At 41.0% G+C, this 144,179-nt stretch overlaps 1 protein-coding gene across 1 annotated transcript; it reads left to right on the top strand.

The window, feature by feature from the left end:
* The first annotated feature begins 73,500 nt into the window (after positions 1–73,500).
* Positions 73,501–143,555, top strand: TNFRSF19 (TNF receptor superfamily member 19). Its single transcript, XM_063429736.1, has 10 exons — positions 73,501–73,698; positions 90,442–90,546; positions 96,225–96,335; positions 106,591–106,769; positions 114,944–115,029; positions 134,247–134,399; positions 136,682–136,807; positions 138,542–138,635; positions 139,919–140,286; positions 143,168–143,555. The coding sequence occupies exons 2-9, from the start codon at positions 90,478–90,480 to the stop codon at positions 140,265–140,267; spliced, it is 1,167 nt and encodes a 388-aa protein (XP_063285806.1). The 5' UTR covers positions 73,501–73,698; positions 90,442–90,477; the 3' UTR covers positions 140,268–140,286; positions 143,168–143,555.
* Positions 143,556–144,179: the final 624 nt, after the last annotated feature.

Below are 144,179 nucleotides of genomic sequence, written 5' to 3'. Positions count from 1 at the left end.
GCGCCATGATAAGAGAGAAGTGGTGATGAATCTGGATCGTCGAGAGGCCCCTGACGCGCGCATTTCGCCCGCAGCTCATCAGAGGGGACCCCCGTCATTCGTGTTGCTCGTTACCTATTTATGCTTATAATATATGGTTTAGTGAATAATCTGACATCTCACACCCAGGAGGTCTCAGTATTTCATGTTAAACGTGCAAAACTACAGCTTTTTTGCACCTAGCTATTGATGAGAGGACACTGAAAACTTTTGAACAGGACCTCTGTATAGATTCAGGCTTGGTTGAATCAGTATATCATTCTATTAACCTTTTACGTTCTTAGGGGTCTATATATAGAGGCTTCCCCCGAAACGTTGGTATGCCAACAGACATGGGGGAGCTCACCCATGTCTGATGATTGTGACAAACCATCTCCCTCTCAGTACTTAGGTGTACATTTGTGAGGACACTGGTTACCTCTGCACAGGTTCTCTCTTTTTTATCTTATCAAGAAAGCCTCTTGTATTTCTGACGTGGCGGGGGTCTACAGGATTGGGTTTAACCCCCCTCACGCCGGAATCTGTTATAGACACTTCTGTTGAGATCACGATATTTATGGACACATTATCGTATTAGACATTTGTTACCTACCGGAATCATAACAGTTCTTTTATTTATCTGTGTTGGTGGTATTACCACTGTGCAGGATATTTCTCAAAGTCGCAGTACAGGACACAAACACGAGAATTGTCGAGGGTAAGCCAAAGTCAGAGGGTGCCAGAAGTCAGGATAAATGAGGGTAAGCCAAAGTCAGAGGATGCCAGAAGTCAGGATACACAATACAAAAGCCAAGGTCAGGAGCCAACTGGAGAACACTGGATCACGAATACAAACACAGGAACCAGAGTCAATGAACTGACACTGCCCTCAGAGAGAGGAAGCATTTTATACCTGGTTGATAAGACATACTATACAGGTGGACCATGAGTGACAGGAGCAGTCACAGGTAAATGCCAGCCCCCGTGCTGGAGACATGGCAGGGCTGAGTTTCAGGCCAAACCAAGAACTAAAGTGGCTCAGAGTTAGGAACACAGACTTAGAACCATATAGCACCCAGACTCAAATCCCCTGTTCTGGGGCGACCTCGTCTGGCCGTCTGGATGTCACGGTGAGAACTGTGACAACAATAAGATACAATATGACTTTACATTGGGAAACAGACATGGTTAAAATAGAAAACAGATACAAATACAGAATAGGTATGGCTGGAAACAATGGCGCTATTTAATATAAAGTGAAATTATTTGTTTTAGCTGCTATGTCCACTTGGATACTCCAAAAACCACTATATTGTAAAAAAAAAAAAAAAGAAAAGTCAAAATCTGTTTGAGGGAAGTGTCACCTCTCAATTGACACATATGCCAACAATACTTGGAGCCAGTTACCAAAAGGCTCCTTGAAAGGTGAGCACTGACCTTTTATGTACACTGAGCACTATTTTGCCTTAAGATAATCTGCACCAGGAGGTCTCTCTTTGCTCTTTGTGTTTTCTTGGAGATACTTTTATCTATAGAAGGAAAGCAGGAACCAGCCCTAATCCATAGGTGTTGCTGCCTACCTTAACCCCTTAAGGACACATGACATGTGTGACATGTCATGATTCCCTTTTATTCCAGACGTTTGGTCCTTAAGGGGTTAAAGGCACAGAGGTGATAGAGCCTATAACCTTATAAAAGGCTCTAAAAATGTGAGTTTTTCCTTTTACTCACTAATTTTAAAGTAAGATTTATTACTGTACAATACTACTCTATATATTTCTCTTTTTTTGTGTGTTTATCTTATATGTATACCCTGTGTGTATTATAAGGGGTAAGTGTATATATTTTTGTATTGTATTATACCACCATTACACTAAGCACTGCACTTTTACCAAGTAGTGAGGAGTTCTTTATACTAACGTGCTGCATGGTATTTTGTTTTTATTTTGGTTAAAATAGAAAACCCCTGCCTACATGGACACTCTTTATTTTTAAATGTAATTCCAAGTTTATTGGTTTATATCATAAACATTGGGGTACAGAAGAGAAAAGGTGGGGACTGTCAAGAGGGTAGGGTTCACAATGTGCATGAGGCAATAGATGTACACTTTGATTTGTTACAATACAGAGGTAATACATGTTTAGGAAACCTGAACATTTCTATACCTTTTGGTCCCTCCGGGTTCTCCTGTGCAGGAGCTAAATTTTCTTGGTCCTCTTATTATCCTTCTAGGGGTATCGCCCTGTGGAGTCCTGGATATGTGTATAAATGCGGTGTCACTTGTTGTCTCCTTTAGTTCTCCTCTGGGTTTTGAGGAGTAATCCGGAGGGATAATTAAACCGGGCTGTAAGTCCCCCCTCCCCCCACCCACCACCCCATGTTCTGACAGTGAATCTAAGGTGAGGGAGTTATACCTGGGAGTCAAGAGTGGGGTTGGAATTGGGTTCAGAATCCTTTGGATCCCCCAGGGGGGGGGGGGGGCGAGAGGGGTGGTGGAGGGGGTGTTCCATTGGGTACTTTATAGGTTAATTCTTTGCTGAATGCGCTTGCTTTCCTTCCTTTGCCCAGTACTTTAGCCGGGGTTCCCATGTGTTTATGTATTTGTCGTGGTGGCCTAGTGTAGACCAATGTAGGTTCTCCATTTCTCTCATTACTTCTACCCTATCTATCCACTGTGTTACTGTGGGGGTCTTGGTTTTTTCCAGTATACCAGTATAAGGTTGTTCGCTTCTCCCAGGAGCAGCCATAACAGCTGTTGTTTTTTCAGGTTTTGGAAGGTTTGGGGCCAACCCAATAGGACCTGGGATGGGGTCAGGGAGTGCAGGAGCACTAGTATGGTTTTGAGTTTTGCAATTACGTTGGTCCAGTACTGTCGTATGTATGGGCACGTCCACCATAGGTGTTCCATTGTACCGACATCCCACTCGCATCTCCAGCACCTATCGCTTAGTGTTGGCCAGAACTGGTGCAATAAATCTGGAGTCCTATATCACCTTGTGATGCATTTGTAGAAGGACTCTTGTCTTGATAGACTTATGTAAGCTAGCATAGGTTTTGTGGGGATGTATTCCCAGTCTTGGGTTGAGATGTGTACGTGTAGCCCTTTCATCCACTTCCGCTGGAAGGGAAGGGTCTCCTGCTCTCCTTGGACGGATAGAAGCAGTCGATATATTTGAGATAGCGTGCGTTTGTGCGTGGACTTGGTATTGCATAGTCTTTCAAACTGGGTTAGTGCCCTAGGAGTCCAGTAGGGTAGTACAGTGCGTTGCAAAGAGTGTCGTAAGTGTGAGCATATTAGTCTTTCAGCGAGTGAACGGTGTCCCCCAGGTCCCTGCAGGTTTATGACTTTGGGAGGGGTATCAGTCATCAGTATGTCGCTTATGTGTGGGTCTTTTTTCCCTAGTAGCTTCGTCAGGGTTGGGCCCCCACTAGCTCCCAGTATGTCTGGGTTGTTCGCCAGTGGATAAAATGGGGAGACTGCCAGGGACAAGCTCCATGAGGTTTTTTGTTGCCTCCATTTCTTTAGAATATGGTGTAGTTTTTTCGATATTTTTTGCAAGTGGCATGTCTGCCAAGGGAGGGTGGCCAGTGGAACCGTGGAGAAATTTTGCTCTAGATCATACCATGCCTTTTTATGGTTTACATCCGTCCATTCTCTCACTCTGGTGAGTAGGACCGCTATATAATATTTATAAATGTGAGGTAGGCGTAGGCCCCCTCCTTTCCTATTGCATGTGAGGACCTCATATGCTAGCCTCGATTTTTTTTATGTCCTCACACATAGGATAGAAAGGACTTCTTCATCGTGGGGAAGATCAAGTGGAAGGGCTTGAAACAAATAGAGGATTTTCGGCAATATCATCATCTACCAAAGAGGGAGAAGTGGGGTTTATCCCATTGCTTTAGTTTGATGTCAATGTCATTTAATAGAGGTAGCTAATTAATTCTAAAAAAATACCTTTAATTGTGGGTGTTAAAGGACCACTCTAGGCACCCAGACCACTTCAGCTTACTGAAGTGGTCTGGGTGCCAGGTCCAGCTAGGGTTAACCAATTTTTTTATAAACATAGCAGTTTCAGAGAAACAACTATGTTTATAAATGGGTTAATCCAGCCCTCAAAGCCTCTAGTGGCTGTCTCATTGACAGCCGCTAGAGGAGCTTGCGTGATTCTCACTGTGAAAATCACAGTGAGAGCACGCAAGCGTCCATAGGAAAGCATTGATAATGCTTTCCTATGAGACCGGCTGAATGCGCGCGCAGCTCTTGCCGCGCTACGCATTCAGCCGAATGGGAGGAGAGGAGGAGGATCGGAGGAAAAGAGCTCCCCGCCCGGCGCTGGAGAAAGGTAATTTTTAACCCCTTTCCTCTCCCCAGAGCCCGGCGGCAGGGGGTCCCTGAGGGTTGGGGCACCCTCAGGGCACTATAGTGCCAGGAAAACGAGTATGTTTTCCTGGCACTGTAGTGGTCCTTTAACTTAATGCCCAGGTAGGAAAGGCCCGATTCTGTCCATTTATAGCTATATGTGTTGCAGAGCTTGGTAGTTCGCATTGTACCCATCCCTAGGCTCATTATTTCGCATTTGTCTGCATTGATTTTAAAGTTGGAACATGCACTAAACTGATCGATCTCCTTCTTGACATGTAGGAGGGATTGTTCCCGGGTTAGTAAGGGTGAGGAGTACATCGTCCGCAAAGGCAGACACTTTGATCTCCCTCCCCCCGCTCTGAAGCCTTTGATGTTCTCATTAGTTCTAATAGCTTTGAGAAACAGCTCCATGGCCAGGACAAAGAGCAAGGGCGAGAGGGGGCATCCCTACCTGGTTTCATTGCTGATGTGAAACAGGGGCGAGTCTTGCCCATTGACCCTGATTGTAGCAGAGGGACCTCTATATAATGTTCTCACCCAGTGTCTGTAATTTGGTCCCATTCCCAGGGTTTTGAGAGTGGTGAATAGGAATTCCCAGTCCACTCGGTCGAACGCCTTTTCGGTGTCGACCGAGAGCAGCAGTGTGGTGGTTATGGAAGATATTGCACAGTGCATGACATTAAGGATTTGGGTAGTTTTATCTCTGGCCTCTCGACCTGGTATGAACCCCGCTTGATCGGCATGGATCAATTCAGGGAGGAGGGATCATGGACACTATCTGGTGCGCGGCTACACAGCCCAAAATGCAGCAAACTGCATTGCATTGCATGTTCTGACATCTTTCCAGAGGCAATGTAGTTGGATGTAGTAAGGAACCCGAAGAACAATTAACATTGAAAGGGAAATTGAAATACCACAGTACCTTTAAAGAAGGAGGACAACCTTTGGAAAAATCTGTGAGATGAGCATGGCCTGTATTTTGGACTGAGGCATTAGCTAAAGTCTGATTAGGAACAAAACTAGGGATACAAATTTAGTTGTTTCTGAGCTGCTCATAAATTTTTAAGAGAGCATGTTTTCTAAAGAGAGTGGTCATGCTGTTAGACAAATTACTATCATTATCGCTATAGAAACAAGTCAGATCATTTATATTACTGATGGTAGGGCCCTGACATTCCATAAATCTCTTCCAGAGTTTACTTTTCTCTGATGTTCAGACTTTGTAAACTGATGGATATCATTCAAACATTTTTAAATAACTGTAACGTAGCTTCTGCCATAGGACTTATGAAGATTGATGTTTCACAAGCTTCACTTGGTGTAGCTGTGACTTTACTTTCTACACATGTTCATTTCTGTTTATTGATATATTTTTCCTTATTTTCTTACACAACCAAATTTTTTTTAACACGGTGATCAAATGGTGATACGGTGCGAAGCTATTGAGACTGGCAAGCACATCTGATCTCCAAAGATTTATGTTTTGGAATTAAGGACTAATAAATATAGAACACATGGAAGTGCTCCCAAACTTAATTTTGTTATAGATACAACCTGTAATTTCCACTTCATTGTTTCTCATTAAACTGACATTAAATGTGTTTATTTAAAAATTTTTGAGTGATTTTAAAGTTTTTTTTCCCCTCTTTTTCAGTGACTCTCGCCAGTTATTGCACAGTTGGTTGTACTCTAATTATTCATCAGTGCTACACGTCTTTGAATGAATTGTCAACTAAGCTTAATTACCTTGTCATTATTCAATATAGCACTTGAGAATTAATGGTAAACTTTAGAAGGTAGAATTAATTGGACAATTGGAGTGGTAATGTTACTCTTTATAAAGAGAAGTTTCTTAGTGCCAGCATGTTCTGCGGTATTATTCTGTGAGTATCAGGTAATAGAATTCATCACCATGTTGCACATTTGACAGTGACTAACAGGGGATTGTAATTCATGTGGATCTACTGTGCCCTAAGGTGAGTTCAAGGAGGTCAGAAATGTTTTGCTGGAGCAGAAGACCAATATGTGTTAAAGGAAAACATTTTGTATTATTACAGAAAATAAAAGATTTTGCCTAATATATTACATGTAAATTAAATATTCTTTTTTTAGTGCATCTCCCAGCTTAATATTGCTCCATAAGGGAATCGTTAGTCATCTTTGGTGAGAAACGCGATTTATCCGCCAAAACTATGCACAATTTAAAGGTATGAAACCATTCCAGAGTGTATGCACCAGGAACAGACACACAAGATAGAACCAGGGCAAGTGCTTCCCCTGAGATGTAAGGCCAGACAGGTACCCAGGGGTATACAGATACCGTCATGGGGGGAATGACCTACTAAGGAACATATGATTGTTATTATGCCCTGATATGTAAAACCATAGAATTCAAAGAGGGTGTACTTTCTTTCCCCATGATAGTATATATACATTTGTTTCCACACTCTAGTAATGTATTTTTATTTTGAGTGGGAAGGGGTAGTTGGGAGTGGGAAGTGGGAAGTGGTGGTCAGGAGTGGGAACATGTGTGTGAAGAGATGAATGTCATGGACAATGTGTATACAAGTAGATTATGTTACATGATAAGTCAACCATATCATTCCAGGAAACTTCTGGAAAAAAACACTTGCAAGGTTATATACTGTGAGAATAGTCAGGAACTCAACATGAATTCAAAGTGAATTTCAAATTTAAAGGAAAACTCTAAATGAAACAAATAAAGCATAACACTTACTTTATTTACCTCCAGCACACTGGTGTCACTGCGGTCTTCCTACCTCCACTGGCTGCGACGATAATGATGATCTCTGCTGATCCAATGCTTTCTCATAGGGACACCCATGCAGAGGGTGGAGACACCAAACATCGGTCCTGCATTGCTTGCAGGACTTTGTCCAGGAAGTACTCATCCAGGAAGTGGCTGTCTAAGTAACAGCCATTAGAAGTATTTATTGGCGGCAAAGTAAACACTGCATTTTCATGTAAACACTGCTAGAACTACGGGGACAGGAAGTGTCTCTTTAAGTACGAAATAGCTAAACTGGAAAAACTCTCCAAGTCAGTTATGCTTAGCCATAGTTAGCATAGCCATACCAAACATGTGCCAGAGTTATAACATACATAGTAAATGTAAAATTATTTCACATGTGGCAATATGTAGACACTTATAAAGAAAAAACATGTGCCAGAGTAATCACAAACAGATTAAATGTAAAATTCTTTAACATGTGGCAATATATAGACACATTAAAAAAATGCATTTTCTTTCAGAACTACGTGAACAATCATAATGGTGTCTTAGAGCGTATGGATTTTGCAAAGTATTTTCATTGTAGTACACAGTTAGTCAATCACCCCAGCCCTGCCTCACCTGCATTGAATTCAAACACATTAAACACTCCCTTTATCAGTCAAGATGTTTACACAGTTATTGAGTTAACAGAAGGACCGGTGAAGATGGAATTAGCACAAGAGAGGGAGAGTGGCTGTAATGTGGTTTAAAGGGCACAGCGGCAAAGAAGAAGAATGTTCACAATAAAATGGAATTTTAAGATCATGAGAGGGCAGATGGGATGTATGGAAAACCCAAGAACGCAGAAGTTTTAGAAATAGGAAAGGAAATGTGGGGCAAAAGGGAGAAAGGGCAAGAGGCACATTTATCTATAGCCATCTATTTATCTATCTATGTATATGTTTAATACGTTGATATGCATCGCCTGCATATCTAAAGTTGGACTTTGAGGGGTCTTTCTTGGGCACAGGAACTTGAGATATCATCTTTCCACAACTATCTCAGAGTTTCCACCTTGACTTGGAAATGAGTACAGCTGTTTGCAAAGAAAAAATAAAAGATGCACACACTAAAAAAGGGGGAATACCTCCTGCAGGGTGCTCCAGAAAGGAAGGGCCAATTCCTGGAGACATCGCATGGAAGAAAAGAAATATCCAGGCACACCTGAGGTTTCTTCTAAAAGGCAGTCTTTTTTTATTTGAAACAAGGATGTGGAGACAACGTATCCGCTCCTCTCTGAGCCGAAAGACTTGATAAAGGCTCAGAGAGGAGTCTCCAGTTCCTTGATTCAAATAAAAAAAGACAGCCTTTTAGAAGGTGTGCCTGTATATTTATTTTCTTTCATTGGAAATGATTACAGACAGTAATCGTGTTTCGGACTTGATACTGCATTTCTACAGAGCATCTGTGATTATTTGCACGTCAAGCCGGGAACTCTGGGGTAGTTGTGGAAATATGGTTTCTTGAGTTTCTATGCCTAAGGGGGACCCCTCAAAGTCCAACTTGATACATGGAGATGATGCATAACAATATGTCTTTTTAATTTATCATGAAATTATTATGAATGAAGGAATAACGATTTCAAATAAAAAACAGAAATCGAAGAACAAGCAGGCATGCTCTGGAACAGGAAAGGGAATGATAAAGTTCCACCTTTAAAGTGAGTCACTTAGAACACGCAACAGCTTTCCCGTAGAAATACCAAATATTAACACGGTAAACAATTCACAAAAAGCTTGGGGTGTGCTCGAGGCGGAGCTGGTGAACAGCTAGAATAAGCCTGAAATGTGATTATGGGCTCACTGGATGGGACAATTGGTTCTTATCTGCAATGACAATCTTTATATAGTGACTGTCACACCCACGGGTAATAACGCAGAGATATGAATGTTCCCCTTTAACCCCTTAAGGACACATGACATGTGTGACATGTCATGATTCCCTTTTATTCCAGAAGTTTGGTCCTTAAGGGGTTAAACCGGCTAGAAGTTTATTTCAACTTACTTTTCTTAAATGACACTCCAACAATGTGAAAAATCCAAAGCGTATTCTAAAAAGCTTAATGTAAATTAATTATATTTGTTAAAATATGAATAAAGGAATTCTGCTGGGTAAACAATCAGGTTGTAGCTTAGTTTTCATTTACTCAAAACGTTGAACAATTAAAGTCTGGCATGACTCTTTAATTTCTAATTTTTCTTTACAGTAACTCATTGTTGTTACTGGTAAAATGTCTCCATACAAGTGGGGGGAAAAAACAAATCATAAGAACCTGTCATGACAGGTTCAGCTTAAGTGCTAAAATCTCCGTGAGCAATGAATATAAATGATAAATGATATATATGACTGCTATAGAAGTTACTAATTAAATACTTTTCTCTACTCCATGCCTGTATTCCTCTGGCAAACCATGAGACACATTAATTTTAGGAATAATCACAGCAACTACATTTTATGCATTGAAGTTGCTGTTAATGAGCTACTTCTACGTACCTATCAACTGTTAACAAGCTTGTTCTACCATGAGCAGATTGAGGGAATTTAGAAAAAAAATCTATACATTTTCTAGCATTTCTGCTAGCACTATATTTATAAAAAATAAAATATCTAAAAGTTTAATTTGCGAATATGTTGCTGTGTTCTAGGAGAGGTGCACTTTAAAATGTGTAAAATGAAAATGCACAACAGTGCATTCCTAAAATAGCCACTAGATGTCTTCACTCTCCACATCAACAACAGACCAAAACTCACACTGTTGTGTATACTACACCAACTGGCGCATTCACCAGTTGGGATATTAGTGTGCGTAATATCCCATTGAAATTTCGAAAATGTCAAAATACAAAAAAAATGCAGAAAAACAAGCACTATTTTTTGGTTTGAAAGTTGAGATTTCACACATTTTCTAAATGAAAACTGTATGATAAAAATTCACTGCTAAACATTGCTTTACTGAATACCCAATGTAATAAACATTCATTTTTTAATAAGTTCATAAAAAAAAACTCAGGGCAGTTTGGCCTTTACTAAACCAACCATAGAGTTGCAAGAAAAACAAAGAATATGAAAACTTTGAGAATGGACAAAAGCTTAGAAAAACTCAGTAGATTGTCCTTCGGTAAATCCCTGCTCATGTCTCAAAATAGTTTTTGCTCACTTGAGCCAGTACAGAGAGAACCAGTTCCAAGGCACAACCCCCAAACAATCGTTTCGGCCTTCTTTGGGCCTTAGAGTTGTCCCTTCTACGAAGTGACCATAGAGTTGTCCATTCTGAGAAGCTGTGTAGTTCAGACATGACAATGTGTTACATCTCACAGAACTTTGCCATGTGTGTAATGATCAGCAGATAAAGATGTGGGGATGAGTTAATGAACTATATTTTGCAAGTTTACCTATGAAAACAGTGAGTGGGTAAAGAACCAGGATGTGTATTCTGACTAATGGAAAACACATTTTTTTCATGCATACAGTAGGACAGTTTGTGTAGTGTAATGTTCCGTGAACGTACAAAGTATAGCATAAAATGCGAACTATGCTCTGAACAACTATGTTGTTCGATGTCCTAAAAACAACATCATTGTAAACTCCTTTGAACAGGGCCCTCGTCACCACTTGTTTCTGTCAACAATTATTTTGTTTGACAGTTCCTTGCAATTATGCATCCTGTTCATAAAATTCTCAAGTTCTGTGGAATTTGTTTTGGCGCTATAAAAGTTAAACTAATTATAAAAATAGCTTAAATTCTGCACAGACGATTCACAAATGCACATTAAAGGGGAGCTATCATGAAAACCTAAAGTGTGATTTATTTTTTTTGCAAATGCTGTAATGATTGTAGACAGTAATTTTAAAAGATACCCTGGTTTTTATTGGGGGTTAATCGTTTACATTCCAGTGAGAGATGCTTTATATCCAGAGTATTCTACAGACAGTAGCTGGCCTGTCTAAGTGTTTGAAAACTGGCAAGGGTGTACTGGCAAGACAGGTACAGGGTAATTGCCCTTCAAGCCACTAGCACACAGAAGATTGTGGGTTGCAGCCTCCCACTAGTCAACTGTCGATTGGTATGTGTGTGAGGTGTGTTGAGATGTCAGTCTGCACACCATAGGAGTGAGGCAGTATGCAGGAATTATGCAGGGTGTGTTTGCTAGCCCTGGACTGCGTAGGTGTGTGCTTGGGCTAATAGCCTACAATCTTAATACTCTTTAGATTGTAAGCTCATTTGGGAAAGGCCCTTCTCAGCTACTGTTCATGCATGTCAAACATGTTTCCTTAGAATTAAGTGTTTGTCTTGTTTACGTATTGTTATAAATAATTGCAATTGCTCTCCAGTGGGCTATAGTATCTTTGCCTGACAACCTATAAGGTTGTCAGGCTTTGATGAGCTTGTATGATGTCACTGGAGAGGTTTGCAAGTTACCGCAGTTGAGATGACACCGTGCTCACAACATTCAGGAACATTGTCCAAGTCATACGGAGATAGGGAAAAATGTTTAAACAAAAAAAAAGCACGTGAAATATCATCCTGAGATTCTGGAGTCTTGAGCTATGGTTTATGATATCTCCAGAACCCCCTTTGTTCTAGAACCTCCCTGGAAAGATAAGGAAGGGTGGACATGACTGATGACAGGGTTATGGGGATGGAACTAAGGGGATACTTTGTTGCAACGAAGGGACATAATAAGAAGGGATAAAGGGGAGGGTACTCACCAGTCTCTTGACACGAGCGTAGTGAAGCTAGCTTTTCCTCCCGCCCGCCCTAGAAATGCAAGAATGTATGTTTGTTTGTAGGTTGTGGGTGCTGTTGTCTCTTTTTGTTTTGTCACAGCTTGCGGTAGTTCTGGCCAGCGCAGTTAGAAATGGAAGAAGGTGCCCAAACGGCTTTGCTGTCGCAGCCTGCTGAGATCTCATGGCGGGGGCAGGCTGTTCCGGACTCTTGGTTCATACTGGATAGAGCTGTCTTTTGGTGAAACACCCCAGCAGCTGATAGAGTTAAGACGCTGGCAATAAGTTATTAATAAAGCTGTGGCCGTTGCCCTTACCAATATCATGTGTTCTCGTGTGTTTGTTGGGCAACGGGTGGTTGGGTTTTTTTCTGGTCAGCAGTCATGTGTTTTTCTCCAATTATAAGCAGTTCACTGTTGCAACTATATATCACACCTGATAATGTTCCGCAAGTTGACCAACACCTTCCAACACTGTATGCACTAAAAATTAATTATTGTTTTTTGGTAAGTCTTAAGTGCATGCTTATTTTTTTGAATGCATATTATCTATAGCTTTGCCATTGCACCGGCACAATTGACAAATCATTTCCATTTTATATATCAATGTATACATATATATTTAAACATTTATGCTTCTGTAAGTGGTTAAAGGGTTAAGCCATTGGCTTAGACAAATGTCCTACGTTGCACAGGTACAGCAGAAGTTATGTGAAATTAAGCCATGGGCTTCAGTCCGGCAGCAGTAAGTGATGTCATGAGATCTGTCTCTGTGAGACATGAAAGGGATTAAGTATAACCCGCTGGCACTAGGCAGGCTTCCAAGACATAATCCGCAATGCTGTTTCAGAAACAGAGAAAGCACCGATCACCCAGTCAGTGGACCATTGTCACTCAGATTCTGTTCTCATGCAAAATAAATAAATAATGAATTTACCATCTCAGCCCGTGTCGATAAATAAGCAGAAAGAAAGAAAGAGAGAGAGAGAGACTGAAATTGGAGTTTCAGTCATTGAATACTGTATTCGCTAGAAGGAACAGTTTTGTATTCAAATTACAGCCTTTGATGTTTAGCAACTGATCATTACTCCGATTACAGGCATTTGGTGTCAGTGTGCTCTTGCTTTGATCTGGCTGGTTAATTTTATTTTCTGGATTTAAAGCTTCGTCTAGGCTTGTGCTTTAAGATATGTCAACATTTGTCCTGTGCTGTTGAAACTGTAAAGTGCTTGATACAGGTGCCCTGCTCCCAGGAGACCTCGGGGACTCATTTGTCTACCATAAGAACTTGGTCCTTGAGACATTGCAGCCTAAATAGCCTAAATACACTGTTAATTGTTTTGGTACTAAGTCTGTTGTTGTTGTTGTTGTTGTTATTATTAACTATTGAAGGTCCCAAGGTCCAGAATTCCATTAGAGTTTTATACAAAAATAAAACTATACATGCCAAAACCACTGACATTTGGACTTCACCCTCTTTCTGAATTGTCAGGGGTCAAGATAACAGAAAATATATGTTTATCTTTGGAGGGAGAATGTACAAAACCCAAGAGCAAATCTATTGTGCATGTTTTTTTTTATGTTTTCCATAAACCCCAGCTTTTGTACAATTCTACCACAGGAAGCTAAAGAAGGACCTTGTTCAACTGATTGTTCTTAATTTCTGGTCACTGCCAAAGCAGCAGGTCCTGATATTCCTAGGTGAGTATTTTCCCTTGATATTTGACTCTCTGTCTTATCAAATCTTGATCTCACATTTGGTGAACTTTTTCCTGAGCTTCTCCCAGAGCAGGAATAATCATAAAGGGATCCTAGGTGGCCATCTAGGGTCAGGGGTTAAACAGGGACCCCAGAACCATGGATTTGCTTAACCCCACTAACCATCCCTATGTGAACAATGAAGGGGGGACTTGTAACCTGCCAAGGGCCCTGTGGGAACTTAATCCTTCTCTTTCTTCCTCATATCTCCAGACTTCATTTCCATGTGATGTCCATGCCTCTCACTCTCCCTGTACCATTAAATACTCCCCAATTCTCATATCTTTAAACAGACTTTCAAATCATTTTACTGATCTCAACACCCAACATCTAGTCAGGAAGCCAGGGCTATTACTGTAAGGCGTCTTAAACATCAAACCAAAGCAGGCCGTTTGGCGTTCCATGTGCTGTTGGGAACACTAAAAGATCTTTATGACCAATCAATTGTTTTCTTAATAATGCCTGTATACATGAGTATTTGTGTGCATGTGATTCTATGTTTGCGTCTACGTGTGTCTCTGTGTGTGTCTGCGTGGTGCATTCCAGAATGCCAGAGGACATATTTTGTAAATATTAAATAAAATAAACATTATAATATAAAATGTAGTATTTCTGGGGTATTTCCACTTTGTAAACATTGTCCCACTGTTTATGAATAACCCCTGGTGGTATGTTTAATATATAGATTTTTACTTTATTAGTTGTATGTATGTTATCCCGTTTATTTATTTTAATCATTTAAATAAAAACAACACACAAAACAAACATGCATGGATTTTGTAATATACTATAGTTTATAAATTAAATGTTTAATATTGAGAAATCAATTGTGAAATTATTAATTTTCTAGTCATTATTTTAAATGTTTTGCTAATAAATCAATTGTAATCCAGGCAATCACTACATAATTAAAACCTTTAATTAAACAGTGAACTATTTAGTAATTTTCAGCTCAAAAAAACTTTCTTTGAAATGCCAATGAAATCATAGCTATTTTAATATTCTTTATTTGTAGTCTATAACCTGGTTAACTGTAAAATGGGGCTATATGATACAACACTCTATTAAAATCTATGTTGTTTCATTTCCTTTCTTATTTTTTTAAAATTATTATTTATTTATTTTTTTAAATATTAACATTGCATGCAATGATCATGACATGTACAATTATTTATTCTCATTCATTCATGAATGTTGGGCATGACCTTCCCGAATGAAACTTTGACCTTTCCCTACTGGTGTATCATAAAGGTAAAATAATTCTACTAGTGACCTTCAGATCCTCTACAACTTAATATGTAATGTCTCACTGGACAAAAATGTAAGTGTTTGATCAGTCTTCACAGTTGCACAGATACGTTACAGCTTCTAACTGCCCCAGGTTAGGCGTCAAGTTAAATTGGCTTACCTACGAATGACTAAGAGGCTGTAATTCATGCAAAGGAGTAGGTGGATACAAGTCTGCTGAATATTTAAGTGGTTTTCTTCTTCTTTTTCCTCTTGGCTCTTAGCTCATTTGTCACACTTTTTCATACTTCCTAATTTGTTTCAAAGAATATCACCCCCGATGTCTAATTTTGCATACAGTAAGGAGTTGGAAGCCAAACATTCATGTTGAGTCATATTTCTCTCATCAGGAATAATCCTTAAAGTCCCTCAGGTAGCACCTACAATATAGTTAATTAAATGTATTTATCAAGTTTTTTTCTATAAAAAATGTCTAGAAAGGTTGACAAAAACAGCTGATTAAAACATTTTCATGGATTAAATTACTATCGAGCCAATAGCAAAAGTTTTAACTCAACAAAAATGAATGACATCATTTATTTTTTAGAAATGTTTACAATTAATGATGTGATTTGGATTGATGGAGGAACTAAGCTTCAATAGCTTGCCATAAAATTACTGTTTGCCACAAAGGTAATGAGAATGACCATGGTTTACAGCAGGGGTTTGGAACCTTCGGCACTTCAGGTGCTGTGAAGGGTATTTCTCCTCAAGCTTTGCCAAGATTATGGCTCTATGATCATTATAGGAGATGTAGTCCACACTATTTGGAGTACTGAAGATTGCCTAGGTCAATAAAACGAATACTATTGACTTAGGCAATAATCACCTTGAGGGCATTCTTCAAATCTAAATGAATAATTCCTGGTATTAGTGTATGAATTCACATAACAATATCTATCAAATGCAACATATGGATTTTCACAGCTCTAGTTGTGTTACCAACTGTGGCTGCATATGTTCTGTGTTTATATATATATGTATATTTCATCATGAAGCTTAATAAACTACACACAAAGACTAGAGGATTTAAGGAAGGTAGAGGCACAAATAGTAAATGATTTATTTATTTCGCTTTATTTGATTTGCCTAAATGACAGGATGGTGCAAAGAAATGCTTGCACACAGGGCCGGCCTTAGGGGTGTGCGAGCTGTGCGGCCGCAAAGGACGCCATGGCAGCAGGGGGTGCCATGTGGCCGACACAGCTCGCTCACTCCCTGCCCTCCCTATCCTCTACTAGGGCTTAGCAGAGAGAGAGAGAGACTGTAGGAGGTGGAGCCAAGTGGCCGTGGGGGCGGAGCTAACGGAGGCCCGAATCTGCTGCCTGGTAAGTGAGAAGTTGCACACTATGCAAATTCCTAATAATTTGTAAAGGCTATCTCATAGAGCTATGAAAACATATTTAAAGGGTCACTTTAGGCACCCAGACCACTTCAGATTTCAGAGAAATTGCTATAATTACATTGCAGTACTTTAAACAGTCAAACGGCCACTAGAGGCACTTTCTGTTATGCCATGGGTAAGTTAATAGATATGCCCAGTGCCTTTTAAAACAAGAGGTGAGAATTGGTAGATACAAACTCGCCGACCTCCCCCCCCCCCCACACCTCCTTAGTACACTCTGTCACTTTCTCCCAGAGATATAGGGCGAATAACACAGTCAAGAAGGCAAAACCATGGACATCCCCCATGCAAAACGCAACCACAAAAACGCTCCCCATTGACCACGGGATTAGCACAATCGGTAGACACAACACAGAATGGACCCGGGCTTAACGTACCCTGGGGAGTATACATAGAACACTACACCACTACAACCACAAGCACACCCCCAGACCCCGTAAGCGAAAAGGAAGAACTGCAGGTACACCTGGTACCATGTCCCTCTCCTATGCTCCACTGTCACCTTTCCTGAGCACAGAAAGGGACTAACCACACCGAGTCACATGGCACAGAACCGCAAAGTCCATGCTTGAACAAGCTTAAATATGGTAATGTACCAAAAAGTTTGACCGTACAACGCCTGTCACTAAGAACGAAATGTGAAACTATGTATATGCTCCCCCTCCCCCTCCCCCTCCCTTTTTCTTCTGTACCCCTTACCCAGTTTATTACTATCTACATTCACGAAAATGAAAAATAAAGAATTAAAAAAAAAAAATGGCAACTAGATACACGCTCACTATCGCCAGGACCCATTTCGCATCACACATATAGGGCTTCATCAGCTGGGCAATTCGTAATCATTGCCATTTTATATTATTATTGTTTCTTTGTTTTTTTATATTCTTTAAATAAATATCCCTTTTATATATATTTGGCAACCTTTTTTCCTGTTCCTACTAAAAGGAGCGAGTGGGGTCCCTAACCACACATTGCGTTCTTACAAAGCCTATGTTTGGCTCCACCTTTGTGAGTATTCACTTTTGAAGTTTTTAGACTGTGTGTTACTTTACTATCCTATGTTTGTGTCTCTTCTGAGCCATTATCTAGGACCAATTAAGAGAGATTACACTATAAAGAAGGGGAGTGTCAATCCCACAAGCAGTCCCCACTAGTGTTAAGCTCATAAAAGTGTAAGTGTTCAATTGTCTTAACAAGCATTATATAACTATATTTTATGGTTGTACACTTTTGTATATAAATTTATGTCTTACAGGTATATGGTCCATTTGAGTTTAAAGATTTATCTTACTGATGTAAAGGCATATTTTTCAGGTACATTTGTGTCACATTTTAAACACCTTTTTCTACTGGTAATAAGCGCTACACTGTATTTTGGTTAATGTTTATTTATTTTTTGAATTAATATATAAAAAATATATTTGACCCCATCTGCCCCCCCTACACAATACAGTCCTGTACCAGTCCCAACACAGTCGCATACATTAAACCCCTCACACACACACCTCACCCACATTTCACCCCTCACACATAGAGCACCCCTCATGCACATTGCAACACTCACACACACCCACACACTGCCCCAATTACACACACATTCCTCCCCAACACACACACACACACACTGCACCCCTTACGCACATTGTACCCCTAACACACACACACACTGCACCCCCCCCAACAAACCCCCCCCCACACACACACTGCCCCTGTCACACACTGCACCCCTCTCACACATAGTAGCCCTTACACACACACACTGCACCCCTCACACATGCTGCGTCCCTCACGCACACTGCACCCCTAACACACACACACTGCACCCCTAACAAACCCCCCCCACACACACACTGTACCCGTCACACACTGCATCCCCCCCACATACACGCTGCACCCCTCACACACTGCATCGCTCTCACACACACATGGCATCCCTCTGACGCACATACTGCACCCTTCTTACACACACACAGACTGCACCCCTCTCACACACACACATACAGACACACACTACTGCCCCTATCCCTTAATATGGGCACTATCCCTTACTACACCACTACATCCTCTATCCCTATTTCGGCAGACCACAGGTAAGTTGTCAAACTGTTCTTAAACTGTTTTACTACTTACTCCTGTCACCATCACCACTATAGAGGGCTGTAGTGGTTATTGTGCCTGGAATGTTTCTTTAAATAATCTACAAGTGCCCCTCCCGAGATTAGGATCTTGATCCGCCTGCTCTGACGTAGCTGCAAGTCTGCAGCAAAGAGAGATATGTCAAAAATCTGTGTCTCTGTAGTGTTTCAAAATATTATTTTTACTTTCGTCTTTCAATGATTGACCAACAGCAATTTATTATTATTATTTTTTTTTTTTGCAGTGCATATTAATATAACAGACGCGCGTGAGGTACCCCAATGGCAATCCTCAAGCATTGATAAAACACGTGTAACAATGGGGTAGACTAAAATACATGCACAATTTTGTAAGTATGTATATACTAATCAAGGTCAGACGTTAAATGAAGAATTCCAATAATGCATGCAGTGGCGTACACACGACCCATGGGGCCCTGGTGCAAAAATTGATCCGTGGGTCCCCCCTCCACGTGGGCCAGGGCCGCAACACATGGCGGCGGGCACCTGGTCACAGGGCTGCGACCCCTGCGACCGCCGTATGTACGCCAGTGCATGCAGATACACATACACTTAAAGGACCACTACAGACACCCAGATCACATCAGCTCAATGAAGTGGTCTGGGTGCCAGATCCCTCTAGTTTTAACCCTGCAGCTGAAATTGACAGCCGCTAGAGGAGCTTCCGCGATTCTCACTGTGAAAATCACAGTGAGAAAACGCTGAACGTCTATAGGAAAGCATTGAGTAATGCTTTCCTATGGGCGGTTTGAATGCGCGCACGGCTCCTGCCGCCCATGCGCATTCGGAGCTGAGAGGCGGGTCGGGGCGGAGGGATCCCCAGTGCCAAGGGAGTCCGGCGCTGGAGAAATGTAAGTGCTGAAGGGGTTTTAAACACACACTCTCTCACAAACATACGCATACACACTAGCTAACAGACACATACATTTACTGACAGAGACACACTCAGTGACAGACATACATACACACTCACTTACAGACAGACACACATACACACTCACTTATAAAACATACATTCTCACTGACAAACACCAAACAGACTCACTAACAGACACACACAGTAACACACTCACTGACACACACACACACTCACTGACACACACACACTCACTGACACACAAACTAACACACACACTGACACTCACTAGCAGACACACACTCAATAACAGACTAAACACAAACTAACACACAACTAACACACACAGTAACACACACACACAAAAACCAACACACTCACTGACACTAGCAGACACACACACAGACACAGACACAAAAACTAACACTAACACACACACACACTGTAATATTAACACACACACACTCTAACACTAACACACACGTTTGTTTTTTAAATGTGATCCCCCAGCCTCCCTACCTTTGGGAGTGCTGAGGGGATTCCTGCTCTCCCTGGGGTCCAGTGGGGCTGCCTGTGACAGTGGGCACTATGCCTGACATTAAGTCCTAGTCCCTTTAGGATTAGCCAATGCCTTGTTGGGGCTGGGTGTGTGCCCCCTGTGTTAGTCAGTGCAGCTGGTGCGAGCTCCTCGGTGCGAGGAAACTTAGAACCCTCGGGCCATGCAGAGGTGCGTTGGATGGTGAGTGTAACGCCTTCCAAGTTGTGTGCCGGGCTGGGTTTGCCTGTCTTGGGCTGGGACAGCTCCATGTGTGCCTTCCTGATGCGGTCACCTCCCTGAGTCTTGCGCCCCTCCGCTTCACTTGCTTTGTCAGGCTGGTCTTGCTCCTCTGAGGCTTGAGTCTCATTACATGTCGTCGATGAGGGTGTCTTGGGGGTCTTCTCCTGGATATCCCAAGGGCCCCATGGCCCGGTTTGCTGCTGCCCACCCTGGTGCTCAGGTGTGGTCCCGATATGGCCCCTTGCTGGAGCTTGACTTTTGCGGGTGCAGGATTAGGGGGAGCTTCTGTTTCCGTCTGTTGGGCACCTTGTGGTGAAGTGTATGGCCAGTCTGCGGTCAGCGGCTTGTGTATCGGAGGCCGCATGCGAGCTTCCAACTGCTTCCAGAAGGAGGTAAAGATGAGGTTTAGCCGGAGCTCTGTTTCCAGCCATACATTTTGTGGGTAGGCTGTGTGGACGCTATCTGCCATTTTGGAGACCTTTGTGACGGTAGGTTCGGGTCTCTGTATCGTGGTTGCTTTCCCACCGCTTGGCAGGGGCATCTTGTGGGGGTAAACCGGGATGACCCCCACCAGTCCAGAGGAAATTTATGAAAATAACAGTAAAAAATAACTTTCAAAGCTCCAAAAATACAGCCTTCCTAGGTCAAAAGGTTCCACCATCAGAAGCCTTATATTCTGGTTTGTAGATAAAAAAAAAAAACAAAAAAAAAAAAACAACCTTATTCCATAAAAGACTGTGTAGCAGGGGGGCGGGGCCGGACCGCCATGCTGCAAGGTCGCATAACAGAGAAGCTCCTGAAACTTCTAATATTTTCAGCCCACAAAAACTGAAAAGATACTTACCTGAAACCTGGAAGCTGTGGCCAAGTGTAAGAAGGCATCCTGGCTCCGAGGAGAGGCTTGCTGACCGGTTTTAGTCCCTTGGAGGGGTGCTCTCCGTCGTCCGCGATGGGGATCACTCGGGCGGGTGGTGGGGTGGACGGCCGTTGCCCCACTACCCCGCCTAACAGTGCTATGCTAGAAGTACAAAGCGGTGTAGGGCCGGCCTGTTCCCCCCCCTATGGACCGGTGGGGGTGATCCCGGTCCGCACCCTGGGGCCCCAGGAGGTGCAAAGACACCGGCGTACAGAGCTGTGGCAGTGTCTACACGAGGCTCGGAGGCCGCACACAAAATGGCGGAGTCCGCATGGCGAACCGCCACTACTAAAAGAGAGACCAACGATCTTATCACACCGGCACATAGCCAGTGCTGGCCACATAAACACCTGCCTGCAAAGAAGCAACTCAGAACCCAGGCTCCGAGTCCGGAACGAGCCAAGACGTGGAGGAAGAACCAGAGACACACTAAGCCACCACATGCAGCACTGCAGAGTTCAACAGAGGCTGAATCCCACACACGTTCCACCAAGCCCACCCAAGAGCACGGCTTACAGCATGAGATACTGCTCCGGTGTTACAGCAAGGCTCGCTATAATTACCCATCTGCCGAGAGAGGACCGCAACGTTCGGGCCGACTACTTACAGCTGAGGGGATGGAAATACAGAGCAACGAGGCCGGGAGGATCCACACCCTGCCCACGGAGGGCATTGGTTAAACCGCAGGCTAAACATAAGAGGACTGCCACTTCGGCGCCTGCCGCAACCACAAACACTGTACTGCATCTCATGATACCGCTTTTAGGCTCTAGCCTGAATACACATGGTCATCTTAATAGCGAGGGGGCTACCAGGGGGCTGATCTCGACTGACATACCCACACCTGTCTGGGAACTTACCTACTGTTACTTTCACGTTGGGAAGCCTAGCAACACAAGCATATTGAACATAGGCGTGCGCAGCCTATTGCATTAGGGTGTGCACCCTGAAGCACAAGCACACGCGGCGTGTATATATATATATATATATATATATATATGTATATGTATGTATGTATATATATATACACATATATACACACACACACACACAAAGCTGTGTGTGTGCTGTGTGAGGGTGCTGTTAATGTGATGTGTGTGTGAGGGTGCTGGTAGTGTACTATGTGGGTGAGGGTGTTTGTGTGTGCGTGCTTGTGAGGGTGCTGTGAATGTACTGTGTGTCAGGGTGCTGTTTGTGTGTGTGTGTGCACTTGTGAGGGTGCTGTAAATGTACTGTGTGTGAGGGTGCTGTTTGTGTGTGTGTGTTTTTTAGGGTCCTGTTTGTGTTTGTGAGGGTACTGTTAGTGTGCTGTGTGAGTGTGAGGGTGCTGTTTGTGTAATGTGTGTGAGGGTGCTGTGTGTGTGGGTGCTGTATGTGTGTTGGTGCTGTGTATGTGTGTGGGTGATGTGTATATGTGTGGGTGCTGTGTATGTGTGTGGGTGCTGTGTATGTTTGTGGGTGCTGTATGTGTGTATGTGCTGTATGTCTGTGGGTGCTGTATGTGTGTGGGTGCTGTATGTGTCTAGGTGCTGTATGTGTGTAGGTGCTGTATGTGTGTAGGTGCTGTATGTGTGTAGGTGCTGTGTATGTCTGTGGGTGCTGAATGTGTGTTGGTGCTGTGTATGTGTGTGGGTGCTGTATGTGTGTAGGTGCTGTATGTGTGTAGGTGCTGTATGTGTGTAGGTGCTGTGTATGTGTGTGGGTGCTGTATGTGTGTAGGTGCTTTGTATGTCTGTGGGTGCTGAATGTGTGTTGGTGCTGTGTATGTGTGTGGGTGCTGTATGTGTGTAGGTGCTGTATGTGTGTAGGTGCTGTATGTGTGTGTGTGCTGTGTATGTGTGTAGGTGCTGTATGTGTGTAGGTGCTGTGTATGTCTGTGGGTGCTGAATGTGTGTTGGTGCTGTGTATGTGTGTGGGTGCTGTATGTGTGTGGGTGCTGTATGTGTGTAGGTGCTGTATGTGTGTGTGTGCTGTGTATGTGTGTAGGTGCTGTATGTGTGTTGGTGCTGTGTATGTCTGTGGGTGCTGTGTATGTTTGTGGGTGCTGTATGTGTGTGGGTGATTGTGGGGGTGACATTACTTGATATCCCCCCTCCCTTCTTACTTTATGTAGGGAGGGGGGATCCTTCCCTGCTGCTTTCCCTGGTGGTCCAGTGGAGGTGGGGGCAGATCAGTTATCCCCCCTCCCTTCTTACCTTATGCCTGGGAGGGGGGATCCTGCTGCTGCAGCCATCCATCCCTGGTGGTCCAGTGGAGAGTGAACTCTAGCCCCGCAGGGGTAGAGTTCACTCACGCGAGATCTGAGCGTTGCCGCGGCAACGCTCAGATCTCGCGAGAGGAACCCGGCGGAGCTGCTGGCAATAGCTCCGCCGGTCCTCTCCTGCCTCCCTCACTGCCTGTGAGCCGGTGAGGGGAGGCTGAGAGCAGAGCCGGCGCTCGGATAGCGCCGGCTCTGCATGAGCCGACAGGGGGGATCCTGAGATCTCCCCTGCCGGTCTCAATACATAGGCGTGCCGCGGGGATTAGGGTGTGCCCAGGCACACCCGGCACACCCCGTGCGCACGCCTATGATATTGAAGCATCTGCCTACTCAGAGATATACACTCACTCACCCATTCATTCACTAAGCGTCTGCCACGCTTATATTAACATGGTCACTAGATAGGCCTAACCACTCTCTCATACTCACACGCTGACCTACACAACTCTGTTTATTCGTATTAAATTTTTAAAAATGTGCATAGTTTCTCCATGCCATTTGTATCTATATGTATACGAAATTCCTGGCATTAGCTATTGTGGCATTGCTGGCGTACCTGTAACCTGTATAATCCATGCACAACAAAATAAAGAATTTTAAAATAAAAAAGACTGTGTAGCAGGAATTTATAGGATAAGTTGTTCAGCTGCAACTACAGCTCCACCCATCATATAGGATGATAGGTACTGCTTAAAAAGTTGTGGCTGCTATCATTAACCTTTTCAGTTTAATTAACCAGCTGTGAGCAGTGATCTCTGAGGAGTGAGATATCCATCAAAGTTGTGAATGCATACCACATGCACACGTTGGACAAAAGTTGGACAGCAAAGGAGGAAGTAAAATTACTCTTTTTATGTCATTGACCCAGGGGGCAGTGTGTTTATCTGCAGAGGTTTGGCAAATTGCTACAGTTATAAGCTACTCTGCATGTAAAGAGAAAATAAGCAACATTACTTTGCAATGACGTAATGCATTATGGTACGTAGAGGGTCCCTTTATCTCGTGACTGGGTTGTCACTGTAAGATAGTTAGACACATTGTATCTTTTTCACATTTTCAGCCTGAGTGGAAATAACTATTTTACTGCATCTGTAAGTGACTTGGTATTCTGTAATAATCTGAAGTTTTATAAATCAATTTAAGTCAATTCCTTTTAATAGTTACAAACAGAATGTGCTGTCTACCATCTTAGCATAATTACCCTTTCCCTGCCTGGACAAGTTCCTTAATTAAAACAGACTCTCATCAACACATAATCTCTTTATTGCTCTGAGGTATAATAATTCATTTGACAGCTCATATCCTCTCCCTTATTGTTAGGATCCTCTAATAGCTGGTATTTTCTGCCATGTTGCTTTGGGGACAGGTCCTTCACAAATATAATTTTAGTGTTGCGTATTGCTTCTGCATTTGCACTCAGTGTTAAAGGTAGAATTTGTGTAGAAAATGTTAAATTAGTGTTAGGGTAAATATTGTGGGGTGCAGAAACTCCAGCCCCTTATGAATGTCATTAACCCCTTAAGGACACATGACATGTGTGACATGTCATGATTCCCTTTTATTCCAGAAGTTTGGTCCTTAAGGGGTTAATATTGTATACCTAATATATACCTAATTATATCCAGTTTGGAAAATTCTGCCAAAGTTTTTACACTGAGCCCCTTAGAGGGACATTTTGAAAGTATATAGAGAAGGGGCGGCAGAGGGTTGATACTATCTCTCCAATTTCAATTTATGGTCAAAAAAGATCAAGATGACAGCCAAATTATGTTCTCTCTCCAGTTTCAATCTATGATAATAATCACGACGACAGTCAACTATGTTCTAAAAGGTAAATACATACAATAGGTGGAACACTATTGACGAATCTGTGGAAAAAATATCACATAGGATAATACCGTAGGAGTATAGTGGATAATACGAGGTAAATTACAATACTCACAAACATGGAGCCAAATAAAATCATGAGGCTCTCATGAGTTGTGCTGAGGGACTCATAAACGATATCCCCAATCCTGTTTCCCAATGTTGTTGGTGGAAATAACGAATGGAAGTGCCTTCTCAAAGGTAAACTTTTCTTTATTAATCAAATAAGCACATATACCAATGTGCACAAGGTGATTTAAAAGGATGAAATGGGTATCTATATATGGGTGCTGTCAGAAGCAAATCCCAAAGATAAAGATATTCTAAAAGGAGTAGAATATGTTGGTGGCCATAAAAACAGCCTCACAAGCAAGCCCTGAATCCGGCCACAATTGCGTCATTCGTAGCCCACGTGCAGTGCCCATCCTCTGCTTGCAATTCTGCCATGGAAGTTATTATGCAACAAGTGTTGCCAATTCCAACATAAAACATAATAAAATAAATTTTGCAAAACACCTTTCTTGGTCTCTTCTCAATGTCTGATGTATCACTATTGCACCAAGAAGATATTCCGCTATGGTAAACAATTTAGTGTGGGCGTTTGCTTGAAGCATGATGAGTATAGTGCGCTTGCTCCAACCAGCAGGGATTAATAGAACCCAACTGGGAGGTCAGTTTGAGATCTTGACTCAGAGTTCAAGAACCACTGTCCTAAATATTTTTTTTATTGGAGGTTATTAATGTGATGTGTTCATTCAGAAATTCATTCATTCATTTATCCATTCACTTTTTATTTGTTTGTTTTTAACGGATCAGTAAACACAATCAAGACTTGCATTATTGTTCGAGATATTTGAGCTCTCTGTAATATTTTTCACTGAATCACTGACAAAGTAATTATGTCTCAATTTACTCTACATCGTGGTGTCTACATCAACCTCAACCGAAGAGAAGTTTCAGGCTTTATTGTATCAGTGAACATAACTGCCACACGATCGGTCTCTTCAGTATGGAGGCCAACATCATCCTGTGCGATATAAAGTTTTTCCCATTAAAACAAATAGAAACAGCCATGAGTAGAAATACCATTTTTTTCTATGAACGCAGTATAGACAATGTCAGCCTTGTTGTTTTCTTTGAATTGAAATAAGAGGTAAAGAAAATAGCATATCCCAAATTATCATCATAACATTTCCCCTCGAAGATATTGTTCTCTAAATCACGCATAATCCCCTATATCTTGCATAAAATCACCATGAGAATTTGAAAAGGGTAATTGTGTATTATTTACAAATGTGTGTGAACGTTGAAATAATGCCTACGTTTGACTACGCCAGTCAGTATAGAGTGTATATTGTGGGAACTGAGTACTCCAGATACAATGCTGTCGTGTTTGGGGCAAGACGCGTATTTCTGCTTGTTTGGGGCAAGACGCGTATTTGATTGACAGTGATGCTAATGGAGTTAACCCAACATAACAATCTTGGTGTCAATCACAGCAAAATTACATCAATTTTCCTGCCATGAGTAAGAACTGTTTAAAAATGTGTTTGCTAATTTTTGCAAGGGATAGTAAAACATCAAATCGCAAATGTGACACACCTTTCCATTACAACTATCAAACAAAGAAAGTCTTGTGGGGCGAGACATGTCATATGCTAATTGTGTTGTATCCATATGACAAGGGTGTGTTGATTTTGTGATTATATTTTCTTTGGAATAGTGATGTGGCCAAATCAAGATATTTGCAACTTCTATATGACCTATAAAATATAGGCAACAAAGAGTGTCTTAATGCTGTGTTCAGATTGTAGAAACTTGTCTATAAATATACTGTGGATTTGAAAGTATTGGGGGATGTAAATAGATAGATCTCCAATTCTAGACAAACGGCCAATTCTATGTATAGAGCACAAAGTGATGAGGGCAAAGAATAGCACAAAATACTGGAGTCATGAAACTTGAAAAGGACGAAAAGAAAAAGTAAAATGAATAAGGGGAGCCATAAGACTGATCATGAATCAGGAAGGAAACAAAAAAAAGAAAAAGTGAAACAAAAGAACACAGAATAGCACTTGAGAGCCATCAAACGGCACAGTGAAAGACGTTACAAAATCAGAAAAGAACATGATTGAAATGTCAGGTTCAATGGTGCAACAAAACGTTGACTGGACAGGTCAAAGAAAGGCAATTAAAATGAATTGTTAGATGAATAGTGCAAGTGCTGGTGGGCATATTAGCCCCAGATTCCTGAGATATTTATTAGCGCCCTTAGATGAAACTGCTACATGTCCTGGAACTTTTAGGATAGTATGAAGCTATGCAATGACTGCTAAGCGTGTATCCTCAGTTCTGACTTGGCATCTTGTGTAGGTTACAGAAGACATTCCTGTCCTATAGTCATTTGGTAGGGACCCTTGGGTTGAAGAACATAGGTGGTGGCAAAGCAGGTCCTCTTGTGTGAAGCAAACCACTACTTGCATATTTATTATCAATGTCCTTCTTACTGCCTTTGGCTAGGATTTGGAACAGTTACCCAACCAGCTGTTATTTGACTTCAGCTTCCACGATGACTGTCCATCCTACAGGATGTACTAAGTGTATAATTTCCATCTGACTCGTTCTTTCACTTTTACCTTGCACTCCATATCGAAGAATAGTTTTCACCGTTTTATGTATTAAATTTAAAAGTGAATGTTTTTATTTCCTGTCCTATAACTAACTCCATACTGAAATTGACAATTTAAAAAGATTCTCCCCAGCACTGGTATGAATGCTCAGCATAATATTGTGCTGCATACAGAGTGCACAAGTCTCAATAATGATACAGAGGACATGTGTGTCATCAATTTATATTTTTGGTCACCCTCTTGGATCATACAATTTCTCAGAGAGCAAACAGATTTCTCTCCTTGTGATTAGTCGTAAAAAAAAAACATGGCATTGACATGGTAATTGCCGTAGAAATAAAAAGCTTGAACTTAATGTGTATTCCTAACGCTATAGAGTCCTAGTCACCCCCTCCGCAATGGTCAAAAGATACTTACCTTTTATCCCATGAAGCACTGCATTGCTGGCCTTCTCATCCTTGGATGAGTCCATTAATCTTGATCTCAAATCAAAATGTTCATCTGGGCCAATGAGTATAAAGTTAAGTTTGAGCAATTTCTGCAGAAGTGCCTCTAATAGCTCTCATTATGATTAAAATGAGAGGGACATGGCACCCAGACCATTTTGTTGCGTGCCTATAGTGTCTCTTTAAACAGCACAGAGATTTCTCGCTTTAGACTCCAGGAAGGCAAACTATGAGGCCAAAGGAAAATCTGTGTCTTTTTAGGTCATAAATAAATCACCTGTGTGTTTCAGTAGTGTAGATTGCTTATCAAGTTGTGCATTTACTCACCAGTTTAAACACAACGTTTAAGTTCGGGGCTGGATAGAATCAATCTACAAATGAGAGAGACACATGGAGAGTCAGGTGTAGAGTTAAATATAAAATATGTCTACTTGCCCTTTCTGATTGAGTAAATACAACAATTAATTATTCCAGCCAATTCTAAAAGACAAACTCAAGCTTTTGTTTTGATATGCCCACTGAATGAAGGCAAACATGTATTTTCTCTTTACTAGCAAAGAAGGTTCCTATAATTAAATGATAAGGCTATTCACAAACAACCCATAGAATGATGATTAGATCATGTAACTCCTTTCAGTCTGTCCTGAGAAAGTTAAACCTGACACTTATAATTTCACTGCAAGTTAATAGTTACCCTGGGACACACACATCTACATAAAGAGTACATTTAATTTATTTAAAAAAGCTATCGTGCTATATTTCCATTTTAAACTTCCTGCAAAATATAATTTGAGTGTTTTAGGATCTACAAATAGCATTTGTTACATGAGAAACTCATCGTACAAAAAAAGTGTGTCCATTCACTAAATTATATATTTTTTGACATGTTCCCTGATGCAATTACCAAGTTAGATATTCACCAAAATGATACATTAGCTTATATCTGCAGATATGCCTCTGAGTTATCTGAATGGTTCCTGTTTTAAATGATATTGTGTGATTATGCAGTTTTCAAAGCAGGTTACTCGTGAACTTTATAGATTCCTGCAGTCGAGGCTTGATGAAGGCGTATTTATTGCAATATTCCCCAGAGGGAGTCATCAACATTAATAATGGATGCCTTCCCTGACATCACTTTATCTGGAGAGGATAATTCAATTAACTGGGGAATGGTCTTATTCACTTCCAGACAACATGCTAATTTTAGTCGCTTTCCACTGGCTCCGTTAAAAACTCTATATTTATCACACTCCCATCAGCAGGTCCAAGAATGTGTTGTTGGTACAGGTACTCCTCACTTACCGACCGGGTTCCTACGACCTGGTCGTAGAACGACTTGGTCGCTAAGTGAGGAGTTAAGTGATTTCCTGCTCTGGTGCGCTTGTCTATGTTCGGGGAAATTTCCCCGAACATAGACTAACGCACCAGAGCAGGGAATCCTTCTAATCTATGTTCGGGCAAATTTCCCCAACCATAGATTTAAGGGATTCCCTGCTCTGGTTAGCATGTCTGTGTTCAGGGACATTTCCCCAAACATAGATGAATACAGCAGATCAGGGAATCCCTCTAATTCCCACTAAGGCTCGCACTTACAACCCCGCGAGAGAGCTGGTCGTACATGCAAGCCGTCGTAAAACAGGTGGGTCACAAAACGAGGACCACCTGTAGTAGAAAAAAAGACAAGAAACAGGTAGCAGGGAACAGACTGAGTAACTGTACCCAACCGGGGCAGTCACAGTCTGACCACGCTAACCTGTGTACCGCAAGGAGACTCCAGGGGTCTCCAGGGGTTTAACCCCTAAAATTAGTCGATGCAAACCAAAGAAGAAAGATGCTAAAGGGTCTCAAGCTAGAGCAAGTTGTGAGACCCCGTGCATCCCCTGGATATCAATATAGCCAACTGGAAAATAAGGATGTGCCTGATGATTGGCTCAATAACCCAATAAAAGGTGAGGCTAAAGTAAATACTACAACTAAACAAAGTATATACAAAAAAACAAATCCCTCACAAAGTGATAGTATCAAAACGCCCGACGCGCGTTTCGGTGCTTAGGTAGTGCACCTTCGTCAGGGTCCCTGACGAAGGTGCACTACCTAAGCACCGAAACGCGCGTCGGGCGTTTTGATACTATCAATTTGTTGTTCTCACATGGGCACTTACTAGACACCTTGGGTGTGGAGCACCTTGATGATGCTCTAAACCACTACGTTTGATTTGTTTTTCCCCTTTTTTCCTTCTATGTCTGTCTAGTTAGTTTTACAGGGAGAGAGGCTTTATAAAGTAACTGTCAGTGCATTTGCTACTGACCTTTGATTTTGTTCTATATTTCTCTCTCCCTCTATCTATCTTTATCTCTACTTGCACTATTAGGACCCCTAGTATATATTTTTACATTTTGAGTCTTTCTATAGGACTCCTGTACACTTGAAGGAAGGGGGGCTAGGGACCTATATTATACCATCGATTTTTAGGTTGGTGGATATGTTTAGGTCCCATTCCTTTATATGCAGTAGAGGACTGTATGGCTTTAGGGTTACTAGGTGTATGGATACTTTCATTTAGTATTTTTCATTCAAGGAATTTTTTATTTTTTGGATTTCTTGTATCCTATATATACCTCTGCACTTTTGCTATAGTGCATGTGTTCCCTTTTCCTGTTTTATCACATAGTAGGGATTTGTTTTTTGTATATACTTTGTTTAGTTGTAGTATTTACTTTAGCCTCACCTTTTATTGGGTTATTGAGCCAATCATCAGGCACATCCTTATTTTCCAGTTGGCTATATTGATATCCAGGGGATGCACGGGGTCTCACAACTTGCTCTAGCTTGAGACCCTTTAGCATCTTTCTTCTTTGGTTTGCACCACCTGTAGTAGCACTGCCTTCTTCAATGTAATGAAGACCCCTTTGACCCTAGCAGGAGTCTAACGGAGGGGTACATGTATTTAATAAATGTTATATTACATATGAAGACTTGCCATACTAGAGCCATAGACATAATTTGTGTCCCCATCAGATACCGAGACGGTCATTCACTAAAGTGAGAATTCTAAGTGAATTCAAAGTGAATTTCAAATTTAAGGTCAAAAACTGTCAAAAGGTCAAAAACTATTTTCAACATTATTTATGTTTTCAGGTTAGCTACTCTGATCTTGAACTTGAATTTCACTTTCAATTTTCACTTTAGTGAATAGGTCTGTTGGAGTCACTTGCCTATATGACAGTTGCAATGAACATTGCATTACCAGCACGATAAGTATCTGTGAGAAGCCATAATATGTCATCCTCCAGTTGCCCATTTTGTCCTACTTGCCTATATTCTATCTATTATAGTGTGCCAAGCATTTGTAGTTACAAAGCCTACACTATCCCACCCAGTGATTTATATCACACAATGCCTTGTTAAAAAAAAAAAAAAAACACAATTTGGATGACAAATGCCAATAATAAATCTTGGCTTGGGATTTGTCTATTATGTAAATAGGTCAAATTAAGGGCATCATACCAATGGAATCATGTACATGGAATCCAATCTATTTTGTGTTGAAATCGTCTTGCATTCTCTGGTTTAGAAAGTGTGGTTGCCAGACGTTTGGACCTAATGCATGCAAGCTGGAGATACATGACATCTCGCTAAATGTTTTTTTATTCCTTGGTGGATGAGATTCAGCATGAAACAGTTGCTTATCTCACTATCTGAACTGTGCAGACTACTTTTCAACAATCAGCTTTCCAAGAATCAGTCAGCATTGTTTGCAAAAGCAAAGCTGGGAATTTTCTAAACAAATAATAACGCTTTACATTCAATTGATTGTTGGCTGTTTTCTGTTACGCCATCTGTTATTTGTATGAACATGCTGTACCGAAAAAGCCGTGCTAATTGGAAAACGAAGTGTAAGAGTGCCAATATTGCTAAAATAAGGCGTCCTGGAATAGCTGATTATTTACACTTGGTGCACTCTGATATAAGTTATATTATAGGTGTCTTGAATTAAATGTGGAACAAAAAAAGGTTTTAGATAGGCAAATTCCCATGAGACATGTACCGTGGATGCACAAACATAGTCATTACTGATGGATGGGGCTCCTCTACTCCAACTGAGTACTCAATCGCTGGGGTAGAATCTCAAAAGTAATTATAACGGTCCCCCAAACATCAGTCGAGGCTTAATTAAGGGGTAACTCGGACACAATATATTGGGGGTTTAATTAACTGGAGATTGGTTTTATTCACTTCCAGACAACATAGTGCCGTACAATAGTCAGGGGCAGGCAGCGCAGGTTCAGAAATAGTATAACAGACAGGTAGGTCAAGGACCAGATATCAACAGGATTCACAGAAACGTACACACCGAGGAACACAGTATGACTGATGACTGTGATTACATAGGGGAGAGGTATCCACCTCTCGCATACTATTGGTTCAAGTGATTAGTCCCTTTAAGAGACAACAGGTGTTCTTCCCCTTTAAGAGGCCTTTAAGAGGCCATTTTGAGGCATGCGTGCGCATAGGACCTTGTCATGTTGTGGAGTCTCCACAGGTGGGCACGGCTGGGGAGAGGAGCTTCCTGCAAGCCCCAGCGTGATGGAGAGAGCCATGGCACCATGCCCATGTGCCACATGGACATTGGCTGCTCGTCCTTGGGGCTGAGCACACCTGAGTCTCTGGCGTGCGCTGAGGGGGCCCGCATCAGCCACGGACATAGATACGGCGAGAGACCCCCACGTAAGGGTAATCGGGACATATGCACAGCAATGTAGTTCTAATACTGTTAATTAAAAAAAAATTTACATGTAAAAAATAACCGTATTATATTCTGATATTAACAATAACATATATTCAAATAATTTCTCTGTCTCACCGCCAAAACAATTCCCCTGATCAGGGGGCTAAAATGCATTGCTGACTAGAGGACCCCGCTGACTTTATCGGCAAGTGTTATGTGGAACATTAGACTTAACATTTTAAAGTACATTTAAGACACTATTACCCAGTTATTCAGTGTAATGGGAAACGTAATCTTTCCAATAACAAAGTAAAATAGATATACATTTAAAATCTATACAGTATGGTATAAGTAATGCATTTGCCAAAAAAATTAACATTCTACGACTAAAAATACATTGAAATCAAATACGACTAAGTTTACTAAAGTAACTGTTAATGAAAGTTTTTATATGGCAATGATGACGATTAAGGGATACATTCATTAAGGAATTTCAATATGACCATAAATTGTGTGTCAGGTGCTGCAGTGAGCTGTCTATGCAAGGACGTTCTCAAACATCTCTAAATGCAACCAGTCTTGTAAACGGGAAGGTGCGATAACTATCAAAGCACGAGAGACCGGGCAAAAATTACAGAAAAAACACTCAAGGTCATTGCAGCCCATGATTAAAGGAACTAGGTACTGAATCAATAGGTTCACATGCTTTAACATGATGTATAGCGTTATTTGTTTAATAATCTATCCGGTATTAGGGCTTGGAATGCAATCTAATACCATTATAGTTGCAAAATAAATGAAAAATTTGACAACTAGAAGTGGTTCCGTCACAAACATTTGTTTTTTTCTTTATCCAGTTCATTCTTTGAATGTATATATATACATATATAGAGTTTTAGTCAGAGTAGCCAACCTGAAAACATAAATAAAATGTTGAACAAATTTTTCCAGTTTGACAGTTTTTTACCTTATATACATACAGTATCTCACAAAAGTAAGTACACCCCTCACATTTTTGTAAATCTTTTGTTGCCAACAGTTTAGACATTAATGGCTGTGTTGAGTTATATTGAGGGGACAGTAAATTTACACTGTTATACAGGCTGTACACTTACTACTTTACATTGTAGCAGAGTGTCATTTCTTCAGTGTTGTCACATGAAAATATATAATAAAATAATAAAATATTTACAAAAAAATGTGATGGGTGTACTCACTTTTGTGAGATACTGTATATATATATATATATAAACAATAAGTATAGCTGCACTCACGGTTGGAGATAAAATCTTCAATGCTTTATTTAATTCATTAAAATAGGATCGACGTTTCAGTCCAGCTTGTGGACTTTCCTCAGGATCAAGACACAAAAGATCCTGAGGAAAGTCCACAAGTTGGACTGAAACGTCGATCCTATTTTAATGAATTAAATAAAGCATTGAAGATTTCATCTCCAACCGTGAGTGCAGCTATACTTATTGTTTTTTTGGATAATTGAACCCTGGCTGGCACCCGGCAAATAAATGTTGTATTTATATAGTTTGTATACGAGGACTCTTACTGTTTTATATATATATATATATATATATATATATATATTTCTTTATAATAATAATTATTATTATTATTTATATAAAAGAGTATTAGCAATATCTCATGAGAATATTAAAAAGAAAGTCTCAGAAATTGCCTTAATGATTCTGACATTTTTTTAATATCTTATTGCTATGTAATGAGCAAGTTGTGTAGTACATCATTAGTCATTTAACATTTGCAAAGTCAACATTAAATCTACCATAGGGTAATAACTACAAGTGATTTATGGCATATAATAGCATCTGGAAGTTCCTTTACGTTAGTTGTTATCTTACTGTATTTTTCTACACTAGTTTTGTTTGGTATTGGTAGGAATTGCTTTTTTTATACAGCTTACATTTTTATAGATCATAGATCAAGCACTTTTACTAAACCAGAAGAGAAATCAAAACACCAGAAACTTTATAGATAAAATCAAGTTACTTCTACTTACGTTTCATACTTTTACATTTTGCCTTTTAAATCCCTGTAATCACTGTTTTAAAAAAAAAAAAAAAACTTACAACAAACAGATGACTCAATGACACAGGACAAAGTGCTACAGCAATTAAATCAAATTTGTGTACGCAAAGCCCTAGGGCAAGATGCCATTCACCTACAAATACCTAGGGAGTACTGCTTAGTGTTTTAATGTCCAAAGTACTGGTTATAATCTTTCAAGATTCTTTCCTTTCAGTAAAACTTACCAAAGGAGAAAAGTAGATGTAATGGCCATATTTAAAGTGACACCACAGCATTAGGAATACAAATCGGTATTCCAAACAATGTAGTGTCCATGCTCCAACGCTCTTTCAGTTCCCCTCCCCACACCCCCCATCCATTATAAAATTAAAAATAAAGTTTTACCTAAATTTTTCTTTATTTTACTTACCCCTCTACCTCCCAAAACAATCATGGAGGGGTCATGGCCTCCTCTACTGATGCCCAATCCAATGCTCCTCATAGAAGAGCACTGGGAACCTAAAGTGCATGCGTTGTGAGGGCCGCATGCATGTTCATACTTCCCCAAAAGAAAGCATTTAATCAATGTTTTCCCGTGGAACGAGTCACTGCCGCAGAAATGCCAGAGTTGGCCTTAACCCTGCAATGTAAACATTCTCAGAAAACAGCAATATTTTACAATACAGGGGTAAAAGGACTGGGACACTGGACCCAGGTGACATCATTAAGATGAAGAGGTCTACATCGCAGCACCCAGAGATGTTATTGTGCTGACCCGGGACATCTCCGCGAGATCTGCCATAATGACTAAATCCAGAGAACTGGGAACAGTATCAATCGAGGGCCACAGGGTAGCTATATACCCAGACACACCATTCTCTGTACTCGTGGAGAAAAGAAAACTGGCACCTATAGCCAGGAAACTAAGAGACGCCAATATCAGGTACCGCTGGGGCACAAAGGGGTCCCTCCTCACAGAAATTGAGGGATAGAGACACATGCTTACTGCAGAGGATGATCTGGAGACCTTCCTACAAAAGACTGGCTTGACACACGTCACAGCAAGGGACACCACCTCCTACCAAGAATCAGGGGCAACCGGAGAGCACCAACAAAAACCGGCAAAGTACGCCATCCAGCAACACAATAAAGAGGCTGACTCCACTTCCCAAGGCTGCTAGATCTAGAACCGAGGCCACACAGAGGCAGAAGGAGTAAAAAGACCCCTTTATGACACACTATGACACAATGGTCCACGGGACTATGCCACCTAGTATCAACATAAAGTCAACAAAGACTGACCAACATCTGGCCACAGATCCCTATTGTTTTACCCATTACCGTTAACATACCCATTATGACATCAATATGTACACACTTTATACTTAATCAACTACAATGGAAAAGATGTATATGTTATTCTAAATTGAATAAAATACAAATTAAAAAAAAAAAAAAGATGAAGAGGTCTAGCTGACTATTGTGTTCCTTTAAAAAGGCATAAAAATCTCTGACCACAAATTACAGGCTTTTAAGCCTAACATTTATAATTGTGAAATTATTTAAAAGATTCTTAAAGGATCACATTCAGGAATTTATTGAGGCCAATATTGTCATTATTAGTAATCTGCGTGGTTTTCTGAAAGACTAATCATGTCAAACTACCTTAATTGCATTCTGTGAAGATGTCAGGAGAAATACGGATTAGGGTGTTGCAGTGAATGTGATATATTTGGATTTTGCATATATATACAAGTGAAAAAAATATATGTACCAAAATGAAAAAAAACATAAAAGAAATATATGTACAGCGCTCAATAAATACCCTTTAAAAATAACCATTTACCAACACTTTGTGGAATTAATAAAAATATATACTTCTTTGTACAAAAAAGGCAGCTTTTTCAAGGATGTTTATTTAACCAAATCCTTATATGTTACTAAACAATATACCGAAAAACTTAAAGGACCACTATAGTGCCAGGAAAACATACTCGTTTTCCTGGCTCTATAGGGTCCTTGGGTCCCCCTCACCCTCAGGGCCCCCCTCCCGCCGGTCTCTAGGGTGAGGAAGGGGTTAATCACTTACCTTTTCTCCAGCACCGGGCTCCCTCGGCGCTGGGGACTCTCCTCCTCCTTTCCCCGTCATCGGCTGAATGCGCATGCGCGGCATGAGCCGCGCGCACATTCAGTTAGTCTCATAGGAAAGCATTCTCAATGCTTTCCTATGGACGCTGGCGTCTTCAGTGAGAAGCGCAGAAGCGCCTCTAGCGACTGTCAATAAGACAGCCACTAGAGGCTGGATTAACCCTAATGTAAACATAGCAGTTTCTCTGAAACTGCTATGTTTACAGCAAAAAGCTGTAAAGCATTAAGCTGAAGTGGTCTGGGTGCCTATAGTGGTCCTTTAACACACAGTAAACCTATGAGGAACATAAAAATAGTAGCAAAGTGTAATATTGTAACCACTAGTGCCTTTTAAGGTAATTAGTTGCATTTATGAGCACATGTAGCACTCAATAAAATTATAGCAGATTTTAGTCTGAGAATTCTTCACACAGACAAGGATCAATGGTCCTGCATTTCAACTGTACTAGAAACATAAACACAATAGTTTAGAACGCCAAAATAAAATGTAAATTTATTATACATAAATCACATAAAATGGAAAAAGAAAAAGAATACCGAGACAAAGTAGTCCCTACTCGGTCTTAGTATATCTTTTGAATGGGTTGGAATTTCAGTGAAATTTTAACGGTGACAGTCCTGATTTGGATTCATTGTACCCAGCAAGTACAATTATTATGCAACCTTGTAAGTATGAATAGATAATATAATAGTTAATTTAAAGTAGATTACAATCTGCATTAGTTCACAATAAGACCAACATGATCCTATATTCTGCAATCCATGTTGGTTCTCAGTTTCAGCCTGAGAGGGACACTTCTTAATTAAAGCTATGTGATTTAGCACAGTTGATGAAGAAAGGAAGCAGGTTAGTTAAATAGATACAATCTATTCTATAACTTGCTTTTAGAGACAATTGCAGCCTCTTGATTTTAACAAACCAGGAAATAACAGGGGGAGCAACGAGGTTAATTTATAAAAGTACAAATTTCTAAGGAAATGTTTTGCGTTTTGTAAAATGAAAAATAGAGGACACAATTTTCACACATAAATCTATTTAACCAGCTGAAGTGCTTTAGGGGTCTGGTGTGTCCCTTTTTGAATTTTTGAATGTGGTGTATAGATAAAAAAAAAAAATGTTTTTTTCTTAAAGCGGCACTGTCATCGCCTGGGGACATTGCATAATTTGCAAAGACCCCTGAAGGTGACATCACTGTTGGGGGTCCAGTAGCCAGGAAAGCCAAATGCGACTGGGGGATCCTCCATAGTCAGAGCCAATTCCCTGCAGGCCTCACTGATGATGGCTGGGGGGGTTGACACTTCTAGATGGTGGTAGCTCCACCCAGTGTCTATAAGTGTCAGGCGAAGGGAATATATAAAGACTAAGTAGTCCCTAATTTATCTTAGTGTATATTTTTGACTGGGTTGGAATTACTAATTTTGCAGGAGGCGGGGGGGAGGGAGGGTGACGGTGCCAATTTAGATCTATTCATCGTTAGCATGTACAATTGTTATGCAACTTTGTAAGTATGAATAGATAATGTAATAGTTACATTTGGAGTAGATTAAAATCTGCATTAGCTCACTACGAAACCAACACGATCCTATATTCTGCAATCCATGTCAGTTCTCCGTTTCAGCCTGAGAGGGATACCTCATTAATTCAAGCTGTGTGATTTAGCACAGTTGGAGAAGAAAGGAAGCACGCTAGTTATACAGATACAATCTGTAGCATGTGCTTTCATTTAGTCAAATGCTTTAAACATAGTATGCGTGGTCTTTTAAGCACTTCTCTCTTCCTGTATGATATATCAAGTTGAGACACCGTGTATATGTAAGATATATGGGATAAATCTCTAAACATCATTTTTGTTTTAAAGGTCACATTTGGACATCTTCAGCAAACTGTAACATTTGACCTTATCGCATCATTCAAGAAATATATACAATTACTGAAACTAAAGATTTCATGTTGAACAATTTCATTTTTATGTCTCCTCCTCAACATTTGAATACAAGAGGGTTATTGTGTTATGCCAGGTACTGCTGCTCCAAATGTTAAAACATTGAATTTTATCTGGCTGGTCCTCTTTGGAGTTTGTAAATGTAACATTACTGTAATGGTATATCTCCTATGAAAATAGCTCTTTAGGTGTCAATACAGGTTGGCTATGGAGTGTATTTCACATATGGAATACATCATTGCTTCCACACATCTATTGTAGAAATCTACTTAAATGCATGCCTGTGAAAAACACACACAAAAAATGCATTTATAAAGAAGGGGGCACAAGACTGCTACACAAAGTGTATAGATATTCATTTGTAGCATATGAAGGACAACTTCGTTCTGATACTGTTGCTTCTCTCAAAAATTTCCTTTGTACTTTCATTATCTTATTACATGTGGGTTTTGGAGGTCACTTTTAATGACCACATATGTGGCTAACACGTAGGTTTCTAAAAGCATTCCTCTTAATGGCAATCGGATGAACGCCACTGGTTGGCTGAGAATGCTAGCTGATCCTGTCAGCCTATCACCTGCGCTCACAATATTTACAACTCGTGCTCGGCCAGAGAGGATACAAATGGATAGAGCAGGTGGGTCTCTGGAGGACAACTGGTGGGTTTGCACCACTGGAAAAGGATTTAAACAAAGCAGGTAAGATGGTACTCAGAACCTTTAGCATAAATATTGACTTCATTGAGATGACGTTATTATAAGGGCCAAAGTGTTACTTTAAAGCAAAACCAGACCTAAATGTCAACCAAAATCAGCAAAGCTCCATATTTGTCTTTAATACAAATTACTAATCGTGATAAAAAGGGACTTTAATGTGTCACATGGCAGAAGATGCAGAGCCTTCCCTCATGCTGAGTTATCTGCCTGGCAGTTGCTGTTTGATAATGAAAATAAAAGGTTATTGCTGTTTGTACCAAGAAAGAAGCTGGTTGTCTCTTTCCATGCTGTAACTATCCAAGATCTGCTTTAATGTAAATGCTGGTGGATAAAGAGACTCCGATCCCAGGTCATAACACTTGGTATAGTGATCAGCTGTGCAAGTTAGTGGAAGTACCCCCGGACCATATTAGTCCGTACTGTCACACTCATTTGAAAGCTCCACACTTATATCTATGTATTTTCTCATATATTAGTCCTGCCCCATTCACATGACACTTAGTTCTATCTATTTACTGATAGCACATATCCTGTTTGACCCTGATCCTTCTTTGGCCAATCATGTAATTTCCTTCATATTTGGGCTGCGGTCACAGGTATGGTAGCAGAAATAAGTAGAGCTTTATAAAGAGGGAAATAGCAATGCACTCTGTGTCAGTGAATAATATGTTATTTATTCCACTAAGACCTCTAAGGTCACCTTCAAGACTGCGTAACGACCTTATACTTGTCTTCACCCATTTGACTTCCTTCCTCAATTCCACCTCTCTCCTCAACCCTCTTCTGTCTGGCTTCTATCCCCTTCATTTACTGAGACTGCTCTAACTGAAGTTACAAATTACCTAGTCACAGCTAAATCCAAAGGACACTACTCCATACTACTTCTTCTTGACCTCTCTGCCACCTTTGACACTGTTGGTTATGTCCTGCTTCTCCAAACTCTTTAATGCCTTGTTCTCTGTAACACTGTCCCCATGTGCTTCTCCGCCTAGCTCTCCCAACATTGATTCAGTGTCTCCTTTTCCAATGTTCTGCCTTGGTTGGAGTCCCTCAAAGGCTCTGTTCTTAGTCCCCTTCTGCTCTCTCTTTATACTGCCTTTTTTGGAAAACTCATTAATTCCTTTGTATTGTGCTACCACCTGTATGCTGATGAGACCCAGATGTAGGTCTCCTTCCCTGAACTCTTTCCAGCTGTCCTACAATGTGTCACGCTCACCTTTCTTCTATTTCTAACTGGATATCCTGCCGCCTTCTGAAACTCCATATCTCTAAACCAGAGCTTCCTATTGTTCCTCCTCATAATACAGATCCTCCTCTTTCACTGTCTCGCAGGTTGATGGTACGCACATCAGCCCGTCCTTGCAAGCTCACTGTCTTCGTGTTATCTTTGATCCTGGTCTCACCTTTGCGTCTCATATCCAGTCTGTTGCTAAAACCTGTAGATTCCACCTTAAAAACAATGCCCACATCAGCCCCTTTCTTACACAAGATCCTGCCAAGGAGTTTGTTCATCCTCTGATAATTTCTGACATTGATTACTGTAATTCTCTCTTAAGTGGTCTCCCCAGAAGCCGTACTGCCTCGCTACAGTCTGTAATGAATGTTGCTGCCAGGCTGAAATTTCTCTCCTCTCGCTCCTCTAACACCTCGCACCTCTGTCAAGTCTTACACTGGCTTCCTGTATCCTATAGGTGTCAATTCTAAATACTAACCCTTACCTATAAAGCTCTAACCAACTCTAGCCCCCTTTACATTTCTTCATTGATTCATAGATATGCCCCTTATCAGTCACTGAGCTCTGCCGGTGATCTTCTCTTGTCCACTGCTTGAACCCTTACTGCAAATTCACACTTGCAGGACTTCTCCCTGGCAACTCTTTCCCTTTAGAACAGTCTGCCTACTCCCACCAGACTCTCCCATAGTCTTCAATAATTAAAGAAGTCCCTCAAAACCAATCTCTTCAGGAAAGCGAATGGCCTCCAAGAGTAACTTCTATTTTACAAATTTGTCTCTTGCTCTCTTCTAATGGGCCACACGCCACTCTCTCCTCCAGTTCTGCTAGTTTCCCACCTAGTTGTTTGCCATTCCTATTGTGTTTTTATACTCCACTCCTTTATATTGTAAGCTCATTGGAGCAGGGTCCTCATCTGCCTATTGTTCTTGTAACACTTTGTAATTGTCTCATTTATTGTTAAATTCCCCCCTTTCATAAAATTGTAAAGCGCAGCGGAATAAGTTGGCGCTATATAACTTAATGTGAGTACTTTGGGTCCAAACCCTCTGGGTTCTGTTAAACTTCTTTTTGAGCACTTTTACAAGATCAGAGAATGTCTTGTCACTTAAAGCTTCTTTATGTGTTAAATGTGTAACTTTGAAACAAGATTGTACCGTTTGGGGTCCCAGGTCATAACTGAAAAGGAGAGAGCTTAATGTTTTCTTTCTGGTAAAACAGTAACGGAAAAAAATATATAAATAATAATAATAATAATATTAACAAAATAACAGTAATAATAATAGTAGGTAAACCTATATAAGACATAAAGTACCTGAGCAGCAATTACAAAAGCATAGAGCAGTTTTGGTGGAATTGCAATGATTACAGCTGATGGAATCATTAAATAATTTGTTAATGGTAGCTAATATGGTGGCTTACAGCACCTTTAATAAATAAATAAAAATGTGTATTTTTACATAGTTAAGTTCCTTTTTACTCCCCTCTTTCTCAAGAAAACAGCTGGGAAGTGTGTTTTATGCATTTTAAGGCCCATTGTAAACAAAACATGGTTTCAGTTACCACCAGATTAAATAAACCCTTGAAATCTGATTGAAGACCCCATTTGTTTCTCATTAGCTGTTAAGCCCATTGGAGCTCAGTTTATCCACCCTCAGTTTATTATCAGCTTTTAAATGTAACTTCGTATTTCCCACCGCACTGCTACTGCTAATTAGGTCTTTTTTAGTACACTGTACAATACAAATTTTATCTCAGCTTTACATAAAATATATTACTTTGGCCCATAGCCTGGATTGGTGAGCTAAGTTGCTGCCCAGAGTGTTATTACTGTTTAGCGCAGTAGGTGTGGTCAGAGTAGCTACAGGGGTTCCGTGTTTTGCTGACATAAGCTACCATCTGTTGTTCGTTTAAAACTTGGAATTCGGTACTTGGAAGTCAGGTTGTGTACATGTCATGAAGCAAATAATTTTGTTCTGCATGATGTGTGTTTTGTATGGAAAGGCTCTGTGTGTTGTTTTTATGGAAAGGCTATGTGTGTTGTGTGTTTCGTGAGGCTGCGTATGTTGTGTGTGGATTTATCATAATAATATATAAAACAAAAGGCATGATGGGGACAGCTTACAAAATATGCATGACTGCATCTAGTTGGAACGATTCATATGATGAATTTTCTGCAACTTTGTCCTGTCTGTTGTTTGTTCAAGACAAAACTGCTGACAGGTTACCATATCTGTGTGTGTGTGTGTGTATGTGTCACAGTGTCGTACAAGAGTCTCAGCAATGCCACTGTAGAGCAGAAGATTCAAGCACAGGCCAGAGCCAGGCCACAACTAGGATTCTGAGGGTTCTGCACAGTATCTTAGCTGTTCCTAGAACTGCATTCTTCTGGAAAGCGATCTCAGATGTCCCACCTGGAATCTGTTGAAGCCACTCCCCCAACTTGGGAGTCACAGCCCTGAGTGCTCCTATCAAAACTGAGACTACTACTGCCTTCACTTTCCACATCCTTTCTAGCTCCTCTTTAAACTCTTGGTATTTGTCTATCTTCTCATGTTCCTTCTTCCAGAAGTCATAGTCATTGGGTATTGCCACATCCACCACCACTGCAGTCTTCCATTACTAGTCTACCACCACGATGTCGGGTTGGTTGGCCAGTGCTTACTTGTCTGTCTGGATCTAGAAGTCCCACAGGATGTTAGCCTTGTCATTCTAAACTACCCTTTTTGGCACCTCCACTCTTCACGTCATATTCTGTGCAGATGTTTCAATACACTCTATCTGCACTAGCACTTGGCTGCCATGTGCTGGATTGTCCTTGAGGCAGTGCACTCCTTGGCTCCTGGCTTGGTGTGTTTGCACAGTGGCAATGTCACTACTTAGAGCTCGGAAACCCGCATGCGGGTTGCAGTCAAACCACCTCACCAAGTGTTCCTGGTCAAGGCACCAAACCACACGTATCTACCTACCTCAATAATATGAGAGTAACATGAACCAAGAGAGTCATGCTGGCTGAGAAGTTTCCTGGATTAAGATCTGTGTCAAAATATATTATTTTACATTATCCTGATAATACAAACAGTGAAATTACTGCGTACATTTAAAACCAAAGGTTCCACAAGAAAATGTGTGAAACCCCTGTATATTTACACAGCAATATATAATCCTGTCGGCCTGTTATCCGATTGCTTACACTGTATATCCAATGTAGATACAATTTGCAAAGTGAAGTGCAAGTGCTGGCATTATACCTAAATATTTATTCTATTTCTGTAAAGCAACCTACACAGTAAAGGCCACACATTTAAAACATCTTACAAAACTGCCAGAATGAGCCATGACTTCACACCTAATTTAGTAAATAACTAGGCACAGGTCACTGGTAATTCAAACTACCACTTTCCTTGAGTAAACAGACTGAATACTGGATGCATGGCTTCTTTGAAGTTTCTTTTTAACACTTTTTTTGTTTCCCTCGAGCAAATCCCTTTGGCTGAATAAAAAAAATGTATATTTCGTATACTGAAATATTGTGCTGAAATATTTTATATGTAAAGCTCTTCTCTTTATTCTTTTTTTTTTAATTCTTTATTTTATTCGTGCTTAGGATAACAACAGACGTGCAAGGCCACAACAGCCGTTGCAGGCATAGTATTAGCATTTTAAATTGTGGCAGAGTAGACAGCACATTTTTATATATGAGGTTAGAGAATGACAAGCTATAAAACATACGCAGTGAGTAATAGACACACAGAGAAATTAGTCTAACAAGCTATGAGACTTCAGTAGGTTACAATAAGTATGCTATTACGTGTAGTATATTAAGGTTAGAGAGTGACAAGCTATAAAACATATGCAGTGGGGGGCGTGGCCTAGCAGCGGAGCGGAATGGCTGCCTAATCTCTGAGCTCCTCCGTACTCGCCCTGCAAATCGCTAGAAAGCTGCCCCAAACGCAATTATGTGGAAACACACTAAGGCTGGGGGTACCCCCAAACCAGCGGCCACCCGCCCACCTGCAATCCAGGCATCGGTCAGGCAATACATGACCACACAGCCGGACCTATCATCCCAGGCCTCCGCTGAGGCCTTCCTGTACTCGGAGGCCTCATCCATGAGTCCGAACTCCCAGGTCGGCGAAGCAAGTGGAGAAACCACAGATCACCCACCGGCAGACTGGATGGCCCTGCTGAGAGCACTGCCCACCAGAGCTGACCTCACCCAAGCCACATCAGCCCTCCATGCCTCGATCCGGGCCGACCTCCAACTGATGAGAGCGGACATGCAAGGTATGGCAGACCGCATGGCGCGGCTGGAGGAGGAACAAGACAACCTCACTGTGGCCCACACAACCACAGAGTCCACGCTTCACGGCCACACTGCCCACATGCAAGCCATGGCGCGCCATGTCGAAGATCTCGACAACAGGGGCCGCAGAAACAACCTGCGGATCCGAGGCCTACCTGAAGGCGAAGAATCCTCAACCCGGCTCACTGACACACTTACCATCTTATTTAACGACCTTCTAGGCCGTCCTACGGACACGCCGATCGACTTCGTCCGCGCACACAGGGCACTAAGACCCAGAGGCCCTGAAGGAGCGCCGCCAAGAGATGTAATATGCTGCTTAACTATCTTCTCCCTAAAAGAAGACATACTACAGGCGGCTCGCAATGCGGGATCCATCACCTATGAGGATCACCCTATCCAGATATTTCCTGATCTTTGCCCGGCCACATTGGGCTACCGCAGGGCTCTGAAACCCCTCACTCGAGCCCTGACGGCTCAGAAGGTGAGATACCGATGGACTTTCCCGACCGGCCTAATTGCTCACACTCCCAACGGTCCCATGCCGGTACGCAATCAACAGGACCTGCAAGACCTCACTGTCGAGCTCCAGCTACCACCCTTAAACATGACTTGGCCGGACCCGCTAGACTTCTACGTTGGCCCACCAAGGCCGGCACGAGACGACCCGCTGCCACAAAGAAGAACCAGATCCAGAATGGAGCCGGCACGACCAGCCGGCAACCCCCGTTGAGTCCCGCGGCTCCTGAGAGACTCTGAGACCCACCGATTGAGGTATCTGTCTACGAACTATGACCCGCTGGGGAGCTTCCCATAAGGTACCTCACTAACCACACTGAACTGCCGGACTCCCTTTCTTGTTTCACTTTTGGGTGGGGGGCATAAACGGGGGATTTGACGACCCTGCGGCATACGCTATGCTCCGACTACCACCCCGATAGGGACCATTCTCTTGACCAGCTGAGCTGCCGTAAAGGGATTGACTCTGTCACATCACCAAACACAAGCCACAGAGACGGGGAGACTCGGTGCCACCGACACATTTTGTGAATACTGGTAGCGGAGATATAGGGTCTTTGTCGGAGGGCCCAACATCTCCCTTTATCGAAGTGGACGGGTATATAACATGAGGAAGGGTAGGCAGGAGGGGGACACAGCCACCACACGCACACTTGCCGCTAGAGCTCATGGCCACACCACGACACGCCACCTAATTAGACACGCCATGAAGCTCACACACACACACACGACTCATAAGGCTTGAAGCCTGGTCCACACAACACACATAATTTTTTCAGATACCCCACTCACAAGATCTCAGATAACCTAGGGGCTAGAGTACTCTTTGGGCGGGGCGGGTAGGGGGAAACCAGAGGGGCCTTCCACGTGGGAGTTTTTCTTTTTTCGTTGTCACCGCTATAGGTGACCCCGCGGGGAAACACCCCGTTCTTTTCCCTTTCTTTTTTTTTTTCTTTCTCTTCTCTCCTCTCCCCTCTCTGAACCGGGACCCTGGTGAGGGACCGGGTATATCCGAGAGGCATTTGGTAACCAGTAGGCCACGTTCCCACCTGGCCGGGGTGTCAGGAAGAAAGGCAAGGGGACTCGACCGAACCGCTAGTACGGACGGGACGACTCCACCTCGGCCTACACCCGAGCCATTACTTTGTACATATTTTTGTTTATTGTTCACATAGTGTTTATTTTATTTTGTCTCTGTACCTACTCCTAGGCACTCAAAGTCCGGCTGCGGTGTCCGCGAGGGGACTCGGGAAGGGGCCTCATCAAGGACCATCCGTCCAGGTAACACCCTCTCCCTACACCTCTGACTAGCACCTCCCCTGCACCCACCCAACACCTGGGTAGTAACACAGCCCGTAGGCCCACCACTTATCTGCCCACATTACCCCTGACAGAGAGGTCAACCGGAGTTCCCGTCATGCAGACCCCGAAACCGCTAGCCAGGGCAGACATCAACATAATCTCTATTAACGCCAAGGGCCTTAACCAACCTGAGAAACGATCACAGGCGCTCCGCCACTTTCACAGCCAAAGAGCCCACATAGTATTTATACAAGAGACCCATTTCAAGGAAGGTCTGACACCTAGAATGACTGACAAAAGGTTCGCCCAATGCTATCTCAGCAACAACCCAATAGGGAAATCCAAAGGCACGGCCATCCTCCTTCATAAATCCCTTCATTTCACACCCACAGCAACCCTGAAAGATGACTGGGGAAGGTTTATATGCGTTAAGGGAACGATAGCCGACCGTACGTACACGCTAGCCAACCTGTATGCTCCTAACACTGCTTAACACCGTTTTATGACTAAATCGCTGAAAGCCATCATGGCTTTTACGGAGGGTTGTCTGATCATGGGGGGAGACCTTAATGTGGCCCTACAACCAAGCCTAGACACATCTGCGGGCACCTCGACGATACCCAGACATGTGTTGACTACCATCAACAAAACCCTTAGAGACCAACGCCTGACCGACTGTTGGAGGGCGACACACCCTGACGACAGAGACTTCACCTTCTATTCTAATCCAAATAAGACGTACTCCAGACTGGACTACTTTTTCCTACAACACTACTACCTGACAGATGTTAAGTCTGTGACGATTGGAACCGCGACATGGTCAGACCACGCACCACTCACCATGACGCTGACATCTCCCCTCTACAAACCGACGTGCAGCAACTGGCGACTGAACGAAGCCCTACTTAATGACCTAACAGTGACCACGGAATCCCGAACCAAACTTACTCAATACTTCACTGACAATGTTACTCCAGATGTGACACCCCTCTGCGTGTGGGAGGCCCATAAATGCGTTATACGAGGCTACTTCATAGCTAAAAGCGCAGCCATGAAAAAAGCAAAGGCTGCTAGACTGGCGACTATAATCGCGGAGATACAGGTGGTAGAGGCCAGGCACAAACTTACACGGCTCCAGAGCGATGGTGCCAAGCTACTGACACTACGCAGGGAACTGGCGTCCATCATGAACGCCAACTACCAAAGGGCGCACCTACGTACCAAAGCCTTCTTTCATACACACGCCAACAAATGCGGGACCTTGTTGGCCCGTATGATCGCCAAAAAGAGAGCAGAATCCTACATACCTAAAATTCGCGACAAAGACGGACGACTGAAACAACTCCCGGGAGACATGGCGGAGGCTATACGGGAATACTACGCGGAGCTCTATGCCATACACCCCGACAGGGAGCCACCGCGCCAGGGCGACGTCCTACCAGAGACTAGACAATACCTACACTCACGCATACAAAACCGACTTCCCCGGGAAGCCACGACTGCCCTTGACGAACCGATCACACCTCATGAGCTAGCCTGGGCCATAAAAGAGTCGAAATTGGGCAAATGCCCGGGCCCTGACGGTCTTCCCACTAGATACTATAAAAAGTTTGCTGACGTATTATCCCCACACCTACTGACCGCCCTTAACACCCTACGTGACGGAGCCAGCCTACCCACACAGACTCTAGCGGCCAACATCTCCCTGATCCCAAAGGAAGGTAAAAACCCGGAACTCTGTGCAAGCTACAGACCTATCTCCCTACTAAATTGTGACCTTAAACTCTTCACAAAAATACTAGCCCGCAGACTACAAACCTACCTCCCTGATCTCATACATAGGGACCAGGCAGGGTTCACGCCCCAGAGAGAAGCGAGAGACAACACCATCAGGACACTCGATCTCATTCACAGGGCACAAGACGGTCAGGAAGGCCTCCTCTTGCTCTCCACAGATGCGGAGAAGGCCTTCGACCGCATAGATTGGGGCTACATGCTGGCAGTATTAGAAGCGATAGGTCTGGGCCCGCATATGATGAGCTGGATACGAGCACTGTACTCTAAACCCACAGCTAGGGTATGCGTGAACAGGTTGTTCACGGACCCGTTCCCCATCCGGAACGGCACAAGACAGGGATGCCCCTTGTCCCCATTGCTGTTTGTACTGGCACTGGAACCCTTTCTTAACTCTGTCCGGGACAACCAAGCCATAAAAGGGATACAGATAGGACGGACGAGACACGTAGTGGCTGCCTTTGCAGATGATCTGCTGTTTTATGTCACTCAGCCTGAAACATCAATGCCAGCAATCATGGCAGAGTTCCAGCTCTACGGCCAATTATCGAACTTCAAAGTTAACCTCGCCAAATCCTCGGTTCTGAATGTCTCGATCCCACCCAATAGAGTAGAAGCCCTGAAACACACACTCCCATTCCAATGGTCTGACACCACTATAAGATACTTAGGCACCTCCATACCAAGAGACCTGTCACAAATATACACTGCTAATTTTCAACCCCTCCTGACCACAATACGCAGAGACTTGGAGGAATGGACTAAGGTCCGTCTTTCCTGGTTTGGACGCATTGGAGTATTAAAAATGAACATTCTACCCAGGCTGCTCTACTTGTTCCAGACACTACCAATTCACATCCCTGAGACATACTTCTCAACGCTGCGCTCCATGGCACTACGATTCACATGGCACAACCTACAGGCACGAGTCAAACACGACACTCTCACACTACCAAAACGGAAGGGTGGCCTGGCCCTCCCAGACTTCCAGGTCTATTACAAAGCAACCCATCTCCAGAGGGTGATGGAATGGTCTAAATCGGAGGTCCACAAGTTGTGGAAAGAAATAGAGTCAGACCAAATATCCAGACCGATAGGGCTCTTACCGTGGCTAGACCACCACCAGGGCAGACAGCTGGCTAACCCACACCCGCTAATTAGAGCGACCTTAATGGTTTGGCATAAAGTGGGGACACCCTCCTCCCTCACCACACCCATTTCCCCACTCTTACCCCTGACTCATAACGACGCCTTCCCACCTGGACTAGACGCAGGCCCGTTTCAACAAATGTTAGGAAACTCGCTACCTAGACTCTGCCACGCTACCACCAATGGCACGATACGGACTCTTGAGTCCCTGTTGCCCGTGGAGAGACCGACGTTCATGATGCAGTTCAGATACAAACAACTATCTGCCTACCTACTAATAATCACCAAAGACGTCCACACACACAGGCCGCTCACAGACTTTGAAAGGCTCTGCTATGACCCAAGCCCACTGGCCAGGGGACTGTCCATACTCTATAGCCTCCTCATGGACGCAAAGAGACTTCCCCCACCGAGCTTCATGAGTAAATGGGAAACTGACCTGGGTACTACACTCTCGCCAACCCAATGGGAAAAGATCTGTACCCTGTCCCTTCACTGTTCAACGTCCAGTAGCATACAAGAAACGGCCTATAAGGTACTATCTCGCTGGTACCGCACGCCACTGGTCACCCATTCCTACGACCCAACCGCCACCAACAACTGTTGGAGATGTGAGAAAGCCCTAGGCACTCTCCTCCATATCTGGTGGACATGCCCCTTGATACAACCCTACTGGGCAGCGATCCACACGATCATCACCAAATTTTCTGATACTCCCCCCCACTTAGACCCAGCAGCCTTCCTCCTACACCACACCTCCACCCGTAGCTCATCCTATAAAAAATCCCTAACGATCAGGATATTAAACACAGCCAAGAGCCTAATTCCCTTATACTGGAAACAAAAGACCCCACCACCTGTGTCGGCCTGGTTTAAACGCATGGAAGAGCTCAGGGCGCTAGAGGAACTCACCTCACACGCAGAGGGGCGAGAACAGTCGTATATGACGACCTGGACACACTGGATACTGGCTACGACGAAACCCGACTCCCAGACACTTATCACAGACTGAGTAGACAGCAGTGGGAACATGAACCGAGACGATGGGTAGGGGTGACGTGGAATGACCGAAAAGACAGCGCATGTCATACGTAGAGCTACCACAGACAGAGATTAACACGATAATTTTAGCCCTGACGGGGACGAAGGGCCACATAAACCCATGGGGCAGGGAGGACGCTTTCCCAAACGCTGAGGAATCCCCCCCCAATCTCTTCTCATCCCGTTCTCTTTATTCTTAATTATTGTCTTACAATGTTTTTTTGCTCATATTTGGATGGGCAATATATTTAGCGCTGCACTTATTTCTTTAAAGTAATCCAAAAATGACCTATCCATGTCTAATAGTCCTTATCTCGCATGGAACATGTTTAGATTGGCGTAGAGATTTTTAATGTTAGAAATTTCAAATAATAATTTTATTTTCGTGTTTAGATATAAACCCCATAACCAAAATCACAATTAGGAAATAAATATAAAACGGGTTTGATAAATACATAGTATAGTTAGATAGTTAGATAGCTGAAAAGAGACTTGCGTCCATCAAGTTCAGCCTTCCTCACACCTGTTTTTTGCTGTTGATCCAAAAGAAAAAAAAAAACCCCAGTTTGAAGCACAATTTTGCAACAAGCTAGGACAAAAATTCCTTCTTGACCCCAGAATGGCAGTCAGATTTATCCTTGAATCAAGCAGTTATTACCCTACATTGAAAGATTATATCCTTGAATATTCTGTCTTTGCAAGTATGCATCTAGTAGCTGTTTGAACATCTGTATGGACTCTGATAAAACCACTTCTTCAGGCAGAGAATTCCACATCCTGATTGTTCTTACAGTAAAAAAACCTTTCCTTTGCCTTAGACGAAATCTTCTTTCTTCCAGTCTAAACGCATGGCCTCGTGTCCTATGTAAAGTCCGGTTTGTGAATAGATTTCCACACAATGGTTTGTATTGGCCCCGAATATATTTGTATAATGTTATCATATCCCCTCTCAGGCGACGTTTTTCTAAACTAAATAGGTTTAAATTTGTTAACCTTTCTTCATAGCTGATATGTTCCATTCCTTTTATTAATTTTGTAGCCCGCCTCTTTGTACCATTTAAAACCAGGGAAATGCTGCTATGATCACCAGGTGTTGGGTCATTCCACACAACACAATAAAATGAAGAAAGACTCATGTACGACCTCATCACCGGAACACCTACCAGCGCAATATTAAATATTTTGTATATCTTGTCAATTTGACATTAAATCTGGCAAATAGTTCTTATATACTATGAGTTATATATGATTTATTGCCATAATTATTTTTTTTACATTCTAAATTTTTGTAGTGCATAAACAATAAACAAGCTTGCAGAGACATTTCTCATGAGTATATATATATCAACTGAGAAGAATTAGCAATGCATGAAATGTCGAAAGAGTTGCACCTTTTATAGTAAAATACAATAAAGAGAACAGCAGTAGGTTGATTAAAACATGATAGAGAAAACCATAGAACTGCAGACAGGTGTATGAGACAAAAAACACTGGTTGCTCAGATTGGGTTGTTACATGTAAGCCATGAGGTCACCAAACGAAAGGAGCTTAGCATAGCCAAAAGAAATACTATGCACGTTGAAAATAACAATTTAACAACCAAGCTTGCATCAGTCGATAGGACAGCTCTGGTGTGCTGTAGCTCATTCTGCAGAAGAGGAGGTAAGTCCCCAGAATGTTTCACAAAGGTGATTATAGACTTGGAGTAGCGGCTCCATGTTGGGTGAAGTCGGCGGGGAGCTGCTAACGGTGGTAGGCCCTGGCCGGGTGGCCATCTTGGTTGTTAGGCCTCAACTCTCTGCGTCGTCGAAAAACTTTTAATCATGGTGAGGTGACCACTTCACACCAGTGGGGAACGGGATATCCCCCACCGGTCCAGAGGGGGGGAAACAGGGCCTAGGCACAGGCTAACTTTACACCAGAGCAGAGGATCGTCCGCCTCCCCCACCTCAGGTATGTCAGCGGGCAGCAGAGGGGTCTAACACAGTCTATGCCCACAGAAATCAGGCAATGGCGGGTCAAACTATCGGCAAAGCTTTCTTCCAGAGAAACTCTGGTTATTTGGCTTAATATTTGTATCTTTCTGAAAGTGCTCCAGCCACATGCGTCTAGCTTGTTCAGCTGTCAGACCCGGCCCCCATCATTTTTAAATTTGATGGTAGCATTATTGGTACTGCTGTATGCTCTTTTCACCTCTATTAGTATATGGAATGAGATCATTATTTAAATAATTGTTGGTTTCCACTGTTGCAGTAGATCAAGAAATCACTCATTTGTGATTCTAGCCTGTGAGATGTGAATGTATCCCATGAACTCCTGTCCACCAATTGAAAGCCATTCTATTCCTCAAGTATAAGTAAACGGAATCAAAGCCAAGATGATTGCAGAGGCGATGCATTTGCTGTAAGCTTACTGATGAGAATAATATCAAACTACTGAGAACACTGTTTTATACTGAATTTATAAAGAAAACTGTAACAAAAGTGTCATTTGTAAGTGGTGTTTCGATTCCAACATAATATCAGTGCAATGTGACCATAAGTACCTTTAGACCTTTATTGGTATGCAATGGTGCATCTGCATGTAATCACATATAACATAGAATATTAGTAAAATTTTGAGGGTACAACCTTAATTCCTACATCCAGGTATATAGCAAAGAAGTCCTTATAGAGGTAGATATGCAAATCACTGCCACAAAAAAAGCTTATGACAAATATGTGATTGGATGACACGGAACAAATCAATGCAGCAATTAAGTGCAGTTAATGTAAGCAATGCCCAATGACAAATGATTTTCACCCCTAAGTACTTGGGGAGCTAAGTATAGTCATATCCACATCTCTGATTTTAAGCATTCAGGATTGGTTTCTTACAGGAATCATACTGCTGGAGAAAAGCAGATGTAGTGACCATATATAGAAAGGCATCAAAATCTCTTCCCAGAAATTACAGACATATGAGCTTAGTGCCTGTGATTGTGAAATGATTTGAAGGGTTATTTAACGGATCATATTTAGGAATTCATTGAGGACAACATTGTCACTCTTAGTCAACAGTGTGGTTTTCTGAAAGACCTTAAGACATTGACTTAATTGCATTCTGTGAAAACATGAGCAGAAGTATAGGTCTGTGTGTTGCAGTGGATGTAAAATGTTTGGATTTGTTAAGGTATTTCTACCTTACCTTAAGATAATGTAGCTCACAATTGATTACTGAACAAATTGCAAGCAGTTGGATAAGATGAAAATGTCTGTGCTTGAATTGCAAATTGACTTAAAGATAGAACACGGAGAGTGGTTGTTAATAGAAAATCTTCACGTTAGACACAGGTGATAAATAGATTGCCTCAGGCGTCTCTTCTGGGTCCACTTCAACCTGTTCATTAGTGATCTTACAATAGGCTCTGAAAGTAATGGCTCGACCGACGTGATATTTTCTAAAGTTAGAATGTAAAGTGAATCCAAAGTGAACTTCAAGGTCAGAATGGCCGAAGTAAAAGTATAGCTGACTTAAAGATTTTTTTCCATTTCAGCTATTTGAAATTCACTATGAATTCTCACATTAGTAAATAAATCTGTTAGTGTTTGCAGGTGATAGAAATCTAGATGGGGGTAATACTGTGTGATTAGAATATTCATTTGCTGCAAAGGGATTTGGATAAAACAGGAGCGTGGGTAGTCAAGTGGCTTAAGAGTTAATGTAGATGGGGGCATGGCTTGGACGTTGTGCTATATGGACGGCTGAGTCCCGAGCTCTGGCCGCAACGCTAGTGAAAACGCTTTTTACATCCGCATTTGGGCACAGAATAAGTCTACTCTAGAAATCTCAAGGCACCCAAAGTATAAAGTCTTTACAAAAGAAAAACACAAAAGTTGAAAGCTCAATTATATAGGTGAAGAATCCTGGACAGGAAAGAGAGAGTAACCCTGATTAGGAATGTAAAGGGGTAGAGGTAATTTTAAAACATAACTTTTAGTATATACAAGGTAGTCATAAAACCAAACTAAATAAATCAAAATAAGTGAAAAAGGGATAAAAAGTGAAGATAATATGTAGCTTAATATATATATAAATATGTCTATATCAGTATAGGATGTATAAGGAATGATAAGCACGATATCATCAGTTGCTAAAATTAAACCATATTAGTTGAGTGAGATTATTATTATTATTATTATTATTATTATTACTGGCATTTATAAATCGCCAACAAATTCAGCAGCGCTGTACAATTGGGAAAAAGACAAACACAATAAGAACAGGTAGAGGACCCTGCCCGTGAGCTTACAATCTAAAGGATTGTAAGATTGCTACATTGCATCAAGATATCAACGAGAGACCTGAGAGGAGAACATGCAAACATGAATGTTGGTCACTGAAAGATTCGTAGTTGCAATAATCATGAGCTCAACAAAAGCATGTTCATATGAGATGAGGGGATATTGCCTAAATGGTCAAAGGCATACATTGCCATAAGGATTAAATGAGTAGTACATGAGCGGCAGCCCCAATGAATATACCATGCAGCAACCTACTATCTGAAAATGTCTTCAGAATACATCAGCTGTCTAAAAATCTCTTCAGAGTACAATACTATATCTGGTAATACTGAGCTAGAGATTATAACATGAAATAGGCTAGTTAGATTGATTAGATAAAGATCACAATTAAATCTGTGTCTTCGAGGACACCTACAAATAATCAGAAGAGAATATCCCCAAGATATTCCATCCCCAATACTGGAGATCGCAGACCCTGGATGGGTAATGGATTGGGCTCAAAGAGCTGTAAGGGCACAGAGAGTACCTAGAGATGTTGTGGTACGAATTAACCAAAGGTACACAGCATAAGCAATCATCAAGAAATGCAGAGGAAACAATGCATCCTATCAAGGCACCTCACTACAGGTGCTCCAGGACTTTAGACAGCTATATTTGTAAGACCCCTGGCTTTATCTTCTGTCTAGACCAATAGATGGCTTCCCAAAAAAAAACTGTTTAATAAAATAACCATAGAGTAGAGGAGAGCTGTGGTGGGCATCTTGGTTGAGAGTATCAGCCATCAAACGGGGGAAGTTAGAACAACCTCATGGACCATATCACGGTTACGATACACAATGCATTGCCATCCTATTACAACCTATGAGATCCATGGTGGGATATTGCGTCCACATCATAACATGACCAGCAGTAAAAGAGCAGAGAAAGGTCTCATCATGGAGGAATCCCCTCCTTACCTCGTTTCCTGTTTTTTTTAAGTTATATATTTGTATTTTCAAATTAGGTATGTTTCATTCCACCTTAAATGTCAAACATAAAACTAAAGACAAACTGTATGTACGCATGGCAATGACACTGCTTTCATAATGTTACTATGCTTGTCTCTGAAATAAACAATTTAAAAAAGAGATTTAATGTAGATGAGTACCAAGGTATGCATTTTCGGGTGAGGAATGCAGAAGCAACTCAGGCCTCAATTTAATAAACTCTAAAATTATTCAATGCTTTTTAAAAAACCTTTCAAATGATTTATCTACAGAAATCACCATTAACATCTATTGGAATTTTTGTAGATAAATCATTTAGAATGTTTCTCCAACAGTATTGAATGATTTGCAAAGCTTATTAAATCAAGGCCTTATACTCACACTGGCACGGAGTTATAGATAACAATAAATGAGAAGGACTTGGTAATAGATATAGACAGACAGTACACCAGATAAAATATACAAGATAATGTAAAACGTTGCGTAGTAGTGGCTAGGGTCAGTAATGTATTACCATGCATTAAAAGGGATAGTAATTCACAGGACTACGATATAATTGTCCCTTTATCAATCAATGGTAAAATGCCATCTTTAAAATGTGCCACAATTGTGGGCACCTTTTTTTAAGGTGAATGCTATTGAACTAAAAAGTGTGCAAATCAGGTGACAAAATTATTAAGGGCAATGGAAGATTTTAGTCAGGAAAATGTGAACTTATTTAATTCAGAAAAAAATGAGTTTCAGATGAGCTATTATAACATTCTACAAATGTACACAGATACACATAGCTCTCTGGTAACCTGTTCATCGACAGCGGTGTACACAGGACACTGTAAGAAAAATAAATAGGTGGGGTTCTCTGCATAAAAATGTTGTTTAATCAGATTTTGTACAGAGCTGAAAAAAAATATTATTATTATTTATTTATTGGAGAAATTGAATATTTAAGGATATATAATGGTGAATATATGGTGTAACAGCTTGCTGGTCCAATGCAAAATCTGACTGCTACTTTGGAGTCACAAAGGAATGTATTCCTGAATTGGAGCTTGCTTCAAATTGGGTTTTTAGAAATATAAAACGCCTCCACCTCCAGAGCTAATAAAATAACACATATAGCTTATAACTAGCTTTGCTGGTGCTCACATATAATAGCTTCCCCAGGAGACCTTTCCAGACAGATTCCTTAGAATAACCAAGAGTATTCAAAGCATAACACCGGGATGCAACTGGATATCTAGAAGAAAAGGATATTACATAGTGTAATATATTAATATATATAAGTAAGCAATGTCTTGCATGCACTCACAAAAATAAAACTAAATTAATTTTATTTGTGTTTTATGGAAACCTTGTTATATTACTATTTTGATAAATATCAGTGGTTATACATTCCTGGAGTCCCTGTGAGCTGTTGGTAGCTGTTGATAACCTAGTCCTAGACCATTGGCTCTGGGGGTTCTTTTGGCCACCCACAAAATCGAATGAGGCACCATGAGTACTTGATTTAAAGGGAAACTATAGTACCAGGAAACCCCCCCCCTCCCTCACGTTGTCTTCTCCCTCACCCACCCCATGGTGCTGAAGGTGTTAAAAACCTCTAATGTTACTCACTTGATTCCAGCGTCGATGTTCCGTGGTGCTGGTTCAGACTCTGCCTCCACTCATGCGCAGTGATCCCCGCATTAGTACTTTCTACATAATAAAGCATTGTAATGTCATGCATTCCTATGAAGTTTCGGGTGATGCTGGATGTTCTCATGCAGAGCGCGAGGACGTCTAGCGTCAGTTGGATGACCAAGTTTCACTTCACCACTCGGAAGTGCCTTTAGTGGCTGTCAGGTAGACAGCCACAAGAGGTGGCATTAACCCCAGCAGGTAATTATTCAAGTTTATTGAAAACTGCAATAAGTACCTTTGCAGGGGTAAGGTACCTGGCGACTTCAATGAGCTAAAGTGGTCTGGGTGCATACAGTGTCCCTTTAACATTTACATTGTGAAAGCATCCAAGTCACTGCTTATGTTTGTTAATAATATTATAATAATAATAATATTTTGCTAGTTTATATACTTTTTTCTAGACATCCAGCTGCATCCCCATTTAGTGTTTTAGTAAACTGGATTTTCAGCTTTCTTTTGGATCAAGAACAGATATGTAAGGTGTCACCCACCTTTGAAACCCTACCATCAGAGTCCCATCTGAACAACACTTGTATGCAAAGAATCTGATTTTCTGGAATGGCTAAAAATCTTTCACTTAACACTTGATTTCTGATGCAACCCTTTAGTAATTTCGGAGGCAAAAAGGAGAGTCAGCAAAGTGTGTTACCGTAACATTAATTTAATCCACATAAAAAAAAACCGTAAAACACCATAACTACTACAATGACTGTGGTAGCATGTGTGCCCAAGAAGATATCTGACTGTCATTCTGGGGTTAAGAAGGACTTTTCCCCCTAGTTTGTTGAAAAATTGGCAGAGCTTCAGACTGTTTTTTTTTGCCTTCTTTTGGATCAACAGCGTGTGAAAAGCTAAACTTGATAGACACATGTCTCTTTTCAGCCTATGTAACTATTGTAACAATGTAAAGTAGTCAAATCGTTTGGTATTACCTAGGATCAGCCGGGCGACAAACCCTGCCTCTCTGCTGCTGGAGATCCCAGTAGATCTAATGCACAAAGCACTGGGGTACAGGACAAGTTCATTGTCAAGGTGAAAGGTATGACCCAACACTCAGAACGTGGACCTATCCTATCGTGATAGCATAAAATGGATAGTAAGATATTACTGGGCACACCCTAATCCCCGCGGCACCCCTATGGAGTGAGTCCGGCAGGGGAGATCTCAGGATCTCCCCTGTCGGCTCATGCAGAGCCAGCTCTATCCGAGCGCCGGCTCTGCTCTAAGCCTCCCTAACCACTGCAGTATGGAGGGAGGCAGGAGAGGACCCGGGAGCTCAACCAGCAGCTCCGCCAGGGTTCCTCCCACAAGCTAGAGTTCACTCTCCACTGGACCACCAGGGATGGCAGCAGCAACAAGAATCCCCCTCCTACATAAGGTAAGAAGGGAGGGGGGGCTATTAAGTAATGTACCCCCACCTCCACCCCCCCCACAATCACCCACACACATACAGCACACACACAGCACCCACACAGCACCTACACACATACAGCACACACATACAGAACCTTCACACATACAGCACCCACACACACACAGCACCCACACACATACAGCACACACACATACAGCACCCACACACACAGCACACACACACATACAGCACACAAACATACAGCACCCTTACACACACAGCACCCACACACACACAGCACACACAAACATACAGCACCCACACACACACACACACACACACAGCACACAGCACACACAGCACCCACACAGCACACACATACAGAACCTTCACACATACACCACACACATACAGCACCCACAAACATACAGCACCCACACACACACAGCACACACACACATACAGCACCCTCACACACACAGCACCCTTACACACAAAACACCCTCAAACCACCCTCACACAGCAGTGTATGTATGTGTGTGTATAAATATATGTGTGTATGTGTATATATATATATATATATATATATATACACACATACATATACACGCAGTGTTTGTTTGTGCTTTAGGGTGCACACCCTAATGCAATAGGCTGTGCACGCCTATGGTTAATGCAGTGCCTATAGTCAGCAGAGTCTAGAAACAAGACAAGGCCAGGGGATCCTGAAATAAACAAGACTGTAATGCCAAACCAGGTCTAGGAGTACAGAAATCAGGACAGTCAAACAAGCTGGGTCTGTTTACCAGAGAACAAGGAACGCACTTCCGGGAGTCACAAATGACAGAGAGGGCAAATACACAGAGTTCACAACAGGCTATGCTCCAAGGATGCTTAAACAGGTTTGGTATCAATAACCAGGCTTGTGCCATGTCTGGCTGTCCTTATAAATTAAAAAAATAATGTAAGACTGCATCGCCAGGCAGTTTGTACAACAAAACAAGTTTCAATCCATAAACTGCCACTGGTGGAACATCTAATATACAGAGACTGCATACAGAGCAGGACAATGTTATTTAACGCAATATGAGTCTGTTTCATTACTTGTAAATTCACAGTATTGCACTACGGTATTTTCTATTGCATGTCTAAAACCCATCCAGCATATTATTGCAGCAGGCTATGTACAGTACGTTCCTGAAACACATGCTGGGGTATATTGTACCACTTAAGTCAATAAATTTTTGACTCATATGTTCATAAATGAATGTTGTGGAAGGAACAAATGCCCAAGGCAAAACAAAAACATAAAAGACACCGACAAGTTTTCATTGCCTTAGAGCTAGATGGAAAATGCAAAACACAAACAGTAAAAGTGTCAGATATAAGCAAAGTTGCAATCACAAATCATGGTGCGCAAGTACAATTTTAACTTATTGCCACTCACACCCTCTGGGTTTTAATAACCATCAAATACGTAGACTAGTGCAGGGCGAAAAATTTCACCTATTCCGAGCAAAATTTTCCCAATTATCTGCCATGTTAAAACTAGTGTGGGACCCACCGATACTGGGTCCTACTACTGGTGGTGGGCTTAACATAATATGGTCAAATGGTGGAACCCTAATTCCCATATTTGTTGGCTGAGATAGGTGATTTTAACCCCTTAAGGACACATGACATGTGTGACATGTCATGATTCCCTTTTATTCCAGAAGTTTGGTCCTTAAGGGGTTAAAGGGACACTGTAGGGTCAGGAACACAAACATGTATTCCTGACCCAATCGTGTTAAAACCACTATCTAGCCCCCTTGGCCCCCTTTGCCTCCTTAACCCCTTAAGGACCAAACTTCTGGAATAAAAGGGGATTATGACGTGTCAGACATGTCATGTGTCCTTAAGGGGTTAAAGATAGTAAAATCTGAAGCTGCTGCCTCTGCCTGTGAACTTCCTCTGACATAATCAGAAGTGGTGGCCTGATCCAATCACAGTGCTTCCCCATAGGATTGGCTGAGACTGACAAGGAGGCAGATCAGGGGCAGAGCCAGCATGATTCAAACACAGCCCTGGCCAATCAGCATCTCCTCATAGAGATGAATTGAATCAATGAATCAATGAATCTCTATGAGGAAAGTTCAGTGTCTGCATGCAGAGGGAGGAGATACTGAATGTTTGGATGCATTTTAGGCAGCCATGACCCAGGAAGGATCTCTAGCAGCCATCTGAGGAGTGGCCAGTGAAGTTATCACTAGGCTGTAATGTAAACACTGCATTTTCTCTGAAAAGACAGTGTTTACAGCAAAAAGCATGAAGGTAATGATTCTACTCACCAGAACAAATTCAATAAGCTGTAGTTGTTCTGGTGACTATATAGTGTCCCTTTAAGTAGCCTTGTACAATTTAAAATTCTATTTTTGTTTCTTAATCTGTATTTTGTAATGAAAACTATGGCTGGATTTAGGAAATATGACTGTGTCAATTTGTTTTGAATGTAGAACTGTATATTTCAGTGATGTATTTATTTTTTTATATTGCATTTATAAAAATAGTGACTGATAGTTTCACACCCCCTACCAAAAATATGTTCTACAACTGAAAAATCTAAATTGTTCCCAACTTAATAAACAAGACGTATCTAACTATTGAATTTTGAAAAGTGGTGTCCTGAAAGTGAGGCAATTTCTTTGGAAACCAACAGAAGAGAGTACACCACTCTGAAAGTTTTTAACCAATTTCAGATCACTTTGATAAAAGTCCCCTATGGTTGCTAAATGGCCACAATTAGAAACCAAATCGTGTTGGGCCACTGTGAGTGCACATAGTAACTCACACCAGGCCTGTCTAAACGTGGGAGACCAGAGGTATGTCTGCAGGTGGAAGTGCCTTTGCTCAAACTGGAAGAAGTAGAATATATTTGTATCAATCATTTGGCAATTTTGCGTTAAGTAATATCTATGGACGACAACTCTACCTTAGTCAAATAACACTGTTTACATACATATAGTGTAACCAATAGAGCTCAGAAATGTTTGCTCTGTGAGTCAGATTTACATGGGAAGCTATTTTTTGGCAAAGTAATTACTAGGATCATTTCAACAGTAGTACTACAGTCATCCATTAACTAATTTCTAGGGGTTTTTTTGTTCCATCAAACCTGTTACTTCTCATATAGTCCCATTACTTGCTTAGAGAAGCAGTCAAGCAGAAAAAATGTTTCCACTGGGATTAGAAAACAAATTATGATTTGTCTGACTTTCGAGAGATTTAGAGTCTAGAGCTGCATTTTCTCTTTTTACTCACTGTTCTTCTCCTCTGATGTCATCTACTCAACAAGATAACCAATTGCCAAAGGTAAAATGTGTTCTTTCTATAGTCACGGAACCTACAAAGCAGACTGCGATGACTGGATCCAGCATTGGACAAACATGATATCTAATTTAGATCATGGCATGGATGCTGCTTAGACAGCTTTGGATGCCCACATTATGGAAATAGGAAAGGTGGAAGGTACTATAGGGTGCTTCTCTTGGGCATGTCTTTTAGTACACTGACAAATCATATACAGTATATTTTGATTTAGGCATCTACATAATACTTGTGCAATCTGTGGTGGGCTCTTAAACCGAACCTCACAGATCAAGAGGACATAGTCTTAAAGTAGAGGGGCAAGGTTTAAAAATGATTTCAGGAAGTATTACTTTACTGAGAGGGTAGTGGACACAATAGCCTTCCAGCTAAAGTGGTAGAGGTTAACACAGTGAATAACATAATACATGAACGGTTAAGGTAAAGGAACTACGACAATAAACTCTTTAGGAGGTGAAATTACATGTTTAAACGCTTGCTACTTTACGATTAGTTAATGTGCAGAGATCAGTTCATGTGATCAAAGGCATGGTGTGGAGGATCGGCTATAGTGGGACATGCTTAGCAGGCTGCTGTTTACTGCTTGTGCTCATCCGATCCCTTCTGGGCACCAGGTGCAGACCCTGGGAGTCCCTGATACCTGGAACAACAAAGGCAAGTCTCTGGCTGAGTGCCGGGTTCGCGACTTGAGGTGGTGGAAGCTTGTTTTGTCGGGTGGTCGGATCTGTCCCGGTGGTGCTTCACGTCCGGTGCGGGATTGTGGTGGCTTAAGGTGGAGGCGAGTGCTTGACGTGGGGCAGGCTCTGCATTTCTGTTTGTGCCTCCGGTCCCGTCTTCGACGCCTTTTGCATTGGTGGATTTTAATGGGGACTGCTTCGCTTAGCTGTGGTGGAGCTTGTTGGGGCTGTGGTGGAGCTTGTTGGGGCTTCCTGCTTGTTATTTGCTTCCAAAATTGATTAAAGAGTCTGTCCAACTTAGACTCAATATCCTGCCATGCTTTGCTGGTACCAGGAGGACACGCGGCTGCCGCCATATTGGGAGAGTCGCAGTTGACTGGGCGGCTGTGCTCTGTGCGTCCATTAGCTCCAGACAGCCTCTCAGGGGTGGACTGGGATAACCCTCACCGGTTCGAGGGGGGGGGGGTAACGGAGCTCCTGCCGGGAAGTAGCTGCTCCTGGGCATCGCAGGATCGGGAGATCGGCCGCCTGTCCCGCCTGGTGAGCACCAGGCCACACTTGCCACGCGGAGGTAAGTAAGACTCTGTCGAGTTGCTGACCGCTATTAAGCATGTCGGGTCGGTCAGGTAGGAGCAACATTGCTGGGTCATCCCCTTCTGGGGTGAAATTCGCTTGTTGATAGCTGCTTAAAGTGAGATATTGAGGGAGCTCACACGAAGTGCGTCTTTCCTCCATGACAGCTAGGCCCCGACCCCGGAAGCTGCATTCTTAGTGAGAGGAGGGACAGTGTAGCTGCTGCTGATTTAATAGGGAAATCGATAGCTAGTTTAGTGTATTCAGTGTCCACTACAGTCCTGAAGGACTCATCTGATCTCTTCTGTAAGGACAGCACCCCAAAGGGCTAGAACATCAGTCTGCTTTTTTTTTCCTGTGTAATCTAATTGCAGTTGCCTGCCTGCCAGCGTGTGTGTCAGGCTCACAGCGTATACTGTGCCCACTTGCCCAGTGCCACCACTCATATCTGGTGTCACAATAGCTTGCATTTAAAAAAAACAACAAAACTTTTTTGACTGTAATATAATAGCAGTCAGTTTCCTTCACACGTGTTCGTTTCAGGGCCTGCCAGGGCACAGTGTCACACCAGTGCAACTCATATCTGGTGTAACAGTAGTGTACATTTAAAAAAAAAAAAATACAGGGGGCTTGTTGTCACCTTTCGGGGACCCTTGGTGTTGTACGTGGCTGAGTGGAGGAAGAGACCTTCAATTACATCAGTGAGGACAAGGAACGGGACATGGCTAGCTTGGTATCCAACCTTGTGCAAATGGGGAGTTTGCGGTTGTGCAAATGGACTGTTTGCGGTTGTTTGCGGTGCGTTAAACGGGAAGTTTGGTCTGTCACTGTGAAGCGGGCGTAACCCTTACACTACCTGATCGATACAACATCATACCTGATGTTTTAAAGCATGTTATTCCAAACAATTTAGGAATGTTAGGTGATTTATGCCCTTTATGGATTAAAACCAGACTCTGCATCAACTATGTAATTTTCCATGGGAGTTTTGCCATGGATCCCCCTCCGGCATGCCACGGTCCAGGTGTTAGTCCCCTTGACACAACTTTTCCATCACTATTGTGGCCAGAAAGAGTCCCTGTGGGTTTTAAATTCGCCTGCCTATTGAAGTCTATGGCGGTTCGTCCGGTTCGCCCGTTCGCGAATGGAAAATTTTATGTTCGCGACATCACTACTCCTAAATGGTAATGAATTGTGCAGTGAGACTGCAGCGGCATGATCTACACACCAAAACTGCTTCATTAAGCTAAAGTTGTTTAGGTGACTATAGTGTTCCTTTAAAATAAAGGGGCATACTTTTAAACTTTGTTGCATTTACTTCTATGTTTTGTGCTCACACTCCATTTTTGTGTGAATAAAACTGTTATATTTGTAATGTTTTAAAATACAGCTTTCTAACACTTTTATTTTTCTTTTTTTTGACAATTATATCATAAATAACTTTTACAAAAATTAAGTCAAGTGAGTATTATAACTAGTAAAAAGATGCAATCACAATGTGAAGGATTATTTTCTACATCGAACAAAAGGAACATACAAAATATGCTTACTGGTCACTGAAACCCTGCCAATCTTACTTTTTTCTTGCTTTTTATTTTGGTGTCTCTTTAGCAAGCAGTGGCCAGCCGTCACATAACCCTTGTGCTGGTTTTCAATCTGCCTGCTGGCTGTTAGTGCAGCCAGTGGTCAGATAGCTGAGGCTATAAAATATGAAGTCTGGATTTTAGCAATCTGAGTATATATTTTAACATTCTCACCCAGATTTCAGCTGTTCAGTTAGGCTTAAATCCAGAATTGATTCAAGCTCGTTTAGAGCCTGAAACCAGGTTTGATAAAAGTCTTTAGAGAGGACAGAAACGTTACCTGCTTTGTGATACTAGTAAAAGAACACCGGTAGAAGGATGACTGGATCTTGTCATTGTACTGATAAAAGAAACTTTATTATAAATTACTACATTAAAATATGTAATTGATAATAACATTTCCAATTATCACATAAATTGGCTTTGCTTGGTGCAAACTTAATCATACAGGAAAGGGGAACCAAGTCATAGTTTCTCTGGGCTTTATACCAGTGAATAAATCCTTCGGGGTGCTTTTTATGGTGTTCTGTGACAGGGTCCATAATCAGTAGGGAGGGGGCTCACCTCCAAGCCCCTCCATGATCCAGGAGAAAGGAGACTTGCGTTACATTACCTGCACCCACAACCTCCTATAATGACATCACACCGTCTCACTGTAGAGGAAGGGATGTCAGGAGGGGCAGGGCTGAGGGAGTACTTGGGTGGTACCAGGTAGGGGGAAGCATGCCTTCATTGGACGTTTCTCACCAGCATGTAATGTGTAGAAAGGAAATTCAGGGAAGCAGCACCTTCACACATGTCCTCAACTCAAAGAAAGATGGAGCGATATGCAAAACAAGAGGACAAATAAAAAGGAATATGGTGTAGTATTTGCACTTATAGTCTTCTGGAGCTTGAAATCAGCTCCATATATATGCACTTGGACGGTACAATTCACGTCAGTGGATATGCTGATCTTGGACTCGGCCTTAACCTTATGTGGAAAGGTATCCTTAGTTCAGTCAGCATCGTGTAGTGGTCAGCGTTCATAGAAGTGGTTTAAACGGAGAGCACAGTAAAGTTATCCTCAATCCTATACAGCTTAGGTGGTATCTTCCCACCTAGGAAACTGAAGTATGAATCCTCCAGGTAGAAATCTTTACACACTTTTTCAAAGCATTTATTTAACTAATAATCACCAGCATCAAAAATACTACACCATATTACTTTTTATTCGTCCTCTTGTTTTGCATATCGCTCCATCTTTATTCGTGTTGAGGGCACTTGTAAAGGCGCTGCTACCCTGCATTCCTGTTCTATATCTACCTACGACCAGAAGAGAGAGACTTTGGTTTGGGAAGTCTGAGCTGCCACATAGACTTTGAACATGCGCTAGAAATACCATACCAAAACTTTTTGTTTATTAGCATGCTATGTGTGTTGAAGAAGGACATTTTTCATGAACTGAGTTAACATTAGCCAGGCTGAGACATTCTTTCTGGGCTGGGTAATGATGGTACTGGAGGTGGACCAGTGGCGGGTCGGGGGGGCAATGGGGCAATTGCCCCCCTGAGATTGAAGTGCAGCACGATGAGAGGGCTTCCGATGGCCCTGCTTCGCTGCTGCCCTTCTATCTACAGCACTTGTAGATAGAAGCGCATCGGCAGCATCAGTCTCTGCCTCCTCATGATAGGCTCCATCCCCTGTTTAGGCCCCACCCCTTTTAGGAATCCTTTTCCCGGTGGCTGCTGGTAGGAACTGTCTGGTGGTGTAGACAAAGCAGCACATCTCCCACCGGAGCAACGGGGAACAGGATTCCCCCCTCCCTGATCCAAGGTAAGCCTCAGGGAGGGGGGAATACACTTTTTTTTTCTTCACCCCCCAAGTGCAGCCCATATGCCCTAATACACCTCTTACCATCCACTAGAGCCCCTAACCTCCCCTACTAAAGCCCCCTTACTCTTTACTACAGCCCCTAACACCCATACTACCATCCCTAACCCTACTACTCCAGTCCCTTACTCCTCACTGCAGCCCCTATCCCACACTACAGTACCTACCCCCTATATGCAGCCCATATACCCCAAACTACAGCCCCATTCATCCCAACTTCAGCCCATATCACCCCACTACAGCCCCTAACTCCCCTAAGACAGCTACTTTTCCCTCACTACAGTCACTACCACCCCACTACAGCCCCTCTCCCCCCACTACAGCCCCTATCCCCCTACTACACTTCCTAACCCCCTATTTACAGTCCCTAACCCTCCTACTACAGTCCTTACCCCCACTACAGTTCCTATCCCCCACTACAGCCGCTATTCCCCCACTGCAGTCCCTGTCGCCCAATAGAGCTCCTAGCCCATAACTCCTCAATTATAGCTGCTGTTTCCACATTACAGCCCCTATCACCCCACTACAGCCCACTACCAGTTCCCCTCCTGAGATTAGGTTCTGGATCCGCTACTTAGGTGGACTTACACCTGCGGCAGCATAACAAAATATCAAATCACTGATGTGGTCATGGTGCATGGAGCATTAGATTTTGTAATGCACATCACAATCCAGTTCAGTCTAGGCACAGTCAGGGCATTTATTGCAAATTAGGAGGAAAAGCAGAAACATTGTTTCATTTCTCCTCTTCTTTGTATGTTTCTCTATGATCACGACTGCCAGGTGACAGGACGTAAAATTCAATAAAAGTAGAGGGATTCATCAAATGTCAGAAACATTTTTTTTTTAGACAAGGAACAATTTCCAAATCTCAACAGGAACACAAGGGCCCCATTTATTTGTTTAAAAAATATTTTATCAGGAAGGACATATTGAGATTTCTCTCATTTTCAAGTTTTGGCCCCTACAATTTCCCTAGAAAAGTAAGAGAGCTGTGAATTAACATGGGATAGAGGAAAGATAAATGTCTGAGAAATACAGAGTAGGTTTAGGAAAATATATAATTAATTTATCAGATGTTTGATATAGATGAGTTAAATATTTTAGCCAAGGGCTTAAAATGTGCCTTAAGGATTTAGTTTATTTATGGATGCCCAGAGATTTTTAAGGAAAATTACCACTTAGTGACTTTTTTTTTTAAAACGGACAACTCAGGACCAAAGAGAGCAAATAATGTATAATGGCCCCATTGTACACACATCTTTTAAACCTAAATCAGAATGTTATCATCTCCATGATAAGGGGGCATATTTACAGGTTTTTACAGATATGCTTTAAGAGGATTGCTTATGAAGAGTAGCAAGAACAATTAAGAAGAGAGGATGGTTTTTAAGACGTTGTGTCAGAGATTGTTTTTAAGGAAGTGAATAAAGGGGGAGTAGTAGGTTTGAATAGGTATGATTATGTTCAGGAGGCTTTGAGGCTATTGGATGATGATACTATAAACAGGTGCACCTCACTTAAGAACAGAGTTCAATTTCTACGACTCGTTCATTAAGCGAATTGGTCGATAAGTGAGGATGACCGCTTATCATTCGCCAAATTTCTAATTTGCAGGTTCTTATTTGTGGAACAGATGCAAGGTATAGCTTTGTACTGTACCTTGCATCTTTGTGGTGAATGAAAATCCCCGAATGAGCCTTGACGAACATTACAGTACAGGCACTAAATGTACTGGAATCCCTGTGAGCGTGGCGATATTCGCTGAGTTGGATTTTCAGCATGTTCTCATTCGCCAGATTCTCATTCGTGACAAGTATGCAAGGTACAGATTTACAGTACAAAGCTGTACCTTGCATCTTTTCCGTGCATGATCTATCGAATTTGAGTCATGCATTGTAACTCTGAGCGGTCATTCAGCGAGTAGGTCATAAAGTGAGGAGCATCTGTATTGTAAATGGCATAAAGACCCTACCAATCAAGTCAAAGTTAAATTTCGGATTTAAAAAAAAAAAAAGTAGGTAGTTAAAAATTCTGAACAAGCAAGAATTATTTTTTTTGTTTTAATGAACATCTCAGAATGGCTATTTTTTTTACTATCTGACAACAGTTCATAAATCCCTAATAAAAAAAACCCTAGGTAGGCCAATTGTAAAGGGAATTGGTAACCTTACAGCACACTTGTCTCAGTATGTTGATTTTTTTTCTGCAAAGATATGTCCTTCTAACTATGTCCTATATAATAGACACTGGCCATACATTAAATATCATTAACTATATAGTTGTGCCACCGTAGATGTATATTGTGTAAAAATAAGACAAAATATACACCACTAACAAGCCATAACCCCAAAGCAGATAAATAAAAGAATACACAAAAAAAACTAGTGGTAGTGAAGAGAAATACAATGTTGCAGATTAAAACCTTTTTTTTGCCTTCGTGTTCTAATAGTCCAAAATAAATTCTTGTGGGGAGAGAGTTCTTATTGCAATGGGTAGGTCAGGTGGCTGCCTGGTATTCTCAAGATGTGATTTTATTTATTTTTGACACCTAGAAGATGTATTGCACAATTTCTTACACTATTGGCGTCCCCTGTTTCTTTGCTTGTTTCATTGTATATCATCTGTGAGACATCCAAACCAAGCTGTGAACGGGTTTATACCCTACACGTTTATGAACCACATATTCCTGACAAGGATTATATCGTCACATGCTGTTGTACGTGAGCAAGATAGAAGCTCCACACTTGTGAATGTATTTCCATTTGTTTTTGAATACACAACTCTTTACAAACAATATTACACTATCAGAGGTTTTTGTGTTTATTGTCGCTCTATATTTAATCTGCTAACCTGTTGAGAATACCTAACAGTCACCTGTACTATTATTCTACTAAGAACTCTTTCACCACAAGGATTTATTTGGAACCATTAGAACATCGAGGCAAACAACAATATCTCATCTGTAATCTTGTATTTCTGAACCTGTTTTTTTTTTTTGTGGCAGTAGACTACAGTAAATTGCATACAATTATTAATCATGGAAAAATTATTAATCTGCAATCGAGAAGTTCTCAGTAGAGATGAACATCTGGATAGTAATCAAGAAGACTTCATTCTGGACTGTATCTACTTTATCTTATCCATCAATTATTTTTTATTTCAAGATAAATTTTGTTTGCAGACATGTGGTATACCTATGGGCACCGGGTTTGCCCCCAGCTATGCAAACTTATTTGTGGCGACATGTGAGGAGAACCACATCTGGGTAGAGCATCACTAAAAGGGCAAACCTGGTGCTCTGGAGGAGGTTTACTAATAAAGTCATTATTATTTGGGAAGGTATTTTATTGTATATATTTGTTCCAGATATATGATGTGTATATCTTTTCAGTCTAATAATGAGCCATGTGTATTTTGCAGGATAGGTATTTGTTATATACATTTCCAATTGTAAGCAAATCATCTTGAATAGTTTTTAAAATATTTTTACTATTATTTCATTTTTCGTTTCTTATATGTTATATTTTTTGTTAATGTTATCATTCTTTATTAATTTTTGCAATCATTTTTGTTCTTATAGTTTCATCTTTTACATTTTTTTTCTATTCCTTCATTTTTTATTTTTCTATAATGAATTTATATTCGTTTTATTGTTTGTTACTTTCTCCATTTAATTTTCATATTTATGTAGTGATATGATTTGTAGCTTATTTATTGTTGGTTCATTTGTTCTCAAGGGTTGATATATATATATATATATATATATATATATATAAATAAAGTCTTATCTTGGCACTCACCCTTTCCAACTATATTGGTTAGAATGCCTGGGTGCTATCCCACGTTGAGAAGTATATATAAAGAGAAATAAGAGATGCACTCACAGGTCTTGATACGAAAAAATAGATCAATACTTTATTTTCCAGACAAGGTTTACATCATCCGATCGACGTTTCGACCCCTTAGGGTCTTCCTCAGGATCCTGAGGAAGACCCTAAGGGGTCGAAACGTCGATCGGATGATGTAAACCTTGTCTGGAAAATAAAGTATTGATCTATTTTTTCGTATCAAGACCTGTGAGTGCATCTCTTATTTCTCTTTATATATATATATATATATATATATATATATATTACAAAAAAAAAGTGGGATAGCACTCACGGTCTTGTAGTAAAAAGTAGAAATCTTTAGTGGGATTTATTCCCTAAAATCGACGTTTCAGCCCACGTCCAGGGCTTTCCTCAGGATCAACAAACAATTGTTTATACATTTATTAAAACATAATCCTTGAGTCTGTAAGATTTAAGGAGGGGATCTCAGGACCTGTCTGACTTTTTGGAAGTACTTGGATGTTTCTATCGTTCTTGCCTCTTTCTCTTGGTAACCATTTGTATGTGTTACCCCCAGGTACTTGTAGCTGTTCTCTACATCTCCTATTTGGCCTTCTGGTACCTGAACTCCTTCTGCCCTGATCATGTTCCCTCTTTTTGCTATCATCAGTCCACACTGCTCTAGTCCAAATGTCATTCCGATGTCCTTGCTGATCCACCTAACTAGGATATACCACTATATATAAAACCAAGAGGGTTGCACTCACTTGAACATGCATACTTATAAGGGTGCTGCTGCGGCCAGTTCATACAACATACATGATTACAAGATGCAGAGCAATCACTCATTCACTAAAAAGCAATTAATATCATAAGAGCAAGCATTAGGCTGCTAGACGTGCCAAGAATGGGGTACATTGACGTTGTGGCAGGCTTATGCAATGTGTAATCATATACTCTAACTAAACCCCCATTATTTTTTACCTAGATTAGGTTTTTTAAATAAAATTATTACATTGTGTGAGACTTGAAATTGCTGTTTAGTGAATGTGGGAGTCCGCTGGATCATGAATGTTTTATATATCTATAAATATTTATGTAATCACACATTTACTTTTTCTGTATGTGCAGCGTTCAAAAAGAAGAGTCCTTGCTCCATGACTACCTCTAAAAGCAGAAGTGCTCATGGTAGTTGGAGTAATGCTTTAATTTGGGCAACGCTTTCCGATGGGTGACTTACATTGATATAGGATTGCAGTTCGCTGCTAAAACCGATCGGTAACTCCCTGAATTTGACAAACTTGGGGCAACTCGCGTATGTTTAGTGTTTCATTATAATTCCTATACTTCATATAATTCAATTTAGCATTATTTGAAGCAGACACCAAATTGCTTCAAGTCCAATTTGTACATATTTTTTTTTAATCTTCGATTTATGCTCCAAATTAGCTTCAATGAACATACAGACTTGTATGTCCTTGCCCTGACAGGACAGCATAGCATAGCACTGGGGACTATAGTGTGATATAACCCTACACAGTACTGGCAGTACAGAAGGTTCTGACTAGGCTAACTGGCAGCTGAGCCCTCCCTGGGCTCATTACATTAGCCAGAGGGAGGCTCAGGGAGCTATACTGGAGCCAGAGGGAGCCATACTGGAGCCAGAGGGAGCCATACTGCTGCTATACTGGAGCCAGAGGGAGCCATACTGCTGCTATACTGGAGCCAGAGAGGGCCATACTGGAGCCAGAGGGAGCCATACTGGAGCCAGAGTGTGCTATACTGGAGCCTGAGGGGGGCATACTGGAGCCAGAGGGGGGCATACTGGAGCCAGAGGGGGGCATACTGGAGCCAGAGGGGGGCATATTGGAGCCAGAGGGAGCCATACTGGAGCCAGAGGGAGGCATACTGGAGCCATACTGGAATCACTGGAATCACATTTATCACCTGAATATGAGCTACTTTGAAATCATCAGCCCGAACCCCGCCCACTGCCATACCGAACGCTGATAGGTCGGAATGCGCACGTGACGTTTGAACACCATGTGATTTGTAATTTTTTTTTTTTTTTTTTTAAACCTCACCTCCATCTTTCTCTACCCACAGGGGATGGCGGAGAAGCTGGAGGTGGGCGGAGCCTGTCTCCAAGGAGACGTCTAGCGAGCCCCCTTAGATCTCCTGCTGCTCTGGCAGCTCTCGCACTGTATCGGGGGAGCCGCGCAGGAGCTCGTGGGCAGCCGGGAGGCAGGGGCTGCTTAACCCGGATCCGGAGCACCGAGCTGGGGGGCTTGGGCAGCCTGGAGCCGTACTAACCGGTGAGCTGGGGCTGGGCTGGGTAGGTGGGCACAGGGCTGCCATTGGCAAAGCTGGCATGGATGGATGCCATGTGTTCAGAGCCAGAGGGACCCACCATGCTGTGCGATCTGCAGAGCTTACTTTCCAAACTCCCATCACTCTCAGCCTGGTGGTGTGGCTGGCTGAGAGTGGTGAGAGTTAGAGCATGCCTTAACCTGCAGATTTGGATAATAAGCTCCCTGTCCCTGCCATGAAATGATGCCATTGAAGGGGATCCTGTAATCTGGCTATGAGATATGGAAATATGTTCGGGGGGGGGGGGGGGGGGGGGGAGAGAACTTTCCAAAAAATGGTTACAGTGGCAGTTATTGTTCTTAATATTCATTATTTCAGTGCTTTGCTGCTGTGGTTTGCCTTGTACTTTGCTGAGACTAAACTGTATCCTCCATATTAGAACTCATATTAGAACCTCCTGTGTGAGACAGGATAAAGCAGTACCTTACTGGTCTATAGCAAGGGCTGCAGAATTATTTCACTCTAAAGATTTGGGCTGGTTCATTTGCCCCAAATCCTGCACCCCCATCTCTCTTGTTAATGACCGTTTTCCAGGAGATGCAGTTTATCACGCAGGGCTCGTTTCTTTTTATAGTTGCATGTTTTGAATGCAGCCAAATGTTTAAACTATTGCAAAGTACAGTATGTCAAGTGAAAATATTTTGCTGTGGTTATTAAGCTTAGGTTTGTGTTTTTGGTTTCATTAATTCCCTCTCCTCCCTTTTTTTTTTTTTTATAATTTTGCACCCTGGTCAGTTTGTTTTTGCTTTAACACACATTCATTGTAAATGATCAAACACTGGAGAAACAAGCGAGATCCATGGATGCCCGTTTTTAATTGAAATAAAACCTCACACAAAGCCATTACATAGGATCATCAACTGCATCAAAATAGGGATTTATTTAATAGCTGCACAGTCTCAGCAGGACCATAAACACCTTCTCATTAATATTATGTTATAGTGTCTGTATATTGTATTCACCCAATGGCTGAAAGGTAAAAGGAATCCTGAGAAATCTAAGTATTTAGTTTGTTTTGGATTATGGGAGTTACAGTCCAGGGAGAGCTATAGAGTGCAATTTCCACCTCTATAAGTTTATAAAGCGTGTAACTTTCGACTTCTTGACCCTGGGAACCTGTTCCTGCATCTTCAGACTGGAGTAATGCTCAAAGGCAGAAGGTCAAACTGATTGTTTTTAGATATGTAAATGTGTTACAAATCGTGTAAACAGCAGACAGGCCATAAATAAACCTCCAGAATATACAGTACAAGACAAAAATCAAACACAATCCTGTCCTTTGAAGTACCTGGTAGAATTCACCCTGTGGGAAATTCTGGATCTTTTAAATAGAAAGTGGGCCTTGTCCTCTTCAGTACCACATTTCTTTCTTCACATATTTTAAATAATTTCACAGGTTTCTTTTATTTTTATTTATTTTTTGGTTCTGAAAAGTTAATGTCAAGCCAGTCTCCATACATAGCACATAAATGTCCTAACAAATAATAGCTCGATCCTTTTTAAAATACAGGGGAAAAGCCCTCCAATTTAATTGCTAAATAATTGAACTGAAGGCCTGGGGCACACTGTTTCCTTTATGTAATCGCTATTAAAATGGTGAGAAATGTGTATGCAAAGAGTTGCACTAAGGACATATTCCTGCTATTCATTTTGTTGGGAGAAGGGAGATTATAAATGCCCTTATGTCATGTTACTGGAGGATAATCCTTACTCATATTGACTTTCTTATTAAAAGATGGGTTATATATATATATATATATATATATATATATATATATATATATATATATAATTTATTTTTGCCACATGTTCAGTTCAGCAATCACTGAAAGATAGAGCTTATCTTTAATGAGTTACAATGGGCAATAAAATGGACAAACCCCATGCAGGTTTTATTAGTATCCTTGTAACATATCAATACACACACACAACGATACCTATGGACACTGGCAAGCCACTGTATTCAGATGCTTTTTGTTGTCTTCCTTGCAAGTAATTAAGATTCAGTTTATGTAGTTTTATTTCAATATTTAATTTTTACCTAACATCTGTGTACATTGGGTAATGTATATACTGTCAGGACATTCTTAAATAATATATATATATATATATATATATATATATATATATATATATATATATATTTGTATTCATCCTTAAAACGAGGTAGGGGACATTTAATTGAGAAATGGTGTTTAAAAAAAAAAATTAAAAAAAATGGATGCCCATATGCATGTTATGGCTGTATTTTAGTAGTGTTTAACCAATCTGAACAACACTGTAGTTTACTACATTCCATAATCCTAAATTAATTTTGTTCCCCAGTTATCATGAACTGTATAAATGTTCCTCACATAGCTAAAATTTGATTTTTATTTTTATAAAATTTTAAAATTAAATATGGATTGGTTACTAAGTGCAATAAAATGTGCTGGAAAGTGTAACTTGGGTAGCCTACACTTCAATAGAATGTAATGCAGACAAGACAGAAGAAAATATCTAATATTCAAGTTGTATGTTGACTAAATTACCTACATTTAAGCCCATAGTAGCTTTGAAATAAATCGACATCTCAAGTTATTGTAGCATAAATGTCACTGATCTGTTGACAACATTCTGCGATTTAGTGAATAAGCCCCCAGTGCACTACTTGTAGTCTCAAAGTTATCCCAGAAAAAGTAACACTATAATGGTTGTTTGCTACCAGATGAAAATGTTATTTTCTTGCCATGGTATGATCTTCCTCACTTGTCTGGTACAGAAAGTGTTAAAAGACGGTGAAAATTATGCTGTAGGGTTCTTGACAATTAAACGTCATATACAAGTCTCTATATTAACGTGATCTGGTTGAGCAACTCCTATTGAAAACACTGGTATGTTTCCCCCGGGAAGTTAAGTTTTGGGTGTGAGTATTTTAACATGAGCTAATGTTGGCTATTGTAATTGTGTGCTGCTATCAGATTGCATGATCATTAAGTAGCAAAATTAGAGTACTTTAAAAAAAAAAAAAAATTATGTTGTCTTTTTGACAATCTTGAAGAATAGATTTTTGTGTTTAGGGCTTCATAGCATAATATTTAATAATTTTGATTTGCCATCGGACGGTTATTAAATCCAACATACATCTGTATCTCGAGTGATTTGATTATATTAAAGTTGAAGGTCAAACAGCTTTCCTTTTTATGTTGTAAATACTATTTGCTTCGTGGGTCTCTGAGTGTGCCGAACAATAAGGCTTTATACATGGTTTTAATATACTAACATGGATGTTCCAAAGAGAAAATCATTTTAATGTGATCTCTGTTATACTAGAGTTTTTGCATATTCTACACTTGTGGGTGGCCTCTTCTCTTTACTTTGCTGCCCTTCCCCTTAAAAATGTAGTGACTAAACAGTGAGTTGGGGTGCAGTACTAATTTTACAGTAGTACTATACTTGTACCATATTCAAAGACAGCATGAATTATCTCATGGGTATTGGGTATGGTGCATAGGTAGATGTTCCCATTATAAATTAGTGTCATTTTGTAGTTGTTGAATAAAAGGTCTTAGTATATCTAACCTATGCAACAAATGTTAAAAGAAAGTAAATATTTATTTAACCCCTTAATGACCAAACTTCTGGAATAAAATGGAATCATGACGTGTCAGACATGTCATGTGTCCTTAAGGGGTTAAAGAATACGTTTTAGATTTGTGGCAAAGGTCAATTTAGTGTTTTTTTTTTTTTTTAAAAATCCCATTTTTATTTTATGTGTATGTATGTGTATAATATATAGAATTTTGGTCTGTCACAGGGCACAGCCAAGGCAGTTAAATCAACTCACAATTCCAGTCTATCGCAACAAATCTAGCTACTGAGAGCTGGATTGTTTAATGGCCCAATTGTTCTGACTAGCGCTACTCCACTTTCAAAAAGTATTATAAATAATCTCATAATTTTATCTATACAGCACCAATTTACTCTAAAACGTGTTATTAAAGTGAGCGTTTGGGTGAGTCCTGATCTGCAAAGCTTACATTTCTTATTGTTTTTTGTTTTTTTCCTTCATTTTTTTTTCAAAGAATTTTCAACAATAACAACAAAAAGAGGAATAAACATACATAAAAACCACAATGCTCGGATAATATACGATAATGCCTGAGACATATTAATTTAAAAAATACAAATAAATCTGAGCTATACATCCAAGCAGTGCTAAATTAATAAAAAATAGTTTGTACTCTCCTTAAATGAACAATTAAGAATACAAAAGACAAAAAAAAATAATAATTTTGCGACAGATCACGCAATACCAATTATTTATTAATAATTCCTTCTTAGATGGAGAAGTATTTCATTTTGGTCTTTAGCACAAGGCCATGATGACCATCAAAAAAAAAAAAAAAAAAAGTGTAAGTGTGTGTGTGTGTGTGTGTTCCAATTTTCCAACATTAGCTTTTTTGGGGGAGTTGGCATTTAGTCTAATATAAGTTTTCTCCATAGACAATTGCAAGCTAAGTTGATTTTAAACATGAACCCAAGTAAGGGCCACTATTTCTTCCCAATAGCAGGCTATTCGTATTTCAACTGCGATAAAACCGTGTATAGTTGGATACTGATCTTGGTTTTTTTTTTGTTTTGTTTTTTCAATTTGGGCCAACTTAAATGTGATAAAGCTACTACTGGAAATTTAGGTAGATTGGTAATTATCATGAATCTCAACCATACAACCATTTAATTCCAAACTCGTTTTAATCATCGAACAGCTCCACCAGACATGGACATAGGTACCCATATTCTGATTGCATCTCCAACAGATATCTGAATGTGTAGGAAATATCTAATGGAGCCTATCTGGGACATAATACCAATTATTACTTTGAAATGTGTTTCCACATAGTTTGAACAATGTATAGTTTTAAAGCTTACATTATAATGTCATATTCAAGCACTTTAGATTGATTGATTGGCTTGCTTTTCAATTTTGCAAACCATGCCCATAGCATTGTGAATGTCAAATGCTATAGGGTTTGAATTTCAGCCAGATTTTCCCTTAAATATAAGCTGTCGACATGTGATGTCTTAGAAAACATCTTGTTTCCTTTTGTGAATGTCTTTGTGGTCAGCGATTTCAAAGATTTGTGTTGTGCGGTTAAAGTCCTCCCTAAGACTTAGTTGATATTGCTTCAGCTTTTTGGCTCTGAGTTACAACAAAAATAATTGCAGATATTGTTACCAGCAGGATATTTCTCACTGTATATATCGCCCAAATCTTGGCAGCTCTTCGCAAGGGCAGGACCGCTATCTGTTCAAGCCTGCTGGTGGTAGTAGTATCCACTATCGACATAGTTGCATCAGGATTTGATGTTCTCCAAAAGAAGAGATCTGGGATGATAGAGGATTGTCTTTTGTAATGTGATTAGGGGATTCCATGGGGGATTGCAAGTCACATGCAGGGAGGTGTGACTAGGGTTCATAAACAAAGGGGTTTAACTCCTAAATGGCAGAGGATTGAGCAGTGAGGCTGCAGGGGTATGTTCTATACACCAAAACTCCTTCATTAAGCTAAAGTTGTTCAGGTGACTATAGTGTCCCTTTAAGTTTGACGTTGTAATGCATGGTACATGGATCAAAAGCTAGGTGTTCCACTGTTAGATGGTGTAAATTGTCATCAAAGTGCATTGATTTGAAATGATACTGTCATCATATGGTTACTTGCATAAGCTGTAATCCGATGTATAAATCGATATTGTTTTGAACAATTGTGTTCTTATAATGAAGATTTTTTGAGATCCAGGTGAGCTTACAGAACTTGTTTCCTGGCCTTCGTGGAGTAGCTCTAATCTGTCAGTTTAGTGTTGTGGAACATTATATAGGAATAATGCTCCACCCTACCTATCCTCCCTAATACACAAGTATGTCCTGTGTAGGCCCCTGCGCTCTGCTGAGGACCTACGTCTTCTGTCCGTACTCCCACCTCTGATCTTCGGCTTTAAGACTTCTCCAGGGCTGCACCTTTTCTGTGTAACTTCTCCGTTTACTTCTCCGTTAGACTTTCACCCAGTCTCCACTCCTTCAAAAAAAATCTTTGAAAACTCACTTCTTCAGGAAAGCATATCAATTAAACTGTTAGCAGGTTTCCCCCCCCCCCCCCCCCCATGACTCCTCTTCTGCAACTGTCAAAAATAAGCTACTGATTCCTCCGTTAATAGTTTTCTAGCAACCTATTTCATTACCCCTACTTATACCCTTTGTGCCACTATACCCCACTCCCTCTAGCATGTAAGCTCATTGAGCAGGGCCCTCAACCCCTTTGTTCCTGTGCGTCCACTTGTCTGGTTACAATTACATGTCTGTTAGTCCACCCTTTGTACAGCGCAAAGGACTTTGGTGCTATATAAATAATAATAATAGGAATTGATCTAATCCTACAGATGACCTCTAGCTGTTTGATAAACCAGTGGACCCAGTAATCCTAGGTGCCAATTAGAAGCATATTATGATGTAATTCTAAATAGTGTGTTGTAACAAACAAAGTGCAATTAAATCTGGTATTTTATTTTGTAAGTTCATGTAGAGGAAGGCATATGAAAATGCTTTGAATTCCATTTTTTTTTTTGCAACTGGTTTACTACTTTACTGTTATGAAGTGTGAAAACTGCATGAATGGGACTTTTGCTAAATCTCCAAGTTTGGATATTAATATTTCCACTGTTTAAATGGACACTGAAGGCAGGCAGCGACCCCATCCTTCATTATTAAATCTCAGACCAGGAAGTCTGGCTATATCTGGTGATAACTGTCCCTAGCCGCCCAGCCTTAATTTGAGGTTTGGCTAAGACCCAGGTTCTCACTTCTAGCCATTCAAATTAACACCAGAAATGGGCAGTGTGCAAATGCGGAACTACCAGCGGTGCAGCATGGGCCCCAGCCAACAAGGGTGCTTTGCTGTCACATGTCACAGCTAAATATTGGTGCAGCCGCCGTGGGGCACTTCCTGGCAGTGCTGGCACAGACAGTAATTCTGCTGTGCAAAAGAGGGAGGCAGGAATCAGTTACCAGGCCCAGGGGAGACATTTACAGTGTACTCAGCAGGAAGGAGAGCTGGACTTGGTGTACCTATGTATGTGTGTCGGTGTCTGTGCGTGTGTCAGTCTGTCTTTGTGTATATCTCTTAGAGTATATTTTGTTTGTGTATGTATTGCTTTGTCAATACATGCCTTCAGACAAACACAAACCACATAAATTAAATCAGCCATGCAATCAAACACCAATGCTACACAAAAACACACACAAGCGCATTCAAACATGATTATTTTATACAAATACACCAACATTCACAAACACATACTTTATACAAAAACATGCCTACATTCACACCCACACACTGGACACAAAAATAACTCTGCAAGTATGGTAGATCCATAACTGGCTGTGTATCATAGAACGTGTACAGCAGGTAAGGGTCATCCTTTTGGCTACCCCCAGTATATAGGCCACAAACAAATCTTACACCAGGGCTCCCTTGTTATTGAGGAGAGGGAGAGGTTAGAGGACATGGTTTCCCATTAAGGCTTGGATATTGTTTAGCGAAGGACAATATAGAATTTTTTTTAAGTAACCCCTTCTTGGTTGCAGATTTCTTTTCTAACACTATTGTGCAGGTTTTGTGAATAAACCTCTAGAGTCTTTATAGCTTTCATTAGCAGTATTCAAAATTTGTTTATTTTTACAATTTTTTTTTTTTTTTTCACTCATTATGTGATGCCTAATGCAGGAAAAATTGGCAACATTGAAAATCCTGAAACTTGTACACGATATGATAGCACTCAGCCAGCTGTCCTGCTGAATTACAGTTTGCCGTCTTGATATAATTACTTGTGTGATACAACAAAGGCCGATTAATCTGAGAGATCTACTGTACTCTAGCTCTCCAAGTTTCCTCTTGTTGGCTTTGTACTCTGCATCTTTGTAAAGAATGCTGGATTAGCACTTGGAATTATTTATTATGTTTTTATTGTTGCTTCAGAAATGAATTTATTGTTTTGAAGAACATTTTTACTGTTTAATATATGATCTGTTGTACTAAAAATAATTAGTGGAAATGTGGTATTAGTTTAGAAGGCTCTTTCCTTTTTAAACTGACTTTGTTCTAAAACATGCTTTTTGGTTTGAGACTATTGTGTTCATGCAGTGCTGTGTTTAAAACCATTCTCGTTTTGGTTATTTTTCTAGATTGGCTAAACTACCTTGGGCTACAGTGTGCATTTTGACAGATTGTGCTTTGTTGAATATTTTAATCATTATTACAGATAGTCTACAAACACTTGATGTATTCTCTGTGCTGCAGAGTAAGTTGTTTGATGTCCCTTGATAGCCATGTCTTGTTCACTCTGCACTCTCCTGCATTTGTGAGATTCTACAGATTGGAACTGCAGTTTTAAATTTGATTCGTTGATTTTACTCCCTCTCAGGCATTCCCTTAGCAGTTTATTTTTGGGAGCCATCTTCGCAATATACTTGTGGATGCTCTGTGTTTCATCCTGGACTGTGGCCTTGACACTCATCAGGCCCCAACCTCCTTTCTTCCGGCAGGTGTACAGTTTCTGGGTGCTGGATTTCGGGTGGAATCCTCCATTCATAGTGAGTAGTGTCTGGGTCTTGGCACCCATGGTGACCAGTTCTTCTCTTGGCCTGGTTATTATTCCAGCTCGGTACCTGATGACCAGTAGGGCATATGTATTGATTGCTTGGATCTTGTTCTTGCCATTGAGCTGGGACTTCAGGGCCTGACTCTTTGGAGGTACTTGGATGTTGGTTGATAGAGAAATCGCTCTCTCTTGCTCGCTCTCTCTCGCTCTCTCTCGCTCGCTCTTGCTCGCTCTCTCTCGCTCTCTCTCACTCTCTCTCGCTCTCGCTCTCGCACTCGCTCTCTCTCGCTCTGTGATGGACTCTAACACTGAATTGCCATGAATATAATTGCTGGGGAGCTATGTGAGCTTTACTGTAGCAGAGCTTTGTCCAGTAGCTGGAATCAGTTATACTGCTAAGGAGTGCACGTTCGTATTTCCCTTCAATAAAGTGCAAGCGTTATTTTCAATATGTATGAATGTACGGCAATTTACTTTTTATATTTGCAGTAAACACTAGTTAAATATTCATACACCATTTCATTGCGGTTTTGCTCTGGGATACATTTCTACTCTAGCATCACAGTCTATAAAGGAACGCTAAAGGGTCATGACATGTATTCCTGACCCTATTGTTAAAAACACTATTTAGGTGGCCCTCCCCCCTATAAAACTTACCTTTTATCCCAGCGCCACGTGGGTCTGCTGGTGCTGGCTCTGCCCATGATCCGCCTCCTTAGCTGAGGTCACCCGATTTGACGATCTCAGCCAATCCAATGCTTTCCCACACTAAAGCATTTTGAGACTTATGCATACGCACAACAAAATGGCTGCACTAATCAGCATCTCCTCATAAAGATGCATTGGATCAATGCATTTCTATGGGGAATGTTCAACGCCTCCATATACAGCGTGGAGTAGCTGAACGTTGGCAATGACCTGTGAAGCATCTCTAGTGGCCCTCTGAGTGACTGCCACTGAAGGTGTCCCTAGAGAGCAATGTAAACATTAATGTTTACATTAAAAAGCCTGCAGGGACTGACTATACTCACCAGAACATTAGGCTGTAGTGTCTCTGTAAGGTGGGGGTAAAAAAAAAATCTTTATCTCCCAGCCCCACTTTTCTATCTGCCACCATTAACATTTAGAGATGGGTAATCATTTAATAAACCTTTCCATAAAAAGCTCTCAACCATATTCTACACACCGTTTTGCCTATTTTTTTTTGCATTGATGTTTTGACCCTCATATTGCATTTCTTAGAGTGAATACAATAGAAGGGGGTTAACATGGTCTACACCCAAGTGAATGTAAAACGTTCCCTTGGTATCCACATTTACAGTCATCCATTCTAAAACTAATCTACGATGTCTAGGATGCAGGAGGACATAAGGCTTCTCCATGAAACACTGTCTGGCGCTGCCTTAGCATGTTGACACACATGTTGGCAGTAGGCTTGATACATGTGCACGGGGCACTGCAAAATAAATGCCTTCATATATTTTAATATCTCCCTGTTTTTCTCAAGTTCCTAGACTGGTAGGACATACTACCTCTCCATGTGTCACAGCACTACCCACTCATGTTTTTAGGGTCTATGCTGAACTAGGCCCAGCGAAGCTTAGCGCCTACACACAAATGCATGTATTTATAAAAAAACAAAAAAAAACACACATACGTCTGAGTCTGTGTGCGTGTGTATACATTTTATTATTACACCCCCTTTTCTACACAAACTCATACACACACTTGCACAGGAACTCGAACAAATCTGGATAGAGGAATACTTTTAACTATTGAAACATTACCAGACTCTCTCCGTTACATTAAATTCACATAACATCATGATTAACAGTGTAGTTGCAGGCTAGTCTTTATGAGAAGCTCTACAATAATAATTAAACTTTAAGAATATGACCACCTAGTCGGACATACTGATGGCTCCATGATAATGCGTTTCATTTTAAAGGATGTATTATCCGGTAACCCGTTACCACTGCAAAAGGGGGTACAGAGAGCATCTCAGAACTCACCGGTGATGGCAGTGTCGGCAATTCTTGTATTTACTCAAATCTAATGAGCGCCTTTATTGGCAAAATAAAGTCTCCAAAATTTCAATGAGCATTAGATTTGAGTAAATACGGTAATTCACTGCACATGTTTGATTGCCTCTCGTGATTGCACCTGCCCTCTATGGTAACATGTCTCTTCAATGGTAAATGGTTTTATGATGGAAGAGGCCTTGCACAGAATGGGATATATTCCGCCTCCACCTGGAAGCCAGGGCAAGTTTTTTTTTTGTTTTTTTTAAATATTGCAATGAATGGTGTCAGGTTTTAATTTAGTGTTTTTTTGTTTGGTTTTTTTTTCATGTTTTTATTGCAAAGTCTGACTAATGCTTTATTTGGGGCAATAACCGTTTCAGTATTCTCCTATTCTATAGAGTTTTTATTTATTTTAATTTCTTTACAAGAAATGTGGGTACCCTCAAAAATCTGAAACACATGTGTATGCCGCTGTCTTCCTGAATGGCAGCTACGTTCAAGCTGAGACTAGCCGTGTCTTGCAGTGATTTAGTGAGGTTACTGTTGCCTGCAGGAATGAAATCTCATTTACTAGAGTTGTTAACATGCATTCCGTGGGGTACAAACTGTGCATGTTTGAAGGGTGTTTTCTTGTTCAGGTGTTACAATCATTTACTCTGTCACTTTAATTATAGGATCTTTTACCACTATCTATAAAGCATTCACTCTGTATTTCCTGGTCTTTGTCATTCCTGCACACAGATTCTGTCTGCTATTAAAAGTGCCTTTTATTTAGCCACCACCAGTGTGTCTGGAAAAACCGACAGAGACTAAAATGGTTGAAACATTGATGGGTCACCTTGTGGTGGTGGCCTTTTTCATAAAATGGATACATCAACCTGAGTCTGCCTAAATCCCAAGTTTTGCACATGATCTAAATGTGACGAAACTCTGCGTTTCATTTTACTTGTTAAAGTTCAAACAATTTTGAGCCTTTTCATTCTAGAACAGGATATTACTATCCATGGTTGAAGTGACTTGTTATTTGACCTAATATTATCCAAAGCCGTATTTTTAATCAAATGTTGCCCACATATGTTCTCCTTTCAGCCTTGCCTCCATAACACACAACATGCCTCCATGTACCTCACTAAAAATTACAGTCCATCTCTCGTTGACAATAATGGATCTGACATGTGATCATGAGACCGTTTCATTCCACTCCCAGTTGTGTTGGGCGCCTCACCAAGTTTTACATGTCTTCATGCCTGGCTAGTGTTGAATGTTTTGGCATGATGTGCGGGGAGGTGTTTATTTTCTTTATAATTTTTTTTATTATTTAAAAAAATATATATATTTAAATATGGACTTAAAGGTGTGTCAGACACAGGTACTACATGGATGGAGGATGCACCGGGGAGAGCCCGCATAGTTGCAAACATTTGAGAAAAATGTACAGGAACACTTTGCAGCACAGCTATCAATTACTACCTTGAAAATTTACCACACCCACTGCCACAAAGATCCGCCCACACTGGCCAACCCACATAATTAATCTCCGCCTACATATCATTGCAGATTACAGGGTCTACTCAAAGCGACAATTACAAGGAATTGGGATGGTAATTTTAAACTTAAAAGGACACTATAGTCAACTTAACACCTTTAGCTTATTGAAGCAGTTTTGGTGTATATATAATTTCACTGCAGTGTCATTGCTCAATTCTCTGCCATTTATGAGTTAAATCACTTTATTTTTGCACCCTAGTCACAACTACCTGCATGTGACTTGCACAGCCTTCCTAAACACTTCCTATAAACAGTCGGCTAATGTTTATACTTCCTCCATTGCAAATTCTCTTTCATTTAAAATGTGTGAGTCACAGCCAGGGGAGGTGTGACTAGGGCTGCGTGGACATGAACATAGATTTGTTCACAAACTGACAAGATGTGACACACACAAGCTTACTTCAGACAACCTCACTGATACACACATGCTCACTAAATACAAATTCACTGACACACACATGCTCACTGACACACAGAAGCAGTACCATCTTAACAGCGTTTATGGGCCCCCAAGCAAAGCAGTGCACTGGGGCCCTTCCTACACAACAACTCACAGAAAAAAAAAAATCGATTTAAATTAAGCATATATTTATTGGTATCTCTAACAAATGCAATACATACACACAGACTGCTGAATGCACACACACACAAACACATGCGCACTGCTGAATACACACATTGCAGTGAGGGGTGCTGTGTGTGGGACTGTGTATGTGAGGGGGGCTTTGTATCAGGTGTGCTGTGTCCTGGTGGTCCGGTGATGGTAAGTGTTCTATAGCCTGCAGCTCATCTGGCTGCAGGCTGTCTTCACTCCTCCCACAAGCAGAATGCTGTGTCAGAGCATTGACATGGTAACATGCGGCAACGCTCTGCACAACATGCTCGCAAGAGGGGCGCTTTGCCTCCCAGATCCTCCCTATCCCTAACAAAGGTCCTTTTGGGCAGGTGAGGGAGATCTTTAATTTCCTCACCAGCCTGAGAGGGCCCACAGCAAGAAAGCAGGTCTCCTCTGTTGGCCTGGGTACATGGGCGTCATGGTGGGGCCCCCATAGCCCTCGGCAACTGCCCAGTGTGCCCATGCGGAAAGACGATCCTGCACACAAGCTCATTAAATACAGGCTCACTGAAACACACAAGCTCACTACAGACAAACTCGCTTACACACACACACACACACACACACACACACACACAAACACACAAGGCTGAGTATATCAAGCCTACCTGGCACTGGAGGCTGTTGCTGGGAGGTCAGGTAGCCATCTTGCAAGGTCTGCTGCTTAGCAGGGGCAGAGTTTTTGTATGGGAGGTGGAGCTAACATACATGGGTGGAGCTTGTGTCATGGGGGGAGCCTGCGGCCGCGAGACGGGGAGGAGTCTCTGTGTCGGGCAAAAAATGGGACAGTTGGCAACCATGCTTGGTGAGTGGTCTCTTCTGGATTTCTAACCGAGGCCTTAATTTAATTAATTTTGATAAGCTTTTCATATGATCACAATTAGTTAGACACATTTTTCAAATTGTTTATCTACAAACATTTCCATAGACTTTAATGGTGACTGTAAATAAATCAGTTGAGCAGATTTTGAAAATGTAAAAAGCTTACCCAAAAGTGTTAAATCAAGGCTAAAGTGTTAAATTGTTGTGATTTTTCAATACCTGCCACACCCACAAAAATATAATGTTTTAGGACTATGGGAAGGATTGAAAAAATTTGCATCAATCAATCGTTCTTGTGGAATTATGTAACTATTATGTAACTCTCTGCGTGCCAGAACAGTGTTATCGTCCATGGCTTTGTCCACCGGAATCCAGCGCACAAAGAGTTCATTTTACTTTGAGAGAAGATCTGAATATGAGCACTTATACCTGTTCTTCAAGACTCTTGGCTCTGTGTCAGTTGCCGCTGTTGAGATAGCCCTAGGGGGTTAGAAGATGAAAGTGATCATTATACAACAAATGTTAAAAAAGCTGAACTCGTCCAGGATACAGCCAGCAGGGGAATGTTTTCAGCTGCAGGTCTTGACACTGTGCCGAGCAGCCTCAACCCGGAGTCTTTTCAGTTCTGACCTTGCAATTATCTAAATATGTAGATGAGCCTCTCTCCTTTCTGTGTATGCATTTTCCTAGTAGGATGACTTGGTTGAACGTAAAGGAACATTATAGTGTTTGGAATACAACGTTGTATTCCTAACACTATGGTGTACCTTTTGCCCCCTCCCCCCATCCGCCCCATGTTAAAGGTTAATAAAAAAAAATTTGAAACCCATCTTTTTCCAGCGCTGAAGACCCTCTGAGCTGGCTCCACCTTTGCCTTCTCTGATGTCATCGCCGAGGGAGAACCCAATGCGCATGAATTAGGCCTTCCCCATTAGAAAGCATTCAATGATTTCCTATGGGGGGTTTGAAGACGCTGAACATCCTAATGTACGGTGTGATGACGTCTAGCATCATTTCACTGAGTTAAACTCCGTGAAAAAGCAGGAAGCGTCTCTAGTGAATGTCTGGTAGACAGACCCAGCCCATTAACTTGTGTCCTCTGTACTGGACATTTCGTTGACATGCATCTCATTTTATTCTTTTGAGCTACTCTATCAATCCCTGCTGTATTGGAAAGAGGACGTCCTGTGCTTTCCAGTGATTTCATGTGATGGGCTAGGATGCTGGGAACTTCCTCTTCATGAAAAATGGATGGCATATTGGGATTTTTTTTTTTTTTTTCACGGTTCCCAGGAGGATAAATATGGCTGATCTCAGGGAGAAAACATAAGCTAGGAAACACTTTGAAAACACATATGAAAAGTACCTGTATATAAATTAAAACCATGTACAGAGGCGACATAACATTTCATTTTTTCTTTTCAATTCATAAAAATAAAATTACACTTTGTCTTTTAAAGACCTAAAAGGAATCTTAAAAAAAAAACAATGCAGGTGCATTGTCTTTCTACCAATCCACTTTACAATTCTAACTTTATTTTCATTAAAGTGGAAGATTTTGGATTTAGTTCTTGAATTAGCACATTGATTGGAACTTCGTGGATCCGAACCCTAGTTTTTAACCACATAGAAACCTCCACAGGCAACTTTCAGTTATTGATATAGATTGTGGTGTAGGAAAACATAGGCAGCACCACTCATGTGTTATTGAATCCATTAGCTGCTATTTCAATGGCGGACGGACTTTAATGGTTATTTATTTCACTATTTTAGCAGGAGCTGTATAAATGTGTCTCTCATGTGCTCTGTGCATTGATTGAACGGCTGTAAAAGAAGGGAAAAAAAGTTGTTGCTCAGGAAAGAAATTGTTCTGTAGCCGAGATATTGTTCTCTGTGACGATAATTTCTCGCTGGGATTAATGTTTTTTGGAAATGACAAAGTTGGCTGGTTACATGTGTTTGTAGTCTGCTGATTAAAACACAATAGAATTAATTTCCTGAGCTCTCAGGTAGTTTTTGGGCTGCATGGAGCAAGGGAACTCTTATTAAATGTGTCAGCACTTCTAGCTATAGCGGTTTGATCATTTCCATGTTCAGCCGTGGTAGAAATTGATAACTACAAAAAAGGGATGTTAGAAGTAGCTGCTAATCTATACATTGTGCTGATAAAATCACAAGCAAATATATTGGCACTATATACATAATTTGCTAATAACAATGTATGCAACTAAAAGCTATGTAGAACAAGAACAATGTTTCTTATTTACAAAAACTGATTATGTGTCTGTTAGTCCACCTATTGTACAGCACTACGGAATTTTCTGGCGCTATAGAAATAATAAATGGGGACACTTAAGAGATATGCTATATGTGGTCCATGCTTCAGCATTCTCCTCCATGTTGCTGTCCATGCAATGGACGGTACAGCTTTCTCAAGTTACATACAATACATTCCATATTACTCTGCATGGTGCAACTGTCATTTTTGAGTTTTTCATAAAGATACAGGAAAAATACTACCAGTAATGTGTCTTTAAACTACAATAAATGTGTTTGGAAATCACTCTGTGTAAATAAGATGCAATGTAATTGCTCTAAATACCTTTTTACATGTATACATTATTAGCAAATCACCTAAATCTTAAATTGGGATGGGGAGGGGGGAGGGGGAGGGGGTAACAGGAAAAAATCTCCAGGGACTGCTTCATCAAGCTTGATAAAGACCTTGTCGTAGGTCGAAACGTTGCTACTTTATAACTTTTTTGACCCAATAAACCTGCCTATGGTTTGAACGCTTTGAGTGCCTGGAGATTTTTTTTCCCTGATTGCCCTATCGTTGTGGATTTTGCTGATCCTGCTTCAGTGCACCTGGTGTCGACTGAAATTTAGTGTGGTTCCTTTCTTTATTTTGATTACACTAAATCCTAAATTGGTGATTGGTCATTTTGGCACATTGTTTATGTTTACTAATATTTCACGATTCCATATTCTATACTTTCTGTTTTTTTTTATATGTATTTATTTATATTTTTCCCTCCCCCTCAGACCACTGAAAACAGAAGACCTGGGTGTTGTTTAAAAATGGCCGCCACGCCGCCACTGAAGAACGATCACTCGTCCAAGATGCTGCTGCTTCTGGTGTCTTGCCTGGTAAGATGCTTGAAAAGAGTTTCTCTCTGGAAACAATTCTGTTCTATTCTTTATGACTATTGTATAAACTGTAATATATTACCCAGCAATGTAGCAGTTGGCTGTTATATTTAGTGTGTGTGTGCCCGTGTTTCTCACAAGGGAACATCCTTCATATTTTTACATGTAACATCTACAAACATTACATATCAGTTGATAATGTTGTATTCACAATTTGAGCTGAAGATGTGAGTAATTCCGTCCACTTTGAAAAATTAACTTTTTATTTGTATTTTTTTTTTTTTTTTATCTAAACCAAGTGGGTTACTTTGCAGTTTTACCGTTTTTAGACATAAATACATAAGGCACATAACTTGAAAGGAATAAGCAGGGTGACAAGTAAAAATAGTTTCCCAAAATATCACTTGGTAATGCAAATGTAGAATTTTTTTATTCTGTATTACATCTGTAACAATGTAGACATGAAATGTCCCTGCTTTTATTGGTAAGTATATTCTTGTACATATATATTTTATTCTACCCCTCCATACCCACATATTTGCCCATGTGTAAGAGGAGGGGGTACTTCACAGAGTGTGTGTATTTCTCAGGAGCTGGATCTATTGGAAAGTTAATGGGGCTGTTTATACAATGGAGGGATGGGACAGTACAGGGCAGAATGATCTGTAGGTTACTAATATAGGAGTGGAGTCTCCACAAAATTGATGGTCCTGGATAGATATGTGTGGAAGCACACTATTAAGTGGGAATAAATATCAGCAACGTAATTTGTCTTTTTGATAGTCCTTCTGCTGATCAGGTTGCCTATGGTGGACAGCTCTGATGAGCAGGTTTGCATTTGGATTGCTTTGCTAATTATGCACACCATCTCAAATTATATGAATAGTTTCTTTAAAAAATAAAATTATAGGGGCGGGGCCTGACCGCCAAGCAGACTAGTCGCACTGAGCAGGAGCTCCGTGAAAAAGCCCTGCAATCAAGCGACTTTTAACCAAAAACTCACACTGAACCTCCTAATCAGGCACAGCAAAGCTGCGGTGGCACCCGGGGACTTACCTGACCGGACCACCGGACTCAGAGAGGCACTCTGAAGCAGACGCAGATTTGCGGCCTACCAGTGCGTACCGGCGTGGGAGAGGCGGCCGACCTCCCCGCCAACGGACCAGCGGGAAAATACTGCACCGCTCAAGATCCAGATCACCCCCCCCCCGCCGGTGAGGGATATCCCGGCACAAGCAAACGACCAGGCGACAAACACATTAACAGACCCCACATGGGGATGAATAAGCGTATGACCAGACGAGACCTACTGGGCCCAGCCAAAATGGCGGCGTGGACGCAGCACAGGCCCAAGCCCACACCAATTAAACCGCCCAAGCACGCACTGGAGTACATAAACCGCCTAAGTACTTACCTGTGGGCAAGACTCAAGACCCAGAGACAGCTATACAGGATAGCGATGAAAGAGGTGACGGCATGGCTCCGACCGGCCACTCGGCGTAGTCTGCAATGGAACCCACACCGTTACTCCAGAGCGGCCTCCAGAATGCAGCGGAGCCGAAACTCAAAAGGGCGGGCACAAGCACCGGGCCCCCCACGCGAAGCAAACGATCTCACACCACGCAACAGGACCCAGCTTGCCCAGCACTCAGCGGCCCCAAAGACAAACAACCGGCACCTAGCGGTGGTACAACCACACACTCCCGCAGACAGCAGATCGCAGCAAGAACGCACTGGCGGAGGACGAGTCCGTGCTTACAAGCCGCCCGACCGAATGGCACACCCCTGGTGGCAACGCTCACGAGCACTAGAAATACCTAGAAGCCCGGGACCAGTTAAGGGACTCTGCTACTTGTCTGTGGGTGAGATGCAGGAGCATGCGGACATGCGTGGATGGCAGCGAACCCGCACACTGAAAGGTGGACTTACGATATCAGGGGCTAGCAGCCTGCCATCAATGGGCATCGGCTAAACAAACCCACGCACTGGACTATTCAAGGCACAGTTTAGCCTTAGCATCAATTAATACACTGCTATTAGAACGTAATAATATATGCCAGGCAAATTTCCAAGCGTTTTTTTTTTTTTTTTTTTTAAAAGCGTCTTTTAAGCGTCTTTTAAGCATATCTTAGCAATATTAAGCATACTCTCCTAGGGTGCAACGGTTAGGGGCAAATATATATGGTATTATTACAGTCGAGTTACATCATATAACATGTGCCTATCCTGAAAGCTGGCTCATAACGTAACACAAGCGCCAGTATTACCACTAGTCTAAACCCTAATACATGTTGTAACGCTTTAGTCAGCAATAGTCATACTTGGAGAATGCATGAAAATACTCCCCCCTAGGAACATAGGAATAGTGCACGAGAAATGCTTAAAGTTAGCCGGTTTAATGTTATGTTGTGTGCATTTTAGTCATATGATAGCTCTCACTACAGACGCTAGGAAAACTTGGTAATCACTGTGATACACTAATGATTAAGCAGCCTACTCTGATACCCAGTCATGATTATAGTACCTCTTAGGCAAACTCACTATGTGCTCTTAGAAAGCTGCAAAAGCTCGTTTCAGCATACTACTTTACATTCATCCTGCCATTAGAATGTATTGATGCCTAGCTCAGAATGATCATATGTGCATTTAACATGAGGTCCATATACTCTACACTTGCCTAAGCCAGACTAACGACCAAACAGGACACCCACTCTCACTTTGCACATAGCCTGTACTACCGACACAACTCACCTACACCACACTCCTCCCTCACACACATCGAACACTCTAACTCTACTCTGGAAACTGTTCAGTTAAACTTGTTTTATGTATCCTACTATAAAAAAAAAACGTGCATTTACCCTTGCCACTGTTTACCTTGTATAAAACGTATACGCTGTTGTGGCGTTTATTGTTGCAATGTACTCACCTGCACGACAAAAATAAAGAATAAAAATAAATAAAATTATATATATTTGTACTGGTTTCTGCAAACCGGATGCTAATCTTGCCTCCCATTCATTGGCTGAGAGTGTCAGCTGACCGCTCTCAGTCAATCGGATTTCTATGCATTAGAAAATTGCACAGAATTGACATTAGTTAGTCTGGAGCTTCACTTCTAGGCTGGCTATTGACGCCCCATTGATGCTGCAGGAGGTGGAATTACAGGGGGGTTAATCTTTGTATGTGCCGCTGCACATACAGATCAGACATCATCACCACTTCAAAATACTGAAACTACCCCTCCTGGGGCATTTAGGGATTTTCCTCTGTAAATTTGGCAGTTCTATCTCGTGTAGGTAAAAACAAGATTAGATTGGGCAGTTTAGAGCCAAAATACATGTCCGGTCCCATCTTGATGACATGCAGCAACCCAGATAACTGTTTGGGTCCATTTAGGCATTGCCATTAAGAGCATGACTCCTATGACGACACTCTGAGAACATGTTAAGTTGTTGAGAATCGTGTCTCTCCTTTTTCTAGTCTGGACAGTTTGTTCTAAACTCTATATTTCATTAAACTACTTAAAAGCAATACAGAAAGTTATCATTACATTTAGTAAAAGAGAACAATGAAATATCTGAGACGGCAAGAATCACATGCGTCATGGTTCTGTGCACTCAAGTAATGAACTAATAAAGATGAATTGCTTCTTTTTTTTTTTTTTTCCTCTTTGGTAAAATAAATGAAGTGCAGACTCTTCCAGATGTTTTTATTAAGTTTGAGCCAGTCCTCTGTTTTATATTTCAGTGTCATGCTTGAACTCATAATGTTAAAATGGCATTTAAGTTCTATTTTGAGGCAAACAATTTGCTTAGAAGGGGGAATTCAACTCTCTCTGTTCTCCAGGCAATGTTTCTTTGTAAATTATTCTACATGTGTTTAACATGCGGGTCTGTACAGGGAGTTTAAAAACACCAAAACCTTCCATAATTTTGTTTACAGTATATTTTTATTGAAGGAAAGAAATTCAATAAGTAGCCTTGCATATTTCCTATTGCAACACAGGCTCTATTCTTAATTTGTTTAGTTTTTTTCATTATATTACAATTAGCTGCCACCTCCAGGACTTTATATGTCTTCACATATCCCTTTAAGGGACATCTAGTCACCAAAACAACTTTGCTTAATGAAGCAGTTTTTATGTATAGATCATGCACCTGAAGTCTAACTGGTCAGTTTACAGCCATTTAGGAGTTGTCACTTTTTTTTTGTCCATGCAGCCCGAGCCACACCTCTTCTGGCTTTGACTCAAACAGCCTACTTGACAAAAAAGTTTTCATTTTCAATCACATGTTAAATTACTTTAGACCTTTTTTATCTTGTGCTCTGTAAATCGAACTTTAAGAACACCGATGCAAGATCTAGCAAGCTATTAACAGTGCAGGTGATAAGACCTTCTAAATTAAACAGACTATGCAATAAAGGAAGTATAAAGATTAGATCTCATTTTACAGGAAGTGTTTAAGAAAGCTATGTAAGTCACATTCAAGGAGGGTTTTTTTTTTGTGGTTTGTTTTGGCTCCAATTAAACTGTTCTCAAACATTTTCACCAAAACAAAAACTAAACAAAGGGAATGGTGTCAGAGACTCATTGATGCAGTACCTTTTACAATGGGATGTAATGGTTTATGTTGTTGAGATTTCCCAAGTAAGGGAACTTGGTATTGAGGAGGTAGATGCCAGTAGAAGCCTCAGATAGGCCGCAATAAACTGATATTAACCAATACAAACTGATAAAGAACAGAAACAAAAATTGCATCAAAGCACATACTGGTTTTAAATAGGAAAAGATGTTAAACTATTTTAAAGGCTAAGATATTTCTACAAATGTGGTCTTATTTCACTTTGAATTCTGAATTTTCTTTATAAACTTAGAAAAATAGCAGAGCTGCACCTGTCTGGCACCATCAGTACGATGTCTTTCTCACGTTATAATAATCTAAACTGACAGCACTTTGATCTAGGGAGAAAGAAGCATTTAATGGATAATCTTTGTCCGTGAAAACGAGTACTAGCCATTCTTCTCCCCAATTATAGAGGCCTTGATGGCTTGAAAGTTGTCTGTGTGTGATTAGTACTTGAATGTGAAATCAACACAAATAGGTTTTCATTTTAGCTAATAATTGAAAATATTAGTTGTTTTCAAATGAACATGGTCCAGGTAAAAATCATTTGAACCTACTTAATTTTGTATTTTTTTTAATTTTTATTTAAAGTCAGAATTTTTGGGATGTATGCACAGCATTTGTTGTAAATGGAGAACCCAATGTATATTTAAAAGATTTAACTTTTTTGAACCTTTTTTGGCATGACCTGCTCACAGCTGTAGACCAATTTCAGTCGAAAATTGTTCAGCCTTAGAGAGTTATTCACTAAAGTTAGAATTCACAGTGAACATCAAATTTAATGTCGCAGTACCTAAGCATATGTGACTTAGAAAATGTTTTCGGTTTGGCTATTTTGACCTTAAATTTTAAATTCGCTTTGAATTAATTTTGAATTTTCACTAAAGTGAATAGCTCTGTTTTGCATTTAATCGTATGCATTTGTTATGTAAAATGTAAAGCTTTTTATTACATGTATTTTATTTATTTTTGTATCTATTTATTTTTTTCATACAAATATCTGGATACATGACTGATATCTTTAATTCCCACCTCCACCTGACTTTATAGGTTGGCCGAACCTTTTCTGAAGTTGGGGACTGCAGGGAGCAAGAATTCCTTGACAGCACTGGGAGCTGTAGACCTTGCAGGCAATGCGGACCAGGCAAGGAGTTATCTAAGGTATGGTGTATAGCCCATCTGCTCCTGTATTACTATGGTCAGAATGGTTATTACTAGCTATCAATATATCTGATTACATTTCCTTTATTTCCCCCATAAGTCATCAACTGGCAAGGATTATGGGATGTGTACTCTAACGTCTTGACAAACACGGTTGGGCGTGTTGGGGTATCCTTTAAGAGTTGTCCTGCAGATTCTGGGTTTAACCCCTTAAGGACACATGACATGATTCCCTTTTATTCCAGAAGCTTGGTCCTTAAGGGGTTAAAAGTGCAATCCATAGCCTCCAGGACAGTGCTTTGATCTCTGCATGAGAAGATTAGCTCACTTGCCAGGTCTGTCACCTCAGCACTTTCACATGGTAAAGACTCATTTCAGAGAGTTAAAATGAATTGACCAAGATGAGAGAGGTCATGGGTCATAAGTTAATTTGCATTAAGTGCCCTGGCTGTGCTTTTTCTAAGCAAGTCTTGACCTCTATGTGAGATTCAAATATATGAAATATGGAATTAGCAAACAAGAATATTATTAGATTTGTGAAGACAACATATTCCAAAAATCCTTAGAATTTTTTTATAAAAATTTCACGAACTAAGAACTATTTGAATTGGTAGCATATGTCACTAATAAAACACATGGTCATTATTGTCTCTTCTGCAGGAAACCACAGCATTCCTTTTATGTAGATAATGTAAAGCAGTTGAATTTCATGAATTAGTTTTAAGTCAACATTTGATTTCAATGTGGGAGTCATACTGCAATCTACTGTATTTTAAAAATTCCATTTAAACTGGGGAATGCTACCTCTTGTACAACCTGTGCCTTCAACTAATGTTACAATTTTAAATTCATTGGATCGCAGTTATTATTGTTCTTATTTATAGAGTGCCTTCAAATTCTGCAGCGCTGTACAATGGGTGGACTAACACATTTTGGTTGAAAACAGAGTAGAAAAAGAAAATCTCCAGCTCAGACAACTTTAAAGGAACACTATAGGGTCAGGAAAACAAACATGTATTCCTGACCCTATAGTGTTTAACCCACCATTTAGTTGGCTTGCCCCCTTAAAAGATATTAAAACTAACCTTATTTTCAGCACCGCGCGGGTCTGCCAGAGCTAGCTCCGCCCCCTTGGTGACATCATCAGAATTGCCGATTTTTAGCCAATCCATTGCTTTCCCATGGGGGAAGCATTGGATTGACTGAAATTGGCAAGGGGGCGAGGCCGAACGCCAATCACGACCTCCTAGAGATGCATTGAATCGATGCATCTCTATGAGGAAAATTCAGTGTCTCCATGCAGAGCGTGGAGACTCTGAACTGCATTGCTGCCTACTGTGCAGCCCTGAGCCAGGAAGCCCCTCCAGTGGCCATCTGAGGAGTGGCTACTTGGAGGTGTCCCTAGGGGCAATGTAAACAATGTCTTTTCTCTGAAAAGGCAGTGTTTGCATGAAAATGCCTGAAGGCAATGATTATACTCACCAGAACAACTACATTAAGCTGTAGTTGTTCTGGAGACTATAGTGTCTCTTTAAAGTTTGATTATTTTTTATTTATTTTTTTACGCTTTTTCATTTTTAAAATTTCTAACTCGTTGGCAACTAACCATAATCCACCCGTTTGCCTTCTAGGCCTGATTTTAGGCTGTCTGTGTTTTTAAGATTCCGCATGGATTGATATTATTGGAAAGCGCTATGAGCCAAGATATTCACCTTAATATCCAAGATTTCCTACAGATTGCAGGAGATCAAGTAATAGTGTTGTTGCTGGCAGTGATATGATAGCGGTGGATCCTTTTGAGAATGCCTTAGTCATGCTTTAACCTATTTTAAAATCCTCATTTATCCCTTTGCGTAACTAGCTTTGTGTGAATCCGTTTGAAATACCATTAAAGTGCACAGACTTGCTCCTGCGTTTCAGTATTTAGAAGGACAATGTTTATGCTGTGTGTTATCTAATCACGTTGGGAGATATGGCCAGTAGCAGACCTGGCGAATTCTGCAAGAGTGCATGCAAAGTAGTGATGTAATAAACTGGCTGCAATATTTTAATGATGTCAGTGTGGTGATGTAGGCTGTCATATTCTCATGATGGTAAAATGGCAATACACATGTAGTAATTTATTTAATTATTTTTGAGTTGTAAAAGATAGAACTGATATAAAGAAGTCAGTTATTCAGGACCTTGATTAGTTTGTTTTTACAGACCAGACATTGCATTTCACTTGCCACCAGAATTACAATCTTCTTTCATGCTCACTGCACCTACACCTATATGATCACACGCATGTAATATGTATCAGTTGTCCACAGGACACGCAAACCACATCTTACGACCACATGAGATGTGAATAAAAGCACATGACACCCATAAAGTGTCCCTATCATGTTTTAATCCTAAAACTAAGAATAATATATAATTTTTTTTTTAATTAACACAAGCTATTCTCAGAAAAACGTTTTTTGTTTTTTTTTCCTATGTCTCATAAATTGGTAATTGTGACTTTCCATGGGTTGAGATTTATATTACAAAATTTTCAGTCATTCTTATGTTTTATATCGTGTAATTGTTTGTTTTTTGGGGGTAGGGGAGGGGAAATCATGCAGCAAAATATACTATTTTAGATATACTGTCTGGCAATCATTGTCCTTGACAAGCATTCTTCTGGAATTTGATTTCCATGTGTCTGACTCGGTGTCCCCCTTTGTTAAGGCAGGGCCGCTTGGTACATGCCATATCACATTTGAGGTTGGAATGCCAGTGCTTTGCATGATCCTCTCCCAGCAGTATACCAGGAAATTAGCTCTTTCCACAAACTGCTTTAAACACGTAGGCCTGAGCTTCTTGGCAGATATTTCAAAGTGAGCCCTTTGATCCACTTTTTATTTCTTAATCTGGAATATCGCCATTTCTTTCTGCAACTGTCTTTCTGTTATGTGTTTTTTTTAATAAATAGCTTACATACATATTTATATATATATATAATATATATAGTATTTGATTATTATTTTTTTGTTTGTTTAAAAGAAAAAAACAAAGATTTTGGTTAGAAGTCTGACTTTCAGAAAGATGAGCTTTTTCCTTCAAGCTGTTTTCCATTGGGTCTATATATTTGCAAAGACAAATTGAGCTTTTGCTGTCTCTTGCCTCCTCTTAAAAGATGCTTAAAGCAGAACTGGTCTGAACTGATCCCTAAAAGTAGCATCTTCGGTGACGGTCTGGTGGACACAAGGTGCCAGGGGAATGTAGTTGTGCTTACATGAAGGTGTCCCTTGTGGCCGCCACCATTTTTACTCTGTGTATCCTCTTCAGCTCCTGGCTTCACCTTTCAGGAGCCATGTCAATGCTGTGACATCGTGCATGTGCAAGAGTACATCTCAGAGGTCTATGAAGGATCCAGCGAGACTGCGGGAGCCTCCATAGATTTGGTGTCTGAATTACAGTTATCAATTGTGACGGCTCCTGGGATTGGACAAAATTTAACGGTACAGCTCTGCTTTTTGTCACCTTTGGTCAACTTCAGATTTACCATAAGACAAAGTAGTCCCTTTGGATTGCGTTGAAATTTCATCAAAGGATACGTTTTTTTTTTTTAAAATAAAGACTGTACGAAATACTCCGAAGTGAGAGAGCCGCGTTAATGTAAATCCAGTATAGTTGGAACTTATTTTGAAGTGTAAACATTACGACGCTGTTTGTACCAAAAGGCTTCTTCCTCACTCTTTCTTTCCAGAGGCTTAGATGGATGAAACTATTGGAAGGCGTGAACACTTCCTCCAGCATATTGGGGGGTGTTTCTTTAAAAACTATGTATATATTAACTAGTTGACTAGCTACTGGATTTGTTTAAAAAATATGTAAGATCTATATTCTGCAGTGCTTTGAGCAGATGCATTTCTAAACCCTTCTCCTTACACTGTGTATAGTATCGCGCTTTTGTTTATTTCTTTTAGAATGTTTCCAATTTCCCTATAGGGAAATGCAATGCTTGGCTGGAATTTATAGCCATCACTTAGCCAAACATATTGCGTGTTGTTTTGATATTGCAGAATATGTTGTCCTTCTGCTAATTTATTTCTTAATCCCACGATCCAAATATTTCATTAGTATAGAAGCTACTAACTGATACAGCATTGGTCTGTGTAGATGCATAATCCCTTGACATTATGCAACAGTATAGGGCAAGTTTGTATTGCTCTTTACTGTAAAAATGTGAAGCTAATCGACCTGTAGCTGCATCGTTTGACATTACTTTACTTCGTGCATTTAGAAAATAACACAAACATAGTTAGTATCACAGGTTTATGTGTTTTTTAAAATTGACTCTTTTATGTAGCAAACACAATTAAAAAAGCATGACTTTTCATTCATACATTTGCTATATAATTACAAGAATTTGTATATACTAAACATGTTTTTTTTTGCCAGCATTTGAGGGTTAGTCGATCTCAACATTGGAACACAATAGTGTAATTCCAAAAATGTAATTGAATTAATTTCTCATTATAGTAAATTAGCGATTTGGTTAGGCCCTCTGAGGATATCTGTCTGATATCTCACACACTGTAAAAATCCAGTTACAATTCAAGATTTTCCTAGTCTTGACGTCAGAAAATTTAGATTTTATTAAAGACAGGAGGTGAGTATTGTGCATTAACTTTCTTTACTTAACTTCAGCAGCAAATACATTTTTTCAATAAAGTTTAGTGAATAAAAGACAAAAAAACAGAGTAGCTGAAATGGAACACTCGGTAGTCAATCAGCATCCGGCATAGTCTATATCAGGCATAGGCAACCTTCGCCACTCCAGATGTTTTGGACTACACCTCCCATGATGCTTTGCTAACATTATGGGTGTAGTCCACAACATCTGGAGTGCCGAAGGTTGCCTACCCCGGTCTATATAGTGAATGATCCCCAATATTCTTCCTCTTTTGAGCTGCAAATCTATAAGCAGTATCTAGTAGAGGGAATTCTAAGGATAAGAACGACAAAACTCGAGGGAGGGATAATGCTCGCCTCCTGTCTTTATAAAAAAAATGATTTTATATATACATATTTTTTTTTTTCCTTTTTTTCTGACATCAAGACCAGGAAAATCTTGACTATTATAGCAAGTCAGGAGGCATGTATTATGCATGTTAAAAGCTGAATAATCATAGAGATATATATATATATCAAATACATCGTAAAGATATTACAATATTGTTTTCGAAACATGCATGCTAGGTCTAAAATTAAACTGTTTAAATGTAGATTCTGAAGACCAATCTGCAGTTTTTAACAGGTCTGATAAAGAGCCGCTTGGTCAAGGTGTTTCCTCAACCAGCATTCAAGATAATTGGCTACATGAGCCATAGGGACCCATTCGGCTGACCTAGGGTGCTTAATATGGTCTGGGCCAAATAATGGTTTCCCATTAACATCCATTATAATATTCTCTTTGTCAGATTTAGAGAGAAGCTCAGGTGCCTCTGAAACAGACGAATCATTTGAGGCAGATTCAGATTTTTCATCTTCTGAGTTTGAAGATGAGTCCTCATTCGATGAGGTTTTATAGGAGTAGGGTTTGCTCCTTTGAATGGCCTTCCGAGCTCGTCTGTCTTCTTCACGAGCAGAGTGTCTTTTGAGTGATTGATTGCACTCTTCGGTTTTGCGTGAGACACGCATTTTGTTCTGATCTTGGTCCTGTCCCATCTTATGTGACTTAGAACAGCCAGGGGATTCTAAATGACAGTCAAAGCAGTGTTTGCGTTTCTGGGTGGCCTTCCCAGACCTGCTAAATTCCATTCTGACTCCACAGGTGACCAGAACTGGTCTGAAGGAGTATTAACCCCTTAACGCCGCTACAGAGTTCTATGCCGTCCCGCATTAAAAGGGCTTTAAAGACGTTGCGGCGGCATAGAACGCCATAACGGCTTGCAGCCCCAGGAGCCTCCAACTACTCACCTCCGCCGCAATCCTCTTCTGGAGGGCTGCGTTGCAGCCCTCCCCCGGCAAATGAGGCCCCTGGTGGCCATGTGAACGCTCTCAAAGAGCGATCACACTGGCCCCTATAGCTGGCTGTGGATCTGCCAGCAGGGGGACTGTCTAAAATGTTAGACTGGTGGGTAGTGTAAAAAAAAAAAAAATTAAACATGTTTAAAAAATAAAATAAAAAATTATAGATAATGTATACGTAACGTCATACAAAGTGTATTTTAATACTAATATAAGTACATATATTAGTATTAAAATACACTTAGACGTTGCATATATATATGTATTTTTTATATGTATATGTATATTTGTGTAAGGGGCAAATAGCCGGATACGGAGTAAGGATCCAGCATAAGCGTAGGGTAGTATAAAGGGAGCAAGTCGGTTGTGGTGTGCCGAGACCGACGATACGGTAGGCCTGTAAATAAAGAGGGCAAAAATGGATAATCAAAGATTTAATACAGTCAACAAATATATACAAATTAACCAGACATTTTCTTAAATGCATTACAGTATTTCATTCCTGGAAGGATTTTGAAGGTAGGAATCTAGGACCGAAAGTGGACACCATTTGTTGTGGGTAGGATAGTATGTTATCTATGTTATGTTACTGTTGGTGCGTGTTGACTCGTTTCGGAATGTGGTAGAGCCAATGTTTAATGATATGTGTGTTTACATACGTGGGATCGTTGAAGACAATGATCTGTCTGAGTGGTGGTGATGGTAGTGGATTCTCTGGCCTGAGAAAGGCATAAAAGGCAATGTGCATGGCTGGTAATAGCCGACTTGGTAGTATAATTGAATGGTTGTAGATCTAATAGGTCCGATAATGTGATGCAGAGCCTTGGTGGGGGGTGGGCATTTTTATTATTTTTTCAATAATTATTATTTTAATATTATTTTTTGTTATATTAGTACTTTTTTGTATTATATAATTACACATATAATTACGTAAAAGATTACATTAGTATACACGTAGAATTTGCATTTATATTAAAATAGTAACAAGCAGGGAAAGGGGACGAAAAAAATAAATCAAAATGTAAATAATAAAATAAAATATTAATAATATTTAAAAATAATAATACAAAAAATTACTAATATAACAAAAAATAATATTAAAATAATAATTATTGAAAAAATAATAAAAATGCCCACCCCCCACCAAGGCTCTGCATCACATACACACACTGCATTCATTATATACACACACTGTAAATAAATATTCAATTAATATAATTTTTTGGGGATATCATTTTATTTAGAAATTTACCAGTAGCTGCTGCATTTCCCACCCTAGTCTTATACTCGAGTCAATAAGTTTTTCCAATTTATTGGGGTAAAAGTAGGGGTCTCGATATTCGGGTCGACTTATACTCGAGTATATACGGGTATATATATTTATTGAATTTCCATTAAAATACGATTTACGTTTCAGTCCCCTCTGGGACTTTCATCAGGATCAGATATATATTTATATTTATTTTAAACAAGAAATTACGAGATATCTAAAATTACTTCAGAAAACATCCAACATAAAAGAATAAATATATATATTTAACTGAACCAGAAGGTATTCATATAGAAAACTGTGGTATAAGTGAATATATGATACTTATCTCTGCTTGAGCATTAAAGAAAGAGGTAGACTATTGGGGATCATTCACTATATAGACTATGCCGGATGCTGATTGGCTACCGAGTGTTCCATTTCAGTTACTGTTTTTTTTTTTTTTTTCTTGTCTTTTATTCACGAAACTTTATTGAAAAAAATGTCTTTGCTGGTGGAGTTAAAGGGACTCTCCAGTGCCAGGAAAACAAACCGTTTTCCTGGCACTGCAGGTCCCCTCTCCCTCCCACCCCCCATCCCAAGTTGCTGAAGGGGTTAAAACCCCTTCAGTGCCTTACCTGTATCCAGCGCCGATGTCCCTCGGCGCTGGTCAGGGTCCGCCCATGCTCCTCCCCCGTCGACGTCATCCGGCGGGTGAGACCTATTGTGCATGCGTGGCCGCCGGCAGGGAAGACCTAATGCGCATGCGCGGCAATGCCGCACACGCGCCTTAGACCTCCCCATAGGAAAGCATTGAAAAATGCTTTCCTATGGGGATTTCAGCTACACTGGAGGTGCTCACATAGCGTGAAGACTTTTTTATGTGCTATAAACACGGAAGTGGCTGTCTAGTAGACAGCACTAGAGGAGGAGTTAACCCCTGCAAGGTAATTATTGCAGTTTATGAAAACTGCAATAATTACACTTGCAGGGTTATGGGTAGTGGGTGTTGGCACCCAGACCACTCCATTGGGCAGATGTGGTCTAGGTGCCTGGAGTGTCCCTTTAAGTGAAGAAAGTTAATGCTAAATAAGAGCTTCCTGTCTTGCTATAAAATTAGGACATTGTTTGTGTAGCTATATTAGTTTAGTGACACAGAAGCAAAACTATGGGGTGCTACCGTATCTTCTACATTGTTAATTGTCTAAGAGCAATTTTAATTACATTTTATTTGTAATCAAATAGGGGATTTTTCTTTTTCTTTTTTTAGGCATAACACTGTTTGTTATATTATTTTACATTATACCATTGGTGTGAAGTTTTGTGTTTGGAAACTGTTGCTGCACTCTGCCTAGGCTGTGAGATTTTCTTTCGCTAGGGGTATAGAAAAGTGCGGTTGGTCCATTCATTGCGAAGTAGAGTGGCACTGTCTGAGATTCTAATGCCCAGATTAGCAAACCGATACCTCCTCACCATGTCCACCATAAGCTTGTAATAATGCACCAGTGGGGGTTCTTGAAAACCTTTTCTCATTTAAATGCTCAGCGGTTTCTTGAATAAAGTGGCTGACTAGCTGATGCTTCTAAAGTAAGGGAGATTATTAGCGTTGGAAAACATATCTGAATACCCTGAGAGAACTGTGCTTTCAGTAAGCCTTGCAATCATTAACGTATTGTGCTTGATTACTTTACCCAAAAATAAATCCATTTTATGAATGCCCATCCCTCGTCTGTCCCTTTTTAATTCTTTGGTTTTCCTTTGACATTAATAAGATCAGGATGCTAAAAAAAAAAATCCGGTTTAGAAATGTGGTGTTTTACCTGCCTCGGTTATTTTTGTGTGCAGTTTTTAAATTTTTATGGAATTTTGAAAAAAAACATTTTTTCAGAGGAGTGCATAAGATGGGCAGTAATTGTCATTGGTGTCAAACAGCACATCTAACAAATGCTAGATTTTTTTTGTTTTTAATTTATTGAAAATTTAAAGAAAACAATTACACAAAAACATATACAACAATATAAGCAGAGTAGGGTGGGTGAGTTACAAAGCATGCTTAATTAGCAGGACAGGAACAGAAAAAAGGTAGGGCATAAAACCAGAAAGGAGGCTATTACTCTTTTTAATTTGAATTGGTACACGCTTTATTTTAGGTTTTGGTGTTCAGGTTTTTTTGTTGTTGTTGTTGTTGTTGTTTTTATTTTATAGAAGATGCACCTTCTGCCTCCTAACCCTTCTTTCTAAAAGCTCATAGTGGCCAACTTATAACATGAGTTTGTTTCTAATGCTTAAAGAACTGTCGCCTCTCTTCAAATTCTTTATAATCATATCCGTAAATTCTTTCGAAATGTGTTTGTAACTAGCTGGCCATCCTACTTAAAGGACCACTATAGTGCCAGGAAAACAAACTATTTTTCCTGGCTCTATAGGGTCTTTGGGTCCCCCCCCACCCTCAGGGTCCCACCCCCGCCAGGCTGAAGGCAGAGGAAGTGGTTAAATTCTTACATTTCTCCAGCGCCGGCTCCCTCGGCGCTGGGGACTCTCCTCCCTCTTCCGACATCATCCGCTGAATCCGCGCACACATTCAGTCAGTCCATAGGAAAGCATTTCTCAATGCTTTCCTGTGGACGCTGGCGTCTTCTCACTGTGAAAATCACAGTGAGAAGCGTGGAAGCGCCTCTAGTGGCTGTCAATGAGACAGCCACTAGAGGCTGGATTAACCCTAATGTAAACATAGCAGCTTCTCTGAAACTGCTATATTTACAGCTGCAGGGTTAACCCTAGATGGACCTGGCACCCAGACCACCTCATTGAGCTGAAGTGGTCTGGGTGCCTATAATGGTCCTTTAACCCCTTAAGGACACATGACATGTGTGACATGTCATGATTCCCTTTTATTCCAGAAGTTTGGTCCTTAAGGGGTTAAGGAGGATTGCTGTACAAAAATGACAATTCATTAAAATTGTTTCTGAATATATAATGATCAATTTTCTCCCCTTTCCCCCGTAGGAATGTGGGTTTGGATATGGAGAAGACGCTCAGTGTTTACCATGTAGGCCGAACAGGTTTAAAGAAGATTGGGGATTTCCAAAGTGCAAACCTTGCCTGGACTGTGCTACAATTAACCGATACCAGAAATCCAACTGTACGCCCACGAGCAATGCTGTGTGCGGAGACTGTTTACCTGGGTAAGTCTTGTATATATGCAATAACTATGCCTTTTAACATTCTAGCCCTCTTTCCCTATCCTAGTCTCCCCTGATACTAGGAGCTCAGAAAGTTTAATGTGTAGGCGTGTATCACAGAGCTCCACTGTATGGTGAAGTATTTGGATCTATACAATTGTAGTTCAGAGGAATGCAGTGATACACTCCAAGCAAATGTCTTTAAATTTATAGTAATTTTGATTTTAGAATTTAGTTAACTCTATTTATTTTATTTATTTTGCCTATAAACATGGTTATCAGTACATGAAGTGATATAAATATTCAGCAATAGTCCTGTCTGGCAACATCTGTTAAATAAAAATGTACTTGTCAGCCATATAATAGCATAGGCCAGTGATAGTGAACCTATGGCACAGGGTATAGGTCGCTGGGGGGGAGGGGCAGCGCTGTCGGGACCACCAGGGCTGACTGCGTCCCCCCTCCTTCACCAATTTTATGTATAGGTCAGGATTATAAAAAAAACTAAAATTTGCTACCTACACATGACCCCTAACCCCCACACACAGCACTCCACACACACTCTGCACCCGTACACACAACCTCATATACTGCACCCCTCAAGCAGTATATGTGTGTTTGTGTGTATTCAGCATCTGTATGGATTTAGCAGACTGTTTGTGATCATGCATTCCGCGGACTGTGTGCATGTATCCCGAGATACTAATAAATATAAGCTTAATATTGTCTATAATTTGTATCATTGAACTCTCTGTTGTTGTGTTCTTCTTTTAAAACAAAAGATGTTAATTAGTTCAGACAAATGTACGAATTGTTTTTTCTAAACTTAAACCTCAGCATTCAGGTTTAATTGCTGTGTTGGCACTTTAAGGGAAGAAAAGTTGGCATGTATTGCGGTTTGGCCACTCTGGCTCTAAAAGGTTCGCCATCACTGGCATAGCGGATCATAGAATGGGCTGTTAGATGATGAAGCCATGGATGTAGGCCGGTTAACACTGGATTCTTTAGGGATATATGTGTGCATTGCCACTGTAAATTTATTGTGGCAGTTGTCCCCATTCATTCTGTATTCACCAGTCAACTTTGCTGAGGACTCTGCATCCCATGTTGTATTCAAAATGTCCTTCATGGGATGAGCGCGCATGCAGTCCAAGTTGTGCATGCAATATCCAAGTGCACTGTATGCACTATATAAGTGATATGGGCAGCTCCGAACTTCGAGTTCTGTTCTCTGGTTTGATAATTTACAGCACCAGTGGAGACTTTCTAGTTCGAAGTACACAGCACTCCAAAAACGTTCAATCTTGCAAATCTAACTCTGCTTACTCTGAGCCTCTAATGTAACTGGGATTAACCAGCTATTTTTATCCTAGGATTGGCAATTGTTTGAATTAGTCTTTTAATAGAAGAGTTTGTCGTCCCTTTTCTAGGTAATCTTCCTTCGTAAAACCTTTCCCTATACATATTCAGGTTGACCTCCTAGGATTCATGTAGCTGATGATCAACACAATGTACAGGGACAGATTCCCAATGTCAATATACTTATTATACCTCCTCTTATAAAGTCCTTATACTTGCTGAATATTTCACACTGGAACACATTAAACGTGGGAAATCTCATATTTGGCATCTTCATATTTCCAACTGCTTAACTATGTTAACCCTAATTATTGTATGCTGTATCCTACTTTTACGAGACACTTTCTCGTAATGATATCTGCTATGTTCTCTTAAACAATTGTGGATCAATTAAATACAGCTTATTCAAGCTCAGCTGCTGCTCATTAGACCCTTTTGTACCTAAAAGGATTATTTCACAAGTTCTTGTATAGTAAATGATTTCAGCCCATGGTACGGACATTATTTGTTATAATTGTCACCATGGAGCCTTAGTTTGGTGTGATCTAATGCTTATTCGAAAAGGGAAATTGTATTTGCTTTAAAAACATTGATAAATCCCATTGTACCGTGCCAAGGAATGTGATGGCGCTATATAAATAATAAGTTATTGAGCTTTAACTGTTGTATTGGACTATTCAAGTTTATTCTAACTCTAAGCTCCTCTTGAATTTACATTCTATTAAATGATCTGACGTTTCCATGTGTTAAAAACTGAATGACTCTATGAAAGGGCTGATCCATTAATTTAATTGTGTTCTACCAAAATATTAATCTGTCCTCTAAACTTGGTTAGATTTTCCATGGAATAGGTTATCGGATAATTGTGACACTCATGTAGAGTACCATTGACATTCACAGAAAGTTTCACCATTTGTCTGATTTTTATATCTCACCCGATATATAGTGAAAATTTAAATTTTTAGTTCTTTAATAATTGGGAAAATTTGGGGTATTTATCTGCTATTGTAGGTAGATCCGTGCATAATACAATTTGTCAGTAAAATTTAAGGTTAAGAAGAGTCCAGACAACAAAAGTAAACTAACTAGTTTAAACTACCTCGAAGATCTGTTTTGTCATGACCGCTACTTTACGGACTCTAGGACCTACGGCTCCTATTAAAGGATTCCTAAAGCACTTTAGCATAAGACTTCAAATTCTAAGCCCTGATAACCCCAATGGAAAATTAATCATTAAATGCATGTTTGTTTTCATTAGGACATTAGGGTGTGTATATATATATATATATATATATATATATATATACACGAATGTATAATTATTTCTATTTTTGTTGAGTGTCCCTTTATCATATGGGTTAGTGTTAGTGGCCACTTTATCCACTTCCTACTCTTCTTAAACTTAACGGTAATTCCACCTCTTGTCATCTTTATGGGCCGTATTCAACCTTTTTATCTCCAACAATACCTTTGTATCTGAAGAAGACCTACAAAATCACTGGGCTCTGTGTGGTTTAAGCATGGCATGACCTTAAGATGGTACAATCTCATCCAGAATTTAGGGGCTGTATATGCTTGATGGGTTCTTCAGACCAAGGTCACCCAGCATTTTCTTTTTATGGTCACCATGTTCCTAGCAGGAATCTGGGAGGTAATTTCCTATTGGACTACCTTTAAGGCCTCCTCGTCTGTTGTATCCATGCTGATACCGGAGAAACTGACGGAAGCCAAGCACAGAGAGATGGACACAGGTTTCTTCAGGAAGGAAGAGATTCTTTATTGGATCACCGATCGGGACTCAGAGGGACTAGCGTCACCAAAATACAGCAAAGTCTGAGTACTGAATACATAGAGTACATTCCTTATATAGCACTGTAGCTCCTCCCACAATTAACTACACCCACACATACCCTTAACCTATTTAATGAATAGAGTCTAAACTCATCCATCCGGTCTAACCACGTGGCTCATCTGATACAAAGGAGAGGGACGCGTAATTCCAGTTCTTACATTCCTGCACCTGGTCAGTACAGTGATGACAGTATCTTAGCTACGTGTAATTAACTAACTGATACTACAAACACATATACATACATATGCCTTGTGGCAATCTTAGCCTGCTAAACTTGTATTTTACTGGAATTACATCACAATGCTTACAATATTCAGTCGGAATATGGAGAATCTGGAATTATGTTGGCACACGTGGATCTGATTCCAAGGCTGCCTTGTATATTCTCTGCCTGATGAGCATGATATCATAATCATAAAATTCAGGGGCAGCGGGTTTGTCAAACTCTTTTTGCCCTTGTAAACCCATGACAGTCGCAGACTATACTTCTCTACTGTAACATCTGACTTTCATTATAGGCAATCATTCTCGGATAATGACTTGTTTTAACAAACAAAGTACATTGTATGCCTCATTACAGAACTCAGAGTTAAAAATTTGAAAACAAAGATTTAACAAAGCAAAAAAGCAAAAGTATAAGCTAAACTTATGTTGCTACTAAAATGCTAAATATATATATATATATATATATATATATATATATATATATATATATATTTTTTTTTTTTTATATGTCCTTTGAGTATCCTGACTAAAGCTGAATAAATAAATGAAGAAAATCCCACTTGATCCTTTGCAGAATTACAATAAATATTTTCCCAGCAAGAACCTGATCTGCCTTTTTAATTATTTGTGTCCTAATGTTTTCTTTCTTTTTGGCAGTCTCCAAATTCATCATTCATCCTGCTCTTATTTGCAACTGTAAACACTCAGTGTTACTGTGTGTATTTCATTTTAGGCATATCATTTGTAGTCTTAGTAGGTTGTGACTGTTTGTTGCATTTATAAAGCAAGTTGTTGGGTAGCTTTTTAAAAAAAAAAATAATAATAATTTATATTCGTATTAGAATGTTGATCTTTCTCAACTAATTCTAACTTTTAGCCACTCCAGCTGCCAAGGATGTAAAGGAACACAAACTATAGTGTTAGGAATACATTTTTGAAAAATGTCAACATGTTTGAAATTTGTATTGGATCTATGACTGTTTCTGCGTCTTATTGGATTTGATGCAAATGTAATAAAACTTGAAGGTTTTTCTTAAAAATAGCTAATTTTTACTTGATTTTTAGAATGCACCATTACCATAGAAGGGTTAGTTTTATATGTCATGGGGTATAAAAGAATGGCACTTCTCGAGGTCAAATCAGCTCCTATATTTCTGCAATGTTTAATTTGTTCATCATTTGCTAAAATATGTTAACATCACTGTAATTGGAGGACCTCATGGTACATTGCACTGTATATGTTTAACTCTGCTGGTTTGAATGCTTATCCTAAGTCTCAAACGATGTTATGATTCCTATTCTGAATCAATCAAAGCCTGGTTTTAAAAACATGAAATTAGCCATTTTTAAGGAATGCATTGGAGTGTTTGTACATGTTATAGAGTAATTGCATTTTTCTAATGTTATCAGGATAAAAGGGAATACTTTTAGTAGATTTCACTAGTGTTTATTCAAGTTAATGTAAGTGCTCATTCAGATTGCTGAGAAGCCTGTCTTAACCAGCACTTCGTCATTCCGTCTGTACATTTAGACCCTCCACAGAACTATTTTGTTTGATTAAACACCCTCCAAAACTAGTACTCATTCACTCTAGCATGTAAGCCCATTGAGCAGGGCCATCAGTCCTCTGTTCCTGTGAGTCCAACTCGCCTGGTTACAAATACGTGTCTGTTAGTCCACCCATTGTACAGCGCTGTGGAACTTGTTGGTGCTTTTTAAATATTAAAGCGGCACTGTCATGGCCGAATCCCGGTTTTTTGTTGTTGTTTTTTTTAACCCGCCTCCACTACATCCAATTGACCCCTTAGTCACCCCCAACTGCCCCTAAGCCCCCCATAGTACCTATTTTTAATCTTTATTTTCTGCGCCGCCATCTTTGTGTGGATAGAGGAAGTCACGTCATCTGCCCACACTAGAAAGACTGTGAGATTCCCGCACATGCCCAGTGAAGCACCTGGACATGCAAACGGGAATTTCATCCATTCATTCATTCACTCGTCAGACAGACGAATGAATAGAAAAAATCAGACAAACAAACACTGAATATCAGTGTTTGTTTGTTCGTTCAGTTTATTACAAGGAGGGAGCTACCAGCACAAAGCTCCCTCCTTGTAATATGTACAGATAGAAGTGGCAGGGAGCTGTGCTCCCAACCACTTCCTAAGCCCCCCTCACTCTATGGGGGTCAATATGACCCCCATAATAGCATAAGGGAGATTAGAATCTCCCCAATGCCCCTACTCGCTATACCGCGAGTAGGGGCATGTCCACTAAACAGTGAGCAGCCTGTGGCTGCTCACTGTAAAAAAAAAAAAAAAAATACTATCCGGCCCCCACCCCTGCGCGGCCGGTCGGGGCCATAAAGATAATGAGGGGGGAGGACCTACTGTCCTCCCCCTGCGCGGTGGGTGGGGGCCATAAATTACAATGGGGAGGGGGGGACCACCTGTCCTCCCCCTCCCACCCCCACCCTTGAGCGGTGGGTGGGGGCCCTAAAGATGAGAGGGGAGGACCTACTGTCCTCTCCCCCGGCCCCCGGGCCCCACCCCAGTGGCGTGGGTGGGGGCCATAAATTACAATGGGGGGGGCCTACTGTCCTCCCCTCCTCCGCCCCCACCCGTGAGCGTTGGGTGGGGCCATAAAAATAATGAGGGGGGCGAGACCTTCATTCATTCGAATGAAATTCCGATCCGAACAAAGTCCGAATTGTGTTCTAACACGAATGGAAAAACTGTTAGAACGCAATTCAGCAGTTTTGCCGGCGTTCTGTCTAAGTGACAGGAAGCATCGTGGGAACAGGGAGGAAAGCTAAGGATCATGGGAAAATTGCTGTGACCACCGGAAACTAAGCACACTTTTTCTCCTCCGCTGGTCACTGCGTAGGAAACCTCCAGAAGAGAAATAGTCCCTACTTTTTCTTAAGTTTTAAAGAAAACTATAGCAGATAGGAAGAAAAGAAGAACAGATCCTGAGAGAGGGAGAGAAGAGGAATCGATTGGGGAAAGGGAAGTTTGGCATGACAGTGCCGCTTTAATAGTTTGCATTGTATTTAACGAGAGGTGTATTTGCTTTGAAGAACTGCTTTAATTATAATTCAGGTAAGCCATATTTTGTTAGCGACTAGAAATGAAATATTAAGATAAACATGAAGTGGAATATGCAAATGAACGGATAGCTAGAGGATTATACAAAGCATTGACTTATTGAACCTGTCCCTTGCTGGGGCCGCAGTCTTGGTTGTGCTGGTTTTCTTTAACTCCTGGCGCTTCAGCATGCCTGAGAGTACAGCATTGAGGTCTGTGGTGGGTCCTGCGGGATCCTCGATAGACACAGCAAATTCCGACGGCAGCTGAGATTGACACTTATGCTAAGTCAGGAAGTGTCAGGCGTAGGAGAAATACAGAGACAAAGTAGTCCCTAGTTTGTCTCTGTATATCGCTTGACTGGAATGGAATGCCAGTGAAATTCCAACACAGTCCTGAGTATTTCATACAGATTCTATCTTTATGAAATACTCCTTTTTAATATGGGGGTGACGGTGCTGCTTTAACTTGCCAAAACAAAACTGCTCTGAAGCTTCCTATCTAAAAGGAGCAGCTCGTGGGAATAATGGTATGGCAGAGGAGAAGCAGGGAGGCAAAACATGCGGTTTCTGTCTCATCAACTCCTCTCCCACTATATCGTTATCAGGAGTAGAGCAAAATAAAAGGACTGCAGATAGCTGCTCTCCGGGAGCCTAGCTCCCACTTCTCTTGGATATACAGTGACATGTCCTGGGGCTACCTTACAATTTGTGTACTGTCAGTCAAACTGTTTATTCCTGAGAATAATGCACAAAAGATGTTGCCATGCAATATGAGTTTAATTGAAGCAAAATGTTGCTAGGGAGAAGTTGCTGGCTGAAGGATTTGAGGAACATACAAGAATTATAATTTGTTTTTATGTCTTATTTCTGATAAACACAATATGCTTGCGTGTGTGTTAATACAGTGGTAAAAAGAATCCTTTTACAAATGTTTAAATATCTTTATAATTTTGTGTAAGAGTCTCATAAAAGTAAGATTGTCAACTTTTCCCAGTTAAGGAATATTCTTCTTTTGGTGTTGAGAATTTTCACCCAAAAAAGTGTGTATCTCTATTTTCTAAAGAGTGTGTATGGAGTGTTTTTATATTCTCCATTAAAGGGCCACTATAGTGCCAGGAATAAAAACTCGTTTTCCTGGCACTCTAGGGTCTTTAGTTCCCCCCCACCCTCAGGGCCCCCTTCCCGCCGGGCTGAAGGGGGAGGAAGGGCTCCCTCTGCGCTGGGGAACTCTCCTGCCTCTTCCGACTTTATCGGCCGAATGCGTATTCGCGGCAAGTGCCGCGCGCACATTCAATTAGTCCATAGGAAATAATTTCTCAATGCTTTCCTATGGACGGCAGTGTCTTCTCACTGTGAAAATCACAGTGAGAAGCGCCTCTAGTGGCTGTCAATGAGACAGCCACTAGAGGCTGGATTAACCCTATTATAAACATAGCAGTTTCTCTGAAATTGCTATGTTTACAGCTGCAGGGCTAACTCTAGATGGACCTGGCACCAAGACCACTTAATTGAGCTGAAGTGGTCTGGGTGCCTATAGGGGTCCTTTAAATAGAGTACAAATGGCAAGAGGGCAATTTAGAACATAATTAATCTTTATATTTAAATGTACATATTAACATTGTTTAAGTAAAGTCTTTGTTCTTACCCGTCTTACAGATTCTACAGAAAGACTAAGCTTGGTGGCTTCCAGGACATGGAATGTGTACCTTGCGGAGATCCACCTCCTCCTTATGAACCTCACTGTGAGTATATCTTGTATTGTTTTAAAATAACTAGATAACTCAAAGTGAAATCTAACAAGGGCTGTTTTTTTACATTTACATTTTTGCTGTGTTTTTTTTCTTCAATAATAATTGCCCTTTATTTCTAGAAGTGCACTGTGCACGCACACAACTTCTCCAATACGAACACATTGTGTGGTAGTACTATTTGGAAAATATATATATTTATTTTCCCCACTTTGTATTTTTATTAGAGTTTAAACACTCAAAACACAGAAGGGCCACGGTATGAGATTAAGAATAATTTGACATCAATATCAAACAACATTTGGTAGCGGCTAGGGTGGCTATATGTCATACATTTGCATTTAAATACTATGTGCAAATGACATTAGAACAATCTGCAGGTGCTATGAATATTTATTCAGTAACAGTATGGAGCCGGGAGGGTCAGTTATCTGTTATGTATGTATCAAGTCGCTTTTCATCTCAGGAACGTTACGGCTACAAGAGGCCCAAAGAAGGAATGTAGCGAAGTGTTATAGCCTAGGAATGTCTCTTTGACAAATGTGGAGCGAGTAAGTCCCTCTTCGGCCCTTGGGTGGTTTTAGGCTGTCATTGTGACTGATTGCCTTCTGCACTGGTGTCTCCCTTATATTCAACTTGCAGGTTCAGCTGTCTGAGAAATAACTGTTGGTTGTCTGTGGAGGACAGGGTAAGCGTCTGGTCTCCCTGTGGTACCGCCAGGGATCCATCCGCCCCCCCCCCCCCCCCACTGGTATCTGACCCCCGCATCCCTTAGCTGTTTGGCTGCTGTTGGTGCCAGCTGTCGCCGTTCCACCAGTGCAGAGAACGGGAGATTACTTTAGAGGGCCACAGTGCACAGGGGCGGGCTGGGAAGGGGGCAGGGAGGCAATTGCCCCCCAGGCCGCCCTAAACCCAGGGGCCAGGGCTGCCCACATCCAGCAAAAAAAGGAAAATCTGAATCCCCTGCCTCTGGCTGAGGACTCAGATTTTTCAATTTACCTCACTCTTCCTGTAGCCTGCAGTCAGTGGAGTCAGCCGGCCTCTCCTGATGATGTCAGGAGGAGGGGGCGTGACTTTCACTGCTCTTCTCCCAGGTCCGCTGGGGAGTCTGGGAGAAGAGCAGAGGAAGCCACGCCCCCTCCTCCTGACATCAGGAGAGGCCGGCCGACTCCACTGACTGCAGGCTCCAGACTTCACTGACTGTTGCTGTATGCTGGCTGCTGCCCACCCCTCCCTGGCTTAAGGTAAGACTCAGGGAGGGGGAAATACACTTTAGTTTTTTTTTTATTCCCCTCCTCAGTCCTGCCCCACTTTCCCCCCTCCTCAGCCCTACCTCCCCCTCCCCCCTCCTCAGCCCTACCTCCCCCCTCCTCAGCCCCTGTCCCCTCCTCAGCCCCTGTCCCCTCCTCAGCCCTTGTCCCCCTCCTCAATCCCTGTCCCCCTCCTCAGCCATCAGTGGCGGATCCAGAGGGGGGGCAACGGGGCAATTGCCCCCCCCCGAGATTCTCCCCTGCCGGCTAATGCAGGGCTGACATTGCCCAAGTGCCAGCCCTGCATTGTGCCTGCAGACCGGGGAGGGAGATCAGTGATCTCCCTTCCCGTTCCGCAGGCACATTGCTGACAGCCGACCGGCAGGGGAGGGAGAGAGGACCCGCGAGCTGTTACCAACAGCTCCTCCGGGTCCTCCTCTCGCGAGATTTGGAGCGTTGCCGCGGTTACCACGGCAACGCTCCAAATCTCGCGAGAGTGAACTCTAGCCCTGGAGCGCGGGCTAGAGTTCACTCCTACCACTGGAACTACCAATGAACCCCACTGGGACCACCAGGGAACGAAAGATGTCCCCCCTCCTCCCAGTAAAGGTAAGAAGGGAGGGGGGGACATAACATTTGTATTTATTTTAATTAAATAAAAAAAAAAAAAAACACACATTAAAAAAAAAATCCTTCTTATCATACACACACACATTGCCCCTGCCCCCCATAAACACACACATTGCCCCTGCCCCCCATACACACACACATTGCCCCTGCCCCCCATACACACACACATTGCCCCTGCCCCCCATACACACACACATTGTCCCTGCCCCCCATAAACACACACATTGCCCCTGCCCCCCATACACACACACATTGCCCCTGCCCCCCATACACACACACATTGCCCCTGCCCCCCATACACACACACATTGTCCCTGCCCCCCATACACACACACATTGTCCCTGCCCCCCATAAACACACACATTGCCCCTGCCCCCCATACACACACACATTGCCCCTGCCCTCCATACACACACACATTGCCCCTGCCCCCCATACACACACATTGCCCCTGCCCCCCATACACACACACATTGCCCCTGCCCCCCATACACACACACATTGCCCCTGCCCCCCATACACACACACATTGCCCCTGCCCCCCATACACACACACATTGCCCCTGCCCCCCATACACACACACATTGCCCCTGACCCCCATACACACACACATTGCCCCTGACCCCCATATACACACATTGCCCCTGCCCTCCATAAACACATTGCCCCCATATACACACACACTGCCCCCCATAAACACACACATTGCCCCTGACCCCCTTACACACACACATTGCCCCTGCCCACCATACACACACACATTGCCCCTGCCCACCATACACACACACATTGCCCCTGCCCCCATATACACACATTGCCCCTGCCCCCCATAAACACATTGCCCCATATACACATACACTGCCCCCCATACACACACTGCCCCCCATAAACACACACATTGCCCCTGCCCCCCATACACACACACATTGCCCCTGCCCCCCATACACACACACATTGCCCCTGCCCCCCATACACACACACATTGCCCCTGCCCCCCATACACACACACATTGCCCCTGCCCCCCATACACACACACATTGCCCCTGCCCCCCATACACACACACATTGCCCCTGCCCCCCATACACACACACATTGCCCCTGCCCCCCATACACACACACATTGCCCCTGCCCCCCATACACACACACACACACACACACACATTGCCCCTGCCCCCCATACACACACACACACACACTGCCCCTGCCCCCCACACACACACACATTGCCCCTGCCCCCCATAAACACACACATTGCCCCTGCCCCCCATAAACACACACATTGCCCCTGCCCCCCATAAACACACACATTGCCCCTGCCCCCCATAAACACACACATTGCCCCTGCCCCCCATACACACACACATTGCCCCTGCCCCCCATACACACACACATTGCCCCTGCCCCCCATACACACACACACACATTGCCCCTGCCCCCCATACACACACACATTGCCCCTGCCCCCCATAAACACATTGCCCCCATATACACATACACTGCCCCCCATACACACATTGCCCCCACACACATACATTACCCCACACATACACTGCAATACACACACACACTGTAACTGTCACACACACATACTGACCCACACACACACACTGCACCCCTGACATATACTGCCGCCCTCACGTACACACTGCAACCTTCACACACACACTGCTAATACACTGCCCCCCTCACACATTGCACCACTCACACATACCACTGCTCCTCTGCCCTACTACAGCCCCATTTCCCAGAGGACCTCAGGTAAGTTGTCAAACAGTTCTTAAACAGTTTGACTACTTACTCTGGGAGGGGGGGGGTCTTGGCATTATTGGCACTATAACCACTACACTGAGCTGTAGTGGTTATTGTGTCTGGATTATTTATTTAAATAATCTACAAGTGCCCCTCCCGAGATCAGGCTCTGGATCCGCCACTGTCAGCCATCCCCTGTCCCTTAGTCAGGCTCTGGTCCCTTAGTAAGGCTCTGTCCCACCCTTTCCCTGCTCCTTTTTTCCCCCCTCTCAGCTCCTGCCCCCTTTCTCAGCCCCATGCCTCCCACTACAGCCCCATAACATCCCCACTACAGCTCCTCTTCCCCCAATTGCAACCCATATCACCCACACCACAACCCCTTTCCCAAATTGTAGCCATCAACCTACTTAAGCCCCTATCCCCCCCTACATTTCCTAAACCCCCCAATTACAGTTTATACCCTCCACTACAGCCCCTGTCCCCAATACAACCCTGTCCCTTTACTCAGCCACTGTCTACTGGTTTTAAAAGTGTAAAGTTTGGGTGTATGTGTGTGTCAGTATGTCTGTGTGTGTGTGTGCGCCAGTATGTCTGTGTGTGCGTGCAAGTATGTCTCTGTGTGTGCCAGTTTGTGTGTGTGTATGTCAGCCAGTATGCCTGTGTGTGTGTGTGTGTGTCAGTATGTCTGTCTGAGTCAGTATGCCTGTAACAGTGTGTCTTTCTGTGTGTATCTGTGTGCCTGTCAGTGAGTATGTGCGTGTGCTTGTCAGTGAGTTTGTGTTTTTAGTGTGCGCCAAATCAGCAAGTGTGTGTGTGCTTGTCATTGAGTGTCTGTTTAGGTGACTGCTCCCCCCCGCCCCCCTTTCAATCACATGGGAAAGGTGTTTTTACTCTCCTCTTGGTGCAATGGGCCACTTGACTGGATTTGCCCCCCAGGCCAAAGGCTGCCAGCCCTCCCCTGACAGTGCAACCCTCCATTTGCACTCTGCCCAAGTCTCTGGAGCAGGACATGATAGTGGAGTGAGTTGCTATATCCTTCGTGAAGGCTCTTGTGTCTCAGGGTGCATCCCCGGGAGCTGTTGTGGCTTTGCGGATTCCGAACGCGGAGAGTATCATGCTGGGCTCAGCACCCCCTTTAATGCCCATTATAGATAATAGGCGATGAATGTAGGGTAGTAGGGCGTCCTTTTCAACGCTCTCTGGGATCCCTCTGAGGCGGACATTCCGCCGTCTATGCCGTACTTCCATTGTAGTGATAGTCCGCATGAGCTTTTGAATTTGCAAGGTAAGCACCATCATAGAGTCCTGGTAGTGCTGTATTTGGTGCTCCCTTGCACTTTCCCTGGACTCCACTGCTGTGAGCCGCTGTTGGAGGTTCCCTACCTCTTTCTGAGTGTTCAGCAAGTCAGACTTCCACACTTCCCTCATTTCTGCCAAGAGGTCTCTGATATCTCGCTTAATCGCTGGGTTGATTCCTCCTACGATTCGGAGTCCTCGTAGTGGGCCCCTGTTTCAGCGGGAGACGAGGTAAGGCTCTCCCTGACTTCACTGGCTTCCTCGGAGGCCTCTTCTTCACTGGGTGCCCCGGGCGCAATTTTGGCAGGATCCTGTGGAGTAGGCCTCACAAACAAGAGCCGAATGTCCGACAATCTGGGCATCTCTGGCAGTAGGAACTTCTTATTTTTGCGCCCCATTGATTTCTCTGTTTGTGAGTTGTGCGTGTGGCCACTGTTGGTTGCGGATGATCTTTTTTTTACCTATTTTATCGGTTGCTTGTACGGAGCTAATCAGAAACACGTCCATCTAGCTGAGCAGCTGGCCATGGCTCCCACAATTTGGAAAATATTTTTGATTACAATATTGTGATAAAGTAACAAAGATCATAAAGATATTTGAGGGATCTTAGGGACGGCAGAGGAGATGGGGGTAAGAACTGCTCCACACTCGCTTCTAAGGCTTCTCACTCTTTATCTCTGTGAATGAGAGGGATGTTCAGACTGCAGGCACAGACAGTATTACTAATGATGATTACATTGTTCTAAAACCTGCATGTGGTTGTCAGCTTATAATACAATAATCTACTTCTTCTGGTAATGTTTATTATACTCGCCGGTCCATGGATTTTTTTATTTATTTTTTGCCACGTTGCATCCTATAGTCTTGTATCCCCTTGCCAGTTATGTTCCCTTCTCCACCTGGGTTTATAGCTACCTCCCTGTCAGCTAGACATCTGGGTTTATAGCTTTCCCCTGCCAGCTGGGCACCTGGGTTTAGTTACCCCCCCCACCCGCCAGGCACCTGGGTTTATAGTTATCCTTCCTACGACAAGGCCAGCTATGGATGCCCGCTGCCAGATAGGCACCTGGGTTTACAATTCCCATGATTTCATTGTTCCTCTTGTCATTGAAGGTTGTGGATTAATTGTCTTTCTTGCAAAGTAAAAATATTTATATTTGCCACAATGTAAACCTTAAGTAATATATGTACTTTCTTAATGTTTGATTTGGCAGAAGTCATGTTAACAAAATATATTGTCAGGTTTTCTTATCGGCACAAACAATTATCCACCTGTTCAATGTTTACCGGTATATCTTGGGTAGAACTATTACACATCACTGGTCTTAAAACCGACCTGTGTGGGTTTTGTAAAACGTGATTAATGGCTTTTTCAGATCAGTGCAATGAGCTATGTTGATGGTATTTAATGAAAACTGATAAAATGATATATGCCTTCTCCCCTGCTGATGTAACCCAGCCATAACCTTTGCTACTTTTGTTGCAATGGAATCACTTATCACGCTACGGACCTCTTTTGTGATCAGTCTGTTAAAGAACGTTGATGAGTGTTGGTGGGTGGTTGAATCTTGTGGCTCTAGATTTCAATTATTTGACACTTTTTCTTGTAGAATGAATTGTTTGATAAAGTGGTTTCAAACTAAATCAGGTTGCTGAAAAGCAGATTGTACCCATTCTTAATCTGTATTTTAACACTGAATTATTATTATTCTTGGTGACATTTGATTAGTTTATTTATTTTGTTAATGATTATTCTAGAGCATTCTTATACAAATACACGTGTAGAGTCTTGGAAGCAAATTATTACTGTGATGATTTTGGTTTATTTTATCAATCTCTAGAAAGTCTATAAATTCTGGGATACTTGTAAATAGTTGTTGGAGGTTCTGTTTACATTTCTTGTATTTGTTGTCCAGTGAAATATCTCCGTGTTAAGGGCACCAACCACAGTGTCTCACATTTAAAAGTAACGTTTTTTTAAATTCCAACTAAGATTAATTCAAACTATCATATATGTTTTCTAGTTTATGACGTTTCTATAACACGCTTATCCTCATATGTGTAAAACAGAGGCTCGGACACAAATTACGATCATGATGTATCTAAGTTTTACCAAATTGCTAAAAGCCTAAATTTTGGAACCTTTGTGATATGTTATATTCGAAGTAGCTAGTAAAATAATAATAATTATTATTTTTATTATTGGAATTTATATAGCGCCAACAAATTCCGTAGCTCTTTACAATATTATAAAAGGGGGAGATTTAACAATAAATGAGACCATTACAAAAACGTACAGGAACAATGGGTTGAAGAGGACCCTGCTCAAACGAGCTTACAGTGATGTTGACTTTGCTGCGGTTCTTCAACACTTTTTACAATAATGGGCACTTATTGCCTATATTGGGCTTCAGAATCCGTGCACTGTAACCCAAAGAGTAACAGTCATCGGATCACTGCTTTGAGTGAATTTGGATTGCATAGCGTACATGTGTAACCTGTATTTAATAAAAATGTTTAAAAAATTCCATTCCCCAGGCATAAGAATCACAGGGCCAGAAAAACTTTAATGAACAGTTTAATAGCCATAAATCTTCTCTTCCTCACAGTGAGCTGGCTTATGTTACTGAAGACAATTTTCACCTCGTTGCCTATTCACTCATAACAGCACTTGGAATGAAGCATATAGCCAGCAGATGTGTATATATTGCTGGACAGTGCAAACATATTAGATTTCAACCTCGGCTCTTAAACAGCCTTAAAAAAGGAGAAAGACAAATATTTGTAGTTGCTTGTCTCTATTGAAGTGCATTGATGGCAAAGGAAAGTGTACATGCCTGCGAGTCTCCATAAATTCACAATGTCTTTTGTGACAGTGAGATGGCTTGGCAAGTGTTTTGTTTGCCCTGAACACTTGTAAGGGGCATGAACTTCCTGTGCTAAAGCCTTCTAGAGAGTTGGAAGTATATTAAGACTTTGATCGGAGATTCTAAGAACTAGTTGGAGTTGATTATTACCCAACCAGCAATAAATCACCTGTACTTGCTTTTATCCACTGCCTGTTTTGAGATATTTGAAAACCTACCGCAAGAAGGTAAATGTTGAAACCAATTTATATTTTTCAAACACCCCAGTAAAGAAAGGCAGGGATCTGAGGATGTGAGCTAATTTGTAAGGTTTTGGGTTGAGTCCGAGGTCTGTTCTGGCCAGATTTGGCAAGCCCACAGCCAACTTTCCATGCAAGTGTGTGATATATTTTTTGTCCTTTGTTTAATAATATACAGCCAGGATTTCACTAGAATTAGTCCAAGAATCTGTCAGAATTGTGGTTTATATAACTGTTAATTAACGGTAGTCAACATGCCATTTTACTCAATACTTCTATTTAACGTTATACAGTTTGTGCTTCCCAATAATGAGCAAATAGCAGTGTAGTAAAGCTGTAACAATAAATAATCTAAAATGGTAAATAAAATAACTTGGCTATAATTACATGTAACCTGTATCACGGTTTACAAAATAAAGAGGCAGCATGATGTCAAGGGGAGATCCATTGGCCATCAGACAATTGGAGCTAAAATTGGCTTCGGATCACAGCACAACAGCCTAACGTAACTCTGATGTAATGTAGGGAGGAAATCTCTTATATTGGATCTATATCAGAGGGGGACAGTCCTTTCTCTGGAAATTACAGTGTAACAGTAAGTCACCTATAGCTTGCGGTAGCATATTTGTTTCTTAGATATATATTAATGATTTAGCAATTGACGACAAAGACACATTTTACGTTGAAGGAGAAATAAAAGCATTGTTTCTGGTTTTCATTTCTCTCTACATGCTGGCTTGCCGTTGTAAAGGGCAGGGATTCTATCAACGAGTGACGCTGAGCCAAGATGAAAGTGCTCTGTTTCAGAATAGATGTGAATACAGCTAAATTATATTTTTTATTTTAAAGACTTCAAAACTGCATATTTGTTAGGGAGTAAGTTATTGGGTTCAATAAGCGTTCACATTGGGCACGTCCTTCAGCCTGTCACCTTACTTTTATTGGCTTGCTGATAACAGTTTACAGTAAAATTTGAGAACGCCTTTCACAGAAACATTGGTTTGAATGTAAAATGTTATTTCTCTTCTACAAAGCCAAACAAAGAATTCAAAGAAAACTATATACCCATATTTCCCATTTAACTAGATTTAGCTTTGTTCTTACAATATCTTAACCATTAAAAGGTGATTTACTTTGTGTCATCATGGAGTAGACTGAGTAACCTTCAGCACCCCAGCTGTTGCGTACTAAAACATTGAGACTGCCAAGGTTTATTGCCCTAGGACAGGGGTCTCAAACTCAAATTACCTGGGGCCACATGCAACGTGGTCTTCTCCCACAGGGGCTGTATGTCAAAGTTCCAAATGCAAACATTAAAAACAAAAACTATAATTATACAATACTAGTTCATGGTACGGTACTGTTTAGCAGCCTCCAGTCTTATTGACCAGAAATCCTTATCCAATCTGCTTATAATAATGCAAAAATGATCACACTTAAATTGTATTTCCCTTCCTTGGCCTTAGGGACGTTCCACACAGTGTGTGAGCCACAATCACAGGCTTTTCACTCTATTACTTTCTTATTACTGTACACTTATCTTGACCATAAGATAAACCTGGTGTCTGTTTGGTCAGCTACGCAGCTCACATCATGGTGTACGTTGGTTTGCTGCGCGACTGAACATTGTACACTGCGTGTTCTCACTGTTAAGATACCAGCAATAATTTCTCAGCAGCTGCCTGCCCACATGTCAACCCCACTATACTCCATCTTTTGGGAAGAAACTGAGCCTGATTTATTTAAATTTAATTTTTGTTTTCAATTTATTTATCTTTCCTTTAGCAGAGCAGTAAGGTGGACTTGCTTATGCTGCTGGCTACATGAAACCAGTTTGTAGACCAGAAATGGCCTGCGGGCCTGTACTTTGAGACCCTACCCTAGAAGATTTTCTGGCATTCCGACTGACCATTAGAATAAAAACTGTTGTTGTTGTTTATTTTATTTTTTTTCCTTCTCAATTTGTATCTTATCCGTAATCATAGGCGTGCGCAGCCTATTGCATTAGGGTGTGCACCCTAAAGCACAAACACACGCCGCATGTGTGTGTGTGTGTATATATATATACACACACACACACTGCTGTGTGTGTGTGCTGTTAGTGTGCTGTGTGTAAGGGTGCTGCTGTGTGTGTGTGTGTGTGTGTGTGTGTGAGGGTGCTGGTAGTGTGATGTGTGTGTGAGGGTGCTGGTAGTGTGATGTGTGTGTGAGGGTGCTGGTAGTGTGATGTGTGTGTGTATGTGTGAGGGTGCTGGTAGTGTGATGTGTGTGTGTATGTGTGAGGGTGCTGGTAGTGTGATGTGTGTGTGTGTGTGAGGGTGCTGGTAGTGTGCTATGTGGGTGAGGGTGTTTGTTTGTGTGTGTGTGTGTGTTTGTGAGGGTGCTGTTTGGGTGTGAGGGTGTGTGTGTTTGTTAGGGTCCTGTGAGGGTGCTGTTTGTGTGATGTGTGTGTGATGGTGCTGTTTGTATGATGTGTGTGGGTGTCTTGTATTTGTGAGGGTGCTGTTAGTGTGCTGTGCGTGAGGGTGTTGTGTGTTTGTGAGAGTGTGGTTAGTGTACTGTGTGTGTGAGCGTGCTGTGTGTGGGTGCTGTATGTGTACTGTATGTGTGTGGGTGCTGTATTTCTGTAGGTGCTGTTTGTGTGTGGGTGCTGTATGTGTGTGTGTTCTGTATGTTTGATGGGATTGTGGAGGTGGGGGCAGATTAGTAAATATCCCTCCTCCCTTCGTACCTTATGTAGGGAGGGGGGATCCTTGCTGCCATGTGCCATCCCTGGTGGTCCAGTGGAGAGTTAACTCTCGCGAGATCTGAGCGTTGCCACGGCAACGCTAAGATATCGCGAGAGGAACCTGGCGGAGCTGCTGTCTGGAGTTCCCCGGGTCCTCTCCTGCCTCCCTCCATGCTGCTGTGGGCCGGTGAGGTAGATCTTTGATCTCCCCGCCGGCCCATGGAGGCTTAGAGCAGAGCCGACACTCAGATAGCGCCGGTTCTGTGTGAGCCGACAGGGGAGAATAAAGTCCTGGGGAATAAAGTGTGGGAACTATCCCAAGATTCCCCCCCCCCCCCAAAAAAAAATATACACTCCAATGTGTGTGTGTGTGTGTGTGTGTGTGTGCACACACACACTGACACGCATACTCAGACACACACACACTCATACATTCATAGACAAACATACACAGACACCCATACATACATTCACAGACACCCATACATACATTCACAGACACCCATACATACATTCACACACACACATAGACACACACATACAGACACATACACTGACACACAAATTATTATTTTTTAATAAAAAAAATGTCCACCCAGCCTCCCTACCTGGAGTGCTGGCGTGGACTTGTCCCTGGGGTCCAGTGGGTCGGGTGCCTGTCTTCATCTCAGCCGCGGCGAGGGAGCTGTGTGCTCTCTGCTCCCTCTCACCACGCGGGCTGTCTGCTGTAGCTGGGAGCCGGAATATGACGTCATATTCCGGCTCCGGCATCAGCAAACGGCGCACGGCGAGAGGAAGCAGAGAGCACACAGCTCCCTCGCCGCGGCTGAGATGAAGACAGGCACCCGACTGGGGGGGGAGGGTTTGGGGTCCATCACCTCTTGCCCCCCCATGACAGGGGGAGGAAGGGGGGCATTTGGGGGTGCTGAGTGCCTGCAGTAACGGCGTTCCTGCTCATAAAAAGTGCAGGAACTCTGTTCCTGCAGGACTTAATCCATAGACGTGCCGCGGGGATTAGGGTGTGCCCAGGCACACCCGGCACACCCCATGCGCACGCCTATGTCCGTAATGAAAAGTATCAAACACTGAATTAAAACTGCCTAATGATTCCACCAGTCTTGGCCCTTCCATGTAGGTTATGTATTTGAGTGGCAGGGTTATTTAACAAAGTAAGAATTGGAAGTGGATTGATGGTGAATTTGAAATTGTAGAGCAAATTGGATACTTAAAAGCTTAGCCGAATTCACTTTGAAGTCTCATTTTACTAAATAACTGAGTGTTTATAAAATATACGGTATACGTTCTATACATATAGGTTATATAATTTTGTTCAGCCTCTCAACTTCTTAAAGTAGACTTCATGTGACTAGAGGTTAAACCACCTAACAATAACAATGTAGATTTTTTTTGTTTTAGCAGATATAAAGAGAAGGTAAAAAAAAGAAGGAAAAAAAACTGATTTACCCCCATGCTCTCCCAACAGTCAGCCTTCACATTCCTCTGTACAAGTTGCTGAGCAGAAGAATTGGATTTGTCCTTTGCATTGCCAATATGCCACTTGAGTAATTGTGTATTCAACACATCAGGGCTCCCAAACCCAATGCACGCATTTACTCTTACATGAGACATGTCACAGTCCTTCTCTGCTCGCTCAATAACGAACATTTAGGGAATCACATTACATTATGAGTTTGATCTTCTCTCAGACTCTAAAACAATTGGTGCATTCTCTGTTGAACGAGTGTTTAAAGAGCTTCTTTGTGCCTGCATGACCCGTTCAGCTGTGTGTATTTATCTAATTACTAAAGGCATAAATGTAATGTCAAACCAAACAATGTGTGTGCCAAGCATTCATAAATTGGAGATAGGTAGGAGGGAGGAAGGTTTTTACTAGCTCATATTGGAGTACTGCAACGTAAAAGTATTTGAGCACTTCCCAAAAATTTCAGAAGACAATTTAACTAGGCTAAATAAAAAAAACAAAAAAAAAACTTTCATAAAATTTTTAAGATGTGTTGTTATTGCTTAAAGGAAGTGTTATGTTAAGTATGACGGTCACATTTTAGAGAATTAGAGAATTCATAAATTTTGATTTACCATTGATATATTCTTACTTGCAGATTACAGATTTTCCACGGCGATTGCCCTGCCTCGAACTATAAATAGGGCTGTTGTAAGTGTTTGCCCACTCATTCTTCCCCAGCAAATGATGCACGCTATGCATTGTGGGATGCACATTCCAATGTATAGATTAATAATGCAAAACTGTAACGCTATATACCATTACAAAGCATCCATTTGACAATTTTTGGGATTTGTTTCTCTACAGATGGTCAGCAGTGGATTCTGCTTATTTGTAACATCTCTTGGCTGATGCATTTTAGGATGAACTACCGCTTTACTCATACATACCCAAACTCACCCTCTCTCCATCCGCCTGCATTCTTTCTATTTTATTAAATAGCGCCAGCAAAATTCCGTAGCGCTGTAGAATGGGTGGCTAACACACGTAATTGTAACCAGACGCACAGGAACAGAGGGGTTGAGGGCCCTGCTCAATGAGCTTACATGCTACTTACACAGCCTACTCATTCATTAAGTGCTGTATCACCTGGGATATGCAATAGATCTGTCATTCACAAGGAGGTGGATGACAGGTTGACATCGTTATATACATTTACCCCAGGCCAATTCCCATTAAATGTATAGACCTTGCTACTCATAGGTAGTTTACAGAAACCTAGACACTGACCGACACATAGCTGCAGTTTTAGGTCTGCTTTCCAAAGACACAGAGATGATCAATATACCTCAGCATACAGCACGGTGTAGAAAGCAGGTGAACTTGGCAACATTGCAGTACCATAGTACCATTGCCATTCCTCACTGAACCGCAAAGTTGCCAAGCTCACCTCTTGTGCGGAGCAACTTTTTTTTTTTTTTTAAATTGTTCTTTTGCCATTTTAGTGGGACTCACAACGAGAGGATACTTTTTGAGTGCCTGATAAATTGCTTTGCCCACCATAGCTTACTCCCAAGTGTAATTTTCCCTTTTAATTCCTTTTTTTTGTAATGTTTACTATACTACCTGTCTTATGGCACTTCAGAAACTAAAGCTGCATCCTAGTTTTTTGTATTTTCTTTTTCTTCTTTTGTACAGTGTTCTTATTTAGTAGTTTTTTTTTTTGGTTTTTTTTTATGATATTACAATGGTTGTTACAGGGATCAGAGCATTGGAAGAATGTTTTGGAGCAAGAACAGAGCCCTCCGAGTCTGTGCCTTCTGATTGCTATCTTTGTTCCGACTCCCAGCTGGCAGGCTTCTCTGTTAATCCTTGCGGAAACTTACATTTCAAACACAAAAGCAATCTCAGTCCTACTGCACAGATGTTGTGGGAACGTTGTTAAACTTATGCTAAAAGTTCATTTTATATTTTCTTAAATTTACTTTTGCTCTGCTCTACAGTCTAGTGCTTTTTATTGATTTTTGATAAGCCTTATCTTTCCAGGAATAATATTTAGAGTCTTGTCGCTAAACTGGGAATTGTGGTGAATTTAAATCGCAGATTTGCTATATGAAAGCCAAATAGTGGCTTTAGGAATATGCTTGAACACCGCTAGATTCGCAGCTTGGTTATCTTGGTCAAAATGTACCAAATTTGTTTGTCTGTTATGCAAAGTTTAAAGTGAGAGGGGGAAACACATTTTATTTAGTTATCTACTTTTTTTTTTATAACTTTGCAAGGCCATGAACTGCAATTATTTGACACTCTCTAATATTTTATTTTCTGTAGTAAATGTACCAATGAGGAGAGGGTAAGAGAAAACCACTTCTCTCACCGATAAACTTAACATTTCAGACGCCCAGCATGGAAATGTTACATTCTGACTGCACAATATAGGATATTCTGGGCTTTAAAACCCCTTAAGGACACATGACATGTGTGACATGTCATGATTCCCTTTTATTCCAGAAGTTCGGTCCTTAAGGGGTTAAACGTTGTTTGGCACAGTTGTGTTTTTGACATCCACGAATCTCCTGTGGGACTGTTGGCTAATGCTGAAGAATAGGATTGCAAAGATATGCATTGTATTTATCAATTTTTAATATAAAGTGTGACAGTGCCACTTTAATGCTGCATGTTTGGAGTGAGTTATACAGCACGTTGTTGGGGTATTACTGTGCGTATAGATTTTAAGGCAGTGGTGGGGGTGAATGGTTAATACAACGTATCTTGGGTCTAAAACGTCAGGTGTGATGTTTATAAATATAGGTTCATATAATCTGAATTCAATAAATGTCATCATTTTATAGAATGTTTGGGTCTAGTGTTGTATAATACTGGTTTTAGGAGGGGCTTGAATCAATATACGGTATGCAGTTTGGGCAATGCAATATACCCTGGGGTGAAGCCATGTTTTAGGAAATGCTAATCTCATAAGGTGCACTTGAAATTTAGGGGGGCACATCGATGGGAGGAGACCCCATGGGGGAAGCATTAAAGGGAGTAGACTGTGGTAGTAGAGTTAGAATTCACTGAAGATGGACAGATGGAACTGTAAATAGCTTCCTGTGTCATAACACCACTGTTCATGATAATACGTTCTTCATAGCGGTACTATCACCTGTTTTGTGTTTAGTTTTTTTTTATGGGTTGTGGCAAACCTAGCCACTTCAGACTATTCTGCTATATATCTAATGGTTGTCCTAGAAAGGCTGTTTAATCTGTTTTATGTGTTCGCGTAAAAAGGTGATAGAGGGCATTCGTGTGCTAGTGGCGCGAACACCGCTAGCATTCATATGGTAGTTTCACGAACAGTGACTTTCAACACTGTTCGTGAAACGAACAAAGTACCGAATGGGAGACCACACACAGGACGTTATGTGGTTCCCATTAACAGATTGCAACATTGTATCATTCCCCAGTTAATTGATTCGCGGTGTGGCCGCCGTTCGGATACCGACCACGCGGCGGCGGCCATCTTGGATTCACTTTTAGCCCAGCGGTGTTTGGTCGTCGAGTGCCTGGAACTAAAATCGGCTACTCGACGGCACGAACACCACTGGACTTCCAGACCGTTCGGGAACACCGGTCTTTCGATACTTTCGCTCAAACTATGTATTCGTGTCTTTTATGGAGAATTCCAATTAAAATGTATTTCGTGTGGCGTTCGGCTAATTGTGCTGGGATCTGAGCGGTAATCTACCTTAAGTATGCGCTCAGATCCCAGCTATCTACTCATGTCATTCGGTCCAATAGCACAAATAATGTGCCAGTTACATATTTTTGAGTAAAAAGCCCGGTTCTGCTGTACGGAGGGATAATCCACTTAACAGGATATTCTGTGGGAGTATCCCTCTCGTACAGCAGTGCATGGTGGGAAAAATGTCCTGCATGTTCAGTTCCCCATCTAGTCCCCTACTGTACAACCCCTGTAAAGTAATTAAGAAAACCCCTTGCATGGGTAACCACATAAATACTGGAGCATGTGAATAAAAACCTCAGTTGACTCCCAGAACTGTTTCGTCCGGTTACTGGGGGATTTGGGATATTGCCTTCATTCAGTGCTTTTCTTGGATTACTTTCTTTTACCAGCGGAGATATTGGGATTTAATATTGCAGCTCCGCTACATGGTTTTTTTTTTTGTTTTTTTTTCATAAACTGGTTTAAAACCAACAGGCTGATATTATCTAACCAAGCTTTGCAATGTTTTGCGGTATTACCATTAAAAGTTCTGACCGTCAGTCAATGTGGCTATCTGGTGTTGCTCCACAATTTTCAAACCTTGATGTTGGCAGTCCATCAGAATCCATAGTTTGCAGTTAGGCTAAGCCTGCTTGCACTGAGTGTACCCACTTACATCAAGGGTTAATAGCTATGTTTTCAAACAAAAGGAACCTCCCCCTCCGTTGTGAGTTTGCAATCCATCTTGCTAAGGCCAGACATGTTTTGTGTTCCATGGATGAGGAAACTGGCAGAAATAGCATACGGCTTTCAAATACCAAAGTACAAAGTTAGATATCTGTGAAAATAAAACTATGGGGCATTTGTTTGTTTTCAATACTTCTCGAAAAATGATTTGGACTAAAATATGTGCCATTTATCCAGAATCAATATTTGTTGAAAGAAAGCCCTTATCTAGAATCTATAAACTTGCAATAAAACCATTGATTTTCTTTTGCCCTTTTTATTAATCACTAATCTAGAATCAACACCACCTTATCTTTGGTATTGTCTGTCGTTTACTGATTAAGCGAGAAACTCTGCCTCTGTCTGTTAGATCATGTTATTTCAGGTTTCGTTGTGGTTTTCTATTTGGGTTTAAGATCCATTAAAGGGATATATTTCTCCACATCATCCATGGAAATTGATGCATGTTTACAAAATCAATATCTCAAGTCATCTGGGGTTTAAAGAGACCAGTTTTCATCAAGACTAAATAAACCGTTCACTATTAAGAATAAGTACTACTGTTTTTTTGACAGATATATCAACAGAAAAGCATTTTTATAAATGTATTTAAACACGTCCGTTCCTAAAGCCCTGGGTATAGCAAAATGTCACGTGGAGGAATCTTCGTTATTCTCAATAGAACGTTTGAGGCGGAAAAAATATCCAATTTATTGGCATGCCGAGTTTAATTCGATTATATATATATTTTATTTTTTTTATATATATATAAACCTGAAGTGTTACATGTTTTGAAAAATGTGTTTGTATTGTGGCAGGAGATGGGACCTGCTTTTCTTTGGACTGTGCCATCACGTCTGCCTATTCTCCAATGTGAGGTGCAAATGGAAATTTCCCATTTCTGGCATTTTGTTAACCCTATCACCCAGAGAAAAATAAATACATTGGTTTTGTACACATCACATTTTGGTCCTGAAGTCATTACTGTGTGATCTATTTTAAATGGCAAAGAACAGGCCCTCTTCAACCCTTCGTTTCTGTAAGTTTTCTTGTAATTGTCCTATTTATAGTCAAATCCCCCGTCTAATAATATTGTAAAGCGCTACGGAATCTGTTGGCGCTATATAAATCACCATAATAATAATAACAGAGCAGTGACCCTTCAGGGGCATGTTCTATACACCAAAACTTCATTAAGCTAAAACTGTTTTGATACGTTTTTAGAAAGGGGGGACGGGACTGACATTTGGTGTGATGACAACTTGTGGAATTGGTGTGCACAGTGAAGGTATTCTGAACTTTTAACTTGCATGTAAATAGTAAAAAACTTGAGTTTATATTCAACCCATAACTGTATTAATAGGTCTTCGGTGGGGTGGAGGCTTGGGGGGCCTTTAAAAAAAAAAAAAAAAAAAAAATATATATATATATATATATATATATATATATATATTTTAAGTTTCTAATCCGTTAATTTTATGAAGTAATTATCACACACTACTAGCAGGCTATAAATGGTCATGAAACCGCAGAAATGCTTTATAAATGAGTTTCTTTGGAGAAGCACACCATCCACATTAATCATGCAGCTTTTGAATGATTGCTCCTGGGTTTATGTTCATATTCTTTTCTGCATTAAAAACCATTATTCACTGTGCAATTATGTAATGTTGGAACGCACATTAATTTTTCAAAGCTCACTCCGTTCTATGAAAAAAGTGGGAATGTATGGAATAATTCAAATGAAAATGTGTTTACTGCGTTCAGAATTAGAGATCACTGTTTTTCATGGTAGCGCTCATTTTATTATATTTATTTTGAACACGTTGTAAAAGCTGTGGTTTGCGTATGAATTCTTTGGATATTGGCCACATCTGAAAACATGCATTTGATTGTGCTGCAAGATATAAGAATTTTTGTTGTCTCCACAAAGCTGCCTTTTTCGCAACAACATCTTAAAATAATAGTGGATAAAGGTCAACCTACAAATGCAAACAATTTCTGGAAATTGAGCTTTACAATGATTTAATAAAAAAAAAAACTAAAAAATTAATGGATCCAGTGTTTAAAGTACATGAAATAATTTTAATATTCAAGTAATTGTGTCTGCTTCCTTCACAAAAAGAGGAAGTGCACACGGACATGTACACAATGTTTATATTGTTTTATTCCGATTCAAGGAACACTCCAACCACCATAACAACTACAGTGAGATGGTGCTAGAGGGCCTTGAGCACCCCCGATTTGACATCTTACTTGGGATCTGCCAGGAACTGCTGCCTGCACCCACTACCAACAGAACCATTAGCCCCTAAGTAGAAGCTTCAGTTGGCTTGCTGAGCTAAGCAGTGCAGGGCTTAGCTGATCACTCTCGGCCAATGAGCTAAGCCCTGTAGGACTTGACTCAGACAGCAGTCTTCTGTCCCTCCGTGGTTAGAGATGGAGGGTGGTACCTGGCAGACCACATGTAAGAACATAGAAATTACAAGATAATTTTTCAGAATTCACATTTTTTATTTTTGTAATGGTTTACAGGTAACCGCGTGAAGATACCAACCACAGCGTCAAGTCCCCGAGACACTGCTCTGGCTGCAGTTATATGTAGCGCTTTGGCCACCGTGCTATTGGCTCTGCTAATCCTCTCCATTATTTATTGTAAACGGCAATACATGGAAAAGAAGCCAAGTTGTAAGTATCAAGCCTTTCTCTATTCTAGAACACTGTGTATGCCCATAGCTGCATTAGTAGTAATTCAGTGACCCTGGAGGCTTCCTATTCTTGTGGCGGTAGTAATGACACTTTCTAGTCCAAAGGGAGGGTAGTAAATCACAGTCTGTGGATTAGCTATACACCATTCTCATCTTTTACACCAAGTCAGATCATGATATACCCCAGAGAAATAGCAACCAGGTTAATACATGCACTATGGGAAACAACCGTGGCTTTTTAGCTGACTAACTGGACCACTGCTGCCTCTCTGTCAAACCATATGGAACATGAGAGTTGTAGTTCATCAAAATCTGGAAGAATGCAGCTTGCGTGTCTACTCTTTCTGTCATACGCACCCTACTTCAAGAGTGTGCGTGACGTAGTTGTGGTGGTGAAAGGGTTAAAGTTCACTATTTGTCTGCACTAGACCGGAAATAATGACAAAATCCCCCTTAACGCCAACCACCCTTAAACATAACATAACTATTACTATTTTAACGCTGCCACCACCAAGACAATTTATAAATGGGTTGCCTTGGTCCCCCAGGTAAATCAATATAAAAACCCACCAAATACAACTTAGCACAATATTTAAGGAATTGCAAAAATACTAAATAGTCTCTTCAGGTAACGTGATTCTTAACCAGACAAAGGCAGAACTTACTGGGAATATTTATTATGAGCAAAAAATAGTCACAGTGCATACAAAATTATAGAGGACAAGCAAATGATTTACACCAACAACAGATAAAACCAAAAGGGATAAAATAACAAAGTCCTAATCACATACTCGGCTCTTCAAAGTAAATACTTCTGCCCCAGGGGGTCTCTGGTAGGAAAGATGGTGACTCACTTAGAATTAGATTCTGGCCCCAAGCAAGTACATAGGCATTTCAGTATCATTGGATATATACCCTGTGGATCACCACGCCTGTTCTAGAGGTGGAGTTAAGGAATATCAATAGAGATAATGAGTAACCATCCCCTTGTGTTCCAGACCAACATCAATCTAAATGGAAAGAGTTGGTTCTATCTTCTCTTATGTACCTGCCACAGAAATAATAATTGCATCTACGAATTTATTATTTTCCCAATCTATACATATTTTGCATACCTTGCAACCCAATATGGTGGACATCACAATTCCTTCCCCTATGGTTAAGTTATGCCAATCATGTTTGGGCTTGTTTAGAAGATGGCGCTTGTCACATTCCAAATATAACAAAAATGAGGCTTAATTATTATTCTGTGGGTAAATATTGTTATTTTTTTTTTTTGGGATATGATACTGGAACAAGACTAATGGCCATTAACATATCAAAGAGATTGACCCATCAATTAAGAAGTGAGCCACCTTGCAGAGCCTTTGCGTAATCACAGGATCAATTCATAGGATAAAACCCTTTTCACATTCCTATGCAATTTACATTACCCCTTCTGTCATCTGACCTTTCATACAATCAAATTAACCCCTTTTGACCTCGACAATATTCAATCTCCACCAGGCCAGCAGATTATCTATGCACTACACATATTCAATATTCCATAGTGCAATAATGAGTTATGCACCCTTGCCGTGACACTTCCCAAATCTTAAATATTACAATTTATTTCATAAATCCATGTAACGCTGTGTACAGCTTAACCCCTTAAAGTTACCATTACTGTAGTCTGATACTTTAACACCTGATGTCATCATATAATGTTCTGCTTATCTACGTTCTACAGCTCCATACATCCGATTGATGAGATCTTCCCATTTTATAATGGGATGCTTAAAAACTAAATTTTAAGTTAACAGTCTGGTGTTTGACTGTTCACCATAACATGTAATTTAGGATAAACTCTAAAACAATATTTATATAGACTTTATAAAAATATTCAGTTTAGCAGACTGTGGACATTCTTAGATTTATAAACAAGGAACATTCAGCGCTTGTATATTACTGATATGGCTCAGTATGGCAGATTCACACCAGGATTCGGGGTCTCTCTTATACAGTGAAAGAAATTCAAATAAAACAGATGTGGCGCCTGGGTTGTCCTTAGGGGATGTATGAAACGACAAGTCAAAAATACAGCATCTGATAGTGTAGTAGATTTGAGAATGTTGGTAACGAATAAAAAGTTAGTAAGGTCCAGGATAAAAAAAAAGTACTTTATTGACAATAAAAACATAAAATAAAAGTAAAAAACCTGTTTTGATTAAGAATTTTCATAAGACTCCATACAAATATTTCCTTTTTCTGATGCTTACACAGGGTCTAGCAGATCCCAGGAGCTCCAGTACACCGGTTCAGAATTACTCTGTTTTGACAGAACACATTTTACAGAACCCACACACAGGGCGTGCTGCCGGTGTCAGCAGGAGTCAACACAGGCCTGTGGTGAGTAAGTTTGTCATGAGGTTCTAGGGGTTTTCCTATATGTGTGTGTGTGTTTTGAGTATACATTGGGCTTTGTGTGCAGAAGAAATTACACTATATTATGGACCTCAGGAAGAGTTCAGACTTCAGACCCAACATTCTACACTGAGACACATTTGACCGTCATCAAATAGATGGTCAGCTTTAATTGTAAAATGTTTATATGTAACGGTAAGATATTCAGATTTTTCTGTGCTACATAACATTCCATATTCACTTATTGCAAACCATGTAATATAATATTTTATTGTATACAGTGCAGTCCATGAATATATTTGAACCGTGACCCAAGTTGTAGTTTTTGACACTCTAACACATCAAATCTTATGTCGGTGTTAAATTCAAACCTCTTTTGCATCACTATCGGTCAAAACAAAACAAAAATAAAATCACATTTTATTTTGCTGCCTTTTTATTTGTTGAAATTGACATTACTGGCTGGACAGACAGACCACTGGCATGTACATCACATGTGTATATATATATATATATATATATATATATATATATATATATATATATTGTGTTGGCACTGTACAGCATGCAGAAAAATCCAGATGAAGTAAACCATCACTCAAATTAAACAGAGGGGCATCTGACTGGGTATGGGGTGGGAGGTTATGGCTTGCACGGCAGCTGCTAATTAAAAAATCGGCCACTCGTTTCTGGGACCTTACTTTACCTAAAGTAGAACAAAATAAGGGAAATAAAAAAAAAATAATAATTTTTTTTATTATTAATGAAATGTTGGTGTTGCTGATGAAAGGTGCTACAGGTGACAGGTTTACTCGAAGAACATTGCTTTGTATTGGGCACAGACTTGCTGATGGAAAAGATGAATATTTTCATGGGTTTATTAAACCGGTCAGATTTGTCACCACATTTCCATTAGTCGTTGTGGCTGCATACACGCTTGAAAGGTTTTCGCCACCTGGACAATGTCCGGCTTTACAATAGGCCATGGAAATCCACCTATTCACTGCTAGGCAGATGGAAAGCAAATACAAATGAGAAAGAAAATCTATTTTAAAGAGAAACAAATTGTCCCAGATGGATTATAACACTGTGCCAACATATGCAAATTGCATTGGTTTGTGTGCATATGGTGCCACGTGACTATGCTTTCACTAACCTGGGATATTGCCAAACCTATTTAATAATAGTTTGATCTATGCCTTTTCTATACATCCGACCTATACATCTACCCAATCTATTCTTATTTTAGTTTCTATAGTCCCTGTAAATGTATGTGTCCTCGATCTATTTAATACCCTTCTTTTCTAGAAATTCTGAAAGTTTGGTGTGAGTGTTTTACACAAATTCACAGCAATATATGCCATGTGTGGCTACGTATGAATGTGGCATTAGGTTGCTGCTGTGGAGCTGGTGATTAACATTACATTGGGGTAGAAACAATATTTTCTGTTTTTTTATGATTTATTTTTCTTATCTTTTTTTTTTTTTACTTAAAATGTTTATTACATATACAGCTTTCCATATACTTTGGCATTTCCCCCAAATTAGTGATTGCTGGCTAAAGCTCCATCTGCCAGGCACATACCAAGCCACTCTTCCCAAAAGATGGTTGTCGGCTGTCTGTTTCCATAATAGTAGCTTTTACCAATGCCATTTTGCAGTTTATTATTGCAGGATAGTGGAAGCTATAGATGTGTTTTTCTCACTATTTTATCATAGGCCCTGTCCACCTGATCCCTTCTCTGTGCTGCGATGAAACATACAGCAGGAGCCATGGCTGTAAATTCCGGTCCCATAGCACTTTATATGAAAGGTAAGTTGTTTTATGTATTGTGTATTTATTACATTGACATTATTAGTGCTAAAACACAAACTGTAACTAACAGCTATATATAGCATGAATGGGCGACTTTTATCCTTTCACATTCAGCGTTGGTTTCAAAGTTTGAGGTTAAACCTTACTTTATATTTTATTGCGCATTATTGTCTCATAACCGTCAAAAGGTCCCAAAAGTAAAACTAAAACCTCACATTGGTATTCAAGAAGAACCTCAGACAGTCGCACTTTGTATAGCAAATAAACAAAGCATTCAGTTTGCCCGGTAGCAAAAAATAAATAAAACTCCTACACAGTACTAAAGCTATCTAAAACTGCCCATACAAGACAGACAATTGTCCAAAATATATCTCTTGGCTACCGTGACTACTACAATAGCTAATGCTGAAATCTAGAGTGTAAGGAAACCTGCAAGTCCTCCATAGTCCCTCCCTATAACCAATCCATAAAGGATGTACACAAAGCCCCTAATCCAGGGATCCTTAAACTCTGGCCCCCCAGATGTTGCTGAACTACAACTCCCATGATTCTCTGGCTATCTATGTAATTCAAAGAATCATGGGAGTTGTAGTTCAGCAACTTCTGGAGGGCCGCAGTTTGAGGACCCCTGCCCTAATCACATTGAAGATACAGATGTTTTAACAAACGCTGCCTAAAGCAAAATTGATTGACGGCTGAAGCTCTACTTACCAGCCACAGGTAAACACTCTATAGTGGGTGGGAGCAGCTCCTAAAACCGATATAGGCAATGCTAGGCACTCCAGATGTTGTGGACTACATCTACCATAATGCTATTACACCCACAATGCAGGGAAAGCATCAAGGAAGATGTAGTCCACAACATCTGGAGTGCCGAACGTTGCCTACCCCTGTCCTAAAAGCGCATAATGTCAAAATCCAGTAATACAACTCCAATCTACTGGCGGTTATAACATCGCGACTTATATGTGATATATATTTTGTGCGTCTTATATTGTTCAGCAAATACATCGCGTTTCTTGTATATCCCCGTGGGTTGCCATTAGACTAACCCTTCACAGTTGCAATCTGATTTTCCTTACCTGTACCACACTACAGCTTATGTTTGCGTTATAGAAATTAGTATGTTCGTGTTTACAAAATGGTATCTGATTAACAAGTGCCAGTCTGTGTTATGGCTTAATTCATTTCATAGGAAACATTTAAGTTTGGTTTTGTTTATTTTATTTTCCTTTGTGCATTCTGTTGAACATTTCTGCATATTTTTTGTTTTTTCTCAGGAATACAGATTCTCTGGCAGAAATGATTCCAACATTTCTTGGATCCACTTCAGACTCAGCCTGCAGAGAGCCTGCAGAAACATGGCCGCTAATGCAGTCATCTTCTGGCAAGGACCCCGCCCCTGTCTGCGAGCCATATCCGGACGCTACGTTAGAGGATACCAACGCTGTGGATGCAAACCCCAGGGAACCAATGAGCTTGTGCATGCCCAGTGACTGTAGCACAAGCACAGAGACATGTGACAGACTAACACAAAGTGTGCAATCTCCTACACTTCATGAATCGTTACAGCTGGCTGCCTGTCGGGCTGCCGGTGGAAGCCAGCCAGGGGAAGAAGGAAGCTTCTAGTGGTGAAGACGATAAACAGGTGATATAACTTAAGTTGATTAACTCAAGTTAGATTGCAGTCAATTGATTGTCTGTACAGTCTCTCAACAAACACACCCAAGGATGCTGTTTCTGCCAGAGTAAATTGTAACATTTGCTATGAACCAATAATGTCAAATTTCATTATTTTCACTTTAAAGTAGGCCCATAAGACACTTTCTGGGTATTTATATAGTTTGCTAAAAAGACACCCTGTGCTTGAGTGATCTCCCTATTTAAATCTATTTTGTAAACCGTGTATTTAGCAATATGCAAAAAATAAAAAATAATCTAGAATATAGTTGCATCCTCAAAGTAAAGTGCAATGGAAAGTCTCAACCTTTGCCTTCTTATACAGAATGGACAAAGGTTTAGCGTCATTTCTCAACATTATTTTTTATCTTATTTTTTTATCCCAAGTACTGCTGCTATTTGGGTTATTTTGCTTTTAAAATACACTAAGCACAATATTACAAAAATGTACCCATGACCTCATCAATCTACAAACAAGACCTATTAACCCCTGAAATGATCCAGGTATTGATTCCCCGGGCCTGTTAGAAGAACTACTTGCATACGTAGCAATTATTAATCTCCTGCTAATCATTTTTACAATCACAACCTGCTTCCAGCATGGAAAAAAGTAGGAACTGTTCTTAAACTGTGAAAATAGAGAAGTCAACTGTTTGTTGCCTTCATCAAGATACATGTATGGCTAAATGCTGTTGTAGGATCCTGGGAGTTAGAGTTTAGGAACAGTTGGAGACCTTCCTCTTGTCTGACTTTAACTAGTTAAAAAAAAAAAAAATTATCGATATCCTTTGTTCTCCAACGATTGGTATTTTTCCCAAATCATTTGTTGTTTATTTTCTTCATTATACGGCCATTGACACTCATTAGTACAATACGGTGTGTCACAATAAATCACATTGAAGATCACATACATTAGTTGACTGATTAAAATTCTCTATATCTGTGAGTAGCAAGTATTTTCACAGCCAGCTGTGTTTTAGAGCCTTAATCCTACAAGTGGCAGATTTGGATTGTTTCCTTGGCACTCAGAGTGTTAAATCTAGAGAGACTTCTCTTTTTGGGAAACATATTTTTGGCCTGCTGATCTAAAACATGTGCAAGAGAACACCACAAGTCATCCATTTATGATTATTTTTGTGCCTGTAATTGTATTTTATTAAATTACATTTCTCTTCCAAATGTATATGGTTTTAAAACCAATCTGCCTCTTCTAGTTTAGATCACGTCATTCAAACCAGAAGCAGCATTGCTCGGATTGAGTTTCATTTTAACCTACAATCCACTAATCCCACTTGACATCACTTCATATAAATCAGATTGTTTCTTTTAAACTGTTCACTTCCAAAGCCCCCACAAACTGCTCCATCTACCCTTAATCTTTTTGTTTCTAGCCTAGACACGTACCAAGGAGATCATTTTTCTTCATGGTTTTTCCCTTCTTTAAATCCTCCTAAAGCCGTCATAGCTGACCTTGCCCACCCTATATGTTTGGGAAGTACATTTTCCATGATCATCAACCAGCCACCACTGATTTAAAGTGTTTTAGATCAACTTAAATTCTTCAATATTCTCAAAGCAGACTCTTCTTCATAGACTGCCGTCTGTCAAGTATTTATAGATAATGTGGTGCTGGTCAGATAGCAAATGGTTAGAGATGCATCTCCAATGCCTACTCCGTTCCTGACCGGTTCAAACTAGCGGTTTGTTTTTCTTAAATCAATAAAGCTAGAACATTTTAAAGACGAACTGTCATTAAGTTTTTACTTCCCGTTTTTTTTACAATTAATTAAAGTTAATTATATTTATTTTGTGATGTAAATTGATTGTTTTGTGAACATTTGAGAAAAAAATATTTTATCTGGCTGAGCAACCAGGTATGGTCAGATTCTACTGTTCTCTGAGCCACTGCTGTTTAAAGTAACACTATAGTGTTAGGAGTACAAAAGTGTAATTAAGGGTTAAAACTCTTAACTCTGTGCTGGATCGCTCTCTTCTTCCTCCGTGAGCGCGATCCAGGATCCTAATATACCAGTACAGCTAGTGTTGTGCGTGCATTAGGCCTTCCCTATTAATCATTGGTTTCCTATTTGGATTTTGAAGGTGATGTCCCCATGCAAAGCGTGAGGACGTCAAGCGTTGTTACGGGAGTTAAACTCCATCTAAACAGGGGAAGTAACTTAGGTGGCTGACTAAGACAGCCACTAGAGGCAGTCTTAAAGTGAATCTCCAGTGCCAGGAAAACAATCAGTTTTCCTGGCACTGCAGGTTCCCTCTCCCTCCCACCCCCCAATCCCCGGTTACTGAAGGGGTGAAAACCCCTTCAGTCACTTACCTGAGGCAGCGACAATGTCCCTCGTCGCGGTCTCCTCCTCCGCGCCGCTCCTCCTACTGACTCCGCTGGCCGGTGGGCGAGACTGATCCTGCCCACCGGCCGGGGAGACCTAATGCGCATGCCCGGCAATGCCGCACATGCGCATTAGCGCTCCCCATAGGAAAGCATTGAAAAAGATTTTCAATGCTTTCCTATGGGGAAATGAGTGACGCTGGAGGTCCTCACACAGCGTGAGGACATCCAGCGACGCTCTAGCACAGATAATCTGTGCTATAATCCAGGAAGTGCCCTCTAGCCACAGTGATCTCAACTGTCCTATTGTCCACCACAGCCAAGATGCTACACTCACAATGAATTTGTTTTTGCAGATCCCGACACATTCTGATATATATATATATATATATTTTTTTTTTTCCCTGCAGTGCAACATGACCTAATGTAAAATATGGTTTTAACATGTAAAAGTAAGGTATATTTATTGCTGAATAACAATAAATGTCTTATTTTTAAATTACAGGAAATCTGAAGAATCTTCATCCTGCGTCTCTAATCATACTGCATTATTAGTCATGATTGAGACCATTCCACTTGCAGACTTTCCATGGTTATTAACCGATTTAAATGACGCAATCAATACTACGAACAAACCTACAAGGCTTTGGACGCTTTCTGCTAAAAGACTCTACATATAAAACCTTTAAAATCATTATGGAATTTAATTGACCTGCACATTTCTGGAGATCAAATTTGGCCTAATTGTGATTTGTGATGCCAAAATGTATGTATGTGTCATTTTATACTGAAAAAATATTTATGTGAAGGGCGTCTGCACTTAAGATGAAACGTATTGTACAGTGGACTTAATTTTTCTTGCTAAATTAAATGCTTACGTTTTCTAAATACTAGATTTCCGAGCCTAAAAAAAAAATTGTTTATCAAAGACTTCTGCGAAGTTTGTATTTGTATATTGTAGTAAGGAAAGCATTCTAGAGGCTTTCTCAGTATACTAATCTATCATGTGGGAAAATGCATGTGTATAGTGTATATAAACTAGATTTAATTGAGTTTTATGCCGGTTTATCATATTAGCAAAGTAATGCACTTTTAACAATGTCGAAGTTACATAAAATGGTAGGTTTGCTGAACTGTGTAGTTACGGTAGCTGCCCCCCTGTATAAAATAAAATGGTATGTGTCTATACAGGTACAGCTGTATGTGTGCATTCTGGGTGACAGCCCCCAGGCTCATGGTCACACATCTAGAACTTCATAAAGATTTGCCAGAACACGTTCTGTAGACACAAGCATTAGGTTTGGCATTAAACCTATGCCTTGGATAACATGACCCTTAATCCAAGGCTATTCCTTTGTGGAATGGCTGCTACAAAATATATAACAAAACTTTGTCAACTGAAGACTTACATTTTTGCTATGTCTACTGTGCCACTACTAGCCTACAATTTTTGGAGGGTTTTATTGTTTGTTTGTTTTTAAACACATTAAGCAGATTTGAGTCTTCGGGATGAGGAG

This window comes from Pelobates fuscus, chromosome 1, assembly GCF_036172605.1.
Source record: "Pelobates fuscus isolate aPelFus1 chromosome 1, aPelFus1.pri, whole genome shotgun sequence".
Classification (NCBI taxonomy): domain Eukaryota; kingdom Metazoa; phylum Chordata; class Amphibia; order Anura; family Pelobatidae; genus Pelobates; species Pelobates fuscus.
Note: the sequence above shows the minus strand (reverse complement) of the source record. Positions and strands in the feature narration are given on the sequence as shown.

Bases quoted from the DNA above. Each gene is read 5' to 3' on its own strand.
- TNFRSF19 (XM_063429736.1), top strand. From the start codon at position 90,478: ATGGCCGCCACGCCGCCACTGAAGAACGATCACTCGTCCAAGATGCTG. The intron at 136,808-138,541 runs GTGAGTAAGTTT...ATTTTATCATAG, and splicing joins GGAGTCAACACAGGCCTGTG to GCCCTGTCCACCTGATCCCT. The intron at 138,636-139,918 runs GTAAGTTGTTTT...GTTTTTTCTCAG, and splicing joins CATAGCACTTTATATGAAAG to GAATACAGATTCTCTGGCAG.